The 121896-nt window shown below is 40.2% G+C and overlaps 10 protein-coding genes across 15 annotated transcripts in view; 6 read left to right on the top strand and 4 right to left on the bottom strand.

Annotated features, from left to right (window-relative positions):
* Positions 1–2247, top strand: part of cers2b (ceramide synthase 2b) — a 23182-nt gene extending 20935 nt beyond the window's left edge. The window contains exon 11 of the mRNA XM_017681817.2: positions 1428–2247. Within this exon, the coding sequence (XP_017537306.1) occupies positions 1428–1583 (156 nt within the window). The 3' untranslated portion in view covers positions 1584–2247. The remainder of the gene's footprint in view (positions 1–1427) is intronic.
* A 2485-nt stretch (positions 2248–4732) lies between these two features.
* On the top strand, positions 4733–21812 carry arnt (aryl hydrocarbon receptor nuclear translocator). Of its 4 annotated transcripts, none has more exons than XM_017681804.2 (21): positions 4733–5029; positions 6799–6898; positions 9396–9434; positions 9721–9768; positions 10669–10882; positions 13203–13416; positions 13674–13776; positions 13929–13994; positions 14792–14877; positions 15238–15314; positions 15461–15595; positions 15749–15823; positions 15919–16070; positions 16842–16964; positions 17303–17387; positions 17538–17577; positions 17688–17790; positions 18001–18187; positions 18277–18460; positions 19384–19526; positions 19616–21812. In XM_017681804.2, exons 1-21 carry the CDS (start codon positions 5014–5016, stop codon positions 19700–19702), a joined length of 2277 nt encoding a protein of 758 aa, XP_017537293.1. In that variant the 5' UTR covers positions 4733–5013; the 3' UTR covers positions 19703–21812. The 4 variants fall into 4 exon arrangements, with proteins under 4 accessions (XP_017537293.1, XP_017537292.1, XP_017537296.1 ...); XM_017681803.2 differs by having other exon boundaries at positions 4734–5029; positions 18274–18460; XM_017681805.2 differs by having other exon boundaries at positions 4756–4790; positions 18274–18460.
* Positions 21813–25760: 3948 nt separating this feature from the next.
* Positions 25761–28282, top strand: mrpl51 (mitochondrial ribosomal protein L51). Of its 2 annotated transcripts, none has more exons than XM_017681824.2 (4): positions 25761–25961; positions 26071–26148; positions 27415–27522; positions 27973–28282. In XM_017681824.2, exons 2-4 carry the CDS (start codon positions 26079–26081, stop codon positions 28167–28169), a joined length of 375 nt encoding a protein of 124 aa, XP_017537313.1. In that variant the 5' UTR covers positions 25761–25961; positions 26071–26078; the 3' UTR covers positions 28170–28282. The 2 variants fall into 2 exon arrangements, with proteins under 2 accessions (XP_017537313.1, XP_017537312.1); XM_017681823.2 differs by having other exon boundaries at positions 25761–25899.
* A 384-nt stretch (positions 28283–28666) lies between these two features.
* tfpt (TCF3 (E2A) fusion partner) lies at positions 28667–31570 on the bottom strand. The gene is made up of 6 exons (XM_017681822.2): positions 31315–31570; positions 30544–30768; positions 30318–30388; positions 29783–29852; positions 29416–29553; positions 28667–28998 (listed from the first exon to the last, which is right to left on the bottom strand). The coding sequence occupies exons 2-6, from the start codon at positions 30766–30768 to the stop codon at positions 28924–28926; spliced, it is 579 nt and encodes a 192-aa protein (XP_017537311.1). The 5' UTR covers positions 31315–31570; the 3' UTR covers positions 28667–28923.
* Positions 31571–31588: 18 nt separating this feature from the next.
* ndufa3 (NADH:ubiquinone oxidoreductase subunit A3) lies at positions 31589–33216 on the top strand. The gene is made up of 4 exons (XM_017681825.2): positions 31589–31676; positions 31989–32060; positions 32816–32893; positions 33024–33216. Exons 1-4 carry the CDS (start codon positions 31667–31669, stop codon positions 33113–33115), a joined length of 252 nt encoding a protein of 83 aa, XP_017537314.1. The 5' UTR covers positions 31589–31666; the 3' UTR covers positions 33116–33216.
* A 388-nt stretch (positions 33217–33604) lies between these two features.
* Positions 33605–53260, bottom strand: zgc:158689 (uncharacterized protein LOC791177 homolog). Its single transcript, XM_017681831.2, has 15 exons — positions 53097–53260; positions 49204–49328; positions 47660–47735; positions 47343–47429; positions 45841–45902; positions 45282–45353; positions 45000–45137; positions 41486–41638; positions 40668–40847; positions 39939–40437; positions 39575–39791; positions 39128–39193; positions 38739–38955; positions 36271–36311; positions 33605–36181 (listed from the first exon to the last, which is right to left on the bottom strand). Exons 2-15 carry the CDS (start codon positions 49249–49251, stop codon positions 36109–36111), a joined length of 1929 nt encoding a protein of 642 aa, XP_017537320.2. The 5' UTR covers positions 49252–49328; positions 53097–53260; the 3' UTR covers positions 33605–36108.
* Positions 53261–63004: 9744 nt separating this feature from the next.
* LOC108410647 (neuronal pentraxin-1) lies at positions 63005–75854 on the top strand. The gene is made up of 6 exons (XM_017681832.2): positions 63005–63108; positions 68601–69638; positions 73150–73606; positions 73989–74239; positions 74399–74578; positions 75106–75854. Exons 2-6 carry the CDS (start codon positions 68913–68915, stop codon positions 75313–75315), a joined length of 1824 nt encoding a protein of 607 aa, XP_017537321.2. The 5' UTR covers positions 63005–63108; positions 68601–68912; the 3' UTR covers positions 75316–75854.
* A 4042-nt stretch (positions 75855–79896) lies between these two features.
* si:dkey-283b15.4 (cytohesin-2) lies at positions 79897–93181 on the bottom strand. The gene is made up of 12 exons (XM_017681808.1): positions 93013–93181; positions 91447–91597; positions 90452–90518; positions 90210–90328; positions 89740–89820; positions 89220–89332; positions 87959–88107; positions 85907–86018; positions 84705–84781; positions 84275–84346; positions 83977–84131; positions 79897–83311 (listed from the first exon to the last, which is right to left on the bottom strand). Exons 1-12 carry the CDS (start codon positions 93077–93079, stop codon positions 83224–83226), a joined length of 1251 nt encoding a protein of 416 aa, XP_017537297.1. The 5' UTR covers positions 93080–93181; the 3' UTR covers positions 79897–83223.
* Positions 93182–94584: 1403 nt separating this feature from the next.
* sphk2 (sphingosine kinase 2) lies at positions 94585–109297 on the bottom strand. The gene is made up of 6 exons (XM_017681810.2): positions 107473–109297; positions 105056–105205; positions 104425–104519; positions 101814–101929; positions 98322–100038; positions 94585–96817 (listed from the first exon to the last, which is right to left on the bottom strand). Exons 1-6 carry the CDS (start codon positions 107969–107971, stop codon positions 96755–96757), a joined length of 2640 nt encoding a protein of 879 aa, XP_017537299.1. The 5' UTR covers positions 107972–109297; the 3' UTR covers positions 94585–96754.
* Positions 109298–111634: 2337 nt separating this feature from the next.
* On the top strand, positions 111635–121267 carry cnot3a (CCR4-NOT transcription complex, subunit 3a). 2 transcript variants are annotated; one of them, XM_017681813.2, is made up of 18 exons: positions 111635–111768; positions 113230–113290; positions 113414–113481; positions 113588–113662; positions 113919–114008; positions 114194–114322; positions 114413–114508; positions 114809–115028; positions 115363–115490; positions 115727–115783; positions 115883–116819; positions 117234–117348; positions 117450–117591; positions 118020–118119; positions 118718–118916; positions 119118–119250; positions 119512–119637; positions 119868–121267. In XM_017681813.2, the coding sequence occupies exons 2-18, from the start codon at positions 113266–113268 to the stop codon at positions 119964–119966; spliced, it is 2739 nt and encodes a 912-aa protein (XP_017537302.1). In that variant the 5' UTR covers positions 111635–111768; positions 113230–113265; the 3' UTR covers positions 119967–121267. The 2 variants fall into 2 exon arrangements, with proteins under 2 accessions (XP_017537302.1, XP_017537300.1); XM_017681811.2 differs by lacking the exon at positions 111635–111768 and adding an exon at positions 111990–112084 and having other exon boundaries at positions 119868–120009.
* Positions 121268–121896: the final 629 nt, after the last annotated feature.

A 121896-nucleotide genomic window follows, 5' to 3' on the forward strand; every position in this document is an offset into this window, starting at 1 on the left:
TCCTTTGCAATAAAATAAAGCTCTGCTGATCATTCAGCAGAGTTTTAACAGTAAATGGTCTTAAACACTGGAATTAATGTGTAACTGCTAATTCACCCTTTGACCCTGAAGTTCTGCACACAGACTGCTGGTCACTATAGCAATGCAAACAACAATCTTGCCTAGCTAGTAGCTAACAAAAGGCTAAAGAGAAATACGAACGTCAGTAATTTGGAGACCAGTTAACTTATTTGCATTCCACCTTAAATGGTGCAGCAGTAAGATCTTGGCACCTCAGGCACCATTTAAGGTGGAACTGGAAAGTTAGAACAAGAAGCTGGCGAATGAGAAGCATCTTCATCCTCATAAAAAATCAAATGTTGTGAGATGTTAAACAAGAAACTATTACACTTTCGTGAAAATGTATTCTGAATGTATCTGTCTCTGCCTCACTCTTGAGGCTACCACAATCACTGCTGCACTGCAATGGTAGCATGCCAGTTGTAGCATTGAGCATGTGACTGCCATAACCAGGCATATTTCCTTTTTTCATGACAGCACAGCACATGTAAAGCAAAACACATTTTAAACCAGAAGCAGAAACGGTCTGCCACACCACTAGTGTGTTCATACGTTGATCATTGTGACCTTTTAAACCAGCAAATGAACAGAATACCCCATGTGCCTTTTCAATTGTGAGCGACTGGTATAAAAACACAAGCTTTGCAGAAATGTTCTGCTTTGGTATAAAACAAGCTTGGCGTGAAACAAGTCTTGCAAGCCCGACCTCTGCCTATTGTCAGTGAGTCTTGTGCATTTTGTTGCTTAAACTGGCAAATACTGACTACTTTGACAGTTATGATGATGATATCAGAATCAGAGCGAGATCAGCAGGTAATTGCTTAAAAATATTTAATGTGGACAGATGTGTTGATTTAACTAAGATTCCAAACTGATTCAATGGTGACTCTCTTACATGAAGTTGGGATACTGTGTTTAAAATCTTGTAAACCTACAGAAATAAATTTATTAGTAATGCAATTCTGAGTAGATCCCACCCTGTACATCCTATATCAGTGCATCGTTGTTTGACATGCAAAATAACCACCCATTAATTGTCGTTTTCGTGTGATGGGTAGCAGTAGGTGAATTTTAAGTACGGGGCTACAACAAAAGCACTTCCGCAGGGAGCAAAGTAGTATGCAATGGAAAAGCACACAAGGAGATCTCATTTAATAGCTTAGTTTAAACCTGGTGCGTGGAAGTGCATACACATGGACATGTGAATAACCAATCAGAATGCAACTGACAAAATCTTCTCTCTGTGGGTAAAGCATCTGAGGCTGAGACTAGCATAAGCCTAGTTTTGTGCTGTTGTTTTATATTCAGCATATGTAATATGGATATTGTAACATCCCTAATTACTCCATTGTTTCTGTTGTCTCCAGGAGATTGTGGAAGATGAGAGGAGTGACAGAGAGGAGACTGATGACTCAGATGAAGAAGAAGAGGAAGAGCAGGAGAGAAATGGGGAGATAAAGAAGAACAGTCCGATTCAGAATGGTTACGTCAGACACAACAACAACCACCACAAAACGGAGTGATGTTTGGAGGAGAGAGAGGAGAGAGGTGGAAGAAAGCTTGAAAGAAGAGAATCAAAAACTGATGTACATCCTCACACAAGAGAGGGAGAGGAGTTGGAGAGAGAGAGACAGGAACTTCTTACAAATGTTGATGAACCATTTGTTCTCCCTTATTTGTACACTACAGAGTGAACATTCAGGCATCTCCTCACCACACACACAAACATACGCACTACACTACCAATACACACACAACTTGCAGTAACACTCCAACACATGCATACACAAACGTACACACGGATTACAGACAATATTGCTGCAGTGCCAAATTCACAGTGCAAAGTCACCTCTGAGAAAGAACTAGAGAAGAGAAACAGCAATGAAGACTTTTCAGTTTCCTTCAAAGCAAGTGCCTTATTGCTCCTCTTTATCTTAATTCTCTCATCCCGTTTTAAGTGCTAAACCTAAGTTCCCCTGAGTCAGCATCCTGTTTCTGCTTTTAGTATTTTAAATAAGGTTCTCACTTTGAGAAGGTCAGCTCTTTTTAAATCAGGATCTTACGGCTAATTACTGGTCATTGACCCTGTTCAATGTATGTAAATAAGTCTACAGCAAAAAAAAAAAGCATGATCAAAGTCAGCACCTGGATTGATAATTCCCAGATTAAAATGTTTTGGGACAAACAGAAGCAGTCATCATTTCTACTATATCCATTGCTTATAGCATCATTTTTTTAAAGACCAACCACAAATATGAAACAGGCCATTATGTGTATTTTAGAAAATACTATTGGTACAACTTTAGTTTTGAACGACAGGCTTGTACCAGATGTAATAACAAAATCTAATGAGAACCACTGCAGGTTTTGTTTCTAAATCAGAGGTTCCTGCTTCTCCTTTCTTCTGGAAATAAAACCTTCAGTGTTCCCAGTGCAAGTTAATATTACATTTTATTTCATTCACAGCACTGTTGAATACTCACCATCACTTTTAAGTTCTAGTGTGGTTTAACTCATAGGGCCATATTTTTCATTGTGTTGTAGGCTTACCATGATCCCTAACCCAATCCTCAATCTGACCTGTTGTAAACAGTGCCAGTCATAGTGAATGTAATGATAAAAAATTTCAAATATCTCAGAATTGCTGTTTAAAGCCCAAATAGACTAAACATTAGTCAGTGCTGAAGAAGCCTCCCAGGATCAGCAGGCATTCAGGAGCTGTCCTTGTGACTGTCAAGTAATTAGTGTTTTTAAGTCATTTTGTAATAGGAAGTAATCAGTTTTCTGCTGTCTGACATACAGACTTTGGCCAAATACACCAAGAATAAAGTCAGTTTATCTTGAAAACAATGCATGAGCATCAGTCCAGTCAGTCTTTTTGAAATATTATGTATCAAAGCTACCTTTTGACATCCATAACATTAGAGAGAAACAGTAAACACTAATAAGATTCACAATCAGATTTTCTCCTTTGTTCAGCAAGTGTCACATAATCCTGCAATTGATCCAGGATTGTGTGCATCAGGCTTGTGAGAGTAAATGTCTTGGATCAGTTTTTGATTCTCAGATCCTAATATAGCAGTTTACTTGGGCACTCAACTCGACCGCCATGCCAAGGAAGTGCATCCTGCGCTAGAAGAACCAAAGCAAATGATAAATTAAGTCACTTTATGGACATTTGTGTGTTGTGATGCCAGGTAAGAAAAACAAAACAAAAAAAACAGCTTTAAAGTGTTTCATTTTAATTTACAAAACAAAAAACAGCTTTAAAGTGTTTTATTTTAATTTACAAAACAAAAAAACAGCTTTAAAGTGTTTCATTTTAATATATTTTTTTTTACATTTGTATTTTATTCCACTTGTTCAGAAGTAGTTCATTTCATTTTTGAGAAATGAAGGTGAGTTGGTGCAGGGTTTGCCCCCCAGCCCCCCCCCCCCCCCCCCCCCAATCTTCATTTTTGTCATTTTCCTTCCACTGCTGCAGTAGCTGTCCCATTTTGAAGGTATTGTCTAGAACATCTGAAAATCACCCACCACAGTACTGGAACCTATGGGACAGTCTTGTGTCTTTTTCTTAAAATAAATGGCCTTTTCCTATCATCATTTTCTCTCCACTCCCATCTGGCATTGCTCTCTGTATCTTTCCCTGAGTTCTCTTCTTTTTGAATATTCCTATTTCTTTTTCATGCCGTCACATGGTTTACGTTTTTTTTCTTCTGACCAGCGTTTCCGCTGCCCTCATCTATGCATTGTTCCAGAAAAACATCCAGGTCCTAATTGCAGTATTACTTTTATTATTTTTTTTATTTTTATTTTCTGTTTTGTTATTATGCATAAATGTTATTAATAGTGATGAAAATAATAAAACAAATGAGGATCACAGCAAAGACTACTTTGTGTGTGAGAATACTGAGCATATTAAATATACTGTTAAGTAATAAATACTCAACAAACTAAATACATATTTAATAGTAAACATAAGTAATTCACTCACATTATGCTAGGATCATTAGAGAAAGCCTAAACTGACTGGTGAACTCTAAAAACATAACAACCTTGGATGAAGTGAAAAATATAAGCCTAATCATCTACACATAAACAGGCTTATTTGTAATTATACAATCACCATGACAGACGACAGATGGACAGTATGTGTGAAAATTAGATTGGTTTGTTAAATTTGTGGTAAATGTCTAATGCAGTTTTGATTTATTTCTCACTTAAGCTCTTTAAGTTATAGAACTTAGGACCTCATTCAGTATGGTTCTCCACATGAGACAAAGTTTATACTGACTTGTGGATTGTGAAGAAAAAATTGAATAACGCAATAGAGAACTTTATATAAGAACATAGCGCCATTTTTACAACCTGGTTATTAGTAGCCATGTAATCAACCTATCTCTATCGATCTCTATTTTTATTTATTATTAAGTTTTTATTAATGCTGTGCCTTCAGACAAGGTCAAGATAAACTTTGCGTCACTAGCATGCAACCAATGGTACGCGCGAAGAGAACTGGAGATGGACGCGTTCCAATCGGTTCAACCGCACTTTAAAATAACCTGCGCACACGGAACGTGGCAGCGAGGAGTTCTGCTCACTCGCTAGGGGACATAGTTAGGGCTTGAGTGCGCGTATTGGTGCGCGTGCCGAATCTCTCTTGACCTGCGTGTTTTCGGTGGAAAAGCCGTTGCGCCATTTTAGAGGGTTGAGGGATTTTAAAGAGAGAGGTAAATCACAAGTTTATTAAAATGAGGCTGTTTAGGTCGAACAACAGGAGAAAATGACAATATATTTTAAGGCATGATACTGTAGGGGCAGTTGTTTTTTAATCGGTGGTTTAAAGGAGGAAAAGAAGAAAAAAGACCGGCTTGGGTGTTTTGGGTTTTCTAGCTACTTGTTTTGTTTACGCGTTAGCAGGAGGAGCTAAAACTTTCACTGTTCCAGTCCGATATGGCATCAAACCCAGGTACTGCATTCAGCACTCAGCTTAATCAAGCTTAACATTTTTCTGTCGCCGATACATAGCTGTCATGTCTTTAAGCAGACTTTTCAGATTTAATCTGACATCGAACAGTTCGCAGGTTTGCGGTTTAGCGACGAGCACCGAGTTGGTAACGTTAGCTTTAGCGCTAACCCAACTAGCCAGCTACTAAACTTATCCAGTGCTTTATTGTTGGACCGGTACTGTAGCCAGTTGTTAATATTATCAGTCTTTAACCAGTGTACTTCGTTCTTCTAGTCTAACCCGACCTTTGTAACGTTAGTTTCAGATCAACTAATGTTAAAGTTTGCATGTAAGTTAGCTGGTAGCTAGCCAGCATTAGCTTACGCTAATAAGCACATAGACCGAGCTAAGCTAGGCTATAACGCTACTGACACTGCGTAAAACGGTTTGATGCCGAGCCAACTTCACACTACTTTAATAAACGTTAAAGAGCCCAGTTCACATGACTTCCCTTAACTGCGAGTTTTGACGTTTCGTTGTAACAAAACAGACCGAGACTCAGGAAGACTTCAAAAGTCACCTGACCTCAGATATGAGTGAGCAGCTCATGTGGGCTGCAGGACTGAGCCTGAGAAGCGGGGTTATGTTATTCTGCTCGTTGTCTGTGAAGCAGTTTTTGAATTCAGTTGTTTTAAAGGTGGACTACAGAAATAAGGTTGTGAGCTGATGCTATTTTGGCCATATAAGCTGTATAAGTTTCCAGGTGTAATTGTTTGACACACCTTGTTTTGAAGTAAATAAGATGTCATTTGTCATGTGTTCGTTCCGTATTTAACCCATCCATCTAGTGAAACACCCACATACATGCACACTAGTGAACACACACAAGTGGTATCCATAGCGCTCAGGGAGCAATGGGGGGTTAGGTGCCTTGCTCAAGGACACTTCAATCATGTACTGTCGTCTGAGGGAATCGAACCGGCAACCTTCCGGTCACAGGCTGGTTCCCTGACCTCCAGCCCATGAATGCCATATATATATATATATATATAAAATATATCTCAATCAATCAATCAATTAATCAAAGTTTGCAGAGAAATGTGCAATTTATTTGTACAATGTGACAAATGCACTGAAATAAATAAAATGTAAGCATTCTAGCATAGTAGCCCAGTGGTTCTTAAAAAGGTTGTCAGGGACCCCCAGCCAGACGTTTCACATTTTTGCACAATCCCAACTTTTAACACAAGAACTGAGTTAAAATATGGACCATCTGGTGGTTCTAGAACCACTGGCATAACCATTCCTGTCATTCAGAGTACAATAAAGACAATCAAAAGTTGCCTTGGAATCACCTGTCAAATCCAAATGTCTGTCCTGTGCCTTTTTTAAAAAAGCAGTTACTGATTGCTGATTCTCAAATGATTACAGGGCCGTTGTGCATCCCTAGTGTCTTTGCAAATAGCAGGAAGCAGAAGTTCCGGCCTGCCTGCGTTAAAATTAAACCATGATTTGTTCTTCATGTGACTGCTGCTTTTTGCTTTTCATTATAATTGTTTGAACTGGCTTGGTGTCTATTTGGCAAGCATTGAACTGCGAGACCACAGGTTTTGTCAGCATGCAATCAGATTCTGTTGTAACGGATGTTGCAAAAACTATGCTGCTTAGTTTATCACCAAAGATGAGCACCAGCTGATGTTTTAGACGGAATAGTATGTAACTTGTTCATTTGTTCATTTATTTTAAGACGTGTTGAAATCCTGAGCCTATATATATGTGTTTGGTCTTAGACATGCCTGAGGTGCCTTCGTTGGGAATGGCCACGGCAGCTGGATCGCATGCCGGTGCCGGAGCCATCGTGCCAAAGGGCAGCAACAAACGCTCAGCAAGGTAAGGCTGGTTGTGCTTGAAGTCACGTCTGCTGTCAGACCCACACTGGTTCACAGTCCTGTAGTGTTACAGGGCAGTGCTGATTTGTGGTCACTTGATTTAAAAATCAAAAAGAAAACACTGCTCATCGGGTTTCAGACTTGGCTGAGGTGCTGAAGCCAGAATAGAAAAACTAAATGTTAAAAAGCATCCACACATTCAAAAAACCTTACTTTTTCACATTTGGATGCTTGTTTTAAAAATAATAATAAGGTTTAGTTGATATAGAGAACATGGTCCAAAATATCAATAATACAACCCCAATTCCAATTAAATTAGGACATTGTGTAAAACATAAATAAAAACAGAATACAATGATTTGATCCTTTTCAACCTATATTCAACTGAATACACTACAAAGACAAGATATTTAATGTTCAAAAGGATAAACTTCATTGTTTTTTGCAAATATTCACTCATTTTGAATTTGATGCCTGCAACACGTTCCAAAGAAGTTGGGACTGGGGCATGTTTACCACTGTGTTACATCACCTTTCCTTTTATCAACACTCAATAAGAGTTTTTGAACTGAGGACACTAATTGTTGAAGCTTTGTAGGTGGAATTCTTTCTCATTCTTGCTTGATGTACAACTTCAGTTGCTCAACAGTCCGGGGTCTCCGTTGTCGTATTTTACACTTTATAATGCGCCACACGTTTTCAATGGGAGGAAGGTCTGGACTGCAGGCAGGCCAGTCTAGTACCCGCACTCTTTTACTACGAAGCCATGCTGTTGTAACACGTACAGAATGTGGCTTGGCGTTGTCTTGCTGAAATAAGCAGGGACGTCCCTGTAAAAGACGTTGCTTGGATGGCAGCATATGTTGCTCCAAAACCTGTATGTACCTTTCAGCATTAATGGTGCCTTCACAGATGTGCAAGTTACCCATACCATGGGCACTAACACACCCCCACACCATCAGAGATGCTGGCTTTTGAATTTTGCGCCGAAAAAAAAAACCCAGACAGTCCTTTTCCTCTTTGGCCCGGAGGACACGACGTCCATGATTTCCAAAAACAAATTAAAATGTGGACTCGCCAGACCACAGGACACTTTTCCACTTTGCGTCAGTCCATCTCAGATGAGCTTGGGCCAGAGAAGCCGGCGCCGTTTCTGGGTGTTGTTGATATGTGGCTTTCACTTTGCATGGCAGAGTTTTAACTTGCACTTGTAGATGGAGTGACGAACTGTGTTCACTGACGGTGGTTTTCTGAAGTGTTCCTGAGCCCATGTGGTAATATCCATTACAGAATGATGTCGGTTTTTAATGCAGTGCCACCTGAGGGATCAAAGGTCACGGGCATTCAATGTTGGTTTTCTGCCTTGCAGAAGATATTTGAAGATATTATGGACTGTAGATGATGAAATCCCATGCAATTGCATATTGAGAAACGTTGTTCTTAAACTGTTGGACTATTTGCTGACACAGTTGTTCACAAAGTGGTGAACCTCGCTCCATCCTTGCTTGTGAATGACTGAGCCTTTCAGGGATGTTCCCTTTATACCCAATCATGACACTCACCTGTTTCCAATTAACCTGTTCACCTGTGGAATGTTCCAAACAGGTGTTTTTTGAGCATTCCTCAACTTTCCCAGTCTTTTGTTGCCCCTGTCCCAACTTCTTTGGAACATGTTGCAGGCATCAAATTCAAAATGAGTGAATATTTGCGAAAAACAATAAAGATTATCCATTTGAACATTAAATATCTTGTCTTTGTAGTGTATTCAATTGAATATAGGCTGAAAATGATTTGCAAATCATCATATTCTGTTTTTATTTATGTTTTACACAACGTCCCAACTTCATTGGAATTGGGGTTGTATATTATTAAAGAGTAACAAGGGCAAGACAAATATTTGATGCTGAAATATCTGCCCCCAACAGTAGGTAGGGTCTGTAGGTAGGGTCAGGTAGAAGGCCAGGATCAGAGGAACTGAGAACGTGGTCAGGGTAGTAGGAATGAAGAAGCTCAGCTGAATAGGTGGTGCTAAGCACTTGATGCAGAAACCTGGGACAGCTGTTTTTGTCTACACTGTGAGTGTTATCATTGATCAATCTACATTAGCCACAGTGAGAGTCTTCTTAGCTCTTAACATGTTTGGAGTTTTATTGATGATTTGATTGATGTATACATTTTTTCTGCTGAGTGATGAAGCTGTGTGGTTCACTTTAGAGACTGCTTTGATGCAAACTGAGTTTTGTGAAGTCAGAAATCCAGGCTAGCTGTCTGGTGGATTTTCAAACTGTTCATGTGTGGTGTTGTGGCTGAGGAGAAATCTGTTGTGCACTAAATATTTTAAAAATAAATAAATGCACATGTTATGTCTGTAAATGAATTGTGAAATCTGGGATTTTTGGAAGGTCGTAATAGTTTCGTTTGAATGGTTGTGCAATAGTGTATGTGGATGCCTAATGTGATATTTATTATCCTCCCCTCCTCTTTTATTTCCTTTTCAGCTCTGATTTTGAAGATGATGAAGGAAGTAAACTCTTCAGGTGGGTGCAGATCTGTAGTTCACCTTTTCTGTGTGACGTCTGCAACACGTAAAGCAGTTTATAGTATGTAACTATATTTTATCTCGCTGCCAGAGAACTTCATGGACTTTGAAATGTAACAGGTGACTTTTTTTTGCCCAAAACTCAGGGAAATTAATGTTCTCCTGCTTGGAAAACCAGTTCCCAGCATTTATCAAGTACAGACAAGCAAGAAAAGCTGAATTGCTGTTGGAGAGTATATGGTGATGTTTCATAAGCTGGAAATGTTTATTTGCTTTTCCCTCAGATGTGATGATGATGCAGGCGCCTCAAATGACAAAGAACGCTTTGCCAGGTATGGAGCGGACCTGGCTGACTGCAGAATCTTAATGATATTTAGATCAAAAAGTTTACTGTAAAATTAGTGCACGTTGCTTTTGTGGGGGGTTTATATGAATAATTTTAAAAATCATTTTTGAATAATATTTCAGCCCTCAGATGTTTTGACATGGTACAATCTGACACGTTTTGAAAACAGTTTGAGCACCCCTGGCATATCTGCATTTCAAGACAAAGAGTGACCACTATGAAGAATCTGAAATATATTATACTTTTGATTTCTTAACTGTTGTTTTAAAATATCCAAAATCTAAATTTTTTTAAATATGCACTTTATGTGTAGAAGAGTCCAAATATTTGACTGGTGCTGTATACTGTATATCCCTGTACACTCCCTCTGTTCTGCAAGACTTAAAATGCATGTTCACATCCTAGTCTTTTCTTTTGAGCACTTTCCCTTTTCCCTGTCCCCTTCCTTTCCTCTCTCTTTCTTTCTCCCTCTCTCTCACTTTCTTTCAGGCGCTCTGAAGAGACCTTTTTTCTTCTCACTTTATTCTTTCACCCACTCACTTCCCCCGTTGTAAGATGAAATTGTCTTCTTGTTTGATTTTTTTTTTTCCTTTTTCTCATCCTTTCTTTCTCTCTTCTTCTCTTACACTGCTGTGTTTTTCTGCCATGTTCCCTCCTTCTGTACTGTTCATTCCTCTGAATCTTGTGTGGCCTGCACCTTTTTTCCTTCCACTTGCATATTCACTCTACAATGCCTTCAACTTTCACTCCTCCTCTTTTCCGTCATCATCTGTTATATTTTTCTGATCTTTTCTCTCTATCTGTTGCTCTCAAACAACGGCCGTCATGTTTTTACCCACCTCCCATCCTCATCCATGACCTTTGCCCCATGACCTCCTGGCCCCAGGGAGAACCACAGTGAAATCGAGCGGCGGAGGCGGAACAAGATGACCGCGTATATCACCGAATTGTCTGAGATGGTGCCCACGTGCAGCGCCTTGGCAAGGAAACCAGACAAGCTGACCATTCTGCGCATGGCCGTGTCACACATGAAGTCGCTGAAAGGCAGCGGCAACACAGGAGCTGATGGAACGTACAAACCGTCCTTCCTCACTGACCAGGTAACATGATGACGTGCACTGGTAGAGTTGTCACAGGTGACAGTTACTCAGTAAATCTATTAAAATGTTCCCTCTTGGTTGTAGAGTAGGGTATCACTGCAGGCTGGAAAACCTTAAAATGGGAGGGAAATAACTTCATATGGATGGACCATAGCTCCAAATGTGAGCACACAACCCAGAGTGCTTCGCTATTGGTTGTTGAAGTCTGGTTAGTTTTCTTTGAAGCTGCATTGCATGCAGTCAAAGCATGGACAGTTTCTATTTTATTATTATCTTTTTATTTTAAATAATCTGAAATATGCTTCGGGCTAGATCTGCATTGTAGTCTAACTGTCTGAAAGTTATTCTTCCGACTTTTTTGCTCTGATCATTGACCTTTTTTTCGCCAACAGAACCTAAAGCTGACCTGCGTTTATTTTTTCATCTAAATATGAAGCTTGTTAAGTTATTTATATCTAAGGATCTGTGCACTGTGACCTTTAGGCGAGTGAATGTCAGTGATTCAGATGTTTACTTTAATTTTCATATATTTTCATATGATTAATTAAATTTATTAAATCATTAAGCCTGAGGCAGCAAAGGCATTCTCATCATTTGAATGATTCAGTTTGTACGTATTACGAAACCTTTGAGGTCATCGGACCGTAAACTTTATTTATTTAGATAAATGGCTTCATCGCACATGTGTTTTTCACTATAATTATGTTGGTTGCAATGTCACATTAAAGATAGAAATGACCTGACACCTCTTATTTTAGGTTTTACAAATTAGAAGAAATGCTGCTGTTTGATGTATATTAAACTGTTGTTTAAATAAAATAACAGCATTTGTAACACTGAAATAATGTGTAAAGCACTTAGTCTTTAACAAGTTTAGCGCAAAACATAGTAAATTGTACCCACGAGAATTAAGTCAGTGGGCATAAAAAAACGGAATAACAGTCGCCCATTTGAAAGTGCGTTTCCTCATCGTCTTGCTTTAACTCTGCCAAAATGAAAATGTTTTTGCAAATCAGTTTGCAACTGCATTTTCACTGACAGCGAGACCCTCCTGTCAATGAAATGCTGTAGGTGGGATGTGTGGAGGAATTTTTTAGTGCCTTAGTGAGTTTTCAGAGGAAGTGACAAAGAGCTCTAGTTGTACTGGCACATCAGCAGCCTCTGCTAGTGACATTTTAACATTCGCCAACCAGTCTGTAATAATTCTGTAGAGCGTGATTTTTGTGTGGAAGGGATTCTTGATTGACTAGCAGAGCATGTGGCTGCATGAGCACCTGCCCTGCACACTTAAGTGCTTTCCTTGCTTTAAGTCAACAATTACACAAAGCCTGGGGTTGTTATCGAGCTGGGCCTAGTTTTCCAAAATCATCAGATTGTCAAGATCTTTTAACAATACTGGTAAAACAAGTGTTCAATGTGATGGTGGCACTACCATTTAACAGTGAACTTTGTGCTGAAGTGCTTTCAGGAAACTCTGTCCTGATAAGCTAAATAAAGCGTGGGAGCCGTGAAAACATTTAAAAGTGCAGGTCACTGTTTTTCCAGGACCTAGACTGGGAAACACTGGGCTAACCCACAGTGGCCCTGCAACTTCTTAGAAGTAATTTCTATTATTGCCTGTCCAGGTCTTCTGACAGCTCTGTGAACCTCTGCCTAGAGCTGGCCATTCACTTGATGCTTGTGATGGCCAGAAGCTCTTCTGTTCGTTCAAGAATCACTTGACCACACAAAATGACAAGAAATTACATTTGACACATTTATCTTCGTCCTGGTTGCTATTTTTTGTAATCATCCGTAAAATCCGTTTTATTGTTTATTCTTCCTTATTATGCCATTACTTGTAAAAAATAATAATAATAAAATAACCCTGTAAAGTTACAGAAAAAGACAACAAATCAGTAAAACGTTGACTTTGTTTCAGTAATTATCTTGATTCATGCGGTAGCTAGTTTGTAGAGCAACTAAGTATGGTCTGTAACAAGGCTGTATGTTTAGTGTTTCAGTTCACTGTTTCTCTACATCAGTTTTGTGAAAGACAAATTGTTGCTGTGAAAATTTCATAACGAATGGATTAATAGAAATGCTCTAAAATGGATGGAATAAGCTCTCCTTGCATTAAGTTCAATAACACAAAGAAAGTTGGCCCTCTTGGAGTTGCTTGTTTTTCTTTGGACAGTGACGAAATACTTGTGTGCAACCAATTGAAGGAAAGTGTTGAATTACATACAGGGGGAAGAACTTTGAGATAAATATTGTCAAATGCAGCCCTTTTCATAGTCCTGCCCTCCGATAACAACCCCCTCTGTCTCTTTGTTTAAAGGAGCTGAAGCATCTGATTTTGGAGGCAGCTGATGGTTTCTTGTTTGTGGTGTCTTGTGAGAGTGGACGCGTCGTTTACGTCTCCGACTCGATCACGCCTGTTTTAAACCAAGCTCAGTCTGACTGGCTCGGATCATCTTTATATGACCAGCTCCATCCAGACGACACAGACAAACTGAGGGAGCAGCTCTCCACCAGTGAAAATGCCAACAGTGGTGAGGAATCTGTCCCTCTCTCCTCCTCTCTCCCTACCTAGCTCTAATGCGTTTGGTCAGACAATGGTTATCACATAAAGGACTAGCAAGAGAATGAGTGTTCGCTACGAAACGGTGAGGACTCTGTGTAGTGTGAGGCACATGCACAGATTCTTAAACAGGTGTTTCTTTTCTCCTTTTAGTATAGGCAGCTGTAACTTTTTAAATAACTGAGAATATGTAACCTTAAAATAACTTTCGCTCGCTCTCTCTGTCAGGGCGGATGCTGGATCTGAAGACTGGTACGGTGAAGAAGGAGGGTAGTCAGTCATCCATGAGGATGAGTATGGGGGCACGTCGCTCCTTCATTTGCAGAATGAGGTAAGGGAGCAGGTGATTTTTATCTTCCGCAGCCTCTGAACACCTGCTCTGTCTTTTCATAATTCCATGAAATGCTTAAACTAAAGACAAGTTTGAATTTGATGGTGGTTTTGTGTTGTTACATTTTTTTTTTTTTTTTTTCCTTTTTTCAGATGTGGAACTTGTCCTGTGGAGCCAGTGTCTATGAATAGGCTCAGTTTTCTGAAGAGCAGAAACAGGTAAATCAATCTCTCTTTTCTCTCTTCTCTCTTCTCTCTCCCTCTTTCCCTCTTTCTCCCTCTCTCTTCCTCTGTCTTTCTTTCTCTTTTCTCTCTTTTTCTTTCTTCCTCTCTCTTTTTCTCTTTCACATCCTCTCTTTCTCCCTCTCTCTCCCTCTCTCTCCATCTCTCTTCCTCTGTCTTTCTTTCTCACATCCTCTCTTTGTTTCTCTCTCTCTTTTCTCTCTTCCTGTCTTTCTTTCTCACATCCTCTCTTTGTTTCTCTCACATTCTCTCTTTGTTTCTCTCTCTCTCTCTCTCTCTCTCTCTCTCTTCTCTCCTTTTTTCTCTCTCTTCCTCTCTTTTTCTCTTTCACATCCTCTCTGTCTCCCTCTCTCTCCCTCTCTCTTCCTCTTTCTTTCTCACATCCTCTCATTGTCTCTCTCTCTCTTTTCTCTTTCTTCCTCTCTCTTTTTCTTTCTCAATCTCTCTTTGTCTCCCTGTGTGTGTGTGTGTGTGTGTGTGTGTGTGTGTGTCTCTCTCTCTCTCTCTCTCTCTCTCTCTCTCTCTCTCTCTCTCTCTCTCTCTCTCTCTCTCTCTCTCTCTCTCTCACATCCTCTCTTTGTCTCTCTTTCTCTTCTTTCTCTTTTTCTCTTTCTCATCCTCTCTTACTTCCTCTCTCTCTTTCTCATCCTCTCTCCCTCTCTCCCCCTCTCTCTCTCTGTCTTGTCCTCTCTCTACCTATTTCTCTGTCGATTTTCTTTCTTTTTTATTTTATATATTTATTGTTTTTAAACTGAGTCTCACTCCATTGTCAGGAGTGGTTTGGGCCCTGCTAAAGATGGAGAGATTCAGTATGTGGTGGTTCATTGCACTGGATACATCAGATCTTGGCCTCCTGCAGGTAATGCACACTCTATCAGATTGCGACATATGGTTTTCTCTTTTTCTACAGAACAAATGGTTTTTGTGTGAGCCTGTGGGACTTTTGTCCTATGTCTTGTGTGAGTGTCTTGAGTATTGACATCCACACTGAATGCACTGCTGTTGTGTCTTAGCAATTAAAAACATGCCTCTAGCTGAGAGCTGTGGAATTTCACAGAACAATCTAGAGGAAGTGGCCACCCATCAAAGTAGCTATTGTCTGCAGGGAACTGATGCACTGCCTGTTTGTCCGAAGTGCACAAATCTCCAGGGCCTTAGTTCTGACACTTTGTTCATTTTATGACATTCTCTCATGCAGCTCTTTTTGCGTCTTTCTCAGGCGTTTCCCTTTCTGAAGATGAATGTGACAGTGGCCAGGGGAACCGGTACTGTCTGGTTGCCATTGGAAGGCTACAGGTAGAGAGTGTGTGCAAGAGAGACACATTTAGTACATTCTTTCCTTTTGTGATCTCTAAAAAGTTTATTAGCTTACCCTCTTTCTAGTTTGTCAGTATGTTGTATTAGAAAGTTCTTTGATGTCCTGATTTGCTTTTGTTGTGTAGGTAACATGTTGTCCCAGTGACAACAACGTGAACAGCATCAGCATCCCTGTAGAGTTCATATCACGTCATAACTGTCAGGGCGCTTTCACATTCGTAGATCACCGCTGTTTGGCCACAGTGGGCTACCAGCCCCAGGTCAGTGTCTAAAGCACAAGTAACCTTTTGACACCACTGGTCTTTACCTGTTGCTGTTCTTGTCTTTTTAAAAGTACAGATAAGGAGTTACATTTTGCTGCTACAGTAAGCCTTTTTATTTGGAGATTTATTTATTTTGTGTGTGTTTTGTAGGAGCTATTGGGGAAGAACTTTCTTGAATTTGCCCATCCAGAGGACCAGGGCTTACTCAGAGATAGCTTGCAGCAGGTATGTCTGTGTATGCAGGTGTCTTATTAGTATATTCTCCTGCCTTGTCATTTATTCAGAAGTTTTGATGGTTAAGCTTTGTCTTTTTGAGCCAGGTGGTTAAGCTGCGTGGTCAGGTTCTGTCTGTGATGTTCCGTTTTCGAGCCAAATCGCGAGAGTGGATCTGGATGAGAACCAGTTCTTTCACCTTCCAGAACCCGTACTCGGAGGAGATAGAGTACATCATCTGCACCAACGCAAACGTCAAGTGAGGTTTAAATACACACACTCACATACACATTCATGCACTCCATTCATACACTTCTGTGGCCCGACCACCCATTCAATATGTTTCAAACATGGTCACAAACACACATGAGATGGTCTGCTTGTTTTTTCGGTGTCTTGAGTACTTATATTCTGTGAAACAATTTACCAGAGTGAAAAAGTGTTTTGATTGGTGTGAAGCTTCTGTAATGCTTAGTTGACTTATAATTTTGTTTAATTTTGATTTAAATTAATGTGATGCATACTTGTATGATTTTATTCAAATGTAGATTGCTTTTAATCATTGTTTGTGATCCTTGTAACATTGAATTGTCAGTGCTATGACATCCCCTTAAATTATGAGAGGCATAAATCAGGATATATGACAGCCTAAGTCATTTTTTCTTTGTACTTTTCATACATCCCATTCTCACTCATAGTAATGCTCTAATAATTCTTCTCCATGAGGATGTTCAGTAGTGAACCAGTAATTAGCAGCAGGACTTATATGGATTAAAACTAGAATATATGGATTAAAACTAGATACTTTTTTTCACATGTGTAGTCCAGTTTATTAGAAACTCATGTTATGCTTCTGCTTACTGGCCACTAAGCAGTCTGCCTATGTTATAGGACCATTGTGTGTGTGTGTGTGTGTGTGTGTGTGTGTGTGTGAGCGAGCGAGCGAGCGAGAAAGTTCACTCTGACCATCCTATCTCCACTTCTCCTCTCCCTCCAACCCCAATCCCTCCCTCCCTGTTCTGTGCGACAGTAAAGCGCCAAATCAGGATGCCCTCTCCCCTCTGTCCTCCCCAAGGGGGGCACTGCCCCCTTCTCTGGGGCAAAACAGCCCTAACTGCCCCTCTGCCTCCAGCCCGGGGCAAATAACTGCCAGGTGAGACCGGACATTCCGCCCCCTCCCACCCCCCAATGCAGCTATGGGTCTCCAGGTTTGCACTGTACTGGACTCCCCTCGTTTAGCTCCTTTATTTAGCTCCATTTGTCCTTCTCTCTTTCCTCTTTGTGGTGATCGGTCTTTTTCTCTGTGTCGGGGTACAGATGAGTAGATCTAACAGCATGACTTTAGGAACTCTGCCATTCCTCTCTGTGCAGTCCTTGGGGAATACGCTGCTGGTTGCCAGGTGACGGGTTTGTGATGTCGGTGATGGGTGTTGGAGAACATGGATATGTTGAGTCTGTTCTAACGGTGTTCTCCGTCTCTCTGTTGTGTAGGCAGTTGCAGCAGCAACAGGCAGAGCTGGAAGGCAGTGCAGGGAGAGAGGACATGTATGAGGCTGGACAGGTGTCTCTTCCTCAGGTAAATGCATTCTTCCTGCTCTCAGATGTACTGTAGACTAACTTGAAGGATTATTGTGTGTCTGATGAAGAGAGAACTTGATTGATTTCTGAGTTGTTGAAACGTTGATTTTATCTCTCTCACTTTCACTTTTTCTTTTGCTTTCTCCAGGTTCCAGTGCAGTCAGTAGGAGCTGTAGGTGCTGATCCCAGTAAGGCCGTTTACCAACTTCTGTGATGACCACTGAATTGATCTCTAAGCACACGTGCACACCCAGATGCAAACATTAACATATCTCTCTTCATCTCTGCCCCTCCTCAGATCACTCAAAAGTTATGTCCACCAGTGCACCCCCAACTGGCCAGCAGGTTTACCCTCCAGCCGCCTCGTTCAGTGCTGCAGCTCGGCCCAATGAACCCTTCAGGTGGCTCTGAGAGAAATACACAGACTAAACCCAACAATCCACTGTCTTTACCAAAACAACACTCGGTCCTTCTACCATGCTGTCAATTGTCAAATATTGAGCGCAGCAGGGTTTTTTTTTCTTTCTATCTTAACTTAATTCTGTTAGCTCCAATTTGTTGGCTATGTATACTGGGCTCATTCTGTATGCGGGTGTACTCTCTGTGTCCAGGTCACCAGCAATGGCACCGCAGATGTCACAGCCCCCTCCCTCTGCTGGTCAGCTCCTTGCACACATGTCCCGTCAAAGCGCCCCCACTGGACCTGTGACCAATGGCACCAGCCCGATCCAGGCACAGTCAGGCAGCACAGCACCCCCTGGAGCCTGGCCTCCCTCGCGCCCCCCCTTCAGCTCACAGGTAAGCTACAGACACAGCAGCCTGTGAGTACTCACCTGACTTTTTACAGTTGTAGGTCTAAATTCCGATTGTGTTTGTGTATCTAGCAGGTGGGAGGACAGACAGGGAAAAGTCAGTCACCTCAGTTTGCCTTGGGAACCTTCAGCTCTGCCCCTCCCTCATCATCATCTTCCTCTTTTGGGCAGATGGGCGGAGCTCCAGTAAATGTTCCATCCAACACATCCAGCTACCCTCAGCTCAGTAATCGCAGTAATCCCTCTACCAATGGCTACAGTAAGTAGGGCTGCAGTTAAAAAAAGCTATTTTATTTTGAAAAAAAAGAAAGAAACATGTTATTTCATTAGCAAATGTCACAACATGCAAATCAGGAGGTTATGTTCTAGTTTGGCAATACTGAATGTTGCAGTAATGAGCGGTTCAGGATAGCAGAAGAAACTTTCCAGCCATCATCACCATTAAAACTGACCAAAAAATGTTAGTAGTTTTTTTTTTTCTTTTCTTTTCAGTGAAGGCACTAGTGATCATATTTCGTATTCCATATGATCTTTAAGCCTCTCAAACCTTGCTTTCTATTGTAACACTCAGCTGCATCAGCTTTAACACTATTTGCAATGTAATAGTTTCCCAAGGACCTGGACAGCAAGGTAGAATTATAATCGGAAATAAATGCAACTGTGAGGTTTCAAGCTATCCAACAATAAAAAGCAGTAGTGTTTGGATTGCACCTGAGTTGCCACCTTAAATTAGAGCTCTGAAGCTGATTTTAACTGATTTAAGCATTGAGTCTCTCAGGCCTACTTCTGAGTCCCAGGGAGTCTTCTGGGTTTTGTCAGTCATGATTAGAATAAACCAGCTACATCGACAGGAAGAATTCATTTGACTAACATGCAAAATAGCCAGCCAAACCTTTTATATTTGTGCAAACAGCAAATTGTTGTGTCATGCAGTGCAGCGCTCCTTGCCACTGATGGGTAGCTAGCATTGAGCTTAATAAATAAATAAAGCGCTGTCCCTGTCTTGGTGACTCCAGGCTCTGTACCAAACTTTTGGCATGGCGTCCCTGAAATAGTTATCGAAAGACATTTTATTCAAATGATAATGGAGTGAGTACAGAAAATACAGTGGTATTTTACCAAAAGGGTATTAAACTTTGTGTCGTCCCTTACATTTTGTGTCTCTCTCTGTCTCTCTGTCAGATGATGTTAGTCAGGCTGGGTCGCAGTTCCCATCCAGACCAACAGAGGCACCAGGGTGGCAGCAGTGGCAGAGCCAGCCCCACACACAAAGCAATGCGGACACACATCCTCACATACAGAATAACCAACCAGAGATGTTCACCGTGAGTAGCGCATGCATATGGACATACAAACACATACAAACTTGTATAGATACCTTTTCTACAGATGATATATCTTTCTTCCCCTCCAGGACGTTCTGTCCATATTGGATCAGTCTGCTAACTTCAGCAACGAAGATTTTGAGGAAATGCCCATGTTCCCTCCTTTTGCCGAGTGATCCATCTCATCCTCCCTTCTTTCCTTTTTTCTCCCTCCAACTGTCTCTCTTCTCTAGTTTACCGATCACACCAAGAAGAAGCAACAAGCGAGAGAGATTGTTTAAAGCCATAAAGTAAAGGAAAAATAGAGGGTGGCGAATAGATAGTAGCACCCAAAAACTCCAGGGCGTTTTTGAGTTGACCTTGATCCGCTGCGGAAGTGGCTCTGTGTTAAAACCACGCACAAGTGCACAAAGTGAGCACAACGAGTCTGACACACTGAGTTACTGCCCCTACCCCCACCTCTCCAGAACACCCACAGACACACATTTGTGCAGGTTCAAATGTCAGATGCTACTTTCTGCTCTGAGTTGAAAGCCTGGTGCAGCACAGCTTATGTGATGATAGAGTTGAGTATAATTATTGCACTATGCTTCTTTTCTTAGTGATCACAATCAGTTAAAGAATATCGTTCCCTTTTTTAGCATGGTCACATGTCCCTATTAACAAGCAAGTATGTTTTTTTCCAAGGTTTAGGGATTTTTTTTTTCTTTCTGAGTAAAGTTTTCACTGTTAATTTTGTGTTAAAGAAAAAGCTGAAGCCCACACAAAACATTCATCAAAATAAACGGCTCCCCTTTAATACATTGCCTACATTTTGCAGCGCTTTGCTTCATTTTCATGCAAGTGTCTTCCTTGGTATAAAGAGCAGGTTTTGTCTACATCATTTTTTGTGTAGGTTTTTTTTTTTATTTTCATCTCCAGTTGTTAAATGCACTTACTGGAAATCTCTTCCTTGGTTTAAACACCTGAATGGTTTGAGTGCTGGTGAGTGCTGACATCACAGCAAGAGTATAAAATGTATGGGCTTTGGTGTTATTCACGAGTTTGTGCAGGTGTCAGTTGTTCCTTCAGTTTTGCAGTTTTTTGCAAAGAAAAATAGCACAGTGTTCTTTTTAGGATGTTATTGCACAAAGAAAACATGCCTAGATTTCTTTTTCTTTTTAATGGAAAGCAAGCTGGGTGTCCCCAAACCTTTGCCGTGTAGTGTATTAGTTGCATATCAGGTTGTGCATGTTTTGACATGCAAACAGATATTCAAACACACAAACTTCTGTTCCTCCTCCTCTACAGTTTGTCTAGCTTCAAGTGTGCTCTTCCTCCTTTTCTGTTTTTTTTTTTTTTTTTTTTAATTTTTTAAACTCATTTTTGTAAGTACAGTTACATAGAAAGCGATAAAGAGTAAGAGCAATAATTATGAGCAGGAATCGAGTATTTTGAAAGCCATCTCATGTTGTTATTCAAATTGGTGTTATTATAATGTAATTATGAGACAAGCATTCAGGGTTTCTTGTCTGTCAGTTCACCTTCATTCTAAAGTCTATAAAGTAGCCGCAAAATTGGCATTAGTTAATTGTTATATGGTCAGAGAGCAGCTGTCCTTTGCTAACTCTTAAATATCTAGGCGAATTCAGTATTTGTATAGAAATGAACTTTGTTACAATCTGATCAGCTCAGCAATTAATGTCTTCATTTATTTCATCTTAATTTTGTTAAAAATATCTTTATATTTTAAAAAAAGAATTGACGTGTGAAATCTCGGACAGTGAACCTTTTTGGATTTTCACCCTTCAGTCCACACCGCTGCTGTTGGATCTACAACTCTATCAGTTGGACCGTCTCATTGGTTCAGAGAAAGTTTGTTGGTTTCTTTATTTCTCCATTTTTAAGCTGCGCGTTGTAATCCAAAGGTTCATTTTCAGTCTGTTTTGAAGTTATGGACATCATGTTGATCCAAACTTTTTTTTTAAATTGAATTTTAAATGTCTGCATTTGAATTTGGGTGCATGACTTGCTTTCGTGCTAATTCACATACTGAAAACTGTTTAAAGTGGTGTTTTTTGTTTTTTTTCTTCTCCCTTTCTCAGCCGTGGCGAGGTGTGTTTGTTGTAATGTAATTGTTTGTTTTAAACCACTTTGGTTTTTCATCCAGGTATTTACAATGATGTGAATTGCAGTTTATATGTTCCACATAGATTCACAAATATATAAAAATATATGTATATGAAATGTTAAACAAGAGAAAGATAAATGTTTGGCTTTTTGTATTAAATTGTTACATTGTCAGAATCTGTATGTGCTGCGTTTTCTATAATAAGAGTCTTAGAATGAAATAAGTGAACACATCACAGATCATACATTTGTCTGATCAACAGCTGATATGCAAACAAGCAAATTATACATATTTTACACTGCCATTTAGCTTTCCTATGTTTTATATTTCATATCATTTTCCTGCGGACGTCACTCACATTTTCAGGTGATTCAAACGTGCATAATTTTGATGGGGAGTATTTTTATTCCAAGCCATCACTTTAGTGTAGTTCCCACTCGTCTCTCTGTGCTGTAAAGGATCTGTTTAACCACTGTGGTTTAGGTTTACCGCCCTACTCCTCTCTCTCACTGTCCCAGCTTTCTTCTTCTCTCACCGTGTTTCTCTGTCTCTCCTATTCGTCTCTCTCTCCTCCTCCCTTTCTCTTTTCTGTTCTCACCCTGTTCTTTTCTTTCTCTGCCTTTTCTGCTCTTATCATTTTCTACACGTCTCTGTTTACTTGCTTGATGGACAGTGATGGCTGTTAAATTGTGTAGGGTAGGTTTCCTATTTCACAGCTTGCTCTTTTTCACTCCCCAACACAGAGATGACCCTTCACCTGTCCGTCATTTCATCTCATCTTATTATTCGTTTATTAATTGTTAAAGCTTTAATGGCACGTCTGTCTAAATACAACCGCCCGAGCAATTGAACATTATGCGTTTCTTGCTCTTTTTCTCTTTTCCTCCGTTCTTCCTGTTGGTCTCCTGTTCCTTCTCTCTCAGTTGGCATTCAAGCAGAGCCAATCAGGTGTAGTTCAGCTTTCAACCACTCTTTCTCTCTGGCACATGCAGCTGTTCCCTTCTTCCTTTCCTTTCTTAACTCACCTCTCTCTCTCTTTCTCTCGAAAGATATATATATATATATATATATATATATATATATATATATATATATATATATATATATATATATATATATATATATAAAAAATGAGAGAGAGAGAGAGATACACTGCTCAAAAAAATAAAGGGAACACTTAAACAACACCAATGTAACTCCAAGTAAATGAAACTTCTGTGAAATCAAACTGTCCACTTAGGAAGCAACACTGACAATCAATTTCACAGCTGTTGTGCAAATGGAACAGACAACAGGTGGAAATTATTGGCAATTAGCAAGACACACTCAATAAAGGAGTGGTTCTGCAGGTGGGGACCACAGACCACTTCTCAGTACCTTTCTGCTTTCTGGCTGAGGTTTTGGTCACTTTTGAATGTTGGTGGTGCTTTCACACTCGTGGTAGCATGAGACGGACTCTACAACCCACACAAGTGGCTCAGGTAGTGCAGCTCATCCAGGATGGCACATCAATGCGAGCTGTGGCAAGAAGGTTTGCTGTGTCTGTCAGCGTAGTGTCCAGAGGCTGGAGGCGCTACCAGGAGACGTAGAGGAGGCCGTAGGAGGGCAACAACCCAACAGCAGAAATGCTACCTCTGCCTTTGTGCAAGGAGGAACAGGAGGAGCACTGCCAGAGCCCTGCAAAATGACCTCCAGCAGGCCACAAATGTGCATGTGTCTGCACAAACGGTTAGAAACCGACTTCTTGAGGATGGTATGAGGGCCTGACGTCCACAGATGGGGGTTGTGCTCACAGCCCAACACCATGCAGGACGCTTGGCATTTGCCAGAGAACACCAGGATTGGCAAATGCGCCACTGGTGCCCTGTGTTCTTCAGATGAAAGCAGGTCACATGTGACAGACGTGACAGAGTCTGGAGATGCCATGGAGAGCGATCTGCTGCCTGCAACATCCTTCAGCATGACCGGTTTGGCAGTGGGTCAGTAATGGTATGGGGTGGCATTTCTTCAGACCCGTTGTGAGACCATATGCTGATGCGGTTGGCCCTGGGTTCCTCCTAATGCAGGACAACGCTAGACCAGTGTCAGCAGTTCCTGCAAGATGAAGGCATTGAAGCTATGGACTGGCCCGCCCGTTCCCCAGACCTGAATCCGATTGAGCACATCTGGGACATCATGTCTCGCTCCATCCACCAACGCCATGTTGCACCACAGACTGTCCAGGAGTTGGTGGATGCTTTAGTCCAAGTCTGGGAGGAGATCCCTCAGGAGACCATCCGCCACCTCATCAGGAGCATGCCCAGGTGTTGTAGAGAGGTCATACAGGCACGTGGAGGCCACGCACAATACTGAGCCTCATTTCGACTTGTTTTAAGGACATCACATCAAAGTTGGATCAGCCTGTAGTGGGTTTTTCCACTTTAATTTTGTGTGTGACTCCAAATCCAGGCCTCCATTGGTTAATAAATTTGATTTCTGCACATTCAACTTTGTACAGTACAAAGTATTCATTCATGAGTATTTCATTCATTCAGGTCTAGGATGTGTTATTTGAGTGTTCCCTTTATTTTTTTGAGCAGTGTAGATATATAGAGATAAATAGAGATATATAAAATCTGTGCATCACTCCATCTCTCTCCATTCCATTGATCCCCTGCTCTCCTGTATCTCTTCACTCTCACGGCTGATGGATGCTCTGCAGACACTCTGGACAGAGTCTGTCTTTAATCCCATATAAGGCCTGACTGTTACCAAACTCCTCTTTAACTATTCATTGTGACACAGGTGCCAAGTGTGGGTGTGTGGTGTCCGGCAGGGCAGCGTGGACATGCTGATACCTGCGATAAGAGAAGTAGCCGGAGGTGACCGAAGACACCAGAGCGAGTTGCGTATAGTGGCCGGCTAGAGGGTTTGTTTTTAAGGCATGTAGTTTATTAATGTGAACTGAAGGTGGTCTGAGCTGTTTGAAGTTAATAAATGGACATCTGTACTGACAGGCCTGTACGGGAGAGCCTAGAAGCAGAACCAGCAGCTGGCACATGATCGGCTGGTGGTGACCTATCTGGACAAAGCATGGTTTTCAGTGATGCTCTAAGAGGGCTTGTGTCAATGGCTGAGATGGAGGATTTGGAGAAATTCGTGAAGGAGCTGTTGCTTTTTGAGTGATCAAGGCCAGAGGGGGCACCATCGACATTGTTGGAAGAGTCATTGGGACAGACATGGACCTCCCTCTTCCTACGTCCCAACTGGACATTGACGTGGACTTGGGCTTTGCTCTCTTTTTCTTCCTGCTGCTGTGTTTGTTCCTGCTGGTTACGATGGTGCGCTGTGCCCAGATGGTGCTGGACCCCTACAGTGCAATCTCAGTCTCCACCTACCAGGAGGAACAAGTGGAGGGATGAGCACAAGGCCCCACCGATCAACACCACGTCAACTCCAAAAGCAGAACATCTCAAACATCTGGCACTTTGAATGGGTATCTTTCATGGGTGAAGACGCTGATTCGTGCCCAACACTGATTTTTGATAAGAAGATGGAGAGAGGGCTCCGTTTGAAATGCGCCGTTCCTGGAGGCGATAATCATCTGAACTGTCAGTAACATCTGAACTTGACCTGTAAAAACTCCGTTTTTGGTGGAATTAAAATAAACTGAGATGCTGTTATTAATTTGCAGGAAGCAAAGGAACTATTACAAGTTGTGAGTTGGGGAAAATGCTGTCAACACTTGTTTTACTTAAAAAATAACCAAATACATTCAGAATGTATTTATTTGATTGTCTTAGCACGTCAGCAGTATTTATTGCGCGTTTCCTTGACGGAATATATATTTCTGATTGTTCAGATTTGTACATTGCATAACATTTTGATAATAAAAAACTCAATATGGCATTTGTCAGTTTTTCATCAGTCTCAAAGTGCTTTAAAAAGTAAAAATACCGTGGTGAAAATTAAATTACAGCCACGCGCAAAAATATGATGAATATCTGGACCAGTAGTCTGTAGTTCATGGTCACTTTCAGCGATTTAAAAATGCAGTTTACAGACTACGTCGTTTCTTTAGCGGACATTTGCTTATAAAATTGCAGACTTGAACTTGAGGTGAGACTTTAATTTTGAAATGGACGAGTTTCCGTTCACTCAGCATGCCGCCTCTCCTGCAGTCAGTCCCTCTGGCCTCTGTTTTTGTGAAGTAGCTTATAGATTGAGGAATGTTGGAGGTCGTTTCTGGTTGAGTTCAGGTTGACGTTTCCTCCTTTTTATCGAGTAAGAAACGTTTGACTCCTCGTATCTCTGTATTATAGCGGGTAATGACCTGACTGCGCAAGGTTAGACCGTGTCCCGTCTGAATGTACAGAGGCTGCGTCTAAAGCCGTTTCGAGGCTCCGCAGGTTTAATCTGTACTGTGTGTGTGTGTGTGTGTTTTTTGTTTCACAGGAGCAGGAATGGCTTCGTTTGGGACTTTGCTGAAGTCTGGAGTGTCGCTGCTGCGCTGCGTGAGACAGTTCAGTACAGGTGAGCTGCTGCTCGTGTTTGTGTGTCTTGTGTCTGCTGTATGTTGGTCTTGTGCGTGTGTACACTCTTTAAATGGTTCCTCTACTGTTGCAAGCTTGGCACTGTAACAGTAAAAGACCTCTTAAATATATAACCATCTTCAGCACATGCTCCATCAATCTAAAAACCCTTCCATGATGCAGAAAACCCTTAAAACATGCAGAGGGTTCTTTGAGTGTTCATGGTTTCATATATAACCGTTTTCTTTACTAAAGAACTCTTGGAGAGCCCTAATTTTTAAGAGTGTAGTGACAATATAAGAACCCTTTTTGGTATAAACGAATACACGTCTGTGTCCATTTCATCATACAGAGTATCATTTACACATGAACGGCTCTATTTAGACTCACTGATAAACTCTTGAAGAAGCATCTTTTATGACAGTGTATTAAACCATCATTTTTGTGTTTTTGCTGTTGACATGCATGTTATATGCCCGAGTTTCCAAGCCCAGTCCTCACAGTTCAGGGATTTGTTCCTCTGTTCCAGCTCCTAAACACATTTGAGGGGTGTTTCACAAAGCGGGAATTCTCATCTTACCCAGATAACTTCTGTTCAATAGCAGTAAGGAGCTGAGGGGCATTCCCGTTGGACAGTCCTCCTCATTGGGCCCCCAGTTATCTGGCTAACAAAGAAATCCAGCTGCTCCTGTATTGAGTTGTTGATTGCTTGGTGCGAGTGTGTTGGGAGCTGAAACAGCAGAGATTGAGTTATGAAAAGGTGGTGTTGGTAGCTGCTCCTGCTCATAACCAGTTCAGCTCTGCTGCTTATAAATGTTTTCTGTTTAGGGCTGTTGTGGAGTGCAGCACCGTCTGGTGATTTCCCTGTGCTTACACACCAACCCAACCTGGCACTTAACTGATGAGTTGAATCAGATGTGCTTGATCAGAAAAATAACCAAACTGCAAGAATTCAGCTCCCCTGGACCAGAGTTCACGGTGTTTGAGGGAATAGATGGCAAAAGCACTGAAGTTTGAACCCAGTATTATGTTATAAAGCACAGTTTGAAAAACACATTGAGATGTCTTTTAATGTTGAGATTTTTAAAAAGCACATTCGCTCAGACAGTAAGAAATACAAGGCAGTGTTTTATATTTCTACTTTTGATGTAGGTGGTAATCCAGGTAAAAATGACAATTTTGTCTCCTCTTTTCCAGCCGTTTTTGAGGGCAGTACATCTTTTAAGTTAAATGTATTTACTTTTTCTGTGATTTGTCTTTCTTGAAGGAACATGTTCTCTTGTGCGAATGCACGCCATCCCAAAGCTAAAACAAGTGGACCGGTGGACTGAGAAAAGAAGCATGTTTGGAGTCTATGACAACATTGGAATTTTAGGTGAGCTCTTAGAAGTGTCAAAATCAGAAATCCTAGAAAAATGAGTTGAGCCCATTCCTCCATTCATGCCTACACACAATGGCCAGATCTTTTCTGTAGGCGAACACCAGTTGTTGGTCTTCCTCATGTATCTGATAATTGGGAAAAAAATCGCACATGACCAAAGTCTGTTGGTACTGGTCTGAGCCAGTTTAACCATAAAATGCCCAGTTACATGAATATGAGGTCAATGAAAGAGGGGAAAAATAGTTGGCCATAGAGCTGGGCAATATGACAATATATATCATTATAGAAATTAATTGCATCATATGTGACAGTATGCTTTTCTGAGAATATCATGCATATCTTCAGTATCAATATATATGGGCCACTGAAATGATTTCCCCCCCCAAGTCAGTACAGGTCTTACTGAGTGATGTACTGTATTCTCTCTGCCTTTAATGGGGTTAGGTGACTTTAAAGCTCATCCCAAGGATTTGATCACCGGCCCTGCTTGGCTACGAGGCTTTCGTGGCAATGAGCTTCAGCGTCTCACCCGGAAGAAGCGGATGGTGGGCGATCGAATGATGACGGAGGATCGACACAACCTGGAGAAGAGAATCAGCTTCCTCTACCGCCGCTTCAACCGTTACGGAAAACACAGATAGAGACTGTGGCAAACTTAAAAGCTTTTTCCTCTGCGCTTCCCTCTCCCTGTGTCTGTCTTTATTGTCTTTTGGATTTAGAAATGATCAATTAAATGTTAGCTGTTATAAGCTCATGCTCTGTTTTTGTGTTCTTGATCAGACACACTGTGACAATACATTGCAGTGCTGAAATGCGTCATTGTGCATCATCAGGCGCATTCTTTTAACTATACAATTTAATGCAGTTGCATTTGCACCACGGGTCACATCAACTTAGCTTCTACCAGTAAGTACGTTATCCATCACACCCCCAACCTCAACTTAACCCACCCCTGCCCATAAGTATCGTTCTCATTCCCACCTCCAGGCTACCTGCCTCACAGCTCACTGAATCATTTTTTTGTTAAGTTTAGATAAAATATCTTTAGAATATCAACTCGAATCATAAACTGAGTGAGTTATCACACCTTTACAGTAGACAATAAAATCTTGCAAAAATATTATTAAAAAATCCTTTATTTAAAAAAAAAAAAAACATGAAGTGGTAGATCCAAAAAAGGAGAGGCTAGAAGTGGGAAAACATCACAATTGCATAAGCATGCGTGTTTTCCTCGCCACAGGAATGCATTGGCTGTGCTGTGCACTTCTTGTTGTAATAAATAATCTTACACTTCACATGCACACACATTTTCTATTGCTTTCAGTATAAAAAAAATACAACTTAAACAACCCACAGAAACGTGAAGGTTCTGTAATGTGTTTGTCTGCATAGGGCTTAGTGAGAGAGGGAGCTGGGACTCGGGAAGCCAGTGAATGAAGCCTCTGGTAGAACAGAGAGATCAGACTCTGCCTGCAACAGAGAAAACAGAGATTTAGAAATCACATATGCATCACCTGAAGATGTACAAAATTAAGCTTTTTGTTTTTATGATCGTCACAATACTTAATGTTTAAAAACAAGCTTTAGTTTGTTCAGTTTTAAAATGTGTTTTTTAAAACTTTCCTGGGTATCAATGCATTTTTTACAGCTTGTAACATGTAACAAGAAAAATTGTCTTTTTTTTTTTTTTTACAAACCACCTGAGCACCTAGATTTTGGGTGAACTAGGACATTTCTGTTGCAACATTTAGTGAAACTGAGAAGCAAACATGCTTCAAAATGTCACATTTATATCTAGCTAAGCATTTAAGTACATTTTATTGGTTTTTGCTTTACAACTGAAGGAAGCCGCTGAGTCTGCAGTCAAGTTGAGCTGGTTCTTCTTACCTGAGCATCTCTCTCTTTTTCCTTTGGAACTCGATTCCTCTTTTTCTTGGGTCCTACTGTTGATTGGTGGGGAACTGAGGGGGAGGAACCATTATCATCTCCACAAGGTACACTATCTAAAACGGCTCCACATTCGTCCTAGTAAAAGCAGCATGAGAGGAAGAGTCAGAGAGGTAAAGGCACTGGCTGGTAGCACATTTATTGCTAGTCAAGTTACCAGCAAATTCAAAGCAAAACAACTAAAATCTAAAGAGCTGCACTAAACAAACATTTTTTTTGGTTACTGAAAATATGTACTTCTTTAAAGAATAGCTTCAATAATAAACAAGTTTGGTTGAGCTTTTTGCTTGACTAACAGCTGTCTCACCTCTAATGGTATGGTTATCTGGGCTGTCCTGTATTCATCTCCATATGAGTCCAGAGTCTTCATAAGAAACCTGACAGACAGCCAGACTTAATAACACGGTCCTGGAACCTCCTAACAAACAAGTTATGCTGTATCCTTTTTAGGCATGCACTGATATGGAAATTCATAGCTGACAGAGATATCCAATATTTTTCATAAACATGTCTGTCAATAAAGAAAAGCATTTATAAAATGAAGAAAATGGGCCTAATCCACCTGCATTGACCTTACAGAGAAATAAACTCTTTATTTGAAGAGAGTTACTGATGCAGTGAAGCAAATAACAATAGATATTTTAGCATAGTAGCCCAATGGCAGCTAAACATTCTTCTCTCCTGAAATACAATAAACATGCCACCATGTTTTCAGCAAATTTCCATTGGCACTGATATGATTCATAATTCATTGTGCATCTCTTATAAAAATGAAAAAGTCAAAACACTCAACCACAATATATTATTTTTAAAAAGGCATGCAGTCTCACTGCCTCACTTGCCTTCTTTCTTTCTTCAGCCTGCGTGTTAGTCTTTGTACCTGGTGAAGGCGACCCAATATCCTTTCATTCACCTGAAAAAAAGATAAAAAAAAAAGAAAGTTTGACCATTAAAACCAATGAAAACAGCATCACTGGACTGGCACTCTCTCTGTGGCAGCAGCATTAACTAGAAAATGATTTCTATATGCATTTTATTTTATAGTTTATGGGAAAAGCTCTGGCTCACCTGTTCGATCTCCTTGCACCTCTTGCTCAGGGCCTGGTACTTCTTCTTTTCAAGTTCTCTCCTGTCCTCTTCGCCGTCCTGCCCCGGGCCAGCCGCAGACCCTCCATTGTCCAGGATCTCAGTGCCTCCTGGACCCAGCTCCACTCCACCAGCCTCCAGTTCAGCCTCCAGAATGTGACCCCCAAATAGGGGCGGCAAAGCCAAGCCTGAGAAATCCTCCATCATCTACAGTACATTAACAGACAAGACAGTTCATACACAATTAACAGACGGTTATTCAGGAATTCTCTGCTTCTGTATCACACTGAAAAACAAAAGTCTATTAGGCGTGCAAGCAGATCTTTCTAAAACTTTGGGAGGTAAAGCAATTATATTCCTGGACAGTGAAAATTTTAATTGTGATAATTGTGATAATCAAGATGCTGACCACAATCATGATACAGGGGCTGTAGTTTTGCTTGGCTTTCAGTTCCCAAATGATTTAAGGCTGAATTAAAAAAGGCATCGCTGCCAAACATTTAATGTGTGGGTTTCAATACTTATGCAAGCATCATATTTCAGTTTACAATCTTCCTTAAAATATCTACAGAAAGATATTTTAGCGTAGATATTTGACTATTTAGCGTTAAGAGGATATGAGTTATCATTAATAATGTGCCTTTATCATTAAAAATCCAGAAAGTACTAATAATCTAAAGGTCTTAACACTTGAAGTCACTGTACATTACATTTAAAACAGGCAAATACACTAAATGAACAAGCAACACTTACTTTTTTACTTTTCTGTTGTGGTTCATCAGCTCGTGTTTCTGATATCGATCCCCAGCAGCAGCAGCTCTGTTAACCTAGCTGTTGTTGGTTATAAGGACATTTATCAGAATAACTCGTTCCTCATCGATTAAATTCTTTCTCCATTTAAGCTGCATAAAAACCGTTTTATACCCTGTAATTTTAATGTTTTAAGCTCCATTTTGATATAAAACCTTCAGGTAAACAGCACCGATGGACCATCTCTCCGCGCAGTTAAAACACGTCACTATTGAAGCTGCTATGAACTACAGTTCCCGTTATACACGTCATTTTGAACTACAATTCCCATGAAGCAACTTCAACAGAACGCAACATGGCTGGCAGTAAGTATTTGAAAGCAAGCGAGCAACCTAAATGTTGATTTTTTTTAAGTTGAAGTCTTTTTTATGTATTTATTTGCACATATACATTAGTACATTTTACCGGTGGGTTAAACCGTCGTTCTCTATCGGGGTCTGCTGTTGTTTCAGTGTTTTGAGTCGTGTTTGACCTTGGCTCTGCAGTTTAGTATCGCTGCTGCTGCTGTTTACTTGTGTGACAAACTGGTTTTGGCGTTGTGATATACAGGGTTTTAAATTACATAGGCTATAGATCGCCCTTGGGTGTAATATCACGGACTAATTTCTCTCTTTCAGTTGGAAATTTTCTAAGAAACGCTTGGAACAAGGAGCCGGTTGTAGCAGCCGCCTGTGGGCTTGGGTTCCTGGGTGAGTGAGATCATTTTAAATATACACAATATGTCCAAAAGCATCAACATAGTTACCCTTCCTAAAGCCGTAAATAAATCCAGCTTGTTGACACCTGCGTTTATATAAAAGCACAATCAGTAGAAAATCACCGTGTTCGATGCCAAGGTGGGGTGGCTGTGTGTAAAGCCTCCCAGGATTGGGCTGAGGAACTGAGTTCTCTGGAGCTCCTTCCAAAACCTTTAGGATGAGCTAGAGTGGATAGAGTGGACTGATCATCCAACATCAGTGCCTGACCGCCGTTGCTCATGCGGTCAAATGCAGTCAAATCATTACAGCAGTTCATAAAGTCTTCCCAGAGGAGTATGAAGGCTGTTACTTCAGCAACGGGGGGAGGGGAGCAGGAGGGTAGTAAATACATATTAATACTCTCAAATTCACAAGAAACAGAGGATGAACAATGTCAGCAATCTTGCTGACATTCAGTACGTTAAATGTGCCTATACTAATATAACAATGACAATACCAGGCCCAGTGTAAAATCAAGCAGAAAACATTTGAATTTCATTTTTCTCATCTGAATGATTTTTATTTCTGCAAACAAGTACTGAATTTTTATGAAATTAAGTAACGTTCACTTGAGAATGTCAGCTGTTGTTTACACTACACATTAAATGAAATTTCAACTAGAGTGAAAATGTCCAGGAATTTTACTGCCGCCCTGTGATGCATTTTAATTCAGTAACTTTTCAATGATATGCTATTTTGTTCTGCAGCTCTTATTGTGCCATTGGCCAGCCCCTTCACCAAGTACACAGGGATGATGAACAAAGCAATCCCATACAACTACCCAGGTAAGGGATCTAATGGCGTCAATACATTACTGTGCTGTATTGCAGTTGTGAACATGATAGTTACCTCTCTGTGTAATCACTGACTGTCTGTCTGCTGATTGACTCTTTTCACCTACACCTCATCTCTCAGTTCCTGTACGAGATGATGGAAACATGCCAGATGTCCCAGCCCACCCATGTGATCCACTGGGCAGGAGCCTGGATTGGCTGAAAAATCTGTGAGGAATATCTCTGAATTCCACTTCTGTACAGACCCCAACTCTCTCTTTCGTTCTCTGCTTCTGACTCAATGGCTCTCAATAAATGTCCTTTGTTTAAAGACACTCTCCTGTCCATTTTTATTTCACTGCCTTGCCCCTACTGGTATTACCAGATCCTGCTGTAGCTGTATTATAATGTAAGTGTAAGTGTAGCTTCAGGGTGTAGACAAATCAAAAGGCATCACAATCAGCCATAGAGATAAAACATACAGCCTTGTTTCTTATGATTGTTTTGATGATAGAAATAGAATATTCTGTAATTTGCTTTAATAAAATGAGCCTCATTAAGGTATAGGATCACTTGGTGCAAAAGAACTTTAGTCTAAAGTCCAAATCAGTTAAGTCTCAAATGTACTTGCAACTCCAATAATTCAGCAGAACGATCCATTTTACTGTCTTCCATGGCAGTAAGATTGACATTTTTAATGAGGAAACAGTGCAAAAAGGGCAGTAGAGATTAACACAGTTTATTTTAATTCTCACACAAAAGAGGAAACAAGCTGACAGACAATCCGAACTCTAGATTAAACTGAATCTCAGGCCTCCCAGAGGAGCCCAGATATACAGCCTGATGCCTGAAGATGAATGAGCTTCACTGACCTGCATGGTGAACATTGACAGACACAGAGCAGTGACCCTACGCACTCCAATACACAAAAATAGTTTAATAAATCAGCAAGAAACTGTACAAGAGGCTGATAAATCTTGACAAATGATTACCTTACTGAACAGTTTACAGTCAGTGTAATCATGTACATGTGCATGGCAACAAAGACAAAGCATCTCCATGTGAGAAACATCCATTGGTTCTTAATCTTAAGACCAGAACTGTACAGGTGAAAGTGGGAACCATAAAGTTTCCTCTGTTTGCTCTACAAGACACATATTAATGAACAGATAACTTGGATTTCAGAAAACATTTATACATAACACTGATTAATGCATAATTAACGTTTAAAATTAATGTGAATTTCCTTTCGGTCTAATATACTCAAAGGAAGAGACATAAAAGAGAAAAAACCCTCTAGCAGACCTTGTGCCTCAATCATTGATTGATAAACTGATAAAACTGAATCCACAATAACTTACTGAAGCAATTGCACTTAAAAAGTGACATAAATCACAGGTTATCATTCGTATTAATGCCATAAAAGAGTTTTACTACATTCAGTACATTATCATCATCGTAGACATTCGGATTCTACTCTACTCCATGTTTACAGTGTTAGCAACAAATGCATTTTCTTGGACAGAGTTCAATTTACCATTTGAACCTTTTATTTATATGATTTATATGCAACAAAGAATTAAATCAAAAAGTCATTAAAAAGTTACAATATCTATGTCTCTCAAATTGTAAGACGCATCATCCAAATATTGTTGCCTTTCTCTCGCAGAAATCCAAACATAAACTGAAGCAGGACAGTGAAGATGTTCTTATCTACATGTTTTAGCTCTACACTTTCATTCAGCACTTCCTCGAACACTCCCTCACTTTCTAAACCTTTCTCGCCCACTTCCAGACAGAAGTCCTGCCTCCATGACCTTCATAAAGCCTCAACTCACCCTTAGCCTTCGTGGCCCTACCAAGGGTCTGTGCAACTCAACACTACAAGCTTAGTATGGCTTGTTTTGGGGGATATTAGGGAAAAAACATTGGTTAGTCATTACTGAGGAAGCAGAGAGACCTGAGAAGAGTCTTCTTATCAATAACCTTCATTAACCACCAACATCCCACAGTCCTTTCACTCTGACAATGAACACCCTTCTGTACTTTTCACATTCCACATCCTTCAGCTTTTTCTCACCTCTCCTCACCAACCAAAATCAGGAATCCCAAGAAATGCTCTGAAACTCCCAGCCTTCATAATATAAAATAAAACTTAAAATATGTTCTCACCTCTGGCCTAAATTAATTGTAAGTAAGCAATTTAAACAACAAAACAAAAAGTTGATGAAGTACTATTGTCTTATCCTACATATTTGGGTGGTTTACACACATACAAACAACTCTGTAAATAAGCATTCTCTTTAGATTATGTGGATATGCACATGAAGATAAAAAAATCTGAATTGTAAGTAAAAATAGGTAAAACATTTTGCGAAAAAAAAGGTTGAACGTCACAAAAATTTCCCCAGAAATGATCTGAGTCTGAAATTGCAGTCACTGTGCTGTGAATGCAAAATACACAACAGGAACCAGTCCTGTCTCAGTTTAATCGGCTAAAGAGTCTTCATTTACATAGCAGTTAAGCACACACTGTTGGATTTAACTACATATTGTATATTCTCAATATATATGCCCTGAATCTTAGACTCAGCACAGCAAACTCAAAACCATAAGGATCATGCAGCATAACTGCCTTTCGCATTTTGTCTCCTTTTTTTTTTTAATCACTAAAAGCCAAGACTGGTAATATTACAGAAGCAAAACATTAATCACCCCAGTGTAAAAGCAGCACTTTGGTGGATGTCAACTATAAATCCAAAACACTGAATTCTCTGCCATGACATTGCTTATAAATATTGTTTTATTTATTTCAAATATTTAGATTGAGGGCTGTTTAAAATAAGAAGTCATAGCTGTCCTGTGTTTTTAACTTACAGGTGTCATACAGAACAACTGCTTCTTTTACAAAAGGGGTTAAATTCTTCATGTGTTTCCAGCTGATGTGCCTTAAAAGTAGTGTATCTTCAAGGAGAATCAGGAAAGCACTCTGGGAATCAAGATTATATATTGTAAATGTGCCATTTGATCAGTACATCTCTGTTGATGTGTTCACTGATGAATTTCTTTATACACGTTTTGTACAAGTTCAAATGTATATCTCTCTACAGAACAGATTCGCTCTAATCGCTACTGATGGGGTAGTTGTTTTTAAGTGTTGGCACATAAAGTTGTGTGCAATAAATGCCCTCTGAACTAGGCCTGGTCCATACTGCAACACAGAGACCCTAGTCAATGAGGGGAGCTGAGCGGTCATTGGTCACAGTCTTCCTCAGTCGAATGTGAGCAAACGGATTGGTCCTGTGTGGGAAATGTGCATGTTAGTAATTCTGGCTGATAATCAGATATATTTTTTTCATGAAGATCACTTTCAGTTCTGGCTGAGTTACCTGTTGGGGGACGGAGGGGGAGAGGAGAGCTCGGCAGGCAGCTAGGAGAAGATGAAGAGAAAAAACTGTGAATGCAAATATATTATTGTCTATGCACATTTAACACAGTAAAAACTGCATCGACAAATTAACCTGCAGTGGACATCTGAGACCCGCCTGTCTACACATTAGATATGACATTAGACAAACATGCAGGAATCAAATATTCACTGTTGGTCTCAATTTAACACAACAGGTTTTACTGTCTGTAATACAGATGTTATAATGTTATAATTAATGTTATAGCACCCATCAAATTAGAGACATGCCTGCTTACAGAGAAAGGCTTTTACTTATTTGTAATTCCACAAATTTTAGATTAATACACACACAAACACACACACACACACATTTTCTAAGCCGGATCTCCCTCAGGGTCACGGGAGGGTGCTGGAGACCATCCCAGCAGTCATCGGGCAGAAGGCAGGATACACCCTGGACAGGTTGCCAGTCCATCGCAGAGCAAATTTTAGATTAATAGTGAAAACATAAAAACGTCAAAATAGGACATTTCTATCAGTCTTAATCTTATTGATTGCCGAAAAGTACTTGTTGGGGGACTTTTAAAATGTTTGTTTTTGGAAATAAATTCATAATCTTTTGCCAGTGCATACTGCTCAAAAACAACATGCAGACTGGCTGTAGCACAGCATTCTAGTACTAACAACCCTGTGATCTGAAGTCCAGTTATCACCCTGGAATATTTAGCCACTCCCAGTTGCAAACTCTGCCCAACTCAGGGCACACCAAAACATGCAGGACAGGGACACAGGGTAAAGTTTAAGAACCACTGCATTTCTACAACCCCAATTCCAATGAAGTTGGGACGTTGTGTAAAACATAAATAAAAACAGAATACAATGATCTGCAAATCCTTTTCAACCTATATTCAATTGAATACACTAAAAAGACAAAATATTTAATGTTCAAGCAGATAAACTTTATTGTTTTTTGCAAATATTCGCTCATTTTGAATTTGATGCCTGCAAAATGTTCCAAAGAAGTTGGTACAGGGGCATGTTTACCACTGTGTTACATCACCTTTCCTTTTAACAACACTCAATAAGCGTTTAGGAACTGAAGACACTAATTGTTGAAGCTTTGTAGGTAGAATTCTTTCCCATTTTTGTTTGATGTACAACTTCAGTTGCTCAACACTCCGGGATCTCCGTTGTCGTATTTTGCGCTTCATAATGCACCACAAATTTTCAATGGGAGACAGGTCTGGACTGCAGGCAGGCCAGTCTAGTACCCACACTCTTTTACTGTGAAGTCACGCTGTAACACGTGCAGAATGTGGCTTGGCATTGTCTTGCTGAAATAAGTAGGGACGTCCCTGAAAAAGACGTTGCTTGGATGGCAGCATATGTTGCTCCAAAAAACCTGTATGTACCTTTCAGCTTTAATGGTGCCTTCACAGATGTGCAAGTTACCCATGCCATGGGCACTAACACACCCCCAGACCATCAGAGATGCTGGCTTTTGAATTTTGCGCTGATAACAATCCGGACAGTCCTTTTCCATGTTGGCCCAGAGGACACGATGTCCATGATTTCCAAAAACAATTTGAAATGTGGACTCATCAGACCACAGGACACTTTTCCACTTTGCGTCAGTCCATCTCAGATGAGCTCAGGCCCAGAGAAGCCAGCGGCGTTTCTGGGTGTTGTTGATGTTTGGCTTTCGCTTTGCATGGCAAAGAGTTTTAACTTGCACTTGTAGATGGAGCGACGAACTGTGTTCACTGACAGTGGTTTTCTGAAGTGTTCCTGAGCCCATGTGGTAATATCCCTTACAGAATGATGTCGGTTTTTAATGCAGTGCTGCCTGAGGGATCGAAGGTCACAGGCATTCAGTGTTGGTTTTCTGCCTTGCTGCTTACTTCCAGAGATTCTCTGAATCTTTTGATGATATTATGGACTGTAGATGATGAAATCTCTAAATTCCTTGCAATTGCATGTTGAGAAATGTTGTTCTTAAACTGTTGGACTATTTGCTCATGCAGTTGTTCATAAAGTGGTGAACCTCGCTCCATCCTTGCTTGTGAACGACTGAGCCTTTTAGGGATGCTCTCTTTATACCCAATCATGACACTCACCTGTTTCCAATTAACCTGTTCACCTGTGGAATGTTCCAAACAGGTGTTTTTTGAGCATTCCTCAACTTTCCCAGTCTTTGTTGCCCCTGTACCAACTTCTTTGGAACGTGTTGCAGGCATCAAATTCAAAATGAGTGAATATTTGCAAAAAACAATAAAGTTTATCTGCTTGAACATTAAATATCTTGTCTTTGTAGTGTATTCAATTGAACATAATTTGAAAAGGATTTGCAAATCATTGTATTCTGTTTTTATTTATGTTTTACACAACGTCCCAACTTCATTGGAATTGGGGTTGTATACTGAAGTGCGAAAAAATGGTTTATCTTACTTTGTCCTTGAGTCGGGTAGCAGACAGTCTGGGGCTGAGCTGTTTGGTGTCAGGGTTCATCATACTGTAGGGTCGTGGCCTGAAGGTGCTAATGCGCTGGGACACCACACTCCTGTCATCTTCTGAATCTGGGCTGGCTTGCTTCAGCTCGCCACCAGGGGGCAGTCGGTCCAGCTGTCCTGTGCTTGTGCTGTTCAGCTTAGACAGTAGGGGGAGGCTAGGAGAGGGAAAGAGAGAGAGAGAGAGAGAGAGAGAGAGAGAGAGAGAGAGAGAGAGAGAGAGAGAGCGACCCAGCTGGTATTTGGAAACTGTCAAAACATTTTGCCATTTTTTAAAGTAAAGTCACCCACAATTTATTGAAATAAAGGTCAATAAAGGTCAGGACAGACCTGATATCTTGTTGTTCAGGTGTGTTTGGGAATGGCTGCGTGTAGGAGAAAGGAAACCAGCCTTTCCTTTGTAAAAGAGAACAGAACAGCAGTGTCAAACTGGCTGATCAATATCATCCTACTATTCTACACAGCAATGATTAAAACTATGAAAAGACCAGAGTCATGATGTTTGAGTCGGACAGTTCAGTTTTTCTCTTTATCTGTTTATCTGGAGAGATAAACTTAAGTCACTCTATTCAGCATGTTTAGATCCTTTGGAAAGCTACAATGATACATTTGCTCCTGGACATTTGAAAGTGAGGATCAGCACAGTGTTTAATTGTTTACATCACTTCATCTAGCCTATCTTCCACTCAGGTAACTCTGTTGCAGTAGCAGTACGTCGTGTCCTTAAGTGGTGAAGTAACTGACAGACTGATTAATGTTGGTATTGATAGCCCGTACCGTCCCGTCCTATCATTCTGTCCATAGTGCCAGCCGTCTCTCGGCTCGCTGATCAGCAGACTCAGGATGTCTCCAGGGAGGAAGGACAGCAGGCAAGAGCCTCCTCCTACTCCTCTTTCTAGTCCTACAGCTCCTTCAGCATTGCTTGGGGAGTGGGGGAACAGTGCCTCAACACGAGGAGGAGGAGAGAGAGGAAGTACACGAGGAAGAGAAGAACCTGCAGTAAGAAAAGAGAAAGAGAAAAAGATGAAGAGGGAGGCAGAGAGAAGGGGAAAGACAGAGACCAGAATATTAAAAAAATGAAAAAATGAGAAAAATGAAATAAAAGATAAATGAAGATGAAGACAAGAGTGGTCAGCCTTACTGAAGATCCCAGTCCGTGTCTCGCTGGGCTGTCTCCTTGGCAACGGCAGTGTAGAAGTTGCAAAGAGTTCAGTAGCCTTGAGCAGCAGCGGATTGTGGAGAGGTGGAGAGGTGGTGCCACCCTGCTGGAGAGCAAAGGGCACAGGTGTGAGTGCACGGGAGAGTGGGGCACTGTGGGGAAGAGGAGGACTGTGTGGAGCATTTGGGGGGAGAGCCAGGCTCTGTAGGGAGTTGGGGCTGAGAGAAAGAGAGGCAGAAATGGTGGAAGGTGGAGATTGTAGACTGGACTGGGATTGGGTGGGACTGGCCGAGGTGCTGGCACTGAGGGTGGGGCCATTAGGGGAGCTGTGTTGAGGTGTGCTGGTTGCAGACGGTGCAGGGAGAGAGGAAGGGCTGGGGTCGTAGGAGCCTGACTGAGACCCCCATTTTTGCTGCTGCTGCTGAGAGCGGTTGCTGGCCTCACCGTTAAGCAAGGGAGGGACTTCCTGTATGGACAACCTCTAGAAGACAAAGCAATGAGGCAAGCAGTCAGATTCATGTCATTCTTTTTTATCAACCTTAATGTTATTAGCAACATTAACACTATCAAAATTTAAATTAAATCTATTCATTAAAACAACATTTTAGTACAGACAAGACAGAAGAAGAAAAAAACATACTAATAAATGAAAGGTATATAGATAAACAGTAAAACTATGGTGCTACAGAGAGGCTCAGATGAACGCAGCACCTGCTCTCCAGACTGAGCAGTGCCCAGTTTGGCATGTCTGAGGACCTCTGCTATCCCAGCAGCCCCGGAGCCCTGAGGAGCCGTGTGCCGTAGCAGGTTGAGTGCTCGCTCTGGGAGTTTGGTAGGTTGGGAGCAGGACTGCTGCCATGATGACAACTTCTGGGACAGGAGTTCCCGCACCTGCCGAGAAACATGTGTTACTGTACTGATCCACCCATAGACTACATTTTTAGTCCTTCAGTCCTGAACCACTGTTTTAGTGTTTACAGTACTGACTCTTTCATAGCCTACTGTTTCAGTGTTGCAGTACTGACTCATTAATAAAATACTGTTTGTGTTACATTACTGACTCATCCATTGACTACTTTTAATCTTACAGCGCTGATCCATCCATAGACCACTGTTGCAGAGTCACAGTACTGACCCAGCCTTACAGTTCTGTTTTGTCCCATATTGTTCACTTTTTTTTTGGAAAACAGAGTCTTGTTTTAGTTTTGTAATTCAGACGGTTGTCATTTGTTATTGTAGTTTATGCTCTTAAAGCTGCACTATGTAAGATTTTTTGCTAAAATTGAAAGTAATCACATAAAAAGTTAACAAAAAAAAAGTATGATGCCCGTGTGCTGCTGTGAGTCTCTTTTTGAGTAATCTGGTGCACTGGCAGTGTGGCTGTATGGTTATTTAGCAGTGAGTATAGTTGGTTAGCTGTATGCCCAGATATCGCAGCAGTAGTTGAAAAGTTGTTTGGCAGGGTTTCCTGTTGCTTTGTACCTTTTTGTTTTAGTTGTTTATGAGTCTGATATAATGTAGTTTTATACCTTGCAGTGGTAGTTGATTAGCAGCTTGGTGACAGAGCACTGGCGGTCCACCAGGAAGCAGTACCTCCTTCTCTCCTCCGTCAGAGCTGAGCGGTAACCCACAGCAACCAGAGTGTCCAACTCCGTCTGCCTGCGGCTCATCAGCTCTACATACTGAGAGGGGATAAAAGAAACAGAGTGAGACCTTAGAGAGAGAGAAAGAGACATTTTCTGTATGTTTGATTGCATTAAAAAGACGATTTCCACAGATTTTTCAAAGTTTCTGTATAAATTGATAAAAACGTCATTCAGAGCGGTTTGATGTGAAATGCTCCATTCTAGAGAACCTTGCGGAGTCAGAAATGTTCGCAGTGGTCATGATAGGAATCAAACATTTGTGTTTTAGAACACAATTGAAAGCTATCTCACAGTGTGTGGGTGTTTCATGTTTTTATGTATGAGTAATTGCAAATGCTGCTGTTCTACACTAACCTCTAAACTACACCAGTTTTATATTAAACTCAACAGCCAAAGCATCAGCTTTTTCCTCTTTTTCTGTTTTTACAACTGCAAAAAATTGCACTCAAGGGGATCACCCAAACGCTGCCATAAAATCAAACAAAGCACACATTTCTGAAACCATATCAGCTTACAGTCACATAAGCTCTTTTTAACTCTCAGCTCAGTCACGTAGCCTTTACAATGGTGGTAATAAGGTTTTGCTCTAAATATTAAAAAAAAAAATCCTGCCACACAATTCCAGACATTCTGCAACCCTGTCACCAAAATCCTAGCATCAGTACAAACCGCTGGACTACTGCTTTTTACAAACAAACTAATGTGTCCTCGCTTTACAGTTTCCATTTCAAACAAACAAACAAAAAAAAAAACACATACATTCACATTTGAAATATTAATTCTAGTTGTATAGACTGGAAAGAATGTAATAAAACCTTTCCTCTAATGCTGCACTTGCTGTTTCTAAAGATTTAGCAAATTATGTTTATCCTTGGTTTGGCCTTGTAGGAAATTTCTTTTAAATACAGGCAGACAGAGAGGCAAAATAATACCCAAAGAAAACACTTTTTTAATTTACTATTATTTTACCATTATCAAATACTCAGAAGATACGTGTCGGTTGACTAGTGGTTTTGGACAATACCTAAAATGGCTACAGTTGTGTGATCATGACCACTTGTTCCTTTCACCATCACTGTAAAGGAAATTCATTTCTAATCTTTTTCATTTATTTTAGAATAAAAGTACAGACATTAAAAACTATTAAATGATAGCATGTGGAATTAGGCATTCACCATAAAAAAATTAAAATGTATGAATGAATCTATTTCAGATTCTTAAAAGTGGTTTAAAAGTGTTTTCTTTCTTGTTGCCAGCTTTACACACTCTTGGCATTTTCTCAAGCAGCCACTTGGGATGCTTCTCTGGTGGTCATTAAGAAGTTCCACAAGAAACCTTGTTGGCTGCCCAAAACTATGTGTTGTGTGGCACTTCAAAACAAAAATAAGCGTTTTAGGGGCCATATCCTAGAAGTACCATTACACCACTATTTTCCAACCTCTCTTTATCCCTTACCATAAAATAAGCTGCTTTTGTTACTGTGCCTTTAACAATTATAAATGTAAATGACCACTGATCTAATTGGCTGGTTTGTATTCAAAGTGCAGTTCAGGTGGAAACTCCTTTTATCTTATACATGAAATGGGCGAAGCTAAACTGCTGTAGGCTGAAAAGATCAACATATGTAAATGTGCTGGTTTGTGACATCACATGAACAATACATTCAAAATTAGTTGTTGTTACAGCTTAATTTCCATAATATAAATGATAGGGACTAGGGAATCCGCAGCACATATTGAAGCAGTGCTTTTGTACTTCAACCTTATGTACTATCAAATTCTTTTATTTCAAAAAGCTAAGGAAATTTGTTTTTCCATGATAATGTGCCATTTAAAACTTTTATTGTGGAAATAAATTAATACATAGGCATGACCTGGAGTATTTATACACTGCTCAAAAAAATAAAGGGAACACTTAAACAACACAATATAACTCAAACTGTCCACTTAGGAAGCAACACTGATTGACAATCAATTTCACAGCTGTTGTGTAAATGGAACAGACAGCAGGTGGAAATTATTAGCAATTAGCAAGACACACTCAATAAAGGAGAGGTTCTGCAGGTGGGGACCACAGACCACTTCTCAGTACCTTTCTGCTTTCTGGCTGATGTTTTGGTCACTTTTGAATGTTGGTGGTGCTTTCACACTCGTGGTAGCATGAGACGGACTCTACAACCCACACAAGTGGCTCAGGTAGTGCAGCTCATCCAGAATGTCACATCAATGCGAGCTGTGGCAAGAAGGTATGCTGTGTCTGTCAGCGTAGTGTCCAGAGGCTGGAGGCGCTACCAGGAGACAGGCCAGTACACCAGGAGACATGGAGGAGGCCCTAGGAGGGCAACAACCCAGCAGCAGGGCCGCTAGTTTGTGCTTTGTGCAAGGAGGAACAGAAGGAGCACTACCAGAGCCCTGCAAAATGACCTCCAGTAGGCCACAAATGTGCATGTGTCTGCACAAATGGTTAGAAACCAACTCCATGAGGATGGTATGAGGGCCCGACGTCCACAGATGGGGGTTGTGCTCACAGCCCAACACCGTGCAGGACACTTGGCATTTGCCAGAGAACACCAGGATTGGCAAATTCGCCACTGGCGCCCTGTGCTCTTCACAGATGAAAGCAGGTTCACACTGAGCACATGTGACAGACGTGACAGAGTCTGGAGACGCCGTGGAGAGCGATCTGCTGCCTGCAACATCCTTCAGCATGACCAGTTTGGCAGTGGGTCAGTAATGGTGGGGGGTGGCATTTCTTTGGAGGGCCACACAGCCCTCCATGTGCTCGCCAGAGGTAGCCTGACTAGTACCGAGATGAGATCCTCAGACCCCAGTGTGTCAGCAGTTCCTGCAAGAGGAAGGCATTGAAGCTATGGACTGGCCAGCCCGTTCCCCAGACTTGAATCCGATTGAGCACATCTGAGACATCATGTCTCATTCCATCTGTTCAGGAGTTGGCAGATGCTTTAGTCCAGGTCTGGGAGGAGATCCCTCAGGAGACCCTCCGCCACCTCATCAGGAGCATGCCCAGGTGTTGTGGTCATACAGGCACGTGGAGGCCACACACAATACTGAGCTTCATTTTGACTTGTTTTAAGGACATTACATCAAAGTTGGATCAGCCTGTAGTGTGTTTTTCCACTTTAATTTTGTGTGTGACTCCAAATCCAGGCCTCCATTTGATTTCCATTGATGATTTTTGTGTGATTTTGTTGTCAGCACATTCAATTTTGTACAGAACAATGAGAATATTTCATTCATTCAGATCTAGGATGTGTTATTTGAGTGTTCCCTTTATTTTTTTGAGCAGTGTATTTGTTTAGGTAATAAAGCATTTTATTTAAGTATCACTAAAGTAGGTCACTAAAACATGATATAAAAAGTGTGTTGAGCTTTTGTACCTGCATCTCTCGATCTCCATACTTGCTGGGGTGGCGACCACCCTGACTTTTCCTGCGTAGCTTCTTCAGCTGTGATTGGCAGCGTTCAATAGACTCTGCTTTCGACTTGCGCTCATTCTGATACTTCTTCAGGGTTGCCTGGAGAAAGATTGAGTTGCCTCATTTGAATCCCAACAGGACTAGCACCATCCAAAGTACAAGATAACTAACGATTGTTTACGATTGTTTTTACGAACAGAAACTTTAGTGGAACTGAAAAAAAGATGGGAATTTCTGTCTTACTGTGAGGTATTTAATGTCCAGATCCAGCTTCTGCTCCAGCTGAGAGAGAAGTTCTGAGTGAAACTGCTTCAGCTATAGGGAAACAGACACACACAGACAGTCTTTCATTAGGCGGTGAGTAGTTGATCAGATGCATTGAAACCAAAGATTAACAGTATGGACAAACTTCACACTTTAAGATGACTATGCTATGCTGCATATTTTTGTCCATTTGTAGACATATGAATGCACAATACAATGTCAGAAATGATCAATTATCAATTATTTGAGTTTTCTTTTTTAAAAAAAAAACTATCCTTTTAACAGAGACGGGTTAGCATTTTCATATGTTCTTCTAAATGCCTACAGGTAGTGTACAGGCAGCTGAAACTATTGTGGCTTAGAGCCTGCAGCAAGAAGCTTAAAGTCTGGACCCAGCTGTACTCGAAACTGACCTAAACCTCACAGTCCAATTTATAGGACTAATTTGGGACGTGAAAAATATACACTTATTTGAAGACAAGAATCTGCATTCATATTCCATCAAACTTGGGCCCAATCTCTGTCGCTTTTCACTCACCACATCTTCTAACTGCACTTGGATCTGTCTATGCACTTCAGCCATCTGGAACAGAGTGTCGCCTGAAATTACATACAGAAATAAACTGAAAAACAGTCTTCCAAAATACACTGATTACACAAAACACAAAAATACATGGGAAAACCCACTCACTGCCTGTATTCATGCACAATTTGCGTTAGCCATTCTCTTCCCATTCTATCATTGGTTAGTTTCTGACCACAGAACTGCTGCTGACCACATACCCAATTATTCCACTTGTTCCAATACCAGGTTTAACAAGATTTCATCAGCTTTGCCTTGCCATTTCCCCTCAGACCACCTTAAGGACAGGTCTATTATGTTATTAGCATGATTGAAGTAAGTGTGTTAGATGAGCCCTCAGAGAACTGAGGGGTCAAGCGATCAGAAGTGTCAACATTATCAGCAGAACTGATCTGCAGAGAAATCATTGTGACCTGACACATTTCCCTTTTAAAGTGTTCGTTATTCAAACCTGCTAATACATCCTCATAATTTTATTCCGTTAGCGTGCTAGTTAGCAAGCTAAAAGCAGTTAGCAACAACAAAATATAAAGGCAAACTATGGTTTTCAAGAAAATCTTCCAGCCAGACAAAACAATTATTAATCAATTTTATGTACAATATGTTCAGACATCTCAAACAACATATTGCATTATAAAGCTGATTAGCTCAGTGAAGCTAACCTAGCCCAGGGTGAGTGTGTTCCAATTGAAAAATCCACTCCTTGGTGTCTCGTCCTGGCCAACAGCGGGTCTTGTGGTCAGAAACTGACCAATAAAGAATGAGGATAAATGACAGATTGTGCATGACAGTTACAGGGCTACAGTTTACTGTACACCTGTAGAGTGGACCTATTAAAAGGTACATGGAGCTCATAAACTGGTCAGTGAGTGGAAGTAGGAGTTTTTAATGAAGTGGACAGTGAGCTTGGGACACAGGCACCTCGATGGAAGTATTATCTCATATTCAGTAGTCTGTGATAACGGAGTATACAGCTTACAACTGTCCTGCTACTGAATGAGAGTATTGATACATGTAATTTGTCCTCCAGTTTTTTTGGGTATCGTCCTGCTGGGCAGTGTGTGTGTTGGCCGTGTGTGTGCCCCACTGAACAGCGCGCTGTGTGTGAAGTCTGGCATGTCGCCCTCCCTCTCTCCCTCTCGCTCCTTCCCTCTTTCTCCCTCCCTCTTTTCTTCTTCTCCCCCGCCCCCGCTGTTTTCAACAGTACAATGAGATCATGTGGTGTTGTTAATCTTTCTCAACAAAGGCCCCACTCTCTCTCTCTTTCTCTCACTATCTCTCTCTCTCTCCCCCTTATTTTCTCCTTCCACTTTTTTATTGCAGACTCTTCTTTCAGTGTCTCATCTTGTCTGCTGTTCTTTCCCTCTGCTGCATGCGCTCCCTTCTTGCCACTTCCCTCTCTCCTTCCCCTCTTTCTCATCCCCTCAGTAACCCCTTAATAGGTCTTTCTCGCTCACCCAGTTCTTTGGATCCTTGGCTGTCACTGGCAAGTTCCCCCAGTTTGACCAGTGCATCAAAGTAGCCCTTAGCTGCAACGGTCACTCCTGTATGGAGACAGAGACGATAACACTTGTTTCACATGGAAACTGTTCACCAGCATAGTGTGTGACTAGGATCTAACACTCTATTATCCACAGAGTGATTTACTGAGATTGAGTCACGAGGCTTTGAAACGTGTGTTTAGGGTAAACTGGGGACCACAGAGCCGCTTTCACAGACCGGCTGTGTGTGGAATCAGTGTACGTAAAAATGAACCAGAGCAGTAATGACTCACCAGTCAGAGCTTTCTCATAGTGCTTTCCCATGGTGACAAAGTTCTTCAGACTGGGGTTAAACTGCTCCAGGATACCCTGAAAACAGCACACACACACTCTCAGATTCAGTTCAGTTTTATTTGTGTGGTTCTCCAGAAATGTAAGTTCAGACCTCTACCCAAATAAAAGTAAAAAATCTCTTTAATATCTTTGCAGTTCAGAGAGATCAGATAGAAAGACTTTTGCGTAAGTCTCCTGTTCCTCAGATATTTTTCCTAAGCAAAAGAGCCCAGTAATTCCACATCTCTCCTCTTGAGATTTCATTGATATCTCAATAAAGTCACACATTGTGCCAAGATTTGCCAGGATTACAACACTCATCTTTGTCTGCAACTGAACACTCTCCTTTATCTCTCCTGTCTAATGCTGTCCCACCTAAGAAATTGTAGGAGTATTGACATGAACTCTCCTGAGCATCACACAGAAACATTGGAGCAATAAAAGTTCCCTTGACGTTATGATCAAGCTGAGGAAGTGAGTCAAAGAAACTCCCTACGCTGTTAGAAACAGGATACTGTCCTGGTTATTGTTCGTGCCCTAAGGTCCAAATCATGTAACTGCACCCTTAAAGATATAACATGGTACACGGTTTTGAAGGTATGCTACATTCACTTTAAATTGTATGATTTTTAAGTATGTCTTGTAATAAAGAGCATGAGGGAGAAAATAATTAGAAGAACCAAGACTCAGAAGAGGAAAAGCCATCCTCCTCCGTACTGCACCAGACAGTGGAGTTATGACAGAAGTAGAACAAGTTTACAAGGAAGATGAAACAGAGGCACTGGGCTCATACAGAGGAACGCAGATAAAGCAACGATGATGTTAAAGTCTGTAAAAGACCTGGCGGATCTTTTGACTGTGTAGGACTTACACAGAATAAGACCCATGAGAATGTAAAGCAAGAATATAATTTTCATAAACAGACACACATCACTGATCAGACAGAACAGAAGAAGTGGTGATGGATGTGATGTGCTGTTTGCTATTAAGCCAGCAGGTGAATGTTAGGAGCTCACTCACACTAAAGAGAGGAATTTGTTGTGGCTTTTGTTTTGTTAATTAAGATTAAACAAATGGTTAGATCTTATGACACTGAAGCTGAAAATCAGCACCCCCTCTTTTTAATGAGAGTGCCTTAGTTCAGAATTTTTGCATTTTTGCCTTTTGTTTGTTGTTGACTGGTTAAGGGATTAGTCTTTTGACCACTGCCTCTTGTAATTAATCCAGAGAATTACTTATCTGATTTATTCGATTTTTTTAATATAATAAACATTATGTCATTTTTATTATTAAATTCATTAGAAGGTGTACTAATTCGAAAAATAAATGATAGACAACATTGCTAACTTGCCTTTTGGTAACAAAAACTGTCAGTGCTACTGAATGAAGAGCTGGTGGCAACCAAAAGAGTCACACTAAGAGTCGACTCGCTGAAAAGAGCCGGAGTGCCCATCGCTAGCAGGCAGTGTTGTGGAGTGCACTTTTAGGTAGCAGCTCTATTTACCTTGTAGACGTTTTCTGTCATTTTGTTGACCTCATCAGATCGTGACATTGTGCCCCTCTTGGTTTTTTCTGACCAGCCTCCGTCCCTCAGAATACAGCTCTAAATTAGGATGACACCACACACACCTGTGTAGAGAGGGAGAGACAGAGGGAGTGAGCATGTCTTCAGTAGTTTATTTTACACCTTATACACAGTAAATCATCATTGTTGGAACAGAAATTTCTACCTGCAAAACAGTAACTTTACAGGAGAAGGTTAAACACTGTTAACTTCTAATGAAATTTAATGTAACAAGATATTTTTAAATGTAATTTTGGACCATTTCTATTTGTCTGTTAAAATGATAAGATATTATATTTGTCATCAAATTATAAGACAATGCAAAGGGTAACTATGTTTTTCAAATTATGTTAAAAAAGTTTGAAATGTCAGAAATGAAGAGACAAAGTTTACTAAGTACTTTAGATTTCTTGCGAACTGGATTATCATACTTTACAAGTGTACAGAAGACATATGCATATTTTGATTGTAGTTACATTCTTCACTTCTAATTAATAACTTTTATGCAAATGACAAGAAACTTGCCAACCGATTAATAAGGGCAACCATTTTGTTGTGATCCCTCATTGGCATTTTAATTAAAACTATTTTAATTCTGACTTTAATGTAGGTTTTATCCTGATTGTCATGGTTCACTGTGGTACATGGCCATCTAACATCTTACAGTATGAATTAGCTGAAAACTTGATTGAATGCCACTCAATTTTAACTTCGTAATCTTCATTTGGTGATTCTTAAGTCAGTTATGCACAGTAATTACTTCATATCAATTATCTTGAAAGAAAGACCATTTTGTGAGAAACATGTTTATTTCAGTGTCTCACGATTCCTTGGCTCAGGTTTAGAGGTCAATATAAGACTGCGCTACAGTGTGTCTTGAATCCATCACATCAAGTTGAGAGCGTCATAGTTCCATGGAGGAAAACAGTGTGTCTGAAGATTCGGGCAAGTGTCAGAGTGCTGAACAAACAAGCATGTGCTTTGCAGAGCTTCCCCTTGGACAGAACGGCTGAGGCTGGCAGGCATGGAGAGGAATTCCAGCCCGGATTACTCTTTCAGACACAACCCCACCTCCACCCCCTTCAAACCGCTCCCTCATATTGCTGTTATTGCAGGGAGATTAGGTGGAAAACTTTAACCCATATCAAGTGATAGAGCGCGACACAAAGAAAACATTCTCACCACTCTGATCTCTCTCTCTTTGTCCCTGTGCTTCTGTCACCTTCCATCATTTGTTATGTGACACGTTCATCTCTCATCATGTCTCTCTTTTTCCCTCAATCTCACTCCCTGTCTTATCCTGTCTTGACTCATAGAATTACTTGCACTGTATCCTTTTTTCTCATATAAAGGCCAATCACATCTGATTGAAATATGTGTTTGGGTTTTTTTTGGCTGTTTGTTTTTTATATAACTTCTGAAATTTTAGGGACATTTTAGTATAAAGGCTAATGCTTAAAAGCTAAAGCCCATAGGGATGCATTTTCAAACAAAAGACGCGCTGTGCATATAGATTTTGTAAATGGCCACAGACATGTAATTTTCAGCAGCCAGAGATCAGCATGTGTTCAACTTCTTAAAGACTGCTGGAAAAGCATCTCAGGTGAAAAAAATGCCAAGAATGTGTAAAACTGCATCAGGAATCTTTGAAGAATCCAAAATAAAAGATCATTTTGATCTTTGAAGTGTCTAACAATTTTTTATACACTGCATAATTAATTTAGTAATAAGTTAAAGTTTTTATGTCTTCTCTGTTATTCTGAAATGTGGGAAATAGCAAAAAACAAGACAAATCCTTAATGGGTAAGTGTTTAGCTTTACAGTGCGATCAGTGCAATCAGTCGTCAGTGACCAAATCATCAGATCTTCCAGAAATTTCAGCTTCTGGTTATGAATGAGAGGAAGTGTACATTGTGCCACTGCCAGTTTGAGCCTTTTTTAGCACATTATATTAGTGGTTCTTAACGAACTCTTCAGAAGAGTAAAGATGTGATTTTTAGAGCATCCTGACACGATTTTTTGGTATTTTTTGGCTCTGTATTCCAGCACACTTGATTTGAAATAAACCAATGACTATGAAGTTAAAATGCAAGATGTCAGCTTTAATGCAAGGCTATGTACTTCTATAAAGCTAGAGGACTTTTCACTGCTTTGATGTTTGTTGTGGCATCATCATGCACAAGAGCTAACAAGCTCTAGACCTGACTATAGATGTGGCATTTGCAACTGGAGTCTGTCAAGTCTTAGTGTCAGAAAAGCACACCATCATGAGGCCAAATCTAACCAAACGCCTCAAAATTTAGTGGACAGCTCTTATCTTGCAGCAGGATAACTACCCAAACCACGAAATGGAAACAGGCGGGTATTCATGAGTGGCCAAGTCAGTCACGCTACTTCTACCACATTTACCTTACTTTAGATCCCCTAAAATCCACTGTGATTACTTTAAATTAAAGCCGACATTCTGTGCATTGACTTCAGTCATTGTTTCTTTTCAAATACAATATGTTGCATTACAGAGCCAATACAATGCAATTTATATATATATATATATATATATATATATATATATATATATATATATATATATATATATGTGTGTGTGTGTGTGTGTGTGTGTGTGTGTGTGTGTATATATATATATATATATATATATATATATATATATGTGTGTGTGTGTGTGTGTGTGTGTGTGTATATATATATATATATATATATATATGCACTTACTTGTGAATTCATTAATTGAAATATGACATCACAGTACCACTCTACAATAAAGTTACCTTATTAAGATAATAAGCAGCTATAACAACTAATTAAAAATGGCAAGTTTGACCTGTCGGATGTAATAAATATGAATATCTGATGAATCTGACATGTTTAATGTTGACTGATGAAGGCACAGTAAGACCAGTAACCTGCAACATCTAAGACTGAACAGTACAGATAAATGTTGCAAGCAACAGGTCACTGTTGCCTTTTTTATTTATGTTATTACTGCTCAATTATTTTAAGGGGTTCTTGATAACCAATAATAAACTATTTTTAAACCATTCATAAACTCTGTGTAAGAGTTGTCTAATGGTAAAGTGGAATAGATATGACAAATGAAAGCCCTTCCTATAGACGCTGTTTTTATGTTCAAAATGTCTGCATATAAACCAGCAGTTTTGACATGCCTCAGATTTCTGTTCTTTTTTCATGTAATGTGATGCCTAAAAACTGTCCATCTTATTTCAGCTGCTTCTGAGTTTACAGCAGTCAGAGCATAATCATGGAACCTGTACTTAATTAGACAAAGAGTGGCTATTGTTCTCCAAGAGGTTTGGAAGTTAGGACACTGGGTTCTGATGAGCTATTCCCTTCAAACTGGAGCAAATGAAAGGCTGGAAAAAACATAATTTATTCACATAAACCAACTATTTGGGATAGTAATAGATGTTTTAGTATGTATAATGCCTCCATCTAAGTAAGTGCTCCAGGACCTGCAGCAACAAACCGCATCACAATTTGAAGATTATGTTCTTTAAAATCAAAATTCAGCAATGTTTTGGATATATTTATATAGCCATGCATATTCATGCAATATATTTGGATATATATTATATGATATATTTTTAGATAAGTATTCTGAGGGGGGGGTGTTTAAAATTGGTCCTGTTTAAGGATAACCCAGGCCTTTGCACTATGTGTTTTGCTTTAGGTCATGTCTATGTCAGACTACAGAGCTGGCAAAGCATGTTCCATCTATTTCAATAAAGAAACACCTGTTGATCTAGAAGAAATTACTTGGTACTAGGAGTGTGTGAAGTGTGTGTATAGAGCTTTACCTTCTCTGTGCTCATCAGAGGCCTCCTTGCAGGATCTACTAAGTGCTGCAAATTCTTTGTGAAAAAGGTTACGGTTTCTCTTCCTCGGTCGCTCCACTTTGCCCCACTGTTGCTTTTAGCCTCCGATTGTGGGGGGTTGTAAAAACCAAGCACTGTGCTAAATCTCCCCCTCTCCCCCTCTGAATGCCCCCTGCCTCCCCCCCCAAGCCTCACTCTCACGAATCGAGGTCAGAGATGTGGTGCAGTTGAACACTGTGGCTCATTGCTCACCACATTCACCTCACTGCCCTGCTCATTAAAAGCAAAAAAAAAAAAAAGTAGCAATGAAATAGTGAATTCTTCTCACTTTCCAGATTTACACAGCATAGACTTCCTCTGGGCTTTAGGCTAGTACCCCACTTGCACTCTCCCTCTCTCTCAGACAATGTCTTCCCTCTCTCTCACTTTCTCTCCATCCCTCCCTCTCTCACTCTCTCTCTCCCTCACTCGGAATGAATAACAATGAGGTAACGGGACTGGGCTCTGAATAGCACTGAGGCGTAGAAGAATGACTAAAGGACTCTACACCACAGCCACTGGCTGCCACATCTACTACCAATCCTAGCTCAGAGTCTACATTTAAAGGACAATTCCAATGTCTTTCTAAAGAAAAACACACATTTTCTGCATTTTGCACGTTTTGAAAAAGATGCTGGTGTGGCTTAAATGGGGCACAGAGCAAGACAGTAAAATTGCTTTTGGAAACTGTAATATGCTGCTAATGCAGCAACGTAATATTCTCTAAGAGTTGTGCTATTATGCTTAGACCTAATAAAGAGTGGAATGCATACAGTCTGGAACTGTTTTACTGCTTCAACATCATTTGGATGTTGTGGGTAGTGGTATGTTAAAATACACTCACATATCGACGGAGTTGATCATTTTGACATTGTCACTATTTTTCATCCATTTAACTACATTAGCTTACATATACAACTTGAAAGATTAATGTAAACTTTTCAAAGGAGATACAGATTAGTATGTTTTCCAAAAGCTCACAGAATCACGTGAGCGAAAATGTATATTTGCATTTCTAAACTTCTTCATTGATCTGAGCTCATGGAGGTTTAGGGAAAAAGTGTGCCATTTCCTACTAGTTGTACTGCCTTTCAAGTACACAAATCAAAAATTGTGGCCATAATTCTATGCATTAGCTATTACTTAGGATTTAAGCAATGGATACATTTTACTCATTATGTAATATTTGATCTGTACCACACCATTCTGTCAGGCAAAAACAACATCTACTGTCAATAACTCTGCTAAATTTCCTTTGGGATCAATAAAGTATCTACATATGTATGTATGTATGTATATATGTATGTATATACAACCCCAATTCCAATACAGTTGGGACGTTGGGTAAACCATAAATAAAAACAGAATACGATGATTTGCAAATCCTTTTCAAATTATATTCAATTGAATACACTACAAAGATGAGTTCCAAAAAAAACACGTTCCAAAGAAGTTGGGACAGGGGCAACAAAAGACTGGGAAAGTTGAGGAATGCTCAAAAAACACCTGTTTGGAACATTCCACAGGTGAACAGGTTAATTGGAAACAGGTGAGTGTCATGATTGGGTATAAAGGGAGCATCCCTGAAAGCCTCAGTCATTCACAAGCAAGGATGGGGCGAGGTTCACCACTTTATGAACAACTGTGTCAGCAAATAGTCCAACAGTTTAAGAACAACGTTTCTCAACGTGCAACTGCAAGGAATTTAGGGATTTCATCATCTACAGTCCATAATATCATCAAAAGATTCAGAGAATCTGGAGAAATCTCTGCAAGTAAGCAGCAAGGCCGAAAACCAACACTGAATGCCTGTGACCTTCGATCCCTCAGGCAGCACTGCATTAAAAACCGACATCATTCTGTAATGGATATTACCACATGGGCTCTGGAACACTTCAGAAAACCACTGTCAGTGAACACAGTTTGTCGCTCCATCTACAAGTGCCATGCAAAGTGAAAGCCATACATCAACAACACCCAGAAACACCGCCGGCTTCTCTGGGCCCGAGCTCATCTGAGATGGACTGACGCAAAGTGGAAAAGTGTCCTGTGGTCTGACGAGTCCACATGTCAAATTATTTTTGGAAATCATGGACATTGTGTCCTCCAGGCCAAAGAGGAAAAGGACTGTCCGGATTGTTATCAGCGCAAAGTCCAAAAGCCAGCATATCTGATGGTGTGGGGGGTGTGTTAGTGCCCATGGCAAGGGGTAACTTTCACATCTGTGAAGGCACCATTAATGCTGAAAGGTACATACAGGTTTTGGAGCAACATATGCTGCCATCCAAACAACGTCTTTTTCAGGGACGTCCTGCTTATTTCAGCAAGACAATGCCAAGCCACATTCTGCACGTGTTACAACAGCGTGGCTTCGTAGTAAAAGAGTACGGGTACTAGACTGGCCTGCCTGCAGTCCAGACCTGTCTCCCATGGAAAATGTGTGGAGCATTATGAAGTGTAAAATACAGCAACAGAGATCCCAGAGTGTTGAACAACTGAAGTTGTACATCAAGCAAGAATGGGAAAGAATCCCATCAAAAAATATAAAACCATAAAAAGCACTGCCAATAGTGTAGAACATTCTGGATCTGCTCATGAGCCTCAACTCATCATTTGGAGTGGAGTTTGTGATCCAAAACTAGTCGTCCAACATAAGCACCTGACCTCAATAATGATCAATCAAATCCTCAAAGCAAAGTTCCAGCATCCAGTGTAAAGTCTTTCCAAAAGAGTAGAAGCTGTTACTGCTGCATGGGGGGAGGGGACAAACTCCCCATTAATACTCTTAATTTCACAAGAAACATTGGATGAGCAGACGTCTACAATTTTGGACATACAACATGCTTTCCAAAGTAAATGTGATTATATTTAGGTTCGCATTAATAAAGGTAATGACCTCATGCTTCCTGGGCGCTGTTATCTATTGCCAAAAATGTCTTATAAAGCGGACAAAGCTTGTTATGACAGACCGGTTTTGTTTTTGTCTTTCAAAATTACACCATGGGAACTTTATCTACTGGTATGACAACATAGATGATATATCACTACATCTTAACATGATCAGTTAACCCATTTGTCTGGCTATTACATCAAGACAGTTTAATGTTCAAAAGAATTTCAAAAATGCAACCAGGATAGGTCCTCTGTATCACACTTCGCAGGCATAAAGGGTGCTTTAGAGGTAAATGAAATTATGCGTTCATGCTTACATTTATTGCACTGTATCTTACTTTATAAGCATTAAAAAGACAAATATTACTTCAAAATTACTTTAATACTACAGAGTACTAAACCATTCTATATCATTCAATACTAAATTTCAATAGTTCTAAATTTCTAAATAGTCATGCATGTTCCAAATGTAGATCACTGAATGGCTATTTTAATTAGATTCCATCTTGTTGCTGTCCAAAACTCATCTTCTTTACCGTAAAGTGTATATACTATTACTTTTAATGTAAGTTAATGTTTTCACTGAGAAGTAAAGAGCAGCTGCTGTGCCCAAATGGTGCAGAAAAAAAATAATTTTGTTTTGTTTTGTTTTGTTTTTTTGTTTTCTTTGTTTGTTTTGTTGAGCAACGACGATGTGCATGTTTTTAACATCAGCACTTCCTGGCTATTGTGCAATCTGTTGCAGTCAATATACCTACGTCCAGAAGCACACTCTGTTTCAGTTTGCAATTTAGAAGGAGGTTTTGAAAAAAGTATTGGAATTTTTAATGACACCCACCCTCGAAAAGCATAAATAAAATGCATTTACGTTTGTTTAGTTTTTGTTGTTTTGGAGAAAAATGCTGGTACTTGCTTTAAATGACACATTCTGCTGTTTAAATCCACCATGTCCAAATAGGCTTCATTCACAGTTGGAGACAAATTGATCAGGCAAATATGACTGTAAAGCATGTGACAATGTCCAATTCAGCCTTAAGAGAAAATAAAAGCCTAACATTTGTTGCCTCCAGAGAGAGGTGGGTGTTGGATGATTCAGAGGTGGTTTTAAGCTACTGGACAGCATTCAGGCCAGAAGGTACACACAAAGGGAAGCCCCAGACTGGTTTTAATGAAAAGTAACAGACTCTGTAAACACAAAACAGACAAAAGGAGCATGGTACAAAAGAAATAATAAAGTCTGGTTTCATCTATTCCTCACAAGTGAACCTCTTTCTCTCATTTCCTTTTTCCTAATAATAGATGGCTTAATGAGTTCTCCTAAATATGTGAACTTTGACCTCTCCACCCACAAGGTCTCAGCCCTTTCTACCAGCAGAGAGAAGCAGAGAGATGAAGAGGTCAACATTGTCATTCATTAACAATCTTTCCATTAATGACTGGCCCTCTGCTAGCATCATTTAAAGTGTATAGTGTTTATACTGTCTGCAATAATGAATGAAATAGTTTACAGCGTCACCCCCTTCAGGATGTGTATGGGAATTACAGCACCACCTCTTAGCAAATTTCTAGGTCAGTATTTTAACCTGTACTCTCTCACAACCACCACAAGCTGGTTCCTCACTCCAGTGGCATCTACATTCATTATTATTATTACTATTCATACTAATAATCTTTATTCATATAACTTTTTTCATGCCAGTGGCAGCTCAAATTGCATTAAAGACAGATGATAAAGATTAACAGTAATACAAGAAATGATGAGTTATTTAATATCACATGAGAAAATGACACAGATCAAATTAAAAGATAAATACCAAAACAGGCAGAGTTTTAATTAAACAGCAAGTTTATATTATATATACATATATATATATATATATATATGTATATTATATATACAGCAATATGTTTAATGTCTCTTAAAAGTGAGCACTGAGCTTGACTCTCCAATAAAAGGCGGAATTCCACAGTTTAGAAGCATAATAACTGAAAAAGGCCTCTCCATGTTTTCTGTATTTTATGGAAGGTATCTGCTCTCCTTTTTGTTTCTGTTAGGAATCGTGCTGCCGATTTTTAAAATAAGAACACCATTCTAATATTGGACAGGATCCCCTGGACAGGATTAGAAAATTGTGGCCAGGAAGAAATGTACATGGTCAGCAATAATACTCATGCAGGCTGTGGCATTTAAATAATGCTAGATTGGTATTAAGGGGACCAATGTGCACCATAAAAAACCTTCCCCACAGCCCTACAGCACCACCAGCAGCCTGAAATGTTGAGTCAAGAAAGGTTGGGTCCATGGATTTATACTGTTTATCCTAAGATCTGACCCTATCGTCTGCATGTCACAACAGAAAGCAACATTCATCAGACCAAGTTATGTATTTTCCAATATTCAACTGTCCAGTTTTGGTGATCCTGTGCCCAATTCATTTGCTAATTTCCAACACAGTGACTCTATAACACTGATAGCAGAAGACTCAGAATCACTGGCAGGCAAGCTCCTGAGTGGACTGGAGACCCTGCCCTTTTGCCCTCAAACTGTACAAGTGTCCTATTGGTTGATGAAAATAATAGCTGTGTTTTATATCACCAATACTAAAGATCCATTTCACCAGATGAAGCTCAGTCTCTTCGGGAGAATAGAGACAGTGAGCTAGTTTGGGTTCCACAAGCTTCACTGCTCTGTGCTCCTCCCTCAGTGCAGTACAGGCCACCTAAAAAGATTTCATCTCAGTATCTCATTCCTGACATTGATGCACACATCACAATAGTGATGGAAATCCCATCCATAAAGCAAGGATGATGTCCTTTTTAATAAGTGTCACATTCCAACATGATGTAGGCAGTAAGGGGCACTGAGAACTTGCTTTATTAATGCAAGGCTAGAGTTTATACCTGGGTGCTAATAGAAATATTTGTGTGAAACTAGCAAAAACACATTTGCCTTCTATGATAGAAGCATGATTAGACCATTAATCTATATAAAAGTGCTAAAATTATTGTATTAAATTCCATTTACATTCAGTGTGCCCTTTCTCCCCTTGTGCCCCTGCCTCCCAAAATGTCTGCACATAGGCCTTAGTACTGGTTTATTTGAGCAAGAGTGTGCCAGTGCTTGTAAGTCTGTTTGGATTGATCAATGGTCCATTTATATGTACAGACAAGTCTGAGCATGCCTATGTCTGTCTTTCCAGTGTTAATTGTGTCTGGGCTGACCATTGGTCAGTATACCTGCTTTGTGTATTACAGTGTGTGTGTGTGTGTGTGTGTGTGTGTGTGTGTGTGTGTGTGTATCTTCCCAGTGGTAAATCTATTTGGAACTCCTTGCTTCCTCTCACACCTGCTTGTATTAGTGACTGACGCACACAGATAAAGGGATAACAAGCATAAAGACATTATGCAGCCTGGCTACACCACAGAAAACCGACTTTAAAATACAGACAAAAAGACTGTTACAAAAACACAGCCTTAACTGGTGTTGGCCACACCAGTTGGACCAGATTGATTTATCACGTTCTGTCCCACTTTTTGTCATTATGTCCCATTATCACACTCCCTGGAACTTATTCAAATAAGTTAGCACATATTCAAATGTAATTTTCTGGACTAAAGTGTCTAAACAGTGCCTTGCATAGTTACTGGCACCTTGAGAAAGATGAGCAAAAAGGAGATTGAAATTTTTTTTTCAAGAATGTTTTATTGTGTATGATCATAATTCTCTCATTTCATTATATACATATAGTGTATAATATATTGTTGTGTATATAGTCTACAGAAACCTCAATGTACACCAGTTTTTACATTTGATCAAAAGGCTTTGATGTTCACAGCAGTGTGTGTCAGGTATAATTTCACTGTGGAATTAACTGATTCTGTCCAAATGTCTGATCTCTGTGATGATTTGATTTGGTAGAAGGGACCACTTGCACAGGGTCACTAAGTGTTCATCTAAAACCTCTTACTATCAAACCAAACAGTGTGTCACAAACAGTACACCACTCTCTAAGGTACATTCATTAATGTAACATATGTGGTACAGCAGTGTGTGGTTTTGGATGCTGCTTATATCTAGGCTACTAGGTTGCCAGGAAGTGGAGGCTAATAGGGCACATGAAACTAATATGTGTCCATGTGTCCTCACACTACCACAGCACAATGACCTGCACTGTCCCATTTGGTGTTGTTCCAGGCTTAATTAATTGACACTGATGTTAGATTAGGGCTCAGAATTCCTAGAAGGTGCTCTTGTGTCAACAGCAGAAAGGAAATTTTTACGACTTCCGGAGGAAAGGGTCTATGTGGGTGTGTGAATATATGTGCATAGGCATAGTTCATAAGTTAAGGCATTTTCAGAGTGGCTCAGCATAGAAATTACCATCCACATATCTTTACGTGCACACACATTTTTGGGTGAGCTTAGTAATGTGTATGTGAGATACCTAGAAGGGTTGGCTTCAGCCAGCTAATAATGCTTCAAAAGTTAAAGCAGTTGACTGTTCATTCTTTTTTTAACTTACCTGGGTCATATAGTAATTTCAAGTGGTTGTTACAGTATTATTAGGTGGCTGCTACATTATCCCAGGTGGTTGCTAAGGAGTTGCTAGGGTGTTGTTAAGTGATTCATATATTTTTACTGTTTGTTGCGGATATTGCTATGGTAATGGAGGTGGTTCTTATGGCATCCCAGGTGGCTGTTTAGGTGTTGCAAGGTCATTGCTATGTTATACCAGGTTTTTGCTAAGCTATTTCTAGGGTGACACTACGGTATCCCAGATGGCGCTGTTAGGCTATTTTTATACCTTAGGTGGTTGCTAAGGTGTTGTTAGGCCTTTTTTATCCCAGATGGTTGTTAGGATGTTGTTAGGTCACTGCTATGTTATCCCAGTTGGCTGCTAAGGTGTTGCTGGGTCATTGCTATTTTATCACAGATGGTTGCTAAGGTGTAGTTAGGCAAATGCTATGTTACCCTAAATGTCTGCTAAGGTGTTGCTTGGCTGTTGTTATGGTATATCAGGTGGCTGCTAAGGTGTTGTTAGGCCATGGCTATGTTATTGTTGTGCCAGATTTGTGCCAAGTTTGCTGGCTGTAACTCAAAAACTGTAGATCATGAAATATTTCCAAATTTTCAGTGTAGAATAATAAGTAGAATATTGAAAAGCGGAGAACATGACCTTCCAATCCCTCTGCACTTTGTCAGCATGTGATTAGATTTACACAGGCCACCAGTCTACATCATTCCAAGAGCTACTGCTGCTGGATGTGAGTAATGCCCCAACAACAATATTTGATACAGATATCAAACACACTTAACAATATGAATAAAGATGAAGCTGCGAATGAAAATGTCCCACACACATGAATTAAATACACATCGCACTCTATGTTGACAGTTACATTTTTGTTTGGCCCCCATATAGATAATATGATACAGCTTATATCACACAGTATTTTTTTTTGCTGAGTAATCATATTAACCATCATGGCATCAAACATTATGACATATGTCATGACAGTTCACAAGAATGATAACATTACACTGCTATTGTGCTGGACATAATCTGTCATGACAACTCTTAACAGCATATGACACTTACCATGGCATGTTTATGGCACAGTTGTATCAAAGTTATGAAGCAGGATTCAAGCAGTGCTACCAAATAAGATAATGGCATCGTGAGCTGACATCGAATTAGCTACATGATGCATTGTATTTTAAATCGTTACTATGCACAAAATTGTTTTTAAAGTTAATTAAAAGTTAACTATTCAATGTTCTAGAAATGCTGATAGACCTACTGAGTCATAATTGGCCAAAATGATATTGACCACAGCTGTGCATTTCATGAAAAAAAAAAACAATACTAAAAGAAGGAAAAACTGATTTTTGGCTGCACATAGCTTGAAATTCAGCTTACAGAGATCAAATTTTACCGAAAAAAAAAAAAAAAAGATTTTATGGCCACAGTCTCCTTTTGGATGCAACAGTTTATAGATAAAGCCATATGCGATGCTCTGAACAGTAATTAACCTGCACTAAACTTCAAATCCTAACCCTACCCTCAGCCTCTCTTGCTGCTGTTGGGTCGCCTGGTCATGTGCATGTACCCCCCCTGACCTCAATCAGTGGCCATCTGTCGTCGTGGTGACTGGGACCTTAATTAGGCCGGTTATCTCATTAAGACCCACAAAACACGGCCGCCAGAGATGGTGATGGGAAATGGACCTGTCTCTATTACTTTCCCATTATTTTACTGTAAGCATAGTTCTGAGATTGTAGTCTATTATCACTTCCCTCTAGGTCCTCTTGACTAGATAAACTTCATTTACGACAGCCCGTCTATTAATTAACTTGTCTAACTTTTTTAAAATTAACTAATTTGTTTCTTAAACATGCAAAACCACACTACAGTCATATTGAGCTTCTTTAATGCATATTTTCGTATCTAACCTCCTCATCCCCACACAATCAGTAGTGCACCAGATCTTTAATACACTGGTTCATATGATGGATCTTTCACCTGGATGATCCCAGTGTCTCCAGTTAGTGTTCCTTGTAAACTTGTTTAATTGGTATCATATTCGTATCATAAGGCATTAGGAGTCTGGACATGTATTCCTGGAAAGCAGTCTATTGTATGCAATGTCTATTGTAATAAAACATAACTGATCACAATAACAAAATAAGACATTCGTAAACTCTTAGGAGAATGATAACTTCCTAACAATTAAGTGGCCTTTAAGTTACTTCTTGTATAAGTATAAACTAATGAGATTAACACATTTTTAAGACAAATGACACTTGGATTAACACTTAAAATGCTACAACTGCTCTCAACTAACTGTCAGATGAAGTAAGGGAGGATGGGAGGAGACATGGGAGAGAGAGAAAGAGAGAGAGAGAGAGAGAGAGAGAGAGAGAGAGAGAGAGAGAGAGAGAGAGATGAATTAAAGCATTCCTCTGGATTAGGTCTCTCCCAAGCTGTTGGGCAACTGAGACGGACTGAACTACTTCATGCTAACGGGACAGATTCTCACAAAGGACACAGGACTCTTTCAGGTATAAATTGTCTTCCTTTCAACACCACACAAACTAACAGTCATGTCTTGCATTGATATGTAACACATTCACCCAAAAAATGCTTTTCAGTCTTTTCACTGATGTACTGAATAAGTGTTGTAATGTGAAGCGTGTCAGTAGTGGCAGTGCTATTCATTGCTGGAGTTGATGAGTGTGGAGAAGGTTTTTCTTTTTCTTTCCTTTTTCCTCTCTTAATTGAGCTTGAACACTGAATATATCCTTAAGGTTCTTCTTTAGATAAATATATGAGTGGTTGCCAGGTATGATTATGAGTCATGGAATTATTATTATCTTGTGCTATTATTATGTTATTAAGAGCTTATACGTGTCAGGGTTTGGCTCGACATTAAACGGTGTGCAGTGTGTTTGCGTTTGAAGTAGACACAGATGAAGCTGCTACATAAAATGCATTTCAACAGTGAAATAAATCCAAAACTGAATTAAATGAGAACAAAAAAGAAAGGTCACATCACCCCATTTTGAAAGAAATGTACTTGTTGCCTGGATCTTTTTCAAAAAGATTTTCATTTTTAAGGCCTTTTTCAAATACAGTCTTTTCAGTTCAGAAAAGCTGGAGATGCCTCTTTCTGTTATTATACTTCTAAACTGTGGAACACAATTCCAACTTTTATTAGACCACCAAGCTTGGTACACACTTAAGAAACGTTTGAAAATTTCTTAAATTTAGCATAGAATTCAATTTCTGCCACTATGTTTGTATTTATTGTTTTCAATTGATTTATGGCAGTGCTTCATGTGATTTTACATTAATACTCCTACCTATTATGACTTATATAACTATATTATAATTAACATTATGGTTATTAAAGAGTAACTATAATTAAGGACATCACACCTAACTCTAATTTCTATAACTTCAATAAGCGTTTAACTTTATAATTTGTAAAGCACTTTAAGGTGTTGTAATTTTTCTATAAATAGCTATTATTAATTATTAATCAGGTTATCGTTATAACAAAATGTTTGAATGGAGAATTTCCAATAACAGTATAATTACATGTAATATTTCATTTTCAGTCTAAATCCAGAAATACACTACACCCATGAGGTGGGAAACTGAGACATATCTTTATGTTGTCAGCATGTCAGCATTTCATCATTTTGCTTTATTCCAGCTGTTTTTTGCCTTGTAAGCTTTCTGCTGGTTACTCATACTCATTTATTAATTATTATCTGATATTATCAGAAATTACCAGAAATCAGCAAAAAAATATAAAAAATATATATAAAATAAGCAGAAATTATGTTAAACAATCAGAAAATGTCAAGAATGATCTGAAATGGCCACAAACATCTGAAATGATCAAAAATGGTCAGGTAGGCCCCTTCAGCTGTTTGGAAGATGTGTACTGAGGGTTGACTAAGCAGATCATCATCCAAGAGTAAACAATAGGGGCTACTCACTGGCCACTTTATTAGGTACACCTGTTCAATTGCTTGTTAACACAAATGGCTACTCAGCCAATCAAATGGTGACAGCTCAGTGTATTTAGGCATGTAGAGGTGGTCAAGACAAACTTGCTGAAGTGCGGACCGAGCATCAGAATGGGGAAGAAAGGTGATTTAAGTGACTTTGAACGTGGTGTGGTTGTTGGTGCCAGACGGGCTGGTCTGAGTATTTCAGAAACTGCTGATCTGTTGGGATTTTCACGCACAACCCTCTCTAGGGTTTACAGAGAATGATCTGAAAAAGAGAAAATATCCAGTGAGCGGCAGTTGTGTGGACAAAAATGCCTTGTTGATGTGAGAGGTCAGAGGAGAATGGGCAGACTGGTTAGAGATGATAGAAAGGCAAAAGTAACTCAAATAACCAACCAACATCTCTGAGGAATGTTTCCAACACCTTGTTGAAAGCATGCCACGAAGAATTAAGGCAGTTCTGAAGGCAAAAGGGGGTCCAACCTTTTACTAGCAGTGTACCTAATAAAGTGGCCAGTCAGTGTATATGGAAAAGGAGCACAAGAACTCACATTGAAATCCATTCACACTGTTTTACTGAGGCAGCAGGCCAATGGTTCAATTTGAAAGGGCCTTCGTTCAATTCACATAGGTGAATACACACAAGCAATTTTTTACATACAGAGATAAAAAATACACATGCCTGGACAAAAAAACTCTATACTGTACAATATCCTAACCAGTTAGGACAGTTCTGAAAGTCTTAGTGCTTTTTTCTTGTAAGAACGGACACTTCACTGAACTAATTACTGTCTTAATCCACCTGTCAGTAACGCTCATGTTCAGAGCCAGACCATCTGCCTCTTTGGACTGAGCTGAGTAGCTTCAGCAGAAAAGGCTGTAAAGCTCTGAAGACTGTCCAAAACAGTGATCACATTAAGAGGCCGGATCAGGGAAGAAGATCAACGAAGATAAACTCAGAAGTGAGAGACTGGGGGTCGAAACTAGCCCTGACACTCTTCACTGCCTCAGCCATCTGTCTCTCTAACACCTCAGCAATATGGATGTCATTCCCCAATAGTGTACAACACAGATATGGGAGTTTCATACCATGTAAGGATGCGGGGTTGCACATATGACAATTAGATAAATCATGCTCTACAGGGAACAACATAAATATGGCTTTTTGCTGCAAACTTTAGTGCACAGTTTCTATCTATTTGTTCCATTTAATAAATTGGAAAAAACAAAACATAAAATATATAATGTACCAAAACTTTTGCTCAGGCAACATTTTATCTTGTTTTTTTCCCAATATGTTAAATTCAGCAAATAAACAGTAATTGTGCATTAAAATATGCAGAAGTGTGTTCACTGTATAGGATGTGTAACTTATTTTTACTTAGAAAATCAACAAAACATGGAATTTGACTGGAGGTGCTCTGACTTTTGTATACATCTGTCAGAGCCTATTTCGGAGATTTTTTTCTTTTATTTTCTCTCCTTTTTTCCCTTTTGTCATTTTTTTCTCTTTTAACAAATCACAAGACCAGCTGAATTTTCACACATTCACAAATATCCACAATTAATAACAAAACCTCTACTTTTCACACTCCTGTGGGAGATCTAGAGCCTGTTTAGTTGGACATAGAACTCATTGCATCAAATCAATCAAACTGTAACCACTTCAACAGCTGCATGACAGTAATGTTTTTATCCATGCAGTAAAAAGTGGCGTGTCAGATCTTCCTAAAAAAGTACCTGATGTGGTAACAAGCAATTGATCTAGTTTCAACTCAAAAACCTTTTGAACTAAAAAAAAAACACTTTGATTGAAAGAATTGTTCATTCAAAGTATTTATTTAGGATGAATAAAACTAGTTCATTTGCTTGTTACCACACAAAGTAATTTTGTAGGTAGATCTGATGAGCGTAAATCTAACCTTATCCCAATTTCCTGATAATTTTGTCACACACACACACACACACACACACACACACACACACACACACACACACACACACACACACACACGTATAAAGGAGTGGTGAAAGGATTGGACACACTCACACTCAAGATTAAGATGTATTTAGATGATCTATTGTAGTCTCCCTCTTAAAACCATATTGGCAACAGTACAGTAAAATACTATAATGCCTCAGAGCTACTTTTGATGGTTCAGGCCTTGATCTGCAGCTGACCTGGGCTGACCCACACAATGCCCATCAAAATGATCAAGACACTAAAGGTCACTACAGTTTCAAGAACACTTTTCTATCAAGATCACTATTTTGAAGTTGTATTTTTTTAAAGGATGTTAAAATATATGAGAGTTGCACATGAACCAGAGAATAACATTAAGGCCAGCACATCCACTCAGACTGTCAGACTTCCAGTAAATTTACCAGTAAACTGTCCACTGTCCACTGTCATTTACCAGTAAACTGCTGTACATTTTACATTAAAGAAACAACCTCACCTAATACAGTCTATGTGTATCATACAGTAGAAATACTATGATAATACTGTGGTTTGACTGCATCTGCCTTTAAATAAAACCAATTCTGATCTATACTGAAAGAAAGCGAAAACAGAAGGTCACAAGGTGGACATTTTTCACCCCATGGGCATGTGAGTGTGCAATCTTAATCTCTTCGTCAAATGTTTATTTGTTGTTCTCTCTTTTTTTTAAGTGTTGATGCAGCCACAATCGTTCTGTTTTTAGTACCTTAAACATCTTGCTCGCGTGGCATAGGCCCTGAAGATGTTGCTCAAATCCTCAAACATCTATCCTTTAGCTAATTAATCTTTAAATCCAATCAATATGCCACATGTATGCACTTGTCAGCATTTAAGCACACCAATAAAGGAGGCCTAGTCGTAGCAGGCTGCCCGAAGGATCTTGTGTTCTTTTGGCTCATCTAAGTAAAGAGCTGATGTTCAACAAAATTATGGACAAAATTCAGACTTCAAGATGGCTACTATTACTGTTTTTATCTATGCAACATAAATTTTGCCCATTTTCATAGATAACAGCATGTCATAAAACACATATGCACATGTTCTATTTGAGAATATTTAAGAGTATTTAAATCTACATGGTTTGAGGCACACATCTAATGACTTAAGCATGTAGTTTGCACAGTGCTAAATGGTTAGGTACTACTTCTATTACTTGTTAGCTACATTAGCTAAAAATGGCAGGTCTAAAGACTGTCAAACTTTGGACACCATGCCTGTTTTGACTGATCAAAAAAATAAAAGCTTTGCCAAATGAAAGATTTAAATATAATTGATAAATAGGCTTGTGGCATTGTTTAGAAAATTCCACAACCAAGACTCAAAGCAGGAGGCAGAGCAACAGCAAATCAGTAAAAGCTGAAACTGGGCCAGCTGAAGGACAGCCAGAGTCCAAACAAACACAGATAATCACATCCTAATCGTTTGGGAGACCCTTGATGTCAGCCTATTAAGAGAGCTCCTGACGTACAAGCACACACTTAATGTACACTTTTATCATAGGTGGCTGTAATTGGTTTAATGTCTTGAGGGGGTCATCAGTGTTGGCTTAGTTGCTAATTCAATGGCATTTGACATTTTACCCTGGTTATACTGTGTACACTGTGTTGTGGACAATGTAGGCTATGTTTTGTGATGCCCTTTGTGACAAATTCCCAGTACATGCAAGTGCAATGAAATGATTCTGATTGATTGTTACCATGGGTCTTGTTTTTATTCTGAGAGAAAGGGAGAAAAACAAGGTTGACAGAAAGCATGGTCGCATGCTGGCTCTTTAGGGGATTTAGGTTTAAGGCAGCAGTCTTACTGTCTGCCCTTCTTTATCTGTCTGTCTGACAGCTAGAGGCTGTAACATACGTTGAGCTTAATGTCCTTAGACAGAGAGAGAGAGAGAGAGAGAGAGAGAGAGAGAGAGTCTTTCCTTACAGATTATCAAGCACTTTGTGTCAGTTTATGCACATTTTCTAAGTCACTCTGGAACAAAGTGCCTGCAAAATTAGTAAATATGAATTTCAACCCTCTGTCTTTGCAGGTGTTTTGTGTTGTTTGAGAGCTGTTCTAAAGATTACCTGCATACCCACCCCAGTTTGACTGCAGCTGCTGACCTAGGAGGGGAGAAAAGTGAATGAACTGTGAAAAGAAGCTAATGGGTTCATCTGTAATGTCTGTCCTGTTGATTTTCTCTGTGCACTGACGTCTTTTTGACAAAAGAAGTTGGGCAATGTTTTTTTCTTAATTAATATACTTGCAAAACCTCAGCCTTCAGGTGGCCTATGACATAACTGGCGTCTCCTTGTGCCTTGTTGTGTCCATATTTTGACAAGCACTCACTCTACACCTCAAAATGAAGCTTTGCTCACTTCACTCAATGTTCATCCCTCGAGTTCGACTTCAGAGAAGCACGGATGCATGGACCATTCCTCTCGTTCTCTATGTGCTGCTCCTTCTTTCAGGGTGTGCTGGGAGTGGTATGCCAGGTTCGGAGCACACTGAGTACCTTTCACACCCTCGTTTTATATGCACCCCTATTCCAGCCGATGCTGACCCTGCCTGCTTCCCCTCTGGGGCTGTCCCGGGAGCGGGTGGGCCAAGCATGAATGGGCACCACAGCGGGCACCACAGTGGGCCAGGTATGAGCGGCAGTGCCTGGTGGGGCATGTCAGAAGAGGCCAAGGCTACAATCCTGCACCTGCGGGAGAGCCTGGTGCAGCAGAAGGAAACAATCTTGGACCAAAGAGAAACCATCCGTGAGTTGACTGCCAAGCTGACCCTGTGCCAGGGCTTCGGGACCACCCTGGGAACCCACGATAGTGATCACCTCCATGTGCCTCCTCACCTGGCACATCACACCTACCCCACCATGCCTGACAGTGGTCATCATGGCTATGCTCCTGACAGTGGTCACCATGGCACCCATGCCACAGAGCCCAGCCACTATGGGCATCACCGAGGAAAGGCAGCTCTGGGTGATAAGTACACCACCAGCGATCTGACCCCTTCACCCTCATCCACTCCCGAACAGATGGGAAGAATGCTGATGGCTCTTAAAGAGAGGCTGGAGAATCTGCAGGTGAGAGAAAAAGAAAAAAAACAAACCAGAGAATATGTTACGGAACTATTTATATTATGTTATATTTTTCCAATCAGCAAATAAACAGAAATTGTGAACAAAAAACTGCAGAAAATGTTAAACTCTCTGTTAAGGATGTGTCAACACAATTTTGCATACAACTGTATGCAAATCACTGTATGCAAATCACGTATGTATCACTGGCTACGTAATGTGGTTCACTTACAGGTCCACTATATATAGTAGGGGAAGGAATCTTGGTACCTCATACCTGAATTTGATTTTGAATTAGTGGCTCAAGGTGCAATTATAAAACAATTCTTGAACCGCATTCTAGAACAGACATTTTGATTAAAAAAAATCTAAAACAATATAAAACAAATATTTAGAGAACTGCAAGATATGCCTGACCATTTCATAAGTTTTTTCATTTTTGTTGCTCAGATAGTTGTAAACACATGCGATGATTCATCTGAAACAAAATGCATGTTTCAGCAAAATTAGGCAAATACAACAACAGAATTCAGTAGAAAGTGGGGGAAAGTAGAAAGCCTCATAATATTCACCAGGCATTATAAAACAACGCAAAATTCAAAAATCATAAATTAAAAAGTGTTGCACTGGAATATATCACGGATAATATTAGACTGAATAACTGCTACTGAGTATTTAAAATAGAATATTTTATATGGTTTTTTTTTCCTGGAACTGCTTATTGTCTGGCTTTGCCTTAACATCATTTGTAAGTTTTTCTTTGAAACGTTTTTGTGAATGAGTCTGTGCACTTTGCAGTCAGAAGAGTTGGCTGGTTTTCTTTCATAGCTATACTTCAAAATTGGAACTAATACTAAACATTTTACAGACTGTTGTAGATCAAATTAATGTTTAGTACATTTACTGATTAAGGTAAATATAATTTTTTACTCATAACTGACAATATTAGTGTTTTTCACTGAGTTCAGTTCAGGAAAGAGACCACTGCTGATGTGTTGTCATTTTGAAGTCAGCATCATGCTCAAATAAGGGTCTCCAGGTTTATGCTGTTTTTTTTCTCTATGGGAAAATGTATGAAGTTTTCCAAAAAAAACAATGAAAACCATGTAATAAACAAAAATGACATATGTTCTTTACATTTACATTATAAGGCCATTAAGTGGTCAAAACACCAATGTAGCCAAGTGCTAACACTCTTAAGATTGACAATCTTGGCAAAATATCCCACACACACACACAAAAAACAGTTTTGTCAGTTTTGGTAGTTCACTGGCTATTGGAATAGACTTAACAGTGAGGAGCTGATGTTTTTACATAATTTTATTAAAGTTCAGTAGTACACATTCATGCAAATTCATTGCACAAGAGTACTGCCTTGTTTGTACCATGTATGAAGCATTATTTGTATTTTGACTGCAAATTATCTTTTAAATCACAAGTTAATGTGACATTCAAATGCACACAGGACAAAATGTATGGAATATTTTATTTTTGTTTTAGAAAAAAAACTAAATGCATATAACACTTTTGTTTATCACAGTGTATAGCAGCATTTTTTGAAAACAGAAGACCTGGAATTCCTTATTTGTGCATGACATTGACCACAAAATGACACTTCAGAGGTCCCCTGGGGTGTAAGTTCATTAATACTCACTGTGTCAGACTGACCTCATACACTTTTCCAGAATGCCAGTATTGTCTGAACATTCACATCTAGTTTTACATCACTCTCCCTGCTTTTCCATTTTCATTAGACTCTCTCTGTCTGTGCCTCATCATCAGCTTCAGTAAAACTCTTTACCTTTGCATTTCTACTCTCATTCCACTGCTGTCCCCTCTCTCTCCCTTCCTCTGTGACGTGTGGTAGCTAGGTGGACATATGTGAGTGCCAGTGGGGGGTCAGCTGATGAAGATCACAGTTGATTAGTGTGATCACTTCTGAAGACCCCGTAATCAGGGCAATTGGATCAGTGGATTTGCTAAGAGAGAGGAAAAAAGAAAGAGGACAACACAAGGGAAAACACTGACATTACAAATACATGATGTGTAATTAAGGCTTATTAAGAGTAATTAACACTTTGCATTACACATCTGCATTTGATTGATCATACTCATACCTTAAACAACAGATATGGTAAAATCATGTCACATGATCTTAATGACAGATTTGTATTTTCTTTAAAACATTTCACTCAGTCACTCATGTTGTTGGTTTGCAGTGCTCTAATAGACTGCAGGGCTGTTGTTGAGGGCAGTATTGCATCTGACCCTGTCCACCCCGCTCCTGCACAGATGGTTCCTGGAGATGAGGAAGGTGAGGTGCCAGGCCTGGTGGGCTGGCGGATGGGTGGACAGAGTTGGCAGGGCTAGCACAGCTGGAAGGTACAGTGGATAATGTTGGCACAGTGGGCAATGTGCCAATGCAGAGGATGGGAATGAAAACTGACTGGCATCATTCTGAGCATTTAGAGCAGGTAAAGGCCAGACAGACACTGCTACTACTGCTGTGATAAACAAACAGCAGCTATAAATCCAACTGAGCTAATTACTGGTAAGAGCCTGAGTCATAATAACCATGATTCTCAGAGAAGGACTGCTGTTTCTGGATCAGTAATACTCACATGTTCACAGTGCAATTGGTCAAGAAAGTGGAAAATCTGATAATGGAACTTCATTTATATTTTAAAGTAATAGTTTGGTCTATTAAATATACACAACTTTAGTTTTGCACTGGGTCTACGAGGCTAGGAAATGGGAGAAGTCATGGGCTAGACGTTAGGGAGATTTGGGAACCAGCCTTGGATCCCCTGAGTTGACAGGATATGACTGAAGTGCCACTGAGCAAGGCACCTAACCACCAACTGCTCCCCAGGTGCTATGGATAGGACTACCCACTTCTCTGGGCAAACGTGTCCACTGCCCCCAAGTGTGTGTGCATTCACTAGTGTGTAAGTTGGTGTTTCACTGCACAGATGGGTTAAACGCAGAGGTGAATTTTCTCGTTGTGGGACAAATATAAGGGTAACTTTGTAACTAGTTTTGGAAGCTTGTACACCACCAAATATCATCTTGTCATTTCTCTTTTTTTCTTAAGTTATTGAAGTGTTTATTCTTTTAAATAAGTGGTTGCAACTATAACAAATGTAGTTTCCCTCTGGGATCAATAAAATATTCTGATTCTGATTGTAAACCACATGCCTAAATTATCATGCATTTGAGGAAAACCATGGGAAAATGTAATTTAATGCCAAAAGTAATTTTAATTAGACTTGCTTATGTGGTTTCCGATACTGTTTGACATACTGATATCTATAAAAATTGACAAAAGTGCAGACTTACTGTTTTGTCTTGGCCAATCAATTACACTTGGGGTGAGGGAAAAACTGTGAATTAATTTGTTAATTGGATTACACAGAAATAAAGGCAAGAAAGGGGGTTTTGATGGTCCTGGTGCTTAATATTATCCCTTTCATCCACACTGTTGTGAGTGTGAATTGTAGCATTCTTGTGTTGGCAGACACGGAACACCTCAACCACCTACTCCAGCTCGCTAAAAGACCTGCTGCAGCGCAAGATCGCCGCTCTAGAGCAGCAGATGCTGCACCATACCAACTCACTCTCCAGCAGCAACCACCATGACAATGACGAGGATGACGGAGACGATCACCACAGCGACCATCACGACGACAGTGGTCATGAGACCCACAGCGACGACCATGAGCACCATGACGAAGACCACGAACACCATGATGGGCAACACCATGATGACGATCACCATGACGACAGCCAAGACCATCATGACAGCAGCTACGATGATGTTCACCTTGCCAATGGAGAGCATGAAGACAGCCACCATGATAACAAGGCCGCCGGTCACAGCTACCCAAGGATGTCCTACCATTCACAAGGCCACAGTGGGCAGAGCAAGCTGGATGCAGTACTGAACCACCTCACCCACAGGCTGTCAGAGACAGGTGGACATATAAAATGTTTACATGCACTTATTATAATGGTAGTTTTTTATGGACAAATACATTTTACTGCCTAAGACTTAGGTGCTGTACTGTACATATGTAAAACCATACACTAGGACAAGACTAGAAATCCTCCCTGAGAAAAGATAACATTTTAAACCAACAATAAAAATGCATTAAAGCATTGCTTTGAGATTTCATGGTGCACTGACTTGCTTAATCGCAGGTCACATATTTACACCCCTAAAGGTGATAATAATGTTATTTAATCATGTTAGTTAGAAATGGCATATGTAATTCCTGGTATGTTGGCAGGCCCCTGGAATCACATAGGGGTTTCCCCACTAATGGTGCTGTCTTCTTGGTCATTTCTCCACCTCAGGTTTGAGGAAGAAGAGCAAGGCTACTGGAGGTTTCCAGATAGGATTCCCCATGCGCACCAACTACATGTACGGACGAGTGAAGGGAACACTGCTGCATGAGATTTTTGCCCTGACGCTATGCCTGTGGATGAAGGGAGGGGCAGGACCAGGACTAGGAACACCATTCTCCTACTCTGTCCCAGGACAGGCTAATGAACTGGTGCTGATAGAATGGGGGAACAATCCAATGGAGCTACTGATCAATGACAGGGTAAGAGAGAAATAGAGAGAGAGAGAGAGAGGGGGGGGGGATATGTACACCTTATGTGTATAAGCCAAATATATATATATATATATATATATATATATATATATATATATATATATATATATATATATATATATATGTTGTGTTTCTGTGTTTCTGTAGGCTGTGACCTTACCACTCTCACTGAGTGATGGGAAATGGCATCATGTGTGTGTGACATGGTCAACACGAGACGGACTGTGGGAGGCATATCAGGATGGAGTGAAGAGAGGATCTGGGGAAAACCTCTCAGCATGGCACCCAATCAAACCTGGAGGAGTGTTCATACTGGGACAAGAACAGGTAACACGCACACGCGCACACACGCACACACACACACACACACACACACACACACACACACACACACACACACACACACACACATTCTATTCGCCGTGAAGATATATACACTAGCAAGCCACTTTTACCTTAGTACAGTTGCCTTAGTACTAGTTGCACTTTGTAATTACATAATAATGCAATGTATGTAATGTAATGTAATACAGAGTGTAGCCCATACATTTCTCTGCATAATTCATTATTTGCTTCTGCACTCATAAATGGTCAGGACAACCACAGGACCACAGATTTTATTTGAGTGATGGATCATTTTCAGCATGCAATGACACTGATATAATAGTGGTTGTGTGTGTGTGTGTGTGTGTGCTGGTACGAGTGGATCAGACACAGCAGCCACACCACTTATTGTCCACTCTGTAAATCAGTACCTTGTTGACCCACCATGTAGATGTAAAGTAAGAGCCAATATCTCACCTGTTACTGCAGAGTTTGTTAAATATATACATATGTTCTTTCTTTTTCTGTAGGACACACTGGGTGGCCGGTTTGATGCTACTCAGGCATTTGTGGGGGAGATCTCAGACCTGCAACTGTGGTCCCATATCCTCACACCTCACGACATCTACAGCTTGGCGTCCTGCGGGGGTCATATGACCGGTGACATTATCACATGGGCGGAGTCGGTGGTGGAGCTGCATGGCGGGGTCACCAAATACCCCTTCGACCCCTGCCACTAAGGTCATTTGAAATGACATTTCAAAAACAAACAGGACTAGTATAACAGAACAGAAGCTGGTGAGCTTTTGTTATAAAGTATATTTAAGCATCAGCTGAGCATAATAAGAGAACCTTCATGAATTATGGACAGTGGTGGAAACACAACAAACCTCAATATTCCCATTTCAAGTAAATGGCCTTCTGTTAAAATAACCTACATAACCTTCAACCAACCAGGGAGAAGTTCACAAACACACCCTGGGTCATGAGGATGGTTAAGTGCCTTCCTCTTGGGCACAAAGACATGGGGAAAGGCCAGGCTGTTAAAAGCTGTGGGGCAGAACCAACGCCTTCTGCTTTCCTGGTCAATCTGGCAATAAACCATCATCTATTCCACTGACACATGTGTTGCATGGATAGTACCAGTCAGGCGTTTGGACACACCTGACAATGAAGGGAGGGTTTTTTTTTACTGTTTTAGAGGAGAGGAATGAAGGTCAGTAGAGACAAGATGGAATACATGTGTGTGAATGAGAGGGAGGCAGGTGGAAGGGTGAAGATGCAAGGAGTAGAGGTCGTAAAGGTGGATGACTTCAAATATCTTGGGTCAACCATCCAGAGCAATGGACAGTGTAGAAAAGAGGTGAAGAAGAGGGTGCAGGCAGGATGGAGTGGGTGGAGACGGGTGTCAGGGCTGATGTGTGACAGAAGGATAGCAGCAAGAGTGAAAGGGAAGGTTTACAAGACAGTAGTGTGTCCTGCTATGATGTATGGTTTGGAGACTGTGGCTCTGTCTAAAAGACAGGAGGCTGAGCTGGAGGTGGCGGAGATGAAGATGCTGAGATTTTTGTAGGGAGTGACAAGGATGGACAAGATTAGAAATGAGCAGATCAGAGGTGACAGTGAAGGTGGAGCAGTTTGGAGATAAAGCCAGAGAGGCCAGGTTGAGATGGTTTGGACATGTGTTGAGGAGGAATAGTGGATATATTGGGCAAAGAATGTTGGAGATGGAGCTGCCGGGTAGAAGGAGAAGAGGTAGACCTCAGAGAAGGTTTATGGATGTAGTGAAGGTGGACATGGAGATGGTTGGTGTAAAAGTAGAGGAGGCAATGGATTGGGCAAGATGGAGGCAGATGATCCACTGTGGCGACCCCTAAAGGGAGCAGCCGAAAGAAGAAGAAGAATTGTGAAGACAGCAGAACGATGAAACCGCAGTTATGTAATTCCATGACAATGTTAAATCAGAACCCTCTGATATTTTTTAATTCTTTAAAGTAGCCATAATTTGCCTTGATGCTGATTAACAGACTCTTGGCATTAACTAAGGAGCTTAAGGAGGTACCATGTCTTGAAATTCCACAAACATTTGTTTGGAGTCACGTAAAGAAAAAAAAGCTTACATTTAAAATGTTTGTTTGGGAAATGTTGTCATATGTATACATTGATTATTACTGTCTACATTTCAAACATTTCTTCCATTTAAGCAGAAGTTATTGGCACAAAATAACTAGATTATATTTACTAATTCAAACAAGTGTATTTGTCCAAACCTTTGACTGGTGCTATGGGCTTGTACATTTTGTCTGTGCATATAATTTTCGTTCTTATTGTGTATGAATTATATGTGTCTTGTTCTGGATGGTGCTTGATCATCGCTGAATGAGACAATGAGGTTAGTTAGTTAGGATGTTTTGGAGGCAGGTCAGGTGTTTGGGCAGGAAACCATTTTAAGGTAACTGACCCAGACTTGGTGAGCGAGTTTTAAAGTAAAGAAATGTAGATGTTGCCTTCCTAAAATAGATGCTACCTGAGCCTTGTTTTTGCTGAAAGTGAATGAAAGTGTCTTCGTATAAGGAAACACTAAAAGATACAGCAATACCAAAGAACTGATATATATAATGTTAGGAGTAGATTAGGGTTTGTCCAAGTTTTTGTTGTCACATAACACCATGAATTTCTATATAACATCAACAGTCTTCATAAAGAAACTGCCCGGGTTGTTCTGACAGATTTTCCAACCCTAGAGAATCTGGTACTGACAATTCACATGATTCCATTTCATCAACACAATTCTCAGAACTTTCTACTCATATATATATATATATATATATATATATATATATATATTATATAAAGTGGTATTATGCTGAAAAATTCGGTCTGAAACACTCTCAGAAGGCCTACCTATATTTCCAACTTTTTGTACAAGTTTTAATTGTGATTTTTAACACACTGTATTTCTGTAACATGTACAGTAATTCAGATTTATTCTGCAGATGTTGAACTTTTTCTAGTGATGTTTACACACTGAACTCTACAGTCTGCAGGAAATCTGCTTATTAACTCTAGCTTATGAATGTCATTTTTGCTCAGACTTTTCAGGTCTTTGTCCTGTTTAACTTATTAATTTCTTTGTTGTTCATTTTTTGTATATTGTGGCTCTGTACATTCTCAGAAGAAAGGTACTAAACTGAAATACTACACTTGCTACTAGGATGGCACCCTCAAGGGTAGTACCTTCAGCTAGGGAGCATCATTGTACTATAAGTTGCATTTATTCCATACACCCTGTCCTAACTCCTCTAAGTGAATGTAGCACACCTCTAAAACTCATTTAACGTGCACAGTTCATCCTTTACGGACCATGTTGTAGTTTTGATGGTCAATTGACCTTGTTTTGCACCTTGTATCTTTTTTCTAACAGCTTTGTAGCTTTTTAGCTGTACTGTAAATCTCACAGGTTGATGATGATGATGAATGAACACAAACTGTAAATAAAGACTTTGAATACTGAAGAGAAGTTCTATTACACTGAAAACAAACAAAGTGGCTACCAAAAACCAACTTGAGTTAAATCTTAAATTAAATTCTTCAAGGTTAAGTTTAGAGCTATGAGATTAAAGGTAATCTTTGTCACCGGTTCATTCTACAGAAACATCCACTTTTTTATCTATTCATAGGTGTCACTAGTGTTACATATCGTCACTGGTGTTATACGTAAGAACGGTAACACCAGTGACATTTTTAATGAAAAACACATTTTACAAAATGGCTACTATAGAGCATCAAACCACATGTTGTCAATCATGGAATATCCACTAGAATGTGTCATTTAATCCATTTGCATTCTATTTTTTCACAATTACCTAAGAACAAAGTAGGTCATACCAGTGACGTCAATTTATAGCTGCATATAAAATCATGAGCTAAATGAGAAAATCTCTGATAAATGAAAGACATAGAGGACGTACCATGTGCTTTTGTCATAGATCCCCAGAAAATAGGTAAAAGGAAGTCAAGTGATGACGTGTGTGATTTTTTTTATTTCAAAATAATTGAAAAGAGATTTTTAACCCCAGTGACACGACTCCTGGGGACCACAACTTTCATTATATATTTATTAGGCATTTGTTTTCTTTGTCATTTAATTTATATATTCCATAGTTGTATGTAGATTATTGCAGTTAGAATTGCTGACACTCACCCTTTACATATGACTGTGGGGACAAGCACTTCTGTGGTGCTTGGAATTCCAAATTTAAAAAACAAAATTGGTAAACTGATGGCTCAAGAAGGTGTAGTTGTTAAAATAACAGTTTTATTTTAAATAAAACTGTAAACACTAGGGACACAAAAATGGATGTTTCTGTAGAATGACCCTTCTGTCAAAAATGTAACTTCTGAAACTTAAACAGTTATTTTGACAAATTTCAATCAGTCTTCTGACCTCACCACAGCACCAAAACAGTTATATGATATACAATGTCACTATAGATCATAGAACACTGCTTGACAGGTTGGAAAATTGGGTATGACTTTCTAGAACAGATCTTAAAAGCCTTAAGTCTTATTTATAAGGCCACAGTTATGTTACTCACTATTGGCAGCTTAATAGGCCAGCTATGACATGGGGAAACCCCCAGGCATCAGTTGTCAGACTATTATTCAATCTCTATATACTTCCTTTGGGCCAAATTCTACAGAATAACAACGTCAAACACCATAGATATAAATACAGACACACAATGCTCTCTCACAAGATGATTACATCCCATTAGACTCACTGTATCAATGGAGGGAGCACATAAATAACTGAATTTCTTCAACTAAATATGTACAAAACTGAGATTACCGGGCTTGTCAACAGAGAGACTTCACACTTCGATTTCCGGGCTCCCAAAAAGGGGAAAATACCTTGTTTCATTTTAGGGCCAAATTATACATTTGTAAGTGGGCATGTAAAATGGCATCCAAGCATTTTTCACCCCAACCAAAATCACATACCTTCTATGTGGACATGAGAGAACAACTTGCTGAATAAATGCATTTTGTGGCACCTTTAAATCCAGATTAAAAACATCTCACGTGCCTAAGATTGAGCTCAAAAACGTACACTCTATTTTTTACTTTTAGCCTTAATAAGTATGTTTAATAACACTCAAGTCTTTTATTTCTTTTATGTACTTTGTCTTTTCTTTTAATTACTGTTTTATTATTTTTAAGCTACTGCAAAGTTAATGTTTTATGCAAGTGATCACTGGACTCCAGCTGGGACCAAAAGCAAGAAGCCACATGAAGAAGAAAGAAGAGGAAAACATGGAAAATATTTCCATTTTACTTTATTGTTTCATAAGAGTTGTCTGGCACCAATACATACTGTGACCTTTTGTTTTGTTTTGCTACAGTAAGCATTGTTTTCTTTCTATCTGTACCGCTGTGTATTACATCATTCAATCATAAACAAACCTAACCTCAGAGGGAGCCGGAGCAGGGAGGAGGGAGTGTGTTTGTGTAGGGAAATCATTGTTTCACATATTGTCCTTCTGCAAGGTGTTTTATTTTGGCAACTTTGCACATCACATCACAAACACTCCAGCCTGAACCTAGACTGAGCAAAATTTCATTCGTCTCCTGAAGAACACCTCTAAAATATAGTCTTAACAAACTTTTTTTTGTTTTAAATAGGTACAGTTTGTATAATCACCTCTGTCGAAGTGCGGGCATTACTTGTGCTCTGTCAGTTGTGAGGTGTTCTTTGTCCACCTAAGGCAGAGCTTGAACACTATTAGATATTACTGTATCACAGCAGAGGGTGCCAGAGACACAGTGACCATGTGGTCAGTTCCTGGACATCAGGACACTCCCTCTGGTATTAAAGTGCCTTTACGATGAATTCTAACTCCATTAACGGCTACCCTAAATCTAGAGGTTTCAAGAAAAAAGATATAGCACTGAAGGCCAGTGTTCATATTAGCAGGGAACCATTTCAAAAATCACACAAAAACAAAAGAAAAATGCTGCTACATTTCATTCTCATCATTAACATCACCATTATAATTAGTAGTAGCTTAAATACAGGGCTGTTACTGAAGCCTATGGAGAACTATTAGTGTTCCTTATTATCACCAGTTTTTTTTTATTTTATTTATTTATTTATTTAAACACCAGTAAAGGATACTCAATTTATATTAACGTTTCATATTACTCAATAATAACCATAGTACATAAGCAGTGATTAATTCCAAACTACAATTTAAGGCTAAAAACAGCCTCCAGCACCTGTCAATATAAATCATACACTATAAATAAGGAACACTAACAGACCCTTTAGACGAAGCCAATACAATTATATCTGATTCACCCTTAAGGAATATGCTTCAGTTCAGCATGACATGCAACCCTATTCCTCGATCATTTAATAAAAGAAAAAAAAATGGACAAAAAGGAACTAAGCAAAACAATAAATTAAACATCTGTATGCATGTGTAAACATATGTACTAACATGTATTTACAAATGAAAACGACAACATATAATACACAACTTTAAGCTGCCATGGAGCTCCTTCAAGCCCTCTGATGTAAGTAAACTGGAATTTAGCTGCACCGTCTCTATGGGGGCACATCTCACACATATATACAGTTTCAGTAAAATGTTTGGACTCACCTAAACAGTTAATTAGCTTGAAATCGGTTTCAAATATAAGACAAATATAAATAGGAAAGTTGATGTCTAGACATGTAGTAGTCAAGGCAAGTAGTCAAGAAAAAGCTAAAATAAGACAGCTTTGATTTGTTTTGCACTTGTTTTGGTCACGGCATAATCCATTTCATAGTCACTTCACTTATTCTAAAATGCATAAAACAGTAATAGGCAAAATCCTGAGTAGGTGTGTCCAAACCATTGACTGGTAACTGTATAGTCTAGTGTGTTTCGTAACACAGAGAACTTCCACACACATTCATTCGGCCCTAGACCGAAACACAGCATACAGTGGGCAAACGTGAGAAAGCTTCTGTATCTGGTTGAGGTATGTTTTGAAAAGCCATTTTCCAAGCCTAAGTGCAGCTCTACTGTTCAGTGTCTGGGCTCTAAATATAAAGTATGAGCGACAGATCTTTGTTGTTGAATTTCTGGGAAAAGTGATACTCAGAAACAACGCTCCGTTTAAAAGCAGGGTGGTGGAGGAATCCGCAGCTACTTTTAGAGACCTATTCTTCTGCACGCTTACTGCTTTATTGGAAAACGGGTCTATTCAAAGACTTGTCATCATAACAATGTTACGGCCCGCCAACGCTGATTTCCTGTTGTTATATGCAGGAAATGAGGTCACGGCATTCCTTGTGATCCATGGGGGACAATATTTGGCAGCACACTCCTACCGCCTCTCAGTCCTCAGGCAGTTTAATGAAAACAAAACCCAAGCCTTTTATAGAAGTGAACTGAACAAAATGCGCCCGGTCAAGTGACGCTTGTTTGAGAACTAAATCTATTGTACTTTCCAATCAAGACAAGAGAGATTACAAGTGACTAATCATCGAGCTCTAAAACTGATATGTGCCGTAAATAACAGCCTTCTGTGGCTCCTTCATCAACAAGACAAGTAATATAAAGCTAGTGAGGATTACTGTGAGTATACAGAGACTGTTTCAGACAAGCAGAAAGAAGCCCAGTAATTAATTACAAGGCCTAACTAACCTTAACCTCAAGTCTAGTCAAATGGTTGAGCTCTGGCTTTCTTCGAAAGCGAAGCCAATAAAGTGACCAATCACTGATTTTGTTAAAAGCTTAGATATCAGTAACGCTCAACCAAGCTTGGGGCTTCAGTAAATCAGGCCTTGAACAGGATGACAAAGACGAAGATGACTGAGAGATGTATGAAGTGGCCCTGGTGTGTACCCTGTAGTTAGTGTTTCAGTGTGATTCACAGTGTCTAATGCAGGAGAGAGGAAGACCAGCAAACAGAATAAAACAATAGTCTGAAATAGGGTAGAGGATAAGGCCAGCCGTGTATAGTGTGTAAAACAAGTATTAAGTAAAGTGGTGTCTAGGAACAGTGCTCTGATGGTCGATGGAATATGTAGGTTAGGACAGAGGAGGAAAGCATTTAGTGTTGCTGAATACTATAAACGGGAATATAATGTGTTGCTGCAATTCCAACAATGTGGTACCTCCGGTATGAGAGATCTCAGTAAATAAATTAAGTACCGGCATTATTGATTATGTAGAGGAATGAAACCTGCTTTTCCTGTTTCCTCCCAGGGAATGCTGCTGGTTCTGGAGAAACAAGCTTTTCTCTGCTAGCAATCTACCGACTAAAGCAACTTTGTTTGGGAGTGTGTAGTATATAGCTGTACTAGGGAGAATGTGTGCGTAGAGAGGAGGTGAATAATATAGTGAAAACTCTACTGGTAGAGTGAGTAGGGCACAAGTGTGGAAGTGAAGTGAACACTGGAATGGAATCGAGCAGCTCAGTGTAGGAGTTCGTAGTCCCAAAAGAAGCTTATGCACCCTCAGCAAGAGAGCAAATGACCAGTGCCTGGACAAGAGGGGACAGGTGTTGCTCAAGGTATAGAAGATGGAGGGATGATTTCTGTCCTCTGCTGGAATGGAAGATGAAAGAAAAGTGGTAGAAGGAGGGAAAGTGTCCTAAGGCTGCTCTTCTTTCTTTTTTAAGGAAATGCGCTTCTTCCTTGCAGCCAGCATCTCATAGAAAGGGTCCACACTCACAGCAGATCTGAGAGACAGAGAGTGTGTTAGTGAACAGAGGTTATATAGCCAGATGGATGTAACTTATGTATAATCATGATATCACAATGCATTAAAACCTGTATCATATCATATTTATCAATCAATAAAAACAACCAAGAACAATCCAGCACAATGGTTGAGTGATTTACATCACTTGCCTAGATCTGGTGCATCAATATCCATAAATTGTGTGGTTTTGAGTTTGGTACATCAACCTACCTAGCCGCCTATGGTGCATATACATTTAAATGCTTCTTTTTGAAAAATATTTCAAAATGTAATAGCTCATTGAAGCAGGACTAGGTTTTTGCCATTCTTTTGCTTTTTTTTTTTTTACCTCAAACAAACAAAACGCATCACAGACTAAGACATGTCAATGCAGAATGTAACCTGAATGCAAAGGTAAATAAGTATATTTAATCATTTATGTAACAACTAGGAGACTAGTTAATGACACCTAAGGGGTTTGAGTTCATACTATTCACAGTGCGCAGTGTTACGTTTAATCAGATTTCAAACAGCATCCCCCATTCAACAATGCCCCAAAAAGTATATTGTGTCTTCCCCAGACAAGTTTTTAGAGACATTAGAGACACTAAACACTAGTTTTCTCCCCACACCCCACCTCTCCAAACCCTCTCCCCTCCTCACTTGATGCTGTGGATCCACTCATCCTTCTCCTCTGGTGTTGGGGCAGAGATTCTGTAGACCATGTGATTGCCCTCTACCACTCGGCCGTCAGCCTCAGTCTTACAGGCTTTAATGAGCTGCCCTCGGTTATTCGGGATGTACAGCTCAAAACAGTTCTACGGTTTACAGGGGAGCGACAAAGACAGAGTGCAACACAGAAAGTGAGAAAGACAGAGATATGTGTATTGTAAATTTAAAGCCATAAAGTGATAATAATGAATAAATTAATTTATTCAGACAGTTGTATTTGAAAACTCACGGGTTTTCTGGGATCCTCCACCTCCCGAATACTCAGATTCTCCAGAGGAATGATACCCCTTGGCTCTTTATCCTACACACACACACGTGCACACACACGCGCACGCACACATACGCGCGCACACAATGAAAGCCAAAGTAATTTATTATCAGTGGAGCTGCTACGATTACTTGACAAGGACTATTATTTATAATTTTAAAAAAAAGGTCAATGCATTGTTGGGTTATAAAAGCACTGTTGGGTTATAAAACAAATGCACTTATAACAAACAATTATTCTGATTCATTGTATTACACTGTATAAGTATTGGGGGGTGATATGACCATTTTGTTGCATCATAAAACAACAAACAGACAGAACTTCAAAGTATGGCATAATAGTTACCTGATTGAATAACTGTTGGTTGAATGTGCGAATTTTGAGAACTTACTGTAGTGTACTCAAAGTAATACAGGCAGTTATCAGTCAGAATAAACCACCGTCTCTTCCATGTCTTTACTCGACCTCCTGATACACAGAAATACAGAGAGAAAGAGAGATTTCTGACATTTGTTTTGAATTCACCTCGATAGGTATCAATACATGCAGTATTTTGGAATAAGTCAAATGAATATCCTACAATACACAATGTCAGAATTTTTACTTTTGCTGTAAAGTCAAGTAGTCCAATTAGTCTCTTTGGGTCAAGCCTTTTTAAAATAATTGTTTTTTTTATATTTGGTGAAGTAAAATACTTTACTAAACACTTTGGAGTGCTTTGGGTTTGAAAAAGGGTGTTCATTATAATTATTAACTCTTCCACTTCTTTCAGTTTACTTTAATATCAAAATATGACAAAAATGGCATGTAGCCCAAAGGACGTCTTTTTTTTGTTCCACCAAAGGAAACACAAGCTACACTACTTTACAAACAGACCACACTAACTTTTATTCAAATTAAAATAACTATTTCCCATTTTCTACTTCAGAAATGTGTTATTAACATATAAAATTTTTAAAAATGAAAGTCCACATTAAAATCCACATTTTAGACAAAACATATTTGCCTGTTTTAACAAGCTACTAGTGTTACAACATGTAATGGTCAGCCTCAGAAGCATCGGTCTCAGTAAGAGCACTACTATTGTTATAGAACAGACGAGAAGGTATATTTGATACAGAACCGGTCTGACAGCACCTACCTCCTGCAGAGCAGCAGAGCGGAAACCACAGGCCAAGCAGAGCAGGAGCCAGAGGGACGGAGGAAGAGCGACGGAGAGAGAGAGAGCAGGGCAGAGAGGGAAGAAGAAAGATGGAAAGAACACAGGAAAATGAGTAAGAAGGTATTAGTGAGAGATTACATTCCCCACCATGCAAAGAGAAAGCAAACTTTTAAACTGCTCAATAAAGATCACACACATAGATCATGCCAACCGGCCAAACACTTTGCACAGCAGTAAAATAAATAAAACATCATGCAGTGTCAGTCTGGCCATCCATTTTAGAAGATTCAGAGAGAGAGAGAGTGAGAGACAGGGAGGGAGACACAGACACCCAGGACCACAGCCCAAGCTTAGCATTAATTCACCTGGATAGGAGCCACCTTCTCTGTGCAATAGCTTCCTCTATAGGAGGAGCCACACAGAGGACTCACCCAGTTTAAGCAGCCAGCCCTCTCTGTCTGGGTTGAAAAAGGTGTGAGTCAGGTCGTTTCCATCATCCTCAGGGATCTTAAAAGGCTCATTCTTAATACTGTCATATAGATTCTGGAAAGGGAAAGAGAGATCCATCGGTATTACAGTCCACTTAAATGTAAAACGCCTTGAATTTCAGTTTTTCAGTTTTTACTTCATTTGGTCCCATCTTATAGGTGTTAGGCAATTACCGACTGTTGCCCATCAGCTCTCATGAATAATATATCGGCCACCCTTTACACCAGTAACTCTCAGTCTTGTTGCAGTAGCCTGAACGATGAAGAATTTCTTTTGTAACCAGCTAACTTTAAGCTCAAAACAATCTAAGCTGGACTTTTTTTGTTTGTTTTACAACGTTGAATCACTTTTTAATCAGGATACATCACCACAGCAACTAATGCTGCACACCTAACCTGCTCCAGGACAGGGCAAGTTTGGGATTTTGGAGCAACTGAATCGGAGCAAGCTTCTGGCAGCCATCTTGCATAATATCAGGACCCATCTGAAACTTTTCAGTTTGCTATTTTTTTTTCTTCATGATTTTTCATGTCATAAATCACTTTTCAGAGGAAACAAATCATACTATATAGGATACTACATACATATTGAATATATAAAGCAATTACTACTCCCATAAGCACTGCCACTGTGGGAGCAGTGACAGGATTACTTTTTTATAGCTATAAATGCTTGACTTTACATATTAAAATAGTATAAATTCTTTGGACGTCTTTGAAAAACAAACTTTTCATTTATTTTTTCATTTTGGGCTTAACTAAGAAAGTTGTTAACCTCTGTTGTAAAATGAGCTAACTGATTTGAGCCAACTGTGATTGGAGCTAACTGTGATTGACCAGCTCAGCTGATCAGAAACTGAACACTGATTCTAGTGTAACTGCAAGCTTACATTTCAATCAAGCAAATGCACACCCGATTCAACTCATTTAATCAGTTGATCTCAGCCTTCAAATGACCAGTTACTTATATGGGGTGTGTTCCTGCTTGGAATGAAAACCTGGAGCCATGCTGGCCCTTTGTGGATAAGATGTTTGAGCCCTCAGTGAGAGGATGGTCAACACACTGTTCATCAACAGATGAACAAAGCTAATCTCGAACATCAGCAAAGTGGAGCTACAAGGTAGAGTTTCTAATAAAGGGGATGGAGAGCACAGGTATTTGTATGAATGCATTCACAGGTGTTTCCAGAATAGAACCACAACAATCAAAAAGATGAAACAAGATGACCATCAAAATACCTGTTAATAAATATATTTAAATATTGTGGTTCTACATGTTTTACTAGTAGTACTCTTGCTATTGTATTGTCCAAAAACCTAGGACTGCTTAATCAGTACTGCATATAACACAAACAATAAAGATTAAACAGAGAGAGAGAGAGAGAGAGAGAGAGAGAGAGAGAGAGAGAGAGAGAGAGAGAGAGAGAGAGAGAGAGAGAGAGAGAGAGAGAGTTTACAGTTTTTAGATTAGTTACAGATGGTGGACAACAATGATCTTCCATTGTAACTTCCTGTTTCTTCAGATGTTTAGTAATGACTGATCTTTCAGGACTGCAGCACAATAAGAAGCCTAAACAATGACTCAGCTTATTTCAGACTAAAAGACAAAACATGCAGGAATGCAGAGCATGAACACACTCATGAAATGTGGGTGACGGATGGAAGGAGAGAGAAAAAACAAACATTCTTGATCTTCTTTATAGCTCCTGTATAATCAGTCTTAAAATAATGAAACGCTCACTTAATTCAGACAAAAAGAGCTAAAATCATAGCAATGGAGGAAAACTAATACGCATAAAATGACAAGGAGGATATATATACACATATACACACTGCTCAAAAAAATAAAGGGAACACTCAAATAACACATCCTAGATCTAAATGAATGAAATATTCTCATTGAATACTTTGTTCTGTACAAAGTTGAATGTGCTGACAACAAAATTACAAAATTACAGCCTAACCCACACAGACAGACAGACTTCCCCAACTCACTCTGAGCAGCTCCTCTGGCAGGTCTCCTCCCTCGTTGATTCCTCGGTTCATGCTGATGAAGCGCTCCACTGTTGGTTTGTCCCTCACGTTGGGATTGTGTAGACTAGTGTTCAGCATGATGATCGCAAATGACAGAACATAACAGGTGTCTGCAACAACACACAGATGCTGTTGACACTTTGCATTAAAGTGTTTTTGGTGATCAGATCACATTCAGATTTCACTTGATGGTATGATAAACCAGGTGTGAACACAACCAGGACACACTGTGGTTCAGAGGTAGTTAGAGATGAATCATTCAACACAAGTTGTGACAGGACCATGTTTATCACTGGGTATCGCTGGCTATTGAACTCTATGCTGATCTAGATGGTCCTTTACTTCTGTAGCCCAGAGGACACAACATTCATTATTTCCAAACACAATTTTGCAGCATTAACCAGTGTTTTCTGATCCCATGCAGTGATATCCATTACAGAAGAATGAATGTTTTTAATGCAGTGTCAGCTGAGGGGCTAAAGATCTTTTGCTTTAAGCCTTGCCCTTTATACACAATCTTTTGATGATATTATGCACTGTAGTGGGTGAAATAGCTAGAATTCTTGCAATCAGTCGCTCAGGGATGTTAGTATTATACTGGCAATTATTTTGCCAAAGTAGCGAGCCTCAACCCATCCTTAATAATGGACTCAAAGGAATAGGCTGGATGATCCCCAATATAAGCGTGTTAACTGTTTTATGAAAATTTCACAATGTTCAGTCTTAAATTGGCCTGTCTTCATTTCAAAAAAGGTAAAACATTTAATATCTTGTCTTTGTTCAAATACAAGTCAAGCTGAAACAGACACAGAGCAGAAATATTTGGTTTTCAGAGAGAGAGAGAGAGAGAGAGAGAGAGAGAGAGAGAGAGAGAGAGAGAGAGAGAGAGAGAGAGAGAGAGAGAGAGAGGAGAGAGAGGAGAGAGCGCGAGAGAGAGCGAGAGAGAGCGAGAGAGAGCGAGAGAGCGCGAGAGAGAGCGCGAGAGAGCGCGAGAGAGCGCGAGAGAGCGCGAGAGAGAGAGAGCGCGAGAGAGAGAGAGAGAGCGAGAGAGCGAGAGAGAGCGAGAGAGCGAGAGAGAGAGCGAGCGAGAGAGCGAGCGAGAGAGAGAGCGAGCGAGAGAGCGAGCGAGAGAGAGAGCGAGAGAGCGAGAGAGAGCGAGAGAGAGAGCGAGAGAGAGAGCGAGAGAGAGAGCGAGAGAGAGAGCGAGCTTTGAGTGTGCTACCTGTGCTCTGAAATACTCCAGGGTTGCAGTGACAGTATCTCTGAGCAAATGCTTCCATCATTCTGTCAATTTTCTGGGCTTCACCAGGCAACCGGAAACTCCACAAAAATTGCCTGCAACAAACACATACACCTTAGTGGTCAAGGCATCATTTTTATTATTCACACAATTCCTTCTCAAGTGTCACAATGAAAAACCAAAAGGGCCTCATTTTTTTCATTCATCACAGAATTAAAGAACAGGTGGACAGAGTTTAAGCTGTCTGTATGCTTTAAATGTAGGACAAACAAATGACGTTTGTGTTGAAATGAAGCAAAAAGATTTTTCTTGGCCAAAACAACACAGAGTATGGCACAGTGAACAGAAATCCTAATCACAGGGTCATTTGTTCTGAGTCCCACACAGGGCTTTTTTTTAAGTATATTTACAACACCGAGTTGTGGTAGTGGTAGATCGATTTCACGTCAGTTCTTTCATAGTTTGAAGTATACTGCCGTCTTTAAGAGCATAATTCAGTTACCTGAGAGCCTGAACCAAGTTAAGATCCGTGAACTCATGAAGATCAACAAATGCCTGCAGCACCCTAATGTTGAACTCATCTCTGAGAGTAAGAGAGAGAGAGAGAGAGAGAGAGAGAGAGAGAGAGAGAGAGAGAGAGAGAGAGAGAGAGAGAGAGAGAGAGAGAGAGTGAGTGAGTGAGTGAGTGAGTGAGTGAGTTATCACACAGGCATCACACAAACATTAAGTTTTCAAGAATGTGTGTCTAGTTGTGGTTGTGTTATCATGAACACAGCACATGAGTGATTGGTTCAGCTCATATACAGGACATTCAGAACCTTCAGGTTATTAGGTTATACTTCCCCTCTTAAGACAACACTGTTGATAGTAAAGGCTAGAATTTCAATCGCAGCTCTTGTAATGTGAAAAAGTACACTTTTTATTTCGGTTTGGTTGCAAAAGTAATTAATCTAAGCTCTAGGTGTGAGATACCTCTCTCCAAGGTAGTCTCCAATTGCAGTTTTATTGAGCCCTTCTCCTTTGTACAGGAACTGGGCGATGTCTTCCGGAGTGTGTCTGAGGAGCTCGTTCTCCACCAGGAACACGATGCCCTGAAGCACAGAGACATGATTTCACCAGGCAGTTCACCAGCTGATGACTGCTGCTAGTCCTCCATTATACAGAGTGACAGGTAAGGATGCAGGTAGAGTTGTAGTTTTTGCTCAGTATCTCACCTTTTTAGGGTCCATGTTGAATTTTTTCCTGCCCATGGCCACATGCCGACTCTTCTGTAGTGTTTTACTGCAAAGTCAAACCAAACACCCCATTTAAGAATAACTGTAATGAAGTCTGTCTCTACCCTCTTTACATCTCTACACTGTAGTTCCAAATGTGTGCATCAGAAACCAAATTTGCGTCACAACATGGACCAACTGGCCACATCGATGCACATCAATGAACCCTTGATATGATGTATAGATTTATATCACAATGACTTTAAGGTTGTTGGATCACATTTCATCCCAAACACTCACATGGAGCTTCCGTGAATTAAACATGTACAGACTCATTAGACAATTATTTACATATTGCTATTTTTTGTAATTAGGGATGCACAATTGAAATCAACTAAATCGATTTGCCATTTTTGATTCAAAATTATCTTCTTTCTAAATAATAGGGATCAAGTAAGCCCTTTGTCCGTGTATGACTGCTGATGCTACACCTGAATTAAAATGTTGTAGCATAATTATGCATAACTCTGCGTGCTAAACAATTAATTGTCTCTTACTTTTGATGTTGCACTTTTTAAAAAAAATAAATAGGCAACTGATTTAAAATTAAAAACATTTAAAAATTCTAGTTTGACCCATTAAAGACCAAATAATGTTGTTTATAGTGCAAGTTTGGCTATTAAAAATACTTGAAGTGTGGTGGTGTGTTAATTTACCCCAAACTGTATGGGCTTCAGTTTTTAAAAATATAGCTGAAAATACAAAACTCAAATCAAATCTGATCAAAGCTGATCAAAACATCAGCTTTAAAGAAATCACAATGTCATTAAAAAAAATCACATGTGTATCTCTATTTGTAATACATGTGCTACAAAGCTCAATATTATAACAACAACAACAACAACAACACTAATAATACTTGTGGTACTGATTACCACTGATTAATAATCAATATACAGTTCAGGCCCATTCACAAGCATATGTGCAAGCCTGACCTGCCCTCAGTGCTGCTCTCCAGTCCCTCAACCTCTATAATGGCCTCCCTCAACTCCTCTCTCAGCCTCTGGATCTCCAGTAACAGAGCACCTTTCCTGCGACGGATCTCCTCCAGCTCTGAGCGCTCTTCTGGACTCAGGTCTGCCGGGACTTGATTTGGAGAGAGGGTTTGAGGAAGAGATTAAGAAGAGGCAGTGGGAAAATGAGTGAAAAAAGAGATCATTGTAATGTAAGTGTGCTATTAAACAACAACGTGAACTGGTCATACACAGACACAAACACACACAGAAGCATCTTGGCAGGAGTTCCTGTTGCTTTCACTTTTAAGCATTAATCACCATGTCTCTCTCATGACAACACATGCTCTCTCTTCTCAGAATTAACTTACTACACTGTTCTTGTTTATTCACACTCACTGATATGTGTCCAAGGTTGTGCTTGGGAGCTGAGAGGGAAACATGACCAGTACCCTTAACATGCAAGAAGATGTTTACATTCTGGACTGACATTCAGCTGTGGCAAAATTTCAATTCTTCACAAAAGTGCATTTCTATGTGAGTGACGTTTATGGAACAACGCGTTCGAGCATGTCCACCGTGTTCGTGAAAAACAACGCCTGCAGGGATTACAGGATGGTGAATGACAGCAGCTTCCCAGAAGACACAGACTTAGCGGTTTGCTCAAATCTGGATGACAGTAATTGCTGATTCGCTGTATTAATGTAGACTCAAGATGCTGACGCTCTGAGCAATGTAAATATTTCACTCAGTGCCAAGTGATGTAAGAATCGCATACATACGAACGCCTGGAAATATTTTAATTAATTAATTAATTAATTCAAATGTCACGGTGAAACAGAATGACCTGATCTGGAAGTGTCTGGCTGTAAATTTGTAATACTTTTAATATCAATCGACATATGATTACAAATATTCCTCGCCATTTCCCGTCCAGCTGAATGACCACCACCAACATATCGTGATGCTGACATGAAAGAAACATACAAAACACGCCTGTCAACATCAGGTTCCCATTTATGCGTTTATGCTTGAATCCTCAATGTGTCAGACTTGAGAAAGTCGATGGGGTTTTAAAGCCCAGCCCCAACAGTAAAGCTCGCCGAAATACAGACTTTCGCCCATAACCTAGCGCATGTAATGGTGGTTTTGCTGATCAGGTTCCTCCCAGCATTTCCTACATCTCCTTAACACTTACAACTCAGGTTAATTTCTGAGCACTTAAAATAATAACAAAGAGAAACTGTTTAACAGAACAATGAGGGAAAGAGAGAAGCCAAGCCTGGGCAGTTAACAACAATGGAGCACAGCAACAGAGACACATTAGCTTAGCAAGCAAGGAGCAGTTTAACACAAATCAACAAAAAATGAGCCAACTGAATGTGCAAGGTGGTTTATTGCGTTGAGAGTGAGGCTCTGAGATCAAATGGTAATCTTACAAAGTAGCAAATATCTTATTTTAAAAATCTTCATGTCTTCTTAAACCTAGGTTAGCCTGTTAGCTCCGTTGGCTCAAAAGAACAAAAACGCCCATATTTAAATACTTACTGTAGTCCAAATCATCCATTTTGGGGGCTTTGCTTTTAGGCATATATGTATCAGACTCGAATGTCATTCAAGTGCTGAAAATGGTGATGGATATATAAAATATATCCCTAAAACAAAACGTAAATAAATAAATATGCAGCGCAGCGACTCGGACAAAGCGTAGCTGAGGGCGGATGTTGCGTCACTATGAACAGAACGTTCGCAGCGTCCGCCATGTTGGTGAGGGCAACACGCCTCTCGATTAAGAACCGCATCGGATGTGGTTTAAATCTAATTTATTTTTTCTGGTGGCTATCTGGGGATTTCTCTTTAACATTTATGTAGAATCGTTGTGTCCAGATACATAACCGTGTAAAGCATTTCTTTATTAAGACGTCGGTACATCACAGAGAATGCAAGGTGTAGAAAACGATGACCTCAGTATAAGGCTGTTTAAAACCACTACATACACACACACACACACACACACATATCTCGAGTTTCAAGAACTTCTTATGCTTTTAAATGTGGTATAAACAGTTTTTGCTAGCGCTGCATGGAGAAACATTTTGAAAAACGCTTTATAGCATATGGTAGGCCTATTCCAGAAGGCCACATTTTTAAAGCATTCGTTGACTTGTACACTGCACATTAAAGAGAGGAAGGGCACAAGGTGAAAAGGTTAGCCTCAATTAAAAACTCTTCAAAAGGCCTCCACACCTACACATTGTTTCTCAAGCGTCAACCACTGTATAGTTTTAACCGCTTTGTTTTGTAAGAAATTTCCCTATTATACCTAAAGACAGGAATATTTTTTATTGAAGCCAGACTTCTCAGAATAAAGATGCTTAGGTACACTCATAGATCTGAAAATGATCTAATGACATTTTAGTACATGAGAGAATGTTATTACATTGTGTAATCCAGGGGCAGTGAAAACCAGCTTGGGGTTTTACTGCTGACCTGCTAAATACAGACACTGGGGGTCAAAATAAACTGTTCGCCAGACCTGATAGGAAGGCGGAAAGGCCAAGAAAAAGCAAGATAAGAGAGCTACTGTACTGTGGCAGTTGCCGATTAGTGTGGGATGTCAGAGGTAGCAAAAGGAGGCAGACAAAAGAGAGGAAGAGAGTCTGAGACGTCGGCTTCCTTGTTTACTCCTCCATCTGAGTGTGATAACAAGTGAGGCATAAAGCAGACATTTGGAGGGTTATCCTACTCCATACTCCAGCTCACAGGAAGGTTGCTGAATCACAGCCATGTTAATGTCACTTCCTCTTGCCGATAATTATTCCACATTCCTGCGGAGTCCCAAAAAAGGTCCACCTATTTTTCAAACTTCCAGGACCTTGTGTTTTTACTTGGGGAGTGAGTGCATTAAACATAGGTGGTTTAATTCATTTCACTTCAGTTTTGGCCCTCAGAGGCCGCTGTACGGAAGGCAATTTAATATTCAGAGAAGCCTGAAGAGAAATCTGAAACGCATGCATAACTTTCTAGTTAAATTTATTCTTGAGGATAAACAAAAAATTTGAAACTATACAGAACTATGAACTGTACAATATACATGTTTTGTTTAATAATGAATCTTAGTAATAATTATAATTTTATTACAAGCATTATAGAATGATCTATCAACAAGACATCTTTAACTGGCTTCATCAGCATGAACAGCAGGTCAATACTACTTAAGTGTATTACATTGCTCTAAAGCATGGTCCTTCAAGAAGAAAAAAAAAACAGTCCAAAGCAAACAATTGCCCATCTAAATCCCAAAATTTCAATAAAGACCAGTTTTAACAAGGTCTACCAAACCTCAATACAGATAAACCAATGCTGAAGCTCTAAATGAGTGACAGATAGAAGGAAAAGAGACAATGAACATTTGTTTGAAATTTCATTTCTTTTGTTCAAATACACTTTATCACTTGCCATTTTTACTCATTAAGTATTCAGCGATCATAGATTCATATCAACTTGGCTGATTTGTGGTCCCTACGAGTAAAACATAAGAGTTTAGTGTTTATTCTTAGGAGGTTTAGTTTAGATTCCAGAGCATGCGGAATCTATTGTATGGCTTTTATTACTTTGGGAATGACTTTCCTATAAATGTAAAACAGGAATAAGTGACCCTGCACACACATTCAAACAGGCTCTGGAATACGTTCAATAAAATTAAATAAATTAGTAGCTGAACACAGTTCCATAGATTTCTAATATTCAATAGAACAAATACATTTTGTTCAATTTCATATATTTTCTGAGCAGTTTCCATTCAATTATCTGGTGTTTTAAAGGCTAATCTCTGGGAAGAATTTAACATTTGATTAAAAATAATAATGTTTTAAAAAAAGACAAAAACCAAGCAGCCATCTTGTGCAACAGCAACAGACACAGCTTGGGTTACTTGCATTAACATTATCACCACATGCTTTTGCTTAGACAATCAGGCAAATGCACTATATACCAGAATATAGTCCACGTTTAACTGTTCAACTCATCCATGAGATGATTGTGTTCTGTAGCTTCCTGCAAAAAAAAAACGACAATGTTGTTCTATATGCTCACCATGTAGTTACGAAGGCTTGGCTCTGCTTTTTAGCAATATTTTCCTAAAATTCAAAATGTGCTTAATAGCCAGCTACATAAGACACCAAAACTGAATTGATTATGCGCCTATACAATCCCCAGTAATGCACATGGAGAAGGTCTTACTAAGCAGGACACTATGGTCATTGTGAACTGATCTGTAATAAATGAGGTCTTATAGTTAAAGGAATTGCTGGGCAAAAAATCTAAGTTACACAATATCCCATTCATTCCATTTGAACACAATCAGCAAAGACATGTTTGTGAGTGAAACGTGCTTCTTTAGTTTACACTTAAGCGACAAGCTTAGATGGAAAGTAAAACCCCACTAATTAGCATTGTGTAAAAACTGCATGTCTATGTCCCATACTTCTGTCATACAGAAATCACACAAAGCTTGTCATTACTTCATTTGACAAGGTTTTATACAAAGGATGATTTAGGCGTGCAGTTTGCACAATGTCAGTAAGACATTAGCCTCATAGCTTCAGTGAAAAACTAACGTCAATCATGTTTTGGCTGATTGAGTACACTTCGGGTAAAGGGAAAACTGTGCACATCTGATGTCTCGCCAGATGATTCCTGTAATTGTGATCGTAAGGAAAAGGGGAAAACTAAGACAGGGGGAATTGCACATGAAGTTCAGAGCTGGATAAGGCATTCCAAGGATGGAGATTATGCAACACAGATGGGCCACATTTGCGTGAGGGTGTGGCTACCTCAACAGCTGTTCGACAACATTTGTCCTTAGTGTTCAGTTCGACCCTCCTCCCCACAAATCTCTCTATAATAAGGCAGGAACAGTCATGCGTCTGCAAACAAGTGAATACTAAAATGTAGACACTTGGTGCGTTGACTTAATACACATTCAGACGGATTTTTACTCTTGTATCCAGACATCGCTGTTTTCACGCTTCGGCCTTAAGTAAAGCTAAATATGTGTAACTCCGAGGTCGTGCAATAGGCCGTAAATTTTATCCCTTCGTTAAACTCACTGGTAATCTGGACGGTTGTGTGCAGCTCGATCAGGCAATCCCTTTTAGTAAATCCCAGTAAAAGCTGTTATTGCAATTGCTGGCTATTTCAATTCTCCACTCTCTCTCTCTTCCCAGAAGTGGATGGCATAGCATTACGTAATCCAGAATTTATCCACTTTATTTTCAATCCCAGCAGGTTAGAATCTGGTGATCTTCACCCCAGAGTCTCCGACAATGAGACGAGCCATTGAGGGATGGATCTGAAAGGAGACACAGACACACACAGACACACACACACACACACAATGTAAATCAATAAGAAATTTACTAAGCAAACAAGAAGTAGAAAAGGAAAACTGTATAGAAAAAAAATAAAAATAGCAAGATATGTCAAAAAGACAATTAAAAGAAAAGAAATTGTGTCATCACAGGTTAAATAATAAATGATCGGAATGCATTAAATAAGTGAAAAAGTGAAAAATGTAGTAATAAGCAAATAAAATCATTACATAATGTTTTGAAAAGCCATCAGTAGTGCTTAAGGCACTAATGTGTTTGCTGGCTTCTGTCAGGGCTGTTCTGGCCATATCCTCCTCGTACTCTTCAGCACTACAGCTTTGTAAATGAGAAAATAAAACTGTCGATTTTTCCTTTAGATTTTAACAGTAATTAATGGCAGTGTTTACAGACCACCTGCCATTGTTTTACATTATCAGCTCTAAAACCAAGGGTTCCCCATTTTGGACACAAAACTCTTCCTGGCACTGAGACAGTATCTTATCCAAAGCAACTGCACTTTGCACCTCCTTCTTTCAAATGATACAATATGCATGTTGACGGTGTGATGCAAAAATTATACCGTTAAACATGTAACAATTCAATATACTTCAATATCATATTCAATATACTTCAAATCATGACCACACTGTGAAATATTGCAAATGTCCTGTTTTCTTTCTGTAACATATAGCTTTGTCTTTCTGTTGAAAGTTTGTGCTCCCTGTGCTTACATGGACTGACAGCCTGAAATGAAGCAGAGCTGTACATACATGAAATAATGTTATTTCATATCAAAATTTTATGCAGAAACACTGCCACGTTCCACCGCTACAATAATGCCATGTTCTAATGTCACACCTATGAGATTTGCCATATTACGTTGTAAGAATGGGTAACCATATTTTTTCATTTCTATGTTGCAGTGTTACTGTGACTCAAAAGATAATGATTTGCCTTAAAGCCTGTTTCTTAATATTATAGTAGCAGCCTGTTAGCCAAAGAATCTGCTAGGCTTACAGAAACCTGTTAACAGAGCTAAAATGTTAAGGTTGTGATTTTAGCTTTGGCTACTGTTTAGCTTGTAAGTAAATTTAGTTGTTAAGAAGAGTCCCAGAACCACATTACCTTGGCATAACATAAAACATAGGTATATAGTATTGTTACATTAGTACTTTATCCAAATAAAAGTTAATTATGAAGCAGCAGAAAACAGAAAAATCTACAATATTGAATTTTTAGGAGCAAAGAAAAATCAAACATACAGTACTTTCTTAAAATGTGAGAAATGATCAGGAAAATATGTGATGTTTTGCACTTAAGGTATGAGTCTAAAGGGGAAACTGTAAATCTGATAAGGCTTAACTATTCCTTTCAACCTCAGTGCCTTAAATGAAATGTTGATATTGCTCAGATCTAATAAAAAGCTCACTTTTTATGGTCTAGTCATTAGAGAAGGCTGTTGGTTTAAGACTGTCCTAAAGTTACCTGTGCCTGCAGGGGTCCATAGGGGACCAACTCCCCATCAACTGTCAGAGTCCCACGAGGCGAGAGTGGCTGCAGGCGAAAGGCTCGGGCAGAAACATGGCTGACGTAGGGTGAGCTCAGGGACAGGTGGGCACCCCTCTCCATGGCCAGGAAGAGCCGTAGCAGCGTAGCCCGGGAGATCCCTGCCCGCACAAATGTCAGGTGGATCAGGCCATCGTCGAAGCGGGCATGCGGTGCAGCCAGCAGGTCAGCACCCAGATGAGACTGGTAGATGGCCAGCACGAGGACAAAATCACCCTCAATGGTCACCCAGTCCCGTGTGGGCAAGGGTTGGTCCAGAGGTGGCAGCAGGTCATCATGGGGTGGAGCATTGGGGCTGGAGACCGCTGATCGGTTCTTGAGTGGGCCAGCTGGCTCAGCTATATCAAAGGTGAACGATGGGGAGGGGGAGCGGAGAGAGGGCGACGGGGAAGAGGAGCTGGGTGTGCCAGGCCGTGGGGCAAGGTAGGCAGAGCTGTGAGGTGAAGCGCAAGATGGGGAAGATGGAGGAGTGGGAGAAAGAGAGAGAGAGAGTGAAGGGAACTTGGGAGGAAGGGAGTTGGAGTGAGACTGGTGGAGTAGGGAGAGCGGGCGAGGCCTTGTCAAGTTCTGGTTCTGGTCCAGCGTTTTGGGTTTTAAGGAGAACGGCGAGTGGCGGAAGGGGGAGGAAATAGTCAGTGACCGTTCCCGTGCAGGATCCGGTGGGTAAGACGGCTCTCGCTGGAAGTAAGTGCCATTTAGATCCTCGTCTGCATCTAGATCTTGCTCAGAACCAGCAGCACCAATTGGTTGGCTGAAGAAGGCATTGACAATCTGAGAGGAGGGGGCAGAGTTTTTGCGAAGCACCTGCCTTGGCTCCGGGGGTGTGTCTTCACACTCTTCTGCTTCTTTCCCTTCGTCCACACCATATCCCTCACTCACGTCTCTTGCTTCCATAGCTCCCTCGGTCCCACTGCTTCTCCCATCATCCTCTTCTGCCTCGTCCTCCCCGTTCCCAGACACGCATTCGTTCTGTCGTTCATTTGATTCTGAGCTGGACCCGGATGTTTCCTCCATCCTCTCCTCTGCCTCCATCTCCCTCTCTCGGTCCTCCGCAAGACTGCTTGCTCTCACCACCCCCACTCCTCGTGCTCTCTCTCTCCTCCTCTCCCTCTCTCTTTCTCTCTCCTCTCGCTCCCTCTCTCGCTCTCTCTCCCTCTCTCCATCCCCTCTGCGGAGGCTCCTCTGTTCGCTGATGCCCATATCAGAGCAGGTGCGGTGAATGGGCGTCCGACAGAAGCCCTCCAGGCCCTCGGTAATGCTCCTGGAGAGAGGACGGCGTGGAGGCTGTGGAGTCACATCAGGTGAAGGATCGACTACAGCAGGGGGCAAGTACGACAGGCGACCCTTGTAGGAGCGCAGCGAAGCCAGACGCACCAGTGTGCCTAGAGTGAAGCGTGCAGAACCAAGACCCCTGTAGCGCTCACTCTCAATGTCCACGTCTGAAACGAAACCCCACGCCACTGACAAGAAGGAGAACAGCCTTTTGGGGGCGGACGGACGTCCATTTTGATTGGACGATGAAGAGGGCGGTAAAGGACTTGTCGTCACAGACACCAAGTCCATAGGTCTGATTCCACCCCGACAAAGTAGGAAGCAGCAGTTGAGGAGGAGGGGCTCCCGAAGGCACATGTCATATCTGAGAAACAGAGAGAGTGCACAAAAAATTGCTGGTGATCCATTCTGAGAATTTGGAGATGACCCTGAAATGCGTATAAATCTTCCACCAGAATTTGTACAATGTGCACATCTTAACACTGGTCACAGTGAAACATTTCAGTGCATAGAATCAGAGTTTTCTGTGAGCTACCAAGTTTCCTATCACTGTGTAAAAGATGCAAAAGAATTTTTATTGGGTTGCTCATTCAGAGAAATTTAGACCAATAAATGCTTACAACAAATTACTAATATGTTTAATTTGAGTAACAATAAAATGACTAATGTTTGGATAAGAGGTTGGTGCTCTGAGACATGGATAGCTGCAGTTGTTTCAGTTCCTCTCCTGAATATTTATTGTAATATCCATGCTTTATTTTATGTCTATTGACATTAAATTCATTACTGTCTTTTGAAATATGAAGCATGCATATTTGCTCTGGTTCTTGTCTCACCAAAATTACAAGATAGAATCGGTGTTAAGTTTGTGCTTTATGCTGTAGTCTTGACTAAATGACACCCAGTAAACCAAGCTGCAGTTCTAGCCAGAAAACAAAGGCTCTTAAACTTTAACTAACTTTGTTACTACAGTGTACTCTGTGTATATGACTGCGGTCTCCATCAGGTGAAAGAAAAAAAAATTGTAGCATACTAACAATATGTCTTAAAATACTCAAACAGAGGCCTTGGGCCAATTAAAATCTGCCCACAGGCCACATTTAACCTTAGGCACACACTTTGGACACCAACTGTTTATGTGAAAAAGAGAGAAAAGCTATAAAACATTCATAACCTATGATCAGAAATCACTTATATAACTCTACAAACTAAACTCAATATTAAAGAGCAAACTATAAATGCTAACTATACACTAGAAGACTTTGAAAGGACTTGATAGACAAAAGTCTGACACCCTTTCCCATCTAAAGACAGTGGCACAGTATTTAGTCAAAGAATATGATTTTCCAAAGAGTAGGAATCTTGCAGTGTCACTGTTTGCGAATAGATTTTTGAGATAATTCCCCATCATGATTATAAACATTCTTCCTTCCACTCTATAGTGGTACAGATGGGAAGAAACATTGGCTGAGCATGTAAAGATCACTGTTCACTGTAGAACTGTATATTCTAGCACATCATAACGCAGAATTTCTTTTAATTAACCTATAAAATTTGCAGTTACTATTTAAATTGGACATAAAGATTTAAAAATCAACAAAACACGCAGCTATTTAGCCTTGTTGATTGGCTGTTATGAACTAAACTATAAAAACTAAACAAAATAAGAAACCACTATAATAGAAAGAAAAAAGGAAAAAAAAAAAAAAAACATTCTTCTTTAGTAATGCCATTCAAAACGTTCTCTGCACACTTCCTTACATGACTCAGTGAACCTGAAATATTAAAACAGCCAGTTTACATATAAGGTTTATATGATTACTGTATTAAAGTAGAACAGGTTTGCCTTTTTTTTAAAATAGAGATTTCAGGCACTCACGCATGCATTCTCTCTCTCTCTCTCTCTCTCTCTCTCTCTCTCTTTCTCTCTATGATGCAAGTGTGATGCAACTCTAGCAAGGCTCTCATGATTTTATTCCTTCATTGGAAATTTGCCTGCGACAGTGAAATCATTTGAAGTCATTTGGTGTAAGGCTGGCATAAATGGTAAAGCAGTTTTTGTGACTCTTTGCTGTCGTGTGTGTGTGTGTTTTCTGTGTACAGCTCAGTCAGGTGAGTGGTACAGGTGTGTTCTCTTACCCTGCGTAGTGGTTGATAGAGCCAGCCAGGGCATTTCCAGAGCCACAAGGCAGAATTCCCACAGGAGTCTTTATTGCTTGTTCCCAATCTGGCCTGTCCATGAGGCCATTGACCACCTGTTAAACAGAGAGACATGCCTGGGGGTCAGTATGACTGCATAATTAGCTGTACTGTAACAGAGATCATCAGCTTTCTGCTTTTAAGCTTTGAATATTGGAAGCACCCCCAAAAAAATCTCGTATTTATTCACTTCGGCTTTCAATTAGCACAAAGATGAATATTCCTTGTCACTTTTCTAGATTTTAAAAACCTTTAGTGTATCATGGCTACGGAAAAAAAAATAATAATAAGCACCCTGTGGGTAAGTAAGAACAGAGTAGCAATTTTTTTGTTTTGCCTGATCCCCAACTGTATAAGAAATGAGACATTACAGTTTTTCCTGGGACCCGAAGCTGTTGTGTCTGATTGAAACCTGATGCTGTGATTTTCCAAGGTAATGTGTACTATAGGTGGCATTTTGTACAAGCAAGATAGCTGCCAACTGCGATGCCACATAGTGGCTAACCCACTCCTTGCAGGTTTAACCAATGCCACTCAACAGTCATGTTTCTTGAACAATCTCATCTAAATAAGGCACAATAAATGTGGCATTAATGTAGGATATCACTTCACCCAACAACATTTAAAAGTGTGATTGTGTTGACATGTGGTAATACGTATTTTTGCTTTGGTGTGTATGAAACAAATTAATTAAGGAATAATTTTTTGAAATGGTGGTAAATGTGCTTTATCACACTGACCAGTTTAAGCCTGCACAGGACCAGCCGTAGACATGCATAGTCATATGTCACACCACAAAACCATCTCTAAAGAGTTTGGACTCCACCAATCCACAGTCAGACATATTGTGTACAAATGGAGGAAATTCAAGACCATTGTTTCCCTCCCCAGGAGTGGTCTACCAACAAAGATCACTCTGAGAGCAAGGCGTGTAATAGTCGGCAAGGTCACAAAGGACCCCAGGGTAACTTCTAAGCAACTGAAGGCCTCTCTCACATTGGCTAATGTTAATGTTCATGAGTCCACCATCAGGAGAACACTGAACAACAATGGTGTGCATGGCAGGGTTGCAAGGAGAAAGCCACTGCTCTCCAAAAAGAACACTGCTGCTCGTCTGCAGTTTGCTAAAGATCATGTGGACAAGCCAGAAGGCTATTGGAAGAATGTTTTGTAGACAGATGAGACCAAAATATAACTTTTTGGTTTAAATAAAAAGTGTTATGTTTGGAAAAAAGAAAATACTGCATTCCTTCATAAGAACCTTATCCCATCTGTGAAACGTGGTGGTGGTAGTATCATGGTTTGGGCCTGTTTTGCTGCATCTGGGCCAGGATGGCTTGCCATCACTGATGGAACAATGAATTCTGAATTATATCAGAGATTTCTAAAGGAAAATGTCAGGACATCTGTCCATGAACTGAATCTCAAAAGAAGGTGGGTCATGCAGCAAGACAACGACCCTAAGCACAAAAGTCGTTCTACCAAAGAATGGTTAAAGAAGAATAAAGTTAATATTTTGGAATGGCCAAGATAAAGTCCTGACTTTAATCTCATTGAAAAGTTGTGGAAGGACCTGAAGCGAGCAGTTAATGTGAGGAAACCCACCAACATCCCAGAGTTGAAGCTGTTCTGTACGGAGAAATGGGCTAAAATTCCTCCAAGCCAGTGTGCTAGACTGATCAGCAGTTAACGGAAACATTTAGTTGCAGTTATTGCTGCACAGGGGGGGGTCACACCAGATACTGAAAGCAAAGGTTCACATTCTTTTGCCACTCACAAATATGTAATATTGGATATTGGATTTTCCTCAATAAACAATTGACCAAGTATAATATTTTTGTGTCATTTGTCTAACTGGGTTCTCTTCATCTACTTTTAGGACTTGTGTGAAAATCTAATGATATTTTAGGTAATATTTATGCATAAATATAGAAAATTCTAAAGGGTTCACAAACTTTCAAGCACCACTATATATATATATATATATATATATATATATATATATATATATATATATATATATATATATATATATATATATAGACACACACACACACACACACACACACATACACTCACACACTATACATGTATGTATGTATGTATGTATATATATATATATATATATATATATATATATATATATATTATACATACACACACTATATATATATATAACAGATAGAAATAAAGAAGTCAAACATTCATGAGTTATGAAACTACATTACTCCACAAACACAGACACTTCACACACTGACTGAGCTGTTTTTAATGAATATACTGAAAACATAAATTCATTACAAAACAAACAAGTACATATAGTCTGAGAGACTAGTGCTGTAATTATGTACTGCAATGTAGTGTATCTGTGCATCTAACATCTAACTGTGCCATCTATTTTAAAATACAGCCAACGAGGGACAGCTTAGAGGTTGTCTAGGTCAAGGTAACCTCAGAGGAACTTTATCCCTCAGAAGGGAAACTTCAAATGTGATTTCCACCAGTCAAATTTCAGTTTTACTAGCTGTGCTTTCAGTGAGAAGCCAGTCACCTCGTGCAGTAGTCCATCTCCAGACACGATAATGATGCCATCCCACTCGTGCAGTGAGATCTCCCTGATCAGCTCACGGGCGTGATTCTGACGCTCTGGTGCACAGCAGAAACACAACATGTACGTTTATAAACTGTGCTATTTTAAATAAATAGGTGTGTGAGCATTTCTATGTTCTATGAGATTTTCAAAATTTTAATTCTGCAGTAGCTGCAGGCATTTTCTTTTATAAATAAAAAAATGATCAGACAGCAGTTTAGATTTCACATTGCAGATACAATAAATTATGAATTCTCCAATAACTAAAACCTGTAAGACTGAGTGATAAGCAACAAGGAGTAGATGCCATGTTGAACATTTAAGCAACCATTTACGTACTTTCATGAGCCAATTACACTCATACTTCACAAATTTCACTAAGAGGTTTAGCCAAGTGACAATGCATGACCAAACCTTTATTCCAAAATGATGGGGGAAAACAAATCTCTAACAAAAGTCTTAATGTTCATGAAATAGCACTGCTATTTCTAGTATGTGTAAAGCTCATTCCCAACAACATTTCATGAAAAAAAAATGTTTTACAGTACAGAGACAGATCAGAAGCTGAATCTTCAGTATGTGCTGCTCGTACCTGTCTGTATGAGGTTGTAGCTGATGTTGGCTTCTCTGATCATTGGCAGTATGTGCGTTTGACACCACTGCATGGCCTGACCCCGCCCGCTGAAAGGATTGACCAATAGCAGCAGACGACGAGGGCGGGGCAACATGCTTTTGCTAAATTCTGTCAGAGGAGAGGAAAAAAAAATAAAATCAGACGAAACCAACAACTACAAAACCAACAGGGACAACAGAGGAGGCAATGACCTTCATTAAAAATGAACTATATCTAAAAATAGACTCTGGATTACACTGGAATCATTTTGAGACCACAGTGCAGCTTTTTTCAGTGCATTACAAGAACATCACTGGATCATTACATTACACACAAGCCAGACAAACACTGCAAACAAATACAACACACAAAAAGAGAAAGCAGATGTATAAACTAAAAGCACATAAACCAAATAGACCCAGCCCACTCTGATGACGAGAGGGTGTCAGTGAGTGAGTGAGCGAGCGAGTGTGTGTACGCAGAGCAGATAAAACAGAGACAGAATGAAGGAAACACAGAGTCAAGACTGATAACTTCCCACTGTGAGAGACAAGCAAAGAACAGAAAATCCATGCCTGACACTACTGGCCCTACATATTTGAAGTCAAACCAAACATAGTTGCTAAAAGGTTGAATGACACGTCTGTAAAGCCACATGGGGCTTCAGTGCCGACCCGGAACAGAGTTTTGAAATGACACGAGTTCAGGGAAAAGGAGACCAACCTGTGAAAGCATGTGCTCTAATTTTAAACATTCAACTCTGTGCAGCTTCCAAAATCCAAACAGAAGATACAGAGATGAAAGCTAATCAAATCAGTAACTCTCATTAGCAAGAATGCAGAAATGCACCATGATTATTTGAATCGTATGGGTATCAGCAAATATTTGCATTTTAAAAAAGCATCAGCATCGTACAGTTGTTTAGATTTGACTGACTACTTCAAACTGATATTTGATGTATTTACTGTACTCTGAAAAAACAAAACATTAGGTGATGCCAAGTTACCAGACTACACTGCATTTTATTCATTTTACGCCATTTGTAACCCTACACTATTTCCATAATGCTAAGGTATGTAGGTATAGTCCCAATTTCTATATTTAAAAATGTTTGTACATCGTCATCAGTATGGACAGATATATACACATAAAAAACAGCATCAGCACAGAATTTTGTTACATACTGCCACGTGAAAATTTAGACTGCAACAATTCTCTCTTTGTCTCGCATGTACATACACACAAATGCATGCTGCTGAGAGATGGCCTAGGTTTCACTGATAGATCTGTTGGTTCAACACTTCATTATTTAGGCCTATGTATGAATTAAATTTTTATCTCCAGTGTTATAAAACATGTTTATCAGTAAATAAACAATGAACAATATGTAACATTTACATCTTAAATCTCTCCGAGAAGGTTGGAGTGTGTCTGTGCTGGTAACCACGTGGAAAATAATCACAGTAAATGTTTTCTTTGTTTTGACCTTGTTTTATTTCTACTTTTTAATATTAAGACAGACCCTAACAACGAAATGGACGCAGGGACAAACACACAGTGATAGTGAGTTAAGGCATAATCTTTGTCAAATATCACCTAACACAATAACAACAACTCAACATAATAAAGTGTCCAGTTAAAGTCTGAACTGTGTAGAACAAAATTGTAAAAATAACAAAACTTTACCATCTGAGGCCATTTGCGGCCACATAGCCTGATGTCTTTTGTTTGAGGCCGTTCTGTAGATTGTCAAATTGTAAGAGCTGAGATACTAAACACACTGAGCAGCAGTATTCAATGCTTCACCTTTAACTGAGAACCTCCAACAATTCTACATTCAGTGCACAGTGTTGTATAAGTGACAAGCAATAAACTCACACCTCAGAGCCTCAAAACACACCCACCCACACCCACACCTACAACCAGGGCAAATCTGGCACCAGATGCACAAACGAGGGACATTTCTCTTTAGTGGAAAAAATAACTGCCAGCAATCTATTGCTGGCTGATAAGGCAGAAAAATAAATATAATTTTTTTTTTAATGTTTTGTTAATTTCTAACAGGACATTAGGTAGACAGTCCTATAAAGAGTTTATGAATGGTTGAAAATTTGTTTATTAAGGGACAATGATTAGCATTAAACATCTCAAAAATCATTAATGACCTGTCATAACGTAAAAAAGGACATCACACATTCATCTATATGTTAAGCCTTGGCTTTTGCTTTTTACCCATCTTACTGTGTCTTTTCCATCAGTCAGTACCTGTCAGATTCTTCAGATTTTCATATTCATCAGATGTAATAGGTCGTTATTGCCTTTTCATTTGTGTTAATTGCTTATTAAGAATTATTATTCAGAAAAACGCAGGACGTTTATAGAACTTCATCACTCACCTGTAGTGGCGCTGACGTCCAGTCCCCTCAGCAGGCACTGTACTGCTGCATTCCATTTCTCCGCCTCTCCTCGGCTCTCTGCGAGAAATGCTCTGACCTGCCGGCGACGGGACACGCCCTTCCTCCGCCGCCCTGCCGGGTACCAGTACAACACCAGCAGAGGTGGGGCGGGTGCCCGCGGGCAGCTGCATCCAGCCAGCTCCGCCAGCGGCAGCAGCAGCCGAGAGTCCTTCCCCGGGCGAGGGGAGAGGCGCTGGACATGGACATGCGTAGGGGTGAGGGTCAGGGCATAGCTGGATGAGGCCGGACTGGGCGGTAGGGACACTCCTGGGCTGCTGGGGCAACTGTTACTGTTACTGCTGCTCCCGCTGCCCCCACCTGTACTGCCTCCGGTGCTCCAACCCCCAAACTGCCCATGCAGCAGCGCCTCCTGGGCCAGTCCAGGGGAAGGACAAGGGGACAGGGATGGAGACGGACTCCGTGGCCCTGGGGAGCGCATTTTCACAGCAAGAGATGATCCGTGGGGTCAGGAAAGAGTGTCCAAATCAGAGGATTTGGGTGGATCATGCACAAAGCCTTTCTGCAGAGTTGTAGAAGGTCTCTGAAGCTGTCTTCACTAGAGGACAGATGAATTGATGCCTGGAGAGAAGGGCAGGTAGTTTCCCCAGTTTCAGAACACCTTTCCCTGAATTCTTCTTCTTTAGAGATCAGCTGAATCAGGAGCAGTAGTTTGAGGTTTTTTTTTTTTTTTAGTTGTTTTCCTCTCAAATTAACTCACTGGATGTCTAGATAATATTTTGTTCAAAAACATCAACAAGTCAGCTACACCTATCCCTGATAGCGCTAAATTGTTCTTTTGTAGTGCATTTTGCTTAAAGCAACAATATTTAATCCTCTTAAAAAACCTCTGTTCAACATCAGAAAGCGTTACACACAATGAATTAAAAATGTATCTTTAATCCTAAAGGCTGTCGGTCCAGGCCACTAAAGCTGACTATAGTGTATAAAACAAAAAGAGGAAGAAATAAAAGTGGATGTCATGTGCGACGTCCACTTTTACTGACCCAGCCGAACGTGAACTAAAGTGCTTTGCTCAGAGCCTGGCTGCTCCGAGGGAATCAGCAAAATCTGAAAATTATGGTCAAACGTGAGAAAAATGTGACTCAGTTGTGAAAGGTATAAATAATGTAAGAGCTCTTTAGATAACCTTGACAAAGTCTTGTTAGTGTTGCTTAAAAATGATACTATAAAACAGTATAGACAGCTAGCAACTGCTCATCAGCACCCAATGTCTTGAGGTCAGAACATGTAAAAACCGAGACAAAGTAAACACAACTTATGGTTTAAATTAAATCTTAAACCTATGACAATTATTCAGGGACAGCCAAACAGATAAATAACAGAAGATTTTTCCCTAAGGGTAGTCTAGAGGATTTTCTAGTCAGTGCAAAATGATAATACTCTAAAGTATTCGTAATGCCCAAGGTGGTTTTTTTTTTGTCCTCTACAAATGCCTTCCCTCTTAAAACATCAGGCAGGGAAGTGATCGCGCCGTCTTGAGTCTCAGTCTGTAGAGGTTACATTCTATCCTTAATCATCCAATAGACACGTGCCACAAAATCCAAGATTTGTAATCCATTGAAGTTCCAGTGTTCTTCTATGTCTGCAGAACAATTCCTCAAAAAAACAAAACAAACAACAGACCAGTGCAGATCCCAAAGAGTTTAGAGGGATTACATGGGTGAAAGCATTATGTCACAATGTTTCTGCGTTGTAATCTGTCTTGTTGATTGTTTTAAGCTTAGGTATGCCACCAAACATGTACAGCCCTATAGGGAGGGAGAGAAAGAAAGATAAAATATTATTAGAGTTTTAGTTCTCAAGAAGCAAAGAACCTATTCTAAAAAAATGGTCTTTACTCTTTGGCTGTCACAGGTACACCAATCATACTGACCCTTGATCTACCACAAATACCTGAACAGCAAGCACTTAAAGCTTGAAAGCTTTGAGTCAGCAATATGGGCACAAGCTGAACAGACGTTTTTCTCAAGACAGAGTGTGAGGCAACAGTTCGGTGGGGGTTGAGTGGATGAGATTACAGCCTCAATACAAAGTTCATTGTTCTAAATGACTGCAAGCAGAAGTGCAAGCAGCAGAGACTGCGGCGAAGAGACCATCCACTCATGACATACAGTCACGCTGTTTCGGTGACAACTTTGTTTTTAAAAAAAAAAAAAAAAGCCAGAGCTGACTAATGTAGCAATGCACTCGTTTGGCATCTGCCCACATCCCGTTCTGTGGGCAGAGCTGAATGGACAACAGCCAGATACTCAACATAATCTCTTTCATAATTTGTGCCCTGTAGTCCTGCTCACAAAGATTTTAAACAGAGAAGAAAGCACAGATTTGGAGTCTAAACCCAGAGAAGCTCAAACACACGACACGCACAATCCTCTCGAAGTTCAAATTTAATTGCAGCCAAGGCTGTGTTGAGTAACACATGTACGACCCCAGCAGCGCTCCAGTTTTGAGGCCTTGAAATTGAGGGTGTGGACGACTCTTGGAAAGAGAAAGCGGCCCCGGGTCTGTTATAATGCCCACACGTCACCACCAGGAAAGCCTTTATTCTTTACCTCCTTCACTCAAACAGTCATTACAGCTGAAAGGGGGGGGGTTAGGAACAAGCCCACCAAAATCTCCTCTCATACACTTACTCCTATACACATACACAGACAGAACCGTGCATTTTTTTTTCTTGAGTTACACCTCATAGTAATAGATTAGACATTTGCCCTTGGGGAAAAGCTGCTTTGATGGAGTTGTAACATATCAGATATCAGAAGAGAAACAGAGAGATCTACAGAGATATACAGAGATTTAAAGGTTACACCTATAGAAGGAATGACACAGGTAACCCCTGCTCACAGAGACCCATCAGCACTTCGTTCTCTCCATTACACTAAACACAACATATTGTTACATTATAATCATCTTAGCTGAAACTGTGCCCCTGAATTATAAAAGCCAATCCCCTAACAACAAAATACAGCCTGGGTAGCTGGCTAAGGACAAAGCATAAATATCATTTAACTCAACACTGTAAATCCCAGCAAAGCTCATCCCAAAACAGAAGGTGAGACTTTAAGGTCGCTTGAGCTCGCCTGGTTTGACAGGAAAGCTGAAGCACTGTTTTGTGATGAGCTTAGCTCCCAACACAACATAGAACCATTAACCTACCATTAACCAGGATCTGAACTCATCACACACTTCTGCGACATAACGTTGAGTGTACAGGTAACTGGACTAAGGCAAACGATTTGATAAAACTCGCCCACAACATAAAACGCTGTAATTATATAGGAGTTAACGGGCTAGCCTGTTAGCTTTGCTGATAAGGCCAAATACAACAAAGTGCCACACAACCTTGGAAAATATTTACACACGACTAGATGCAGAAAAATTCCGCTACTAACTACTTAGGTAACGCGGGCTGTTAATAAAAGAGACTATATAATTTTTTCAGAGAAAACTGTGAGTTTCTCTGTTTTTTAAGCTACCGCCGTCAACTACAACACAAACTGAGACTTGACTCTGTTAAAGTACCGTTTTAATGCCCCATATTTGGCTCGTTCATTACAGAAGCGTTCAAAATTCACATGCAGGGTTGTTGGTCCAGATTATACACACTCATTTCAAAACAAAAAGAGACTTAAATCTGATAAATAACACAGAACTTGCCTCATGTTTGTGTCCGACGGTATTCAGCCTCTCCGCTGAGTTCAGACAGGAAGTCTGATGCAGCCGGTGGGCGGGTTCAGGTATTTGATTGATAGAAGACGGAGCCAATAGAAAGCGCGCTGATCCCATCTCGTACCTGACGCAGTGTTTACGGAATAACGTTTACAGATACGGAAAAAAGAGTACATAATATATAATATGCTCGCGTGTTATTTGTAGATTATTTTCCATATACTCAGTTTTCAGCTAGAGATGATTTTTACTGAGAAAATTGATATTCTTTCCGTAAATATCACCTTTCACCTAATATCTACGCCAATGAGATAAATACATCGTGGAAGGTGTCGAATGATTGACAGTGAAACATGTCCAATCATATACCTGGAAACGGATTAAGTGGGCGGGACACGCAAATGGGCGGAGCTTTGCGTCCATCTTTAATGTCCAGCATTGAGGAGACTGACGAGAAGAAAAAAAATAGTGCAAATTGACTTTTGGAAGATTTCGGTCGCGACTTTATATTTTTAAACGAATATCGCATATATTTGCAGACATAAGGTAAAGGAACACCGCGTGTTTGATATGTGCGGAGTTTAAACGCTGTGTGTGTGTAGATGTGAGCAGACTAGCTCAGTTAGCATTAGCGTTAACTAAACCCATCAGCTAGTGCAGGGTTAGCGAGGCGCGTCCCAATCTGCGCACTAGTGCCCTATTCAGGGGGTCTAACACTGGTGGCTTGCTCGTAGCATGTTTGTGATTTGCTTGCAACGCAGAGCTCGTGTGTGGATTTCTAGTGTTCTAGTTCCCAGCGGCTTGTGTTCTAGCCTAGAACGTTTTGCTTGTGTTTAGAAATGTTGCAGCTGGAGAACTCTAGGTTAGTGTTTTAGCTGTTGAGAACTCAAGTGTGGCTGCCAGTGTTTTAACTCGAGCATCTATTTCTTCTGGATGGTTTAACTAGAATTTTTGTGTCCTAATCTGAACGTTTGGCTGCTTGTGTTGCTAACTGGAATATTTAGATTGTGCATGAAAGGAAACGGGGAAGTCTTGTGTTAAGATTAGCCACCTTGGTTAGTTCGTGTGTGAAAATATTGTATTTCAGTAGGAATCTTCACCTTCTGCATGTAATTTTGACAGCTGTGAAATTAGTGTTCCAGCTATAAATGGAACTTTTCATTAGAACTTTTATCTCTCGCGTGGAAATCAAGCGGTGTGTTTCAGTTAGAACTCTTAATCACTTGTTCTCTCATTAGAACTTTGTTAGCTCGTACTTGTGGTTCTGCGGTTCTTTCATTCTCTAGCCAGATTTCTATGAGCGAGCTGGACGTTTTGTGTTCTTAGGACACGTTTGCGTTTATTGGAACGCGACCGTAGCTTCATGTTTAGCTAGATATCCATTAGCCACCTCACAAATTAGTACGTTTTATATAGATTGGAGTATAACGTCACTGATTGGCCGCATTAGTTGACGTTTATTCGAATAATGAATCGCGCCGTTACGTGTTCTGTCTTATTGAAGGGCGGCGAAGCCAAAGAGCAGTGAGGGAGCCGCTAGCCCACTAGCAGAGCCCCCAGCTATACAGAGAACTGAGCTAAGCTAGCTGGCTAACGTAAACATGCTAAGCTAACGTCGGTACTGTGTTAAGTAGCTAGTGGATTTAACATTGCAGAGCCACATTTTTAGTTAAATAACCAAATCTGTGCATAATAACTGCAAAGATTTGGTCTGTTATGGTCTTTATTGTGCTATGGCTTAATCAGAGCAGCTATACTAACTAGCTTTGTCCATTCTTTTAGGAACTGTTTAGCTAGCTAGAAACTACAGAACTGTGTATGTATTTAGATGAATAAAGTAAAGATATCGAATTTGTGCCTTTGTTCGTGCTAATTTTTTACTGTCATGAGGATTGCATTTGTTAGTGGCTGCTGATTCCAAGTCTCTCCATGTGTTCATCACTGCATGTAATCAGTTTAACTGTGATAAGAGAAAATATATATTTTGTTTATATTTCTTCATCCCAGTGACAGAAGGTATGAAGACAGTATCATAGCGAAGCCATGGCTGACAAGAGAAAACTCCAAGGTAAATAAAAACATTCCATTGTCCAACTTTTACTGAAGTTGTTCTTTATGGTTGCATCTGTTAGCATATCTCTGCCCACCTGTATCTGAATCCTTCTTGTGTTCTGTCCTCAAACGTAAAAAGGTGAAATAGATCGGTGCTTAAAAAAAGTCGCAGAAGGTGTGGAGCAGTTTGAAGACATCTGGCAAAAGGTGAGATTTTGAAGCAATTCTGTGATCAAAATAAGTGAGAACAATACAGATTGTAATGATAATGTCAGAAAACCTGAAAGTGATGAAAGCTTCATGTAATTCACAGCTTCACAATGCAGCAAACGCCAACCAGAAGGAGAAATACGAGGCTGATCTCAAGAAAGAGATTAAAAAGCTTCAGGTGAGTATAAAAATAGCACAGGTCTCTGCTTCCGAGATGGAGAATGGCTCTGTTTTCTATGGTTTGGTATAGTACTTTTATACAACATTTATGCTCTTTACATATTTTACAGTTTATTTTAAATGGAACTGATGAAAAGCTTGACATTGTTTTGTGACCTAAACAGTGCAGTACAAGTGTCTGTGGATGGAAACAGCTTGGTACTGCCAGTATTCTTTGTGTAGACCTTACTGTGCTTCAAACGTTTTTCACCTAGCGACTACGAGACCAGATCAAAACATGGGTGGCATCCAACGAGATCAAAGATAAACGGCAGCTAGTGGAAAACCGAAAACTTATCGAAACGGTAAACAAAGACATTCAAGTGTCCATACAGCACGTGTTTTCTCTAATGTTTATAACCTCAACTAATTGTGCTTATTCATGATTGAAATGTTGATTGTGACCAGAAAGCAACATTACATGCTGGTACACAGCTGTAGTCCCAATGCCTCATGCATTGTCTCAACCACCTGTCTTATCTTTTCTCAGCAAATGGAGCGCTTCAAAGTTGTCGAGAGGGAGACCAAGACAAAGGCGTATTCTAAAGAAGGGCTCGGCTTGGCTCAGAAGGTGGACCCAGCACAGAAGGAGAAAGAGGAGACAGAGCAGTGGCTGACGGTGACTTGCTGTTACCTGTTTAGTACCAATCAGTGACCTTTATGTTAGTAGAGCTAAAGCATATAATGTTTTTTTGTCTGTCATTATTAGAACACAATAGACACACTAAACATGCAAGTGGACCAGTTTGAGAGTGAAGTGGAGTCTCTCTCTGTTCAAACAAGAAAGAAAAAGGGAGACAAAGAGGTCAGTTAGCTTCTTATTACGTCTTTCTTAAACTCTCGCTTCATCGTTTCCTTTGATTTTTGCTGATAATGTGCTCTGCTGCCCTCCACCCCCTCACTCTTTCTCTCTTTTGCTTTGACAGTTTTAATGCAGTTGCTTATGACGCATTGAATGGCTGATAATATTTCAAAAAAGGTTCAAAATGTGTTGCTGCATTGTCATTATGAGCTTGAAGTTTGAGAATACCACAGTATGGCCAGATCTGTCAAGAAATTGAGGCTCTGGCATTATATTAAGTATGAAGTGTGTGTCTGTGTTCAGAAACAGGATCGTATTGAGGAACTGAAAAGGTTGATTGAGAGACACCGCTACCACATTCGCATGCTGGAGACCATCCTGAGAATGCTGGACAACGACTCTGTGCAGGTCGAGGCCATCCATAAGATCAAAGATGATGTGGAATACTACATCGACTCCTCGCAAGACCCTGATTTTGAGGAGAATGAGTTCATCTATGATGATCTGGACTTGGAAGACATACGTAAGTCTTTGTGCAGTGGAGTTAGGGCAGGGGTGTCTAGTCCTGGTCCTGAAAATCTACCACCCTTCACTGTTTAGCTCCAGCCCTATTAAAACATGCCTGATCTAGGTAATGAAGGGCTTCAGGAGCATGTGAGTATTAGTGCCTGGTGTGTTATATCTGAACTCTCCAGGGTGGTAGATCTCCAGGACCAGGATTGGGGTACAGTTGAGTTAGGGTTCATCAGAACCTTGGCTGAAAACTACTGTTGAATTTGTGTGATTTTATGTGAACTTGGAAATGGCTTTCTGAGCCATGTATAACTGTACACTACACCTTCTCTTTCTCTCTCTAGCGCCGTCTCTGATGGCCACCTCTCCGCAGGGACACAACGATGAGGAGATGTTTCTCCAGTCCAGCAGCACTCCCACCTCCACCACCTCGTCGTCGCCCATCCCTCCGTCTCCTGCCACGGGCACCACCGTAAGCCCCTCTGCCTCCTATTTCTCCTTTCCCTCCTTCTTTCCACCAATAATTCCAGAACCTTGAATGGAAATAAATCTTTAAGTTTTTGTGTAATTGTAGTTATTAATTTGCTTTTTTAGATGTTGGAAACGCACATGGAGTTGTACAGCGTACATTTAATTAATAGCTTTGTAAATGCAAAATCTGACTTTTTTGTATGCTTGCCTCTCTGTGCATACCTGTATTTCGGTTAGGAGAACTCTGAAGAGGAGAAAAAGAGAGGGCGATCTACAGACAGTGAAGTTAGTCAGGTGGGACCTGGACAATATTAACCACGTTTGTAATGTAAATATGTAGTTTTTCACCATGCACTTATTCTTCTTTTGCTTCTCTCTCGCATCCCTCCCCAGTCTCCTGTGAAGAACGGCAATCCTTCTCTCTCCTCTTTCTCCTCATCCACGTCCTCAGGGTTTTCCTCCTCATCCTCCCTCATATCCATGGCTACTGTTGTTGGTGGTGGCACAACAGCAGTCTCTGGGGGTGGTGGCCTCCTGGGAAGCTTCAGCAGTGCGGTGCAGCAGCACCCCCCACAGTCTCAGCAGCAGCAGGTGCAAGCCAAGCTTTCGTCCTCCTCCGGGCCGTCCAACAATGCCCCCAGCCCACCAAGCCACCCTAATCTGCCTACCCCCACCACCCCCTCTTTGCCCAGCTCCAGCACCCCGGGCCTGGCCACCTCCAGTTCCCAGTCTCAAGCCTCCACAGTGCTTAGCACTGGTGGATCAGGCCTGAATCTAGGCTTGGGACTGAGCCTGGTGAAAGGGGGTGTGACTGTGACCAGCAGCAGCAACAGCAGCAGTGTGGCTCAGATGTCTGGGCTTGGCTTGGCAGGGATGCCCAGCTCACACAGCACCATGGCAGGCCTTTTGTCCGGCTCAACTCCTGCTCCGTACGCCCAGGCGGCGGCGGGTGGCACCACAAGCAGCGCCCCCGGTGGACCTGTGGGGAATAGCAGCAGCAGTGGGAGTGCAGCAGTGGCAGTAGGAGGAACGGGGGTAAGCTCAGGTGCACCCACTAATGGCACAAGTGCAGGGGCAGGGTTGGGGCTGCTGGGCTCCAGTCCTGGTCATGGGGGTCTCAGTGGGGGCATTCTGAGTCTGGTTCCTGGGCAGACACCACTTCAGGGGCCCACTCAGGTACCCATGAGCCCTGTAGGCACAGTGCCAGGAGGATCAGCAGGTGTTGGGGTATCAGGAGGAAACGGAAGTAGTGCAGCACCAGGAGGAGGTGTCGGGGGTAACATGGCTCCTGCTAGACCACCCAGTGTTGTAAAACAGAACGGAGGAACAAGTGAGTGCTCTGAAACCATCAGATTTAATCCTTCTCTCTTCTCTGTCTCTAATAGGTATCACTTATCCTTAGAACTCGAAAGTTATTAGTCTGGATGTGCTGTACATTTTAATTTATATTATGTAATTATTCCAATGTAATGAATAACATAGTTACTTGAACTTTGTTCATTTTCACATTTTCTTTGTTATTTTTTTCTTGGGCATAATAACTTTTAATAAAATTCAAATTTATAAAAAAAATATTTCCTCCTCTTACAAACAACAATGTAAGAGAGACTGGAACGGTTTTATTTTTTTACCATATTTTTCTGCTTGTTTCAGTGAGCTGCTTTTGTTACTACTACCAATAACAAATACTTCCAAGAGCTAGTGTCTAATACAAGTCACTAATGTAAGTCCCTGGATTTTTAAGACCCTCTAGCTTACAGCGCAGTGGTAGCAGAGAGCAGCTCGGATTCCTCTCTCAGCAGTGCCAGCCAATCCCAAAACAGCCAGCCTTCCTCCACCAGCTCGTCAGCGAATCAAACGTGAGCTTACTGTAGCATGTACTTAAATGTACTGTCAGATTTTGTTTGTGTACATCACACTTTCTTGTAATTCTCCTTGTCTCACCTGTTCTCTTACACAGTCTGGATAATGGCCCTAGTCTACTGAGCTCCATCACTCTGCCCCCCTCCTCCCAGTCGCCGTCCTTTTCAGACAGCACCCCTGGTGGCGGGAGTCTGCTCAACGGGCCACACTCCTACACACCCAGCACAGAGGCCATAAAGGTTAGGGTCTGACTTCCATGCCTCTCATTTGCAGCGTTGTTGTCGTCGTCGTCGTCGTCGTTGTTGTTGTTGTATTTTATTTATTTATTTATTTTTAAACCATTATTTCTGGTACCATTACTCACTGTGAAAGAATGTGATCCTGTAAAACAGAACTCATTAGTTTTGGTCCTAGCGTACCAGAGTTCAACTCATGTTGGTGACTTGTCTATTTAAACGCTCCATGTTTACTTTCATCAATAAATCAACTGGTTTAATAGGTGTGTTGCAGTGCATAAAACCCCAAACTGTGCTGGTTATCAAGACCAGAATCCATAGCCTCATGTGTAATAAGTAGAACATACTGTGTCTCTACCATCCTACAAATGGCACATTCTGCTATGTGTAAATAACTCCAGTGATATGTAGGCCTCATGCTTCCTCTGCAGGCTCCAGAGCCTCTGAGCTCTCTGAAAGCAATGGCTGAAAGGGCAGCTCTGGGATCAGGCCTGGATGGAGAAATCCCATCGCTTCATCTGACCGATCGAGGTACTGTAATTTACCTCACTTCATTTTTGTAGAGTATGAGTCCCTTGTCTTCTACCTTATCAGCAAATAAAAAAATAGGTTTCCACAGTAATATACCTGCAATACTGGCATGGGTTGAGCATAAGGATTTGCACAGTCCAGATTCACACATGGCTGTTTATTCTTTTTGCTGCTAGTTGAGTCTATTTGAATAGGTAACTCCGTAAAACTGCTAAACCTGTTTTAAAGAACTCCATCAATCCATCCATCCATCCATTTTTGAAGCCACTTCTCCTGCTCAGCAAAAAAGTACATAATTCCCCTCCTTACCCCAAATATAGCTATTTGGACCTCCTTGTCTGAAGGCTGCCGTTTTAGTTTTGCACTGGAGTTTTTCTGTCAAAGTATTAACTTACTGCATCAGCTTGACTCAAACCATGCTGAGTTGTTAAGTAATCTCAAATTGACTTGACATTGCATGACCTACTGCTTATGAATACAAAAGTACATCAAATAGCTAAAAACAGAAATCACAGCTATCCTGAACCTTCATTTTTTTTCCCCTCTGTAGTTTAGTTTATTGTATTGTAATGTCTGTCTGTATATCTCTCAATCTCAGACCTGTTTTCTGGGACCTCAGCCACTCCTGGACCCCCAGCAGCCCCCCAACCTGCTGTGACTGAGGTTAATCTCCCACCCTCCCTGGGGGCATGTCCTCTTGGCCCTACCCCTCTCTCCAAAGATCAGCTCTACCAGCAAGCAATGCAGGAGGCGGCCTGGACACACATGCCCCATCCGTCCGACTCTGAGAGGATCAGGTGCCTGACACCCTCCGTCTGACTGATTAAACTTAAGTTAATTAGCTACTACATGTGTTGATGTATAAATGGAGTTAATGTGCGCATACAGACTTGGCCAGATGGGCTTCCTAATGTCCCAGATCCACAAGCCCTTGCAGAAGTAGTGCAGTGATGTTGCTATGTTGGTTATTGATCTGGTTCTCCTTGTTGCTGTAACAGGCAGTACTTGATGAGGAACCCCTGTCCAACTCCACCCTTCCACCACCAGATGCCCCCCCACCACTCAGACTCCATAGAGTTCTACCAGAGACTGTCCACTGAAACACTCTTCTTCATTTTCTACTACCTGGAGGTTTGTTTGTTTAGACAATACAGCTACACACTACCCACTTCCAGACAGATCACATGGCAGCATTACATCCAACAATCTAACTATTTTTTGACTGAGTTGTTTGGCTAACTGAGAAATTTATGCTTTGTAAAACACCCCTAGTGTAAAGGTAAACACGTTCACTTGGAGTATAAGTGATGTCTGGCGAGTAAGAATGTTACCAACCTGTTCCTAGGAATGCCGCTAGCTAAAGTGAATGCTCTGCTTGTGTGTATGTATTAGGGCACAAAGGCACAGTATCTGTCTGCTAAAGCCTTGAAGAAGCAGTCGTGGAGGTTCCATACTAAGTACATGATGTGGTTCCAGAGGCATGAGGAACCCAAGACCATCACTGATGAGTTTGAACAGGTGAGAAACCAGCAATCCCTTAACTGGCTTGACCGAAAGCCACTATAACGCAGTGTGAAACTTCAGTTATTTATTTTTTGTAAAGGTCAAACATTCTTTTAACAAATGCTTGGGAATATACAATATAACTAACGTTAACAACATTCATTTCTAATCGTGTCTGTAATGGAAGAGAAAAGTCCAGATTGCTGTCTCTTCTCAGATCTTTATTTTCTCTTGTTTCTCTGCAGGGCACTTACATTTACTTTGACTATGAAAAGTGGGGCCAGAGGAAGAAGGAGGGTTTCACATTCGAGTACAGATATCTGGAGGATAGAGACCTGCAGTGACAGACAGATGAACAGGCGGAGAGAAAGACAGACAGAAATTGCTACGACAACTGCTGCTGTTGACATTCCAAGGTTGAACTCCATGTCGTGGTTAGAGTTGGATGTAATGTAGGCCTTTTTCTTTAAAAGAGAGAGTGCAAGCAAGCGAGAGATGGAGAGAAGGGGTCGAGTGCCTGTTTACATGCAAACATTTTAAACCTTCTGTTCAGTTCCCCTGCCCCCCTTATTTCTGTTTTAATTAAACCCCCCCTTTATCACCTAACTAAGGAGGAAAAAGGAAATTAATGATTGGAAGTTGAGAAATACAGACAAACACAACCTATGTAGATTCTTCAGTGGAGTGCTGTGGTAGCCAGTATTAGAAAGCCTCAACCTTTTAGATACTCGGATGGATAAACAGGCACTATGCGAGCTCTTATCTAATGCATTTATGATTAGTAGTTGATCTAGGCCCCTCGGGGAGAGTAGGCATTGTGATTTTTGCCTTGCGAGATAACGAGTCGACAATTAAATTGCTATGCAATTGAACTCTTCTCGGCCTCCCTCCTTGTACCACCACCTGAACGTGGTTTTATTAGACCGTAACAGATGGCGTTGATATTAAAGTATTGTTTTTGTAGCATCTATCTCGAGTGTAATTCGCAAGTAGAAGGGCTCGAGTTGTCGGCCAGATGACTTGCGTGTGATTTGTGTCTGTTTAATAATATGGCATGAACGATCTCACTTAAATATCTAATAAAAGAGAAATATTAAAAATATGTAAAGTTCAAAGCTTTATATTTTGTTTCTTTTAGGTTGTTTGTGGCTTTTTTTGTCATGTGGAAGTACTAGAGCACCAAGAAATCTTTTCCCAGCCCTATACGTTTTCCATCCTCCAAAGCTTCCTTTTGCAAATTCCTGTTCCCTGTTTTTTGGTCAGTTTTCACTGAAGAATCATTGTTCCCAGGTCGTCAATGTTTTGCTAAATGCTTTTTATCCTGAAAGCACATCCTAAATTACTTTCATTTCATTTTCCATTCATTTCTTTTTGTTTTAAAGAGGGGAAAGAGTAACTGTGTATTCAACGGCTAAAGCTACAATAACCATGAGAATTTGGAAAAAAAAATTCAGCACAAGGACTGAACACGTGCAGCTGATCTGTGAATTTTTCTCCAGAAAAAGAAAAAGGAAAAAAAAATGATGTATAAATTAATTTCTCATCCTTGCCTTTTGGACATTGTCAGGACATGACACGTGCCCTTTAGTAAGGCTGAGAGGGGGGGAGATTGTAAAATTTCAATAAAATAATTTTGTGAACCAGACTCGTGCTTCCTGTTTGAGATAAAATTGTCATGTTTTACAGATTTTTTTTCCTGATCCATGAACCATTTTCTTAACCTACTGCCAGTAAGTGATTTACAGATCACTGGATCTAAAGTGTTTGAAAGGAACAAACTTCACTTGGCTTAGTAATGATTACATGCTCTAATTGAAATAATAAAATTTTACTATTTTTACTTGTGAAGATATTACATTGTAGAAGAAATATTCTAGCATGCTAGATTTTTTTCTATTAAGTGGTCCGGACACTGCCACAGTAGGCCTGGTTGGTCCATCCTTGGTCACTAATGAAAACTAGCCATAAAGATTTAAAGATTATTTCACTAGGATTCACTGCCAACACTGTGGGGGCTGAGATCATCTTGAGACCCTTGAGGGTCAATTAGGGTGTTTTCACACTTCGGACGTTTCAGCGTCTGAGGTGGACTCACGAGTCATGGTTCCTTTTGCATGTGAGCACGCCAGACGAACTCGAACCAATAAACGGCCCCAAAAACGACCCGAACTCGGTTATTATTATATATAATAATATATAATTATATTATTATATTATATAGAGCTCGCGTGACTTTAAAGGCTCGAGCTGGGCGCGCAGTGCTTCCACACTGAA

Source organism: Pygocentrus nattereri, chromosome 3, assembly GCF_015220715.1.
Source record: "Pygocentrus nattereri isolate fPygNat1 chromosome 3, fPygNat1.pri, whole genome shotgun sequence".
NCBI lineage: Eukaryota > Metazoa > Chordata > Actinopteri > Characiformes > Serrasalmidae > Pygocentrus > Pygocentrus nattereri.

Excerpts from the sequence above, each read along its gene's own strand:
- ndufa3 (XM_017681825.2), top strand. Across the intron at positions 32,061-32,815 it reads CTGTGGGCTTGGGTTCCTGG|CTCTTATTGTGCCATTGGCC; the intron begins GTGAGTGAGATC and ends TTTGTTCTGCAG. Across the intron at positions 32,894-33,023 it reads AATCCCATACAACTACCCAG|TTCCTGTACGAGATGATGGA; the intron begins GTAAGGGATCTA and ends CTCATCTCTCAG.
- zgc:158689 (XM_017681831.2), bottom strand. The coding sequence starts at position 49,251 with ATGTCACGATCTGATGAGGTCAACAAAATGACAGAAAACGTCTACAAG. Across the intron at positions 45,354-45,840 it reads AAGTGCAGTTAGAAGATGTG|CTGAAGCAGTTTCACTCAGA; the intron begins GTGAGTGAAAAG and ends GTTTCCCTATAG. Across the intron at positions 40,438-40,667 it reads CTGCTCAGTCTGGAGAGCAG|AGGTTGTCCATACAGGAAGT; the intron begins GTGCTGCGTTCA and ends TTTGTCTTCTAG.
- LOC108410647 (XM_017681832.2), top strand. The coding sequence starts at position 68,913 with ATGAAGCTTTGCTCACTTCACTCAATGTTCATCCCTCGAGTTCGACTT. Across the intron at positions 73,607-73,988 it reads CCACAGGCTGTCAGAGACAG|GTTTGAGGAAGAAGAGCAAG; the intron begins GTGGACATATAA and ends TCTCCACCTCAG. Across the intron at positions 74,579-75,105 it reads TCATACTGGGACAAGAACAG|GACACACTGGGTGGCCGGTT; the intron begins GTAACACGCACA and ends CTTTTTCTGTAG.
- sphk2 (XM_017681810.2), bottom strand. The coding sequence starts at position 107,971 with ATGCGCTCCCCAGGGCCACGGAGTCCGTCTCCATCCCTGTCCCCTTGT. Across the intron at positions 105,206-107,472 it reads GGACGTCAGCGCCACTACAG|AATTTAGCAAAAGCATGTTG; the intron begins GTGAGTGATGAA and ends CTCCTCTGACAG. Across the intron at positions 101,930-104,424 it reads GAGATGGACTACTGCACGAG|GTGGTCAATGGCCTCATGGA; the intron begins GTGACTGGCTTC and ends TCTGTTTAACAG.
- cnot3a (XM_017681813.2), top strand. The coding sequence starts at position 113,266 with ATGGCTGACAAGAGAAAACTCCAAG. Across the intron at positions 114,509-114,808 it reads AGAAAAAGGGAGACAAAGAG|AAACAGGATCGTATTGAGGA; the intron begins GTCAGTTAGCTT and ends GTCTGTGTTCAG. Across the intron at positions 117,349-117,449 it reads AGCTCGTCAGCGAATCAAAC|TCTGGATAATGGCCCTAGTC; the intron begins GTGAGCTTACTG and ends TCTCTTACACAG.
- mrpl51 (XM_017681824.2), top strand. The coding sequence starts at position 26,079 with ATGGCTTCGTTTGGGACTTTGCTGAAGTCTGGAGTGTCGCTGCTGCGC. Across the intron at positions 26,149-27,414 it reads CGTGAGACAGTTCAGTACAG|GAACATGTTCTCTTGTGCGA; the intron begins GTGAGCTGCTGC and ends TCTTTCTTGAAG. Across the intron at positions 27,523-27,972 it reads TGACAACATTGGAATTTTAG|GTGACTTTAAAGCTCATCCC; the intron begins GTGAGCTCTTAG and ends TAATGGGGTTAG.
- si:dkey-283b15.4 (XM_017681808.1), bottom strand. The coding sequence starts at position 93,079 with ATGACATTCGAGTCTGATACATATATGCCTAAAAGCAAAGCCCCCAAA. Across the intron at positions 89,333-89,739 it reads AACTTGGTTCAGGCTCTCAG|GCAATTTTTGTGGAGTTTCC; the intron begins GTAACTGAATTA and ends TGTTTGTTGCAG. Across the intron at positions 84,782-85,906 it reads GGGCTGGCTGCTTAAACTGG|GAGGTCGAGTAAAGACATGG; the intron begins GTGAGTCCTCTG and ends TCTGTGTATCAG.
- arnt (XM_017681803.2), top strand. Across the intron at positions 9,769-10,668 it reads GACAAAGAACGCTTTGCCAG|GGAGAACCACAGTGAAATCG; the intron begins GTATGGAGCGGA and ends TCCTGGCCCCAG. Across the intron at positions 18,188-18,273 it reads GCCCCCCCTTCAGCTCACAG|CAGGTGGGAGGACAGACAGG; the intron begins GTAAGCTACAGA and ends TTGTGTATCTAG.
- tfpt (XM_017681822.2), bottom strand. The coding sequence starts at position 30,768 with ATGATGGAGGATTTCTCAGGCTTGGCTTTGCCGCCCCTATTTGGGGGT. Across the intron at positions 30,389-30,543 it reads GGTGCAAGGAGATCGAACAG|GTGAATGAAAGGATATTGGG; the intron begins GTGAGCCAGAGC and ends TCTTTTTTTCAG. Across the intron at positions 28,999-29,415 it reads AAAAAGAGAGAGATGCTCAG|GCAGAGTCTGATCTCTCTGT; the intron begins GTAAGAAGAACC and ends TCTCTGTTGCAG.